General features: G+C 35.9%; 8 protein-coding genes, 1 long non-coding RNA gene and 2 pseudogenes across 10 annotated transcripts; 5 read left to right on the top strand and 6 right to left on the bottom strand.

The window, feature by feature from the left end:
• The first annotated feature begins 274 nt into the window (after positions 1 to 274).
• On the top strand, positions 275 to 16,834 carry LOC125663964 (uncharacterized). Its single transcript, XM_048896417.2, has 12 exons — positions 275 to 395; positions 2,575 to 2,707; positions 4,746 to 4,852; positions 5,884 to 6,054; positions 6,483 to 6,594; positions 8,484 to 8,567; positions 9,068 to 9,105; positions 9,215 to 9,256; positions 9,462 to 9,600; positions 10,599 to 10,719; positions 11,563 to 11,700; positions 13,815 to 16,834. The coding sequence occupies exons 2-12, from the start codon at positions 2,621 to 2,623 to the stop codon at positions 13,979 to 13,981; spliced, it is 1,206 nt and encodes a 401-aa protein (XP_048752374.2). The 5' UTR covers positions 275 to 395; positions 2,575 to 2,620; the 3' UTR covers positions 13,982 to 16,834.
• A 2,587-nt stretch (positions 16,835 to 19,421) lies between these two features.
• On the bottom strand, positions 19,422 to 24,721 carry LOC130046278 (carbonyl reductase [NADPH] 1-like). Its single transcript, XM_056165968.1, has 2 exons — positions 24,597 to 24,721; positions 19,422 to 20,446 (listed from the first exon to the last, which is right to left on the bottom strand). The coding sequence occupies exons 1-2, from the start codon at positions 24,615 to 24,617 to the stop codon at positions 19,637 to 19,639; spliced, it is 831 nt and encodes a 276-aa protein (XP_056021943.1). The 5' UTR covers positions 24,618 to 24,721; the 3' UTR covers positions 19,422 to 19,636.
• Positions 24,722 to 30,059: 5,338 nt separating this feature from the next.
• LOC130047548 (uncharacterized) lies at positions 30,060 to 31,085 on the top strand. Its single transcript, XM_056142854.1, has one exon. It carries the CDS (start codon positions 30,060 to 30,062, stop codon positions 31,083 to 31,085), a length of 1,026 nt encoding a protein of 341 aa, XP_055998829.1.
• A 4,097-nt stretch (positions 31,086 to 35,182) lies between these two features.
• On the bottom strand, positions 35,183 to 40,223 carry LOC130046348 (carbonyl reductase [NADPH] 1-like). 2 transcript variants are annotated; one of them, XM_048896420.2, is made up of 2 exons: positions 40,188 to 40,223; positions 35,183 to 36,119 (listed from the first exon to the last, which is right to left on the bottom strand). In XM_048896420.2, exons 1-2 carry the CDS (start codon positions 40,206 to 40,208, stop codon positions 35,310 to 35,312), a joined length of 831 nt encoding a protein of 276 aa, XP_048752377.1. In that variant the 5' UTR covers positions 40,209 to 40,223; the 3' UTR covers positions 35,183 to 35,309. The 2 variants fall into 2 exon arrangements, with proteins under 2 accessions (XP_048752377.1, XP_056021847.1); XM_056165872.1 differs by lacking the exon at positions 40,188 to 40,223 and adding an exon at positions 38,125 to 38,253.
• An 8,735-nt stretch (positions 40,224 to 48,958) lies between these two features.
• Positions 48,959 to 51,608, bottom strand: LOC130054884 (carbonyl reductase [NADPH] 1-like). The gene is made up of 2 exons (XM_056165943.1): positions 51,559 to 51,608; positions 48,959 to 49,868 (listed from the first exon to the last, which is right to left on the bottom strand). The coding sequence occupies exons 1-2, from the start codon at positions 51,577 to 51,579 to the stop codon at positions 49,059 to 49,061; spliced, it is 831 nt and encodes a 276-aa protein (XP_056021918.1). The 5' UTR covers positions 51,580 to 51,608; the 3' UTR covers positions 48,959 to 49,058.
• A 26,002-nt stretch (positions 51,609 to 77,610) lies between these two features.
• Positions 77,611 to 80,159, top strand: LOC125663963 (potassium voltage-gated channel protein egl-36-like). The gene is made up of 2 exons (XM_048896416.2): positions 77,611 to 78,075; positions 78,922 to 80,159. The coding sequence occupies exons 1-2, from the start codon at positions 77,611 to 77,613 to the stop codon at positions 79,822 to 79,824; spliced, it is 1,368 nt and encodes a 455-aa protein (XP_048752373.2). The 3' UTR covers positions 79,825 to 80,159.
• Positions 80,160 to 81,963: 1,804 nt separating this feature from the next.
• LOC130047542 (uncharacterized) lies at positions 81,964 to 87,648 on the bottom strand (annotated as a pseudogene).
• A 2,025-nt stretch (positions 87,649 to 89,673) lies between these two features.
• On the bottom strand, positions 89,674 to 90,368 carry LOC125663967 (uncharacterized). The gene is made up of 2 exons (XR_007365683.2): positions 90,125 to 90,368; positions 89,674 to 90,031 (listed from the first exon to the last, which is right to left on the bottom strand). It is a non-coding gene; the product is annotated as an uncharacterized LOC125663967 (long non-coding RNA).
• A 14,799-nt stretch (positions 90,369 to 105,167) lies between these two features.
• On the bottom strand, positions 105,168 to 108,245 carry LOC125665432 (uncharacterized). Its single transcript, XM_048898071.2, has one exon. It carries the CDS (start codon positions 108,243 to 108,245, stop codon positions 105,168 to 105,170), a length of 3,078 nt encoding a protein of 1,025 aa, XP_048754028.2.
• Positions 108,246 to 118,774: 10,529 nt separating this feature from the next.
• On the top strand, positions 118,775 to 119,863 carry LOC125660204 (uncharacterized). Its single transcript, XM_048892039.2, has one exon. The coding sequence runs from the start codon at positions 118,775 to 118,777 to the stop codon at positions 119,861 to 119,863; it is 1,089 nt and encodes a 362-aa protein (XP_048747996.2).
• Positions 119,864 to 121,387: 1,524 nt separating this feature from the next.
• The window catches only part of LOC125658847 (uncharacterized), a 1,715-nt pseudogene continuing 1,206 nt past the window's right edge, over positions 121,388 to 121,896 (top strand).

Here is a 121,896-nt window from a genome sequence, read left to right as displayed (position 1 = left end):
CCCCCTCTCCGGTTGGATGTATAATGCATACATGTAAGTGAATTATTTTGTTTTATATAGGCCTAATTTGAATACAGTCTATTTCATTTTATAGTTAAAATATAAAATGATTTATTGATAACGCATGTATCTAATCCAGTGGGCCCAGGTGAGGACTGTGTAAGGAAACTTTGCCCCGATTACTGAATATGTAACTTTGAAATAAACAAAATCATTTGAAGAAAAAAAAACATAGTTTGAAAATAAAGCCGGGTTCGAGAATCAAGCTATTCCCGGAAGGAAGAGGATTTGTATTTGTTTACTAAACTGGTATAAAAATAAAATCGTGACAAGCCGAACCCTTTTTAGTTTATAAATAAAGATTTGCATCACAAACGGAAATTTCTATGCAAGTAGTAAGTATGAATTCTGATAATAATAATATGATATAAAAGACATAATTTTTTGTACGATGTACTCGCGTCTTGAGCAGATTCCCCAAGGCTAAGTTAAGCTTCAATGGATTTTTTCAATTTCTTTATTGCAGAAGACATACATCATAATGCACAATTAACAGTGGAGCATATTGTATATTATTTTAATGTAAGTCAAACTGAACGGCCAGTTCAAGATAACAAAATTCAAAATTATAGCCCTACATGTAGCTAGTTAGTACTGAGACCTGATACATACCAATATAATTATATAGCTTACATAGTTAGACAGTTGTCAGATAATGACAATACAAGTTAAATGCTTATATGTATTCATTACACATTAGAGTAATTTCTTAGTGTAAGGGATTTAAATATAAACTTTCCTAAATGACAAAGGTCTTTTACATTATTGATTCGTAATGACTGTATTAATTTGTACATGCAGCTCTACAGTTTACACCAATAATACTGTACCTAAAACATTGCTTTGTGGGCTATGATGAGAATGGGGAGGGTTGACTAGTTACAACGGTTAGCAAATACGGACTTAAAATCTTCAAGTTTATGGCTATTGTCCTCATGGTTCCAGTTGATTGCTATTCTGATGAACAGGTCCAGTCCAAAGACTATTTCTACCTATGTAGCTGTTAATAGTTACCTAGGTATCCTTAAAGTAGCTACTTCTACTTACTTTTACCTGTTTTTAAAAATATAGATAAATGATAATTAAGGCACATCTTTTAAACAGGTTAATATGTTTTAAGTATCATGTTGTGCATGTGCACGGCAAAATTCGGAGTGTAAATTTGAATACTTTACGAGGGTGGAGAATGTAGAGGAAATGCATGAAAAATTTCCCCAAAAACCTTTAATGCAAAAATGCATGAAGGTAAACTTTAACATTAATACAGATTTGTAAGACATTTTAGACTTCTTATCATGTAGCTTTGATCCTAAGCTCCTAGAAAATGAAACTGGGTGTAGTTATTGATGCAAATTTGAAAGGTTAGAAAGTAATCATTTTTTGTCCAATATTTTTGTGGTATTCATTGTCAGTGTAAGTGAATCAAGAAATTTGGTACACACCATATTGCGCTGTTCCTGCGTTTGGCCACAAAATGCAAATAAAAGGAAAAACTAAGTAAAAATAGCTACCTGGAGTAGGTTTAAATACCTACTTAGCTATAAAAAGCTACTTAGGTAGCTACATAGGTAGAAATAGTCTTTGGACTGGACCTGATGAATAAGGAGTTTCTAAGCTGGACTGATGCTGCTGATAGAACAGAAATTAGTCTGGTGTTGATCCTTTCTTGGTTGGTGATAATATTTGAGTGATAAGGTTTTTAATTTTTTTTTCATGAGTTTGTCTTTTCAGTTTCTGATTTTTCATGAATTTGTTGGGTACTGTTGCCTGGAATCTGTCCTTCAACCACTTTGAGCAGATTTAGATGTGCATCCTTCTTTTCTGGACTTGTAGTTTCTGGTGATGAAGTGGACCCCTCTTGTTTCGATATTCTAGTAGGGGTCCCGCATGATAGACCTGTTTATGGATCTTTCTAGTGCTTTGTGGGTCAGTTTTTGGTATTCCTGAAAGCCGTGTTGTAAGTTTCACCTCGTGAATCCTAATGTTGAGCTTGCTTTTTGTGATGATAATAAGATCCATTATTAATATGTTTAAGATCTGAGATTTGTAGGCTTAGGTATAGCTGCAGAACTGTAGCTCTCTGAAAAGAATATTGAGACAGATCTGACAGAGATTAGAACTGTAGCTCTCCGATCTGTCCCAATATTTTTCAGAGAGCTACAGTTCTTCAGCTACCGGTAGGTTAAGTATGGATTTGATGATGCTTGTTGTAGGATATGACCATCAAGTGTGTAATAGTGTTTTATTTTTCTTGTTAAGACTTAGGTGGGGAAAACTGTTGATTTGTATTAGAGATGTCTGTGTTTATATTTATAGTAGTCTGGGAGTAGAAATATTTATTATAAATATACATGTACACTGTATCTCGGCTGGCAGCATAGTTTTATAGTGGTCTGTTGATTAATGATTTTCTTACCCATTCTAAGTTTGCAGTTTCATACTATCTTTTAAAAAATTGCAGCGTTTTTAGTTTTTGTCTTTGTTTTATTGTACTTTTTGATTTCTCAATTGTAGCTTGCACACAGAAAAGTATACATCATTAGGGGCAGTTTAACAGACAATGAAGTTCAAAACAGTTCTTGAGGGACAAGAAGCAGTAATCTTTAATTACCTTGGAGAAGGCAGACTAATCAAGGGACCTCAAAGGGTATGCTAATTTCTGTAATTGATTATAAGAATTAGATTTAAGTGGTAAGTCAAACTTCTGTATATACATGTACATGTATACACTTTTGAAGAACAGCAAAAGGAATATGTTTAAGTGTTTTGAATAAAAGTGTGTATTAGGTTAATTTTTAGATCACCTGAGCTAAAAGCTCAAGTGAGCTTTTCTGATCGCCTGTTGTCCGTCGTCTGTCTGTCAGTCCGTCTGTAAACTTTTCACATTTTTGACTTCTTCAGAACCACTGGGCCAATTTCAACCAAACTTGCCAAAAGCATCCTAGGGTGAAGGGCTTTCAAGTTTGTTCAAATGAAGGGCCATGTTCCCTTCAAATGGAAGCTAATCACAAAAATGCAAAAATAGGGTGGTGTCATTTAAAAATCTTCTCAAGAACCATTAAGCCAGAAGAGCTGAAATTTATATGAAAGTTTCCCGATATAGTGCAGATTCAAGTTTATTAAAATCATGATCCCTGGGAGTAGGATGGGGCCACAATAGGAGATCAAAGTTTTACATACAAATATATAGGGAAAATCTTCTTGTCCAGTACCACTGAGCTAGGAAAGTACAAATTTACATGAAAGCTTTCTGACTTAGTGCAGATTCAAGTTTGTTAAAATCATGGACCCCGGGGGTAGAATGGGGCCACTATAGGGGATCAAAGTTTTACATGAGAATATATAGGTAAAATCTTTGAAAAATCTTCTCAAGAACCACTGGTCTAGGAAGGTACAAATTTACATGAAATCTTCTTTAAAAATCTTCTCAAGAACCATTTAGCAAAGGAAGTTTACATTTACATGAAAGCTTTCTGACATAGTGCAGATTCAAGTTTGTTAAAACCATAGCCTCTTAGTCTGTCAGTAGGTTAATGGCCAAAATAGGGATCAAAGTTTTACATGAGAATATGTAGGTAAAATCTTTAAATATGGGTGAAGGTGACTCAGGTGAGTGATGTTGCCCATGGACCTCTTGTTATATATACATTATCATAATCAATCAATCAATCAATTGATCCTTGCTGAAATGCTATATATATGTAAGACTCTAAAGTGCGATGGTCGCTCCAAAGTGCGATGGACTGCGCCAAAGTGCGATGGTTTGTTAACGTTATGGACGCCAAAGTGCAATGGTCACGCCAAAGTCCGATGGTGCGGAGTTCAGTAACGTTTTTGACGTCGTAACGTTTGTGACGTCATATCATTGTGAAGTCATTCTTAACGTCTTTCAAAATAAAACCGACGAAATGTAACATGGACGACAGCAACGGTAAGGTTCACAATGTTGAGGATTGTGAGAACGGCAAAGTACATTTGTTGTCAAACTATCTACTTCGCCCAAACATTCTTTAATTCATGATCATTTATTAGTTGTGGTGTACACGTAATAAATTTCTGGGGGTATGCTATAATGCAAAATATTCTATATGATTTCGCATTGGAAAGTTTTGTGTTGAATGATACGACAATTAAATGGTATTGAAATAAGTTCTTATTCTTATTTTTGTGCATGAATTTTGCACTGATATTTTGGTGAAACAACACACAGTTGGTTTAGTCTGTACCAAAACACTGCGTTATTTACAACCCAATAGAATTTGGTGTCACACCATCGCACTTTGGGGTATCAGACCATCGCACTTTGGCGCATGAGTGAGAACCATCGTACTTTAGCGTGTCAGACCATCACACTTTGGCGCAGACCATCGCACTTTGGCGTGACCATCGCACTTTGGAGTCTCATTACACTTTGGAGTTTTACATATATATATATATATATATATATATATATATATATATATACACACACCCATTAGTGCATAAGTACTTGCATATAATGATACTAAGTATTTTTCATTTTTAGTGGTTCATGCACAGTTTGTATTATGGTTTTGTAAATCCATGAATATTAAGCTGTAATCTGAAGTATAATTATTTCACCATTCATGGATCATTGAAGAAATGACACCCCTGGTACCTGTGAATTAAATTTTATGCATCAGGTGTCTTTTTGATTTTAACAGGTGTTTTTATACCGGGAGAGATTACACTACTTAAAGAAACACACAGCTGACCCATATCAGTATGTTGTTGCGAAGGACAAGGACGGGCTGGTACAACACAAGCCAGGGTACGGTGTGATGTTCAAGGATCAGCATAGCTGCAGAACTGTAGCTCTCTGAAAAAATATTTTTTCAGAGAGCTATATACAGTTCTGCAGCTAGGATCAGCAGGACAATGGCATGAAAAAAAATCATTTCTCAATGAATTTTCCTCATACTTGGTAAAATCATAGTATTGGGGACACTAAATACAAATACGTACAAAACATTTGAGTGTTTAATTAATGGCAGTTTTTTGGGCATGGAAGAGTTACTTTTCTTGAAAACCAGTGAAAATTACACGATTAACATTAACTCATAGTCCTGTTAATTTTTTTCTGAAATCAATTTCAATCTGAAATTCATTTAAATTATAGGAAATGGATACCCTTTCACTAATTTTTTCAGTATTTTTTTCAGATTTCAGAGGGTGAATAAAGAATGATATGTGGAAACTACGTAAACCTCTGTTTTCGCTATTGTTATAGATACGAAACATGTCAATAAATGTTTTTCAAAATACATTTAAATAAACTATATTCATGGATGTAGTACATATACATGTACAACATGGGAATATGAAGTACTCGAGGTTTAAAATAGAAAAAAAAAATCCCCAAAATACATGTAGTACGTCTGCCTTTCTCTCGTTTGCGCGGGTTTGAGAGCTTAACAACTGTGACATCACGATGAACAAACACTATAACATCGCAGCATACTACAAGATGTAACATGGTTTTAGAAGTCAATGATCATTTGAAAGAAAGTAAAGCAATGACAGCCACTATTTTGACGTTGAGTTTCTTACATAGTGTATTTGAATCACATGATTGGTGTCCTGTCTGTTATGTACAGGAAAGAGTTACTGGTATTTCTCAAGGACATGGTGTCAAAACTTCACTCATATTTTACATGTAGCTGATTTTTCATCAGGGCTCCGTTTTGCTAGAAATGAAACAGGAATTAAATTGTGATAGATTGATCATCATGAACACAAAGCATTAAAACTTGCATGCTTGGCATGGCAAATTTGCATTGAATTGATATTTGCTCTTTTCAGACCCTGCTTTGTTTTCAACAATCCACTTTTGTATGATTCTGTGACAGTGAAGGAGAGTACTAAAATAGATGCTAATCATCTGATTGTTGTATACAAACGCCTGAAAGAAAGTGATGTGCAAAGAAGAATCGTTCAAGGTCCCACTGTGTTTGTGCCAGAGGCTGAGGAGTGGTCAGTGATTTGATTGGTTATTTAAAGATTGTTGAAATAGTATCATGATCATACATGTAGTGTTAGATTATCTGATTTTACATATATACTGTAATCTAGAATCTAAAGCTACAGCAGTGAAGCTTGAAATATATGCAGTGTATGTGTAAAGTGTACAGTTACAGTCAAATTTCATTATCTTGAACTCGATAGGACTGAGAAAAAACTTTGATATATTCGAGGATTCAAGATAGGGTAAAATACTTACAGAGCAAGTGGTTTGGACTTCTGAATCACTTTGACATATCCATGGTATTCAAAATATCTGTGTTTGAGACATAGAAGTTCAACTGTATATTGTAACTTGCATTAGGAAGATTGGACTATCCAGTTTCCCCTCATTTACACACTAGAAGTATGCTATTTCTGTAAGTTTTGTTATTCTTCAGGATACACACATTTACCTGGCATGGAGCAGATCCCAATGATAAAACACGGATGATCCCAGGACATAACACTTTTCAGAAACTGGCTGTGATTCCGGACCAATTCTATTATAATGTAAGATATGTTTTAATTTTCTTAAGTATTACAATCTTTTTGTGTGGGTGATATTTGTACTGCATGTTGATGCTAACCATTAGCATGGTCTCTTTTGTGGGCGCTTATCATTAGTAGATATACTGACTTCGTTCACATGGCGCTTTATTATGTAGTTTTAGCTCACTGGGTCTTGTGTATCTCAAGTCAAAATTTGTCATTTGTCTTCATCAACTTTTCAACTTTTTCAGAATCGAGGAAATAGTGACTATAACTTGGAGTGTTTAAAAAATCTTCTTCTTGAGAACATCTCGACCAGAAAAGCAAAAACTTTAAGCTTCCTTATACAGAGTGGGTGCAAGTTTATTCAAACCATAAACAAAGGGGCTAGGGCAGAGCATCAATAGTATTATGGTAGGGGCTTAAAATTTTTATTTAAAAAAGAATTTTTCTCAAGAACAAGAAGGATACAATTTTTTTTCAAATTAGTATGCAAACATGCTAATGTAGTAATTACATGTAAGCATGTTCAAACCATGACTAGGATTGGGTGTGCATTATATGGTTTACATTAGCTCCATCTGTGGGGCTACAATAAGGGCTTAAAGTCTTCCATTTTTAGGTCACCTGAGTAAATTCAGGTGACCTATTGCAATTGGTTGTCGTCCGTCGTCATGCGCCGTCCGTCGTGCGTTAACAATTGAACATTTTTAACTTCTTGATAATTACCTGTCCAATTCTTTTCAAATTTGGTATGAAGTATCTTTGGGACAAGGGGGACATAAATTGTAAATTTCAGATCTCCAGCACCCCGGGGCCTTAGGGGGGGGGGGCAAAAACTGTCCAAAATTGATCAATTTTCAAAAATCTTCTCAAGAACCGCACATGTGTAAGAAAAACTAAATGCATAGTGATGGAGAGCAGGAAGACCTCTACCAAAATTGTAAATTTCACGATCCCCAGGGTAGGGGTTCTGACCCCAGGGCGGGGCCAAACTTGTTATATAGTGTTTATGTGTAAAACACTTAAATAGCATCTTCTTTTAGTGCTGTTGATACTAAATTGAAACTAAATGGATAGAGCAAATATATAGGGAAACTCTTTAAAAATCTTCTTCTCAAGAACCAATGAGCCAGAAGAGCTGAGGTTTACATGAAAGCCTCCTGACATGGTGTAGATTCAAGTTTGTTCAAATTATGGCCCCCGGGGGCATGATGGGGCCACAATAGGAGATCAAAGTTTTACATAGCAATATATATAAAAAATCTTTAAGAATCTTCTTCTCAAGAACCAATGAGCCAGAAGAGCTGAGATTTACATGAAAGCTTCCTGACATAGTGCAAATTCAAGTTTGTTCATATTATGGCCCCGGGGGTAGGATGGGGCCACAATAGGGGTTCAAAGTTTTACATAGCAATGTATTGGGAGAATCTTTAAAAATCTTCTTCTCAAGAACCAATGAGCCAGAAGAGCTGAGATTTACAGAAAAGCTTCCTAACATAGCGCAGATTCAAGTTTGTTCAAATTATGACCCCCAGGGGTAGTTTGGGGCCACAATAGGGGATCAAAGTTTTAACATAGAAATATTTAAGGAAAATCTTTAAAAAGCTTCTTCTCAAGAACCATTGGGCTAAAGAAGCTGACATTTACATGAAAACGTCTTGACATGGTGCAGATTCAAATTTGTAAAAAGTATGGCCTCCAGGGGTAGGTTGGGGCAACAACAGGGACTAAGGTTTTGCATGCAAATATATAGGAAAATCTTCAGATATGGGCCAAGGTGACTCAGGTGAGCGATGTGGCCCATGGGCCTCTTGTCATGAAATAGGATGTAATATAAGTGATATACATGTATAGATGATGTCATATAAATATCACATCAATATTCTGGTTTGCCTTTTACATTGAAGGTCAAAGATGTAAGGACACAAGATGACACTATGATTACTGTGAAACTGATGTTATTTTATGAGCTGAAAGATGTGACCAAGATGGTAAGTTTGACAGTTTGAAATGTTTATATACATTTACCCAATATGGGTTGAAGAAATTCTATCTTGTTCGATTATCAGAGAATAATCCTCAAGGTTGTATGAATTGTGAGCTACTTGTATGTATATTTTCAAGTCTGATTTTCATCAGATAGAAATCTTAAAGTTCTGGGATTAACTTAGAATGTAAAGTATTTTTTAATTAGTACAATGCATGTCCATCTAATAATCTCATAGTCGTCTTTGCTTCAAAATTACGTGTTATATTATTCCCCCCTCCCCCCTAAGATGGAAGTTCAGAGCATATTATTTTTGGCCTGTGTGCTTGTAACTTGCAACCTTCAAGTTGGTCATGAATGTTGAATTATACACTGTACTTGATGGGATACTTCATTTTTGGTGATACAAAAGACTAAGGTCAAAGCTTCCATTTCAGTCAAAGGTCAAGTTTGAAGGTCAGGACTTGGCTACTGTTTCACAAACACGTCTTGTATATTTTGTAGCTGGACAGCACAACAGATCCTATTGCAGACATGATGAAGTATGTATATTGTAGAAAAAAGGAATTTAGATTTATAATATATATCATTTTTAAGGTACTGACAAAATAATATATCATACTTATATGCAGATTTTTTCTCACGTTTTAGTGCTGTTTGTGCAGATGTCATTGCATTTGCTGGAAAAGTTTCGTAAGTAGAAAAATGTGGTAATATTGATATGTTTTCTGAAATTTAGAAAATGCTACAATATCCTTTTTATTCTAAATGTTATCATGAATGATATATCAATAAGTTCAGAATAATGTCTGAATCATCTCAGTGAAAATGTTCTGTGTTTGCCTTTTAAAACAGATAAAAAAGTGTTGCTTCACTGTAATACATGTATGTCAAACAGGTTTGAAGAGTTTTTGAACCAGACACAGATCTTGAGTGACCTTTCAACTTATCCACAGCTGACTCAGCGAGGTGATAAAATTGGCTACATCGTTCAGAAAGTTGTCTTTAGGGGATATCATGCCAGTGAACATCTGCAGGTATATCTGCCTTGCAAAATTAGATTTAATTTTTTTTCCCAAGGATTCTCAGCTAATGATAAACTTCAAATATATCTACAGTAAAACATGATTATAGTAAACCTCCAGGGTCAGTGAAAAAGTGTTTCGTATAACCAAATTTCATTATATCTAATAAAATGTTCGTTATTTTCCTCCGATGCAGGAGTGACTTTGTAATAAGAGGGAATTTATTTTAAGCGTGTTCATTATAAACATGTTTTAATGTACATTGTATGTGTGTTTCTTAATTTCAGTACATGTGATAAAAAAGCAGTATTAATCCCAGTATATTATCTTTATAGAGATATGCCAGTATATTTCCTTTGTAGAGATATCCCAGTATATTTTCTTAGTAGAGATATCCCAGTATATTTTCTTAGTAGAGATATCCCAGTATATTTTCTTTGTAGGGTAGATATCCCGGTATATTTTCTTTGTAGAGATATCCCAGTATATTTTCTTTGTAGAGATATCCCAGTTTATTATAACTCAGAATGTTTTTGCAATATAAATGTTAGGTGAATAAATTTGCTATTTCTTCTGGATAATGCTAGCCGTGAAATAGTTTCTGAACTATCTCACCCTAGGGTGAAATAGTCTTGAAACTATTTACCGAGTGCTATATTTTCCCGCATTTTTTTTTCTGTGACATTAAAGTCAGATAACTCTAATTATAGTTTACCACTCGGATCACCTCGGTTGATTCCATCTAGGCTAATGCCGAATGTTGGTTTACTTCACTTTGGTATGTCTGACACAAGTAAAGTCTCCTTCTGTATAATAAAACACCTATTTACTGGCTATGAGGACAATCACAAGTTTATTGTCCCCCTCGACATCAACTATTTCACTCGGCTGTGCCTCGGGAAATAGTTACTGTCTTGGGGGACAATAAACTTGCTATTGTCCTCATAGCCAGTAAATAGGTGTATAATATTTTCTTTGTAAAGATATATGCCAGTATATTTTCTTTGTAGAGGATGCAAAATGCTTCCATTGAATCAAGAACACAGCTTCGATTGGAATCAGAAATAGAGGAACAAAAATCCAAACTTGCAGATTTTAAACTTTCGAAGGAACAGGAGAGAACCAAATTGGGTACGACAAATTCTCAATTCTGCTCAAATTTAGTTGAAATGAAGATTTTTGTGAACATTTTTCTTTCGGGAAACATAGAGCACAGCTTTGGACAAACATCACTTACCTATCACTTATGTACTGGAAAGATAAATCTATGGTATAAATACAAAATTTGTCCTAGCCTGCACCCTCCATGTTTTATGGAAGAAAAACTACCTAATGTCAAAATATCGTGCTTATGATGTCATAATCGTGGTTTTACATCATTTTTTTAAAAAAAAAAGTGAGAGTGACATCTAAGTTACATAAGGATCTTGCACAAAATATACATAATTTTGAAATAATAGCTTGGATGTCGATTTTAAATGCGCAAATACATTAAAACATGGTTATAGCGAACCTTGACAGACGGTGAAAAATGGTTTGTAATAACCGAAGTTCATTATAAGTAAAACACGGTTATAGCGAAGCTCTAAGGCCAGCGAAAAATGGTTTGTTATAACCGAATTTCATTATACAGTAAAACACAGTTATAGCAAAGCTCTAAGGCCAGCGAAAAATGGTTTGTTATATCCGAACTTCATTATGACCTATAAATGTTTTGGTAATTTCCTCTCATAGGGGAATAAATATCACTTCACAGTAAGCATGAATTTGTTATAAAAGTGTTTGTTAAAAGTGGTTTACTGTATAGCCTTTAGTATCATATATAATCATTTCAAAGATCATAGTCATACTTTCCCAGTAGGAGACTGATTAGTGTTAGTCTGATATCATTTTCTGTAACCCACTCGTGGTTTGACTTTTGTAATTGTATACATGATGGTTATTGCTGAGACAATTTTGAATTGTTTCATTAAGTGCATGATATGGAAAAGGCCAAGCAAGACCACAAACAAAAGATAGCAGAACTGGAACAGCAGCACAAACTGGAACTCCGAGAGATGGAGCACCACAAAATGTTAGAGATATCTTCTCTATTCACCAAGGCAAAGCTCGGTAAGAGCAACATTACATGTGAAGTGACATCCTTCACAGCTAAAACTGTTGTTTCAAGATGTAACTGTGTTAGAAGACTGTTCAGTTATTGTGATTCAATCCATACTTCTATATGTGTATACCTGTCAATTTCTAAATATCATATAGAGAACAAGACAGGTATCAGAGTTATTGTTGATATAAATTTTAGGTGAGTCAAATGTGTACAATGCAGGTTAGGTTATGTGACATGATGATTCATGATACAAAATTCCTAAGCATATATTACCTCGAGATTTCATACAAGAGACGTACAATGTATTTTCAAAAATATGGTTCTTTTTTCAGAGGTACACATTTATGTAATTTTGTGAGAGTACATTCTCTCATTTACAGGCATGCTTTTCTAAATCCAGACAGATTTTAACTCTATCATGTCTTGCAATGTAGGAAACGGATACTGTAATTTTTTGTGTTTCTATATGAGTTTCCCAGTTTACTTGCTGAAGGTCGGTTACATTGTATCTGGGTTCTCTCTTCCACCAATAAAAACTGGGCGTCACCAGATAACGGAAAAATTGTTGAGTGTGGCGGAAAACAGCAAACAATCTATATGTGTATTTTCTGTCAGAAAATTTTGTTCAATTTTGTTATGACATATTCTGAATACTGAGATCACTATTAACAGGAAGTTGACCAACAATTTTGAAAATATGTCTTAGATTTAATCATGTGCTAGATTATGGGGATATAGAATGAATTTAAAGGCTTATGCAAAAGATTGTCAGTTTCTCAAGACTTTTAAAAAGCTCCTGATGATGCATTATTTACTCACAGCTGTGAGGTAGCTATAAGATTAAGAGAGGTCAGTATTAGTAGAGTCTGATACAACACATGAGCCTAGGGCTGGAAAAAGTAAATGAATGTACCTATAAGGGGAGGATCCTCAAACTTTATAAGTGTGTATGTTCCTGATGATTAGAGAAGGAAGTCTTTTGTTTTACAAGGTCATATGTCAATGTCAATCTTGTTTTGGTAATTTCATAGGCATAGTTCTATATAGAAACAGCACTAAATAATAAATCTAAATAAGTGTGTATGTTCCCGGTGATTGGAGAAAGAAGTCTTTTGTTTTACAAGGTCATATGTCAATGTCAATCTTGTATTGGTAATTTCATAGGCATAGTTCTATATAGAAACAGCACTAAATAATAAATCTAGGATATTCAAACTTGATACGCACATTCATTCTTCATAGACGAGTTGTATTATGGTATTGTGCAGTGTGTCTGTGTGTCTGTTGGTTGTGCGTATGTTCATTCATGGACACCTTGTGAGAAGAATGAAATGAGTACAAATAAGGCTAGGATAATCAAATCTTATCCTTATGTTCCCTTTGGTGAGAGGAAGATGCTTGCTATTTCTCAAGGTCAAATGTAAAGGTCATGCTCTCATGGCTGATCATAAAAAACCCCAATACCAATAAGGCAAAGATCATCAAAATTTGTGTACATGCTTCCTATGGTGCCAAGTATATTTTGAAAACTGATTATCTTGATTTGCAAGTACAAGTGCAATGCTTTTTTAGAGTGAAATATTTCTTTAATTTGATGTAAGTAGCAAAGCTATATTCAAACCAACTGTTTATTCATATATACTTTCCGATACAGGAGTGGATGTCGAAAGGACACTGTCAGAGCCATCTTTTAACAAAGAATGGTTTATTTGGATATATTTACATTTCCAATGTTTTTGCCTTTGATGTCTTTACAAATTGTAATGATAGCCATTTTCTCGTGAATGTGATACAGCTGTGAACATGCATGTATATAAATCTTGATAAATATACTTTGTCTATTTTAACGGCTAGGAATTCTGACTGAAAAAAAGTAGAATTACATGTATAAGAAATAAATTTCATTTTTGAAATTACAATTGGTAGAAATATGAAAGACAAAATTATAGGAAATGTAAATATTGTACATGTAAATTTACAAATAAGAAAACCAATTGCTTCAATGGCTGAAGTAATGTGGAATATTACTAATTTGGGTGTATGTTTACTGAAAATAGATAAATATTATACAATACGGTAGTATACAAATGGATCATGGTACTGAATGCAATATATTTAGGTCTGAGTGCAGCTGAGAAGGAGTGGGATTGTGAATTCCTGAAGAAATTGGGGGCCATTAATGTCAACTTGACAGATTATCTGAGAACTCAGAATGGTCCTCCTATAGCAGAAGAAATCAGAGTTGTTACCACAGAAAAGAAGAAGCCCGTGGAATCAAATATTTGAAAATGTGAAGTCTGACATCTCATTTAAACTATGACAATCATTTCATAAAAGTTAATATCATGTATTGTCTGCCTTTCTGTGGACAGATTGTTAAGAGATTTTGTGAAAAAAAATGTTTTATTCTATTTTGATCAGATTTTAAAATTGATAAGATATGATTGATACAATGTCCTGATCCCTGATTGATATTTAATTTTCATTTTTTTTTCTTTTCTTATTTAAACAAAAAAGTATAAATGACATGTCTATTGATGTATTTATAAGAATGGTAAGGTTTCCTATGTCGTGGTAGATCAGGGTAACACATGTTCTTTTTTCAATGATTGTTAACAATGCTGTTAAAATCACATGATGTCACATTAATCTAACATGCAATTCGATTTGAAAACAGAAACAATGCAATCTTTATACTTCAAAAGAAATGTTTTGTTTAGAGATGAAATCCAAATGAGTGCAATCATTAATATGAAACTTAGTGTAATGAGTTGTACAAATGTACAATGTTGACTGCAGATGTCTGGGGTAGCACCCATTCATATTTATTGTCCTCTTAAATACTTTTTATATATGTGATATTGCTTTATGAATATGCTTATATTCTTTTAATCAAATTAAACAAATGACCACAAACAGTTTTATAGGACCAATTTAACATAACCAAATATAGCCCACCCTTAGAGACCACCTATATAACTGCATCTACATGTACCTTTTACTGTATATGGGCAATACACATATAAACTATATCATTAATCCTTTTTGCGCTGTACGGGGAAATTGTCAGCATGATACTATTGATGGAAAAAATCAGGTTTTCAAGTTTTTAATACAATATTCTGAAGTAATTGCTGTCATCTTTGGAATAATTGAATGGTTTTATACAAATAGGCAGTGGCGTGACTGAAGATTGTAAATTTGTATCGTAGCAGATGTAATTGTGATGCAAGTATTGAAAATGATCATCTTATTTTCATACTTTATAGGATAATCTAGGGAAGTTAACATTTTGAAATTACATGTATATCATAATTTGATGACGAAAGAGGGATATTGTTTTGATTTCATTAAATCATGAAAATATATATCTATCGCATAAGGGATGATTTTGAATTTCCCAATTAAACCATAAAAATTATACACATTGCACATTCTGCTCACTTTGCCTCTTGAATTTGCAGCAGGTTATGACATTAATTCTAGGCATTTTAATGTATATGTGTCAACTTTTTAATGTGTTGTTTTGTCATTTCTGAATGATGGGTATATTTATAACTTCATTGAGAATGATGCTTTCTTAAGAAATATTAATACAAGGCTCATGTTTCTGGATCAGAGCTGAAAATGTCCCTCATTATGGAATGATTTGAAAATGCATTAAAATCGGGTGTGTATATCTTATTTTTTCCTCATATTTTGTTATTCAATATACATGTATTTGTTATTTTTTTCCAAGATTTTTTCATATTTGTATCATGTTATAAGCACCTCTCAATTGTCAAGCATGCCCAGAATGGGATAAATTAAGTATAAGCCCTCTGTGTAGATTCCTAATCTTTCTCATTTATAATGTTATATTTTACAAATGTCAATGAAACATGTAAACTATTAATTTAGCTCAATATTGATTTTATATACAATGCATTTTTATGACTTTAATGTTTTACAAAATTATTTAAAATCCACAATTTTACCGTTTAAAGCTAGGTGTCCTAAGCAAGTAATGCCTTTTTAAAAATATTCTCAATGATGACCTTAAATATTTATGTGATATATATACCATTGTCTTTCCTGTCTGTATCCAGTACAAAGTGAGATTAGGAATTTTCTTCTACAATCTGATTTATATTTGTCTTTTTATACTGATATTTTCATGTTTGTACATGTAAATTGTGTGTTAAATGTTTGGGTTTTAGTTCACCTGAGATATAAGCTCAAGTGAGCTTTTCTGATCCCCTGGCTCTTGGACCTTTTAAAAAAGTTAGATAAACTCACTTTTGATCCCAGTCTCACTCTTATAAAAGGAGCATATAGCAGGACAGTATTTTAGGAAATTTAATATAAAAATCTTCCTTCAAGACCAACAGTTCCACAATTTGTCATCATTAATCAAGCAACCTCAGGTACTGCAGAGTTCATTTCCTTCAAATCATGGCCCAGGGGTAGGATGGGGCCTCAATAGGGTATAAAAGTTTTAAATTGAAATATATAATTTTTGAAAATTTTCTATTAATGACCACTTATTAGCTATATTAACATGCAAGCATTCCATTGTAGTGCAGATTCATATTTGTATAAGGTTGACTAGCTTAAATAAGGAATCAAGAAAATTTGAAGAAAATAAGTATTTTACACTAGTGGGTGGGGCACACAAAATTTTATCAATATGAAAATGTTCTGAATTCAGGGTTTTTTCGTGGACCCTTAAGTTAGGAAGGGCTGAAATCAGGGATCAAATTCTACATGGTACATAAATATAGGGGAAAATCTTTTCAAAAATTCTAATCTCTGGTAGTCATATTGAATTTTGAGACATCTCCATGTTATTTGTATTCAAGTTAAGTCAAAACCCCATGGGGCTAGGTTGGAATTGAAATTTATCATGGGATTAAAGAGGGGAAGGCCCGGGTGACTTGTGTGAGCATTGTGGCCCATGGGCCTCTTGTTTCTTATCAATAAAACACTTCACAAAACGTGTATATTCTTATACAAATGTACACGTACTATATATAATGCATGCGTTTTACTTATTGGATATATATGAAATATCTACTTCGTTTCATGTACATGTAACATGTTATTGTTCATTTGTTGGAAACATTAAAAACAAACTAATAATAAAATTGTAAGATGTAATTCAATTCTTCATTTACAGTGTATGTACTGTCTTCTTAAAATAAATGTTTGCAATTTTAGTGTTGAAGCACTGCATAAAAGATTGCGAATTTTTAAATAATGATAATTTTCATAATCGTATACTAGATTATCTGTACCCGATATGAATAAAGCAAATAATTCGACATGGATACAGGTATCTTTTAAACATCAGCTCTGACAGGTAATTTTGCAATATTTTGTATCAGCAACTTGCATCCGTCTCCCCCTCTCTATTTCATCAAGTAGAATGCTGTCTGACGTGTTATAACCAATTGATAGGCAATTCTGTATATACTAATTTTGACTGCGGTTACTCTATTTACCTGATCAAGATGGAGGACTCTCAACGGGTGTGACCAGTCAACGGAGATACTTACTCCTCCCAGGCACCTGATCCCATCTCTGGTGTGTCCAGGGCTCCGTGTTTGCCCAACTCTTTTATTTCGTACTCTTTATAGGAATTATGAGATTGATCACTGTTCGTGATTTTTACTTTTTCATCAAACACATTGCGTTATCCGTTGATGTCTCTCAATAGCATGAAGATGGAGTTGTTTATTCAAATGCCAATTCTTATCTATGGAAATGGAAAACGCAAATATTCCTATCTAGTGATCAGTCGTCCAAAAAATTCACTTTGTTAAACGCCACTCTGATTCCACGTACAAGTACTCTGAAGTTAAAAATGAAAATTATGCTCGAGTTCCACACTGACAATATCTTCGTGGTCTTTGGTGATCAGGTCTTCCAACAGTCTGTTGGAATCCCCATATGGGCACGAATTGTGCTCCTTTGTTAGCTGACCTGTTTTAATATTCCTATGAAGCAGAATGTATTAAAAAACTTCTACATGACAAGAAAGAATCTTGTTGTGGCCTTCAATTCGACATTTAGATAAATCGACGACGTTTTATCTCTTAACAGTAATATCTTTTATTCATGTGTCGATTCGATATATCTCAGTGAGCTCGAAATAAAAGACACCGCAAAGTCGTCTACTTCTGCTTCTTACTTTGATATTTTATTGAAAGTGGACATTAACGGCAAACTGACAACTCAACTGTATGACAAACGGGATGATTTCAGCTTATCCATCGTCAACTTCCCATATTTATGAAGCAATATTCCATTATTACCTGCATATGGTGTTTACATCTCTCAACTGATTCGATACGCAAGAGCTTGTTCTGCGTATGGTTAGTTTTAAATCGAAGCAGGCTACTGACAAACAAGTTGATGGTGCAGGGGTTTCAACAGTCTCGTTTAAAGTCAGCATTTCGCAAATTCTATGGTCGTTATAACGATCTAGTTAACCAATACAACATATTGGGTCAAATGCTGTCTGACGTGTTTCATACCGATTGTTAGGCCGTTCTAGACACACTGATTTTGACTACGGATAACTCCGTTTACCTGATCAATATATAGGGCTCACGGCGGGTGTGACCGGTCAACAGGGGATGATTACTCCTCCTAGGCACCTGATCCCACCTCAGGTATATCCAGGGTTTCCTTGTTTGCCCAACTCTCTATTTTGTATTGCTTATAGGAGTTGTGAGATGGATCACTGTTCGTTATCTCCGCCTTTCATCAATATGATGAATCGATGCGAAACAGCACACCCATCATTGTCGGGACAGACACGATAAATGAAGGGGAGAGAAGTTAATACCCTGCCCACCCCTTCAACCACGTGCACTATCGCAACATTCTTAATTCACAAATGTCACTTATTTCATTATAAGGAGTTTATCGTATCTGCAAGCAAGTCCTTTATCCACTATGGTGAATAGAATGTGCACATGTTATATATAAACTAGTATGTCCTTTAACTCAACCACAGACCCACAGACATGTCGGGTCACCAGAGATTTAGTTAAAAGTATAATTAACTCTTAACGGCTATAAAGTATCTAATAATTTTCCCGTTCGGCATATTTAAGCTAAATTCTAATATTCAGCAATAGTGTAAAACAAGATGTGTTCCACAAATCACCCCGAAAGTACCCATACTGATGAAAGACTTTGCATAATATATCATATTAACACCATATGACTATTTTGGACCCACACTAGTCAGAACTCTGGGGTGAGAAATTCATAATTTGGTTCATCCCTTTCTGCATTTCCTAAATATGCATTTAGTTATTATACAGTATCACCTAAAAAGACAAATTGCTCCACCCTAAATCCCTATCCAAATATCATGAAATTTACAATTTTGATAAAGAACTACCCATCCCTTTACGTTTTCTAAATATATATTTAGTTTCAATTTGGCATCAATAGCATTAAAGAAGATGTGGTCTAAATATTTTACACATAAACAGTATTTGCCAATTTGTCCCTGCCCTGGAGTCAGAACCTCTATCCTAGGGATTATGTAAGTTAAAAATTTTGGTATAGGCCTTCCTGCTCTAAATAACATTTAGTTTTTCTTACAGATGTTCGGCTGTACAGAAGATTTTTAGAAAATGGTAAAATTCCTAACGCACGACGGACGCAGACGAATAGCAATAGCAGTCACCTAAATGACTCGGTGACCTAAAAACACGAACGAAATCAGTTATATGGTTGGTTTTATTATCATTATCAAACTTTGATGTATGTTTTCAGAATCACTGCAAGCAAAACTTAGATAATAATGAATATCAATTTTATATTCTATACTGAAATGGTTGGACATGCAGTTTAGGAATGAGTTAAATACAACGTATGTACCATATACATGTACTAAATTAAATGCATGATTTGATACTAAGTCATATGTAAGAGGGAAAATTATTGACTCCAGTTCTTGATCTTCCTTTCTGACAAGAAATTTCCCGCTGGACTCTTGCTTCCTGGCGGAAGTAATGCCAAATACAAGGGCGTGTCAGCGCCTTGATCGATAGTCTTATGACCCTTGTGTGATGTCATATCCGTATCGACGTAACCTGGACAGCAGGCGTTAACGATAACGTCTTCTCTTGGGTCCGCTGAAAGCTGGCGGTGCTGAATTTCAGACAAGACTGACACACCAACCTTTGACATACCATAAGCGCTATCAGGATATCCTTTACTCGTATGGTTTCCGTTCTTTGCTGCCTGGATAAAATCGTTCATCAAACCTGACAGTTCCTTAGTCGTTAGTTTGGTGTTGAGGAATTTTTCTTTGACCTCATTGCTGCATTTCTTAATTGCGAACGTACTGACCATACTTGACACGTTGACAACCCTTGCATGCGGTCTGAGAAGAGGAAATATAGCTTCGCAAACAGCAAGAGTTCCAAAGTAATTCGTGTTGTTCGTAACCTCAGCTTGTTCTGCAAATGGAGCCGTTGATGCTTGTTTGTAAGCCATTCCAGCATTGTTGACGAGTATGTCCAAACCTCCATAATTGCTCTTCAGAAAATCTCTGAGACGATCAATGCTAGCTTGGTCGGTGATGTCAAGCTGGTGGAACTTTGGAGATAGTCCTTCCGAGTTTAAGCTCTTGATGGCCTCTTGACCCAACTCCTCCTTCCTAGCAGTGAGGTACACATCACCGTCAAACTGTTTACACAGTCCTCGGACAATGGCATAACCTATCCCCTTATTAGATCCCGTCACCTGAAAAAGTTAGTGACAGTCTATATAATTATATACAGGTATCTACATTTAGCAAATGCTGTAGTGTCATACCTATGCTGTTTCAATGCAGCACATTTTCCAGTAAAAGCACCGACCTTTCACCTTGATAAAAACTTATATTCTACAAAATATACCGAATAAATGCTTAGGTACATGCGGTTTGTACTAATGTTGAAGAACCTATAAACAATTACGGAAACACGGGGTAATTTCTGCATGATGGACTTCGCTGACACACACATTATCCCGTGATTCCATTGTTTATATACCCTCATAATACACACAACCTAGACTATATTTTGTATATTTGTGCATTGTTTTGGACGTCAATTTTCATCTATCGAGAAGTCTACAGCTAAATATTCAAGAGTTTTCTTATCGAGAATGATTATCATATCAGTCAATGGATGAAATGATTATGAGTTACCGTACCTATACTGGATTCCTACACTACATAAACCCTTACAAACAACGACACATTACTGAATCCAGGAAGTGCTCTACCAAACCCTTATCTTTGCTTCTCACGAAAATATTAACAGGGGTAAAGGAGAAACTCAAACTTACTGTGTGACAACATGTACATATGCCAGAAGTGGTGTAAGTCAAATTTGGATTCTAAAAAATTCTAAAGAACTTTTAGTAAACTTGAAATCGAAAACTTTTCTCAAACCAACAACATCAAAACCTATGACTTTTCAACACTTTACATGACCATTCATCACGATAAATCAAAGACTAGACAATTTGACATCATAGACAGTTGCTTCGTTAACAAAAATGGAAAACGCAAATATTCATATCTAGTGATCAGTCATCCAAAAAATTACTCTGTTAAACGCCACTCTGATTCCACGCACAAGTACTCTAAAATTGAAATAAAAATATGCTAGAGTTCCCCATTGAAAATATATTCATGGTCTTTGGTGATCAGGTCTTCCAACAGTCTCTTGGAATGCCCATGGGCACGAATTGTGCCCCTTTTTAAAATATTCATATGAAGCAAAATTTATTCAAAAACTTCTACTTGAGAAGAAAAATCTCTTGCTGTGGCCTTCAATTCGACATTTAGATATATCGACGTTTTATCTATTAACATTAATAACTTTCATTCATATGTCGATTCGATGTATCCCTGTGAGCTCGAAATAAAAGACATAACAGAGTCGTCCACTTCTGCGTCATACTTAGATATCTTATAAGTAGATATTAACGGCAAACTAACAACCCAACTCTATGACAAACGGGATGATTTCAGCTTCTCCATCGTCAATTCCCATATTTATGTAGCAATATTCCATTATCACCTGCATAATCATGGTGTTTATATATCTCAACTGATTCGATACGCAAGAGCTTGTTCTGCGTATAATCAGTTTTTAACTCGAAACAAGCTACTGACAAACAAGTTGATGGTACAGGGGTTTCAACAGTCTCGTTTAAAGTAAGCATTTCACAAATTCTATGGTCGTTATAACGATCTAGTTAGCCAATACAACCTATATCATTATGTCAAATGCTGTCTGACATGTTTCATACCGATTGCTAAACCGTTCTTGGTACACTGATTTTGACTACGGATAAATCCGTTTACCTGATCAAGATATAGGACTCATGGTGGTTGTGACCGGTCGACAGAGGATGCTTATTTCTCCTAGGCACCTGTTCCCACCTCTGGTGTGTCTAGGGGTCCGTGTTTGCCCAACTATCTATTTTGTATTGCTTATAGGAGTTATGAGATTGATCACTGTTCGTTATCTTCACCTACATACATGTATATAATGTAATTTAAAAAAATCTTTTAAAAGTGATCATACATAAATGATAATGTATGTATTTAAGCTTTGTTTAAAAAGTGAGTATTCAAAATAAATTGTTTCTTAATTTTGTTTCCTCAATATCAAATATTAGGATATTTCATTTCAATTTCTGTGTGTTTCTACGGAACTAGATTAGAATACTTAGAATTTTAGCGGCCGATTTTATGTTTTGCATAAAAATGATCTTGTGTCACCATGATCAATATTTCCATGGTGTTGAGGAGTTTAAATACATCGAGATGAGTTGAACTTCTTGAAATTGCTAAATGCTCTCTTTCAAATGTCGTTTGATCATTACTAGTTGCTATATACATATTGCTTATTGTTCAATTACGGTTGCTACATGTATACTGCTCATTCAGAATACTCACGCCGGGTATTCCGATACTAGGAAACGGGTCAAAGATTTAAGATGCCGTTTGGGATAAGTACATAATATTCACTCTCAGCAATCGTATGCGATGTTCACATACAACAGAAATTAACTGAACAATAATCTTAGTTATAATCCAGTGGCGGATTTAGGTTTTTTGGGGGGAGGGGGGGATGGGGGTTCGGACCCCCCTTCTTTTTATTTTTTTATCACACCCGAACCTATAAAGGATGTGGTGACAATAAATGAAAGGAAAAAGGAACAAGATTTTCAGTCGAAAATGCATTAAAATGCACCATTTTAAATCAATCTTTTTAAAATTTTCTCGTGGAGGGCCCCCAATGGGAGGGGATTAAGCCCCTCCCATGCCCTCCCCCTTCGGCCCTCAACCCCCCCCCCCCCCGTAAGGTCTAGATCCGCCACTGTAAACTGCTTTGTTCTGCCTAAATTTAGAGTGGTGTAAGTGCATATTCAATGTACACAACCGTTTTTCTGAGAAATCAACGGGGTTTTTTTTATACTTTACTCGCCAGTATCAACTGAAGGAGAGCGAGGTGCGATTGTGTTTCTCTTTATGTACTTCCATCAATATGTAATTAGTTACATTTGAATTAGCCTTTTTATCTCGTAATTTATTATTTTTTATAACAAGGGAGAAGGAAATTGGGCGCAAAGGACCGTGGGTTATCTAAAGTGAAAGATACTAAGAACGCGGAATTTGGATACTAAGAACGCGGAATTTGGATACTAAGAACGTGGAATTTGGATAGTAAGAACGCGGAATTTGGATACTAAGAACGTGAAATTTGGGTACTAAGAACGCGGAATTTGGATATTAAGAACGCGGAATTTGGATACTAAGAACGTGGAATTTGGATATTAAGAAGGCGGAATTTGGATACTAAGAACGCGGAATTTGGATACTAAGAACGCGGAATTTGGATACTAAGAACGTGGAATTTGGATACCAAGAACGCGGAATTACAACACTTAAAAACAAAGTGGTATGCAACTTAAGACAATGTTATGAGTGATGTTCAGAGAAAAGTATGATTATATTGAAGTACCCACAGGGGCTCGTCACAAATTGACCCTTTCTCTTTCTTTATTTTTACAAGGGGGGAATCCGGTATCCAAAAAATCGCTACCTAAAATTTTAATTCGTCTACATCTTATGTTTCACGTAAGATTCTGATTGCGGACATTATGTACAAATTATGTACAAATTCATGATAGTAGTGACATTGATTCGTCATTGAGGTACACATTATCACTAGAAAAACATCGAGATATGAGCTTTCAATCTGTCAAGTATAAATGTCGGCGCGGGTTCCAATCCCGCTCGCGCCGGTAAGTGAGAAAGTTTCCCAGTTTACTTTCAGAAGGTCGGTGGTCTCTTTCCAGGTACATTGTATCTGGCTTCTCTCTTCCACCAATAAAAACTGGGCACCACCATATAACTGAAAAATTGCTGAGTGTGGCGGAAAAAAAATCAATCGATCAATCAATCTCAGCCGTTGGAATAGTCCTACTATATCTGACGAGATTCACACGCACATTGGTTCAAATTCATGAGGAATGTAGGTTAAGATATTGAAAAACATTGGATATGTTGATACAAAGGAATATTTACTATTAATGTTCTGGATGGTGTTCCATATCTACACAATAACATGTTTATCGATATGGAACACCGTGGTACACCAGCTAATTATACATAAGGCTTTTTTTCAACCCAAAATTTTATACTAATATTGTATGACTCGGACCCGAATACAGTAATGCATGTAGATCTTGAATAGATAGTATACACGTACTGATTTAATATAAAAAAAAAAAAATTAACTTGATTTTACAAATTAAATTTATCGATCATCGCATTTAATAGATATAACTTATGTTTGATTCAGGTAGTATTTGATGGTTTGTGACTTACCACGGCTACTTTCTTCGACATAATACTTGCAACAAAGACTAATCTATACTTCACAGTTACCGATACCGAGGTTAGCCGCCGTGTGGAGATTTAGGACATGCTACGGTACTCCAGTATGGACACTATGATTCAAAAGCATTAGCGCATTATCACAGAAAGGCTTCAACGTTAATAGTCCCATGGGATTCCGGGTTAGAATAGGTCCTCAGTACCTCCTTGCTTGTCGTAAGAGGCGACTAAATGGGACGGTCCTTCGGATGAGACCGCAAAAACCGAGGTCCCGCGTCACAGCAGGTGTGGTACGATAAAGATCCCTCCCTGCTCAATGGCCATAAGCGCCGAGCATAGGCCTAAACTTTGCAGCCCTTCACCGGCAGTGGTGACGTCTCCCTATGAGTGAAATATTCTCGAGAAGGACGTCAAACAATATCCAACCAATCAACGTTAATAAATAGTTCTTTCGAGACAGCATACCTGTTTTGTTTGACATGAAAGCAAGTCGGATAACAAAATTCATGTGCATTATGATGAATATCATAGAAACAATGGAAGATTCCGTTATTTCTCGTATAATCCCCTGTCATGTATATGCGTTTGTTATAGGGTTTATAAATCCGTTATTTCTATAATCCCCTGTCATGTATGCGTTTGTTATAGGGTTTATAAATCCGTTATTTCTATAATCCCCTGTCATGTATATGCGTTTGTTATAGGGTTTATAAATCCGTTATTTCTATAATCCCCTGTCATGTATATGCGTTTGATATAGGGTTTATAAATCCGTTATTTCTATAATCCCCTGTCATGTATATGCGTTTGTTATAGGGTTTATAAATCCGTTATTTCTATAATCCCCTGTCATGTATGCGTTTGATATAGGGTTTATAAATCCGTTATTTCTATAATCCCCTGTCATGTATATGCGTTTGTTATAGGGTTTATAAATCCGTTATTTCTATAATCCCCTGTCATGTATGCGTTTGTTATAGGGTTTATAAATCCGTTATTTCTATAATCCCCTGTCATGTATGCGTTTGATATAGGGTTTATAAATCCGTTATTTCTATAATCCCCTGTCATGTATATGCGTTTGATATAGGGTTTATAAATCCGTTATTTCTATAATCCCCTGTCATGTATGCGTTTGTTATAGGGTTTATAAATCCGTTATTTCTATAATCCCCTGTCATGTATATGCGTTTGATATAGGGTTTATCAATGATAAAGCATTATCATTTGTGATTTATAATTGTGAATTTCCTTTACTTTTGGATTAAGTGTTTACAAATCCATAATTTAAAATTAATTGTTTTACTTCATGTTTGATCTCGAGGGAGCACTATTTCACACGTGTTCGTAATTCTTAACTCCGACACCTCTTTCCTGTTTCACTACAGATAGTGGTACATGTAATTGGTTTTTATAATCTATCAAACTTATGGTAAGATCTCAGGATCATATTTTCTTTGATTTGGTTATGCTCATCACTCACTCTTTTTACTGTTTTAAATTAATTTCACGATAGAGCTTTCCCCTGAATTTACAACTTTCTTTAGTTTATTCCATTGGTCAATTTAAAAATGCAAGTAGGCGGATCTGTCAACGTTGAGACTTGTGTGAGTTTGCATGAGATTAATTTACCAAAATTCTTTGTGAAATTAAGTTTAACTTTTTCTTTGCGAACTTTTCTATTTGTGAAATTCATGTTTGTAAAATGTGTTGATATTCGGACTTGAATAAATTTAGGAACTTTAAATAATAGCTGTGTTTGTACACAGAGTTACACATGTTCATATTATTACACCACATGATAAAATCAAGTTTAACATTTATTCCTTTAATTCATACAGAGTTGTGAAGTCTTTTTCAAAAACAAAATTGTGTAAAAATTGTAAATATTACACTTTGGCAGATGGCCATAAAAGATAATTTTACTTGTATGCAAATTAAATCGTTCCTAGGGATCCTTTATAAACCGTACGTAGAAGAGGCAATGGGTGTACTTTCTATTAGCTAGCTAATTAATTAAGATATTTACTTTATTTCCTTCCATAACAAATTATGAACGTGATATATTTACATCGATATAATCACAAATACCTGCAACAAAAGAGCAGTGTAAAATTAGGTAGCAAGGATACCGGAAACGGTACAATCATAATACGCCCGTGGTGATAGGTTTTTTCTGAAGCCATACGTTGTAAAATTTTACTTAAGCTAGTGTAGTATTATAGCCATCACCATGCTGTGATATACTCTCTTTTGCATTGGCTGACATGTTTCATACAAATTGAGGCCGTTCTTTACACACCGAGTTTTGACTACGGATTAATTCGTTTACCCAAACAAGATACAGGGCTCATGGCGGGTGTGTCAGCTCGACAGGGGGCACTTACTCCTCCAAGGTACCTGATTTCACTTCTGGTATTTCCAGGGCCCCGTGGTTTGCTCGACTCGTAGTTTTGTCATTCATAGGAATTATGAGATTGATCGTTACATGTACCTTCAACTTTTTATGTTTAGGATTCACTATCGTTACCGGATCCACAATATCTTATTTAAGTTTTTGATTAGATTGTCAGTGGCGGATTTAGAGGGGTGCGCAGCCGGCGCCCCCCCCCCCCGCCCCCTAAAATTTACAAATTTAAGGTAAATCGCGGTATCTTGTTTCGGAAAATGTTCTAAACGATAAAAGAAGCAATAATTTCTTCCACTTCCAGAGAAATAAATGACAAAATCTTTTGATTTCTTGAATTACTTTATTGGGAGAATTTAATTTTTTTCCAAAACCCCCTTAAAATTTGGGTCATTTTATTAATTTCACCTTATCAAAATGATAGAAAATAGTACAAATGACTAAATAGGAGAAATATTTCAAGCCCCATAAAATATGTAAAATCCAGGAGCATCCCGGGGCTTTACCCCCTGGACCCCCACCAGGGCTTTGTCCTGGACCCACTGCCTCATAAAGTAGCGCCCCCCGTAGTCGCAATTCCTGGATCCGCCCCTGATTTTGAACTGCTTGATGATGAAAGCAGTTGAGATCACGAAAACGTAACATGGTCACATCAGTTTGGTCGGCAGTGACAGGATATTAATACTTCAGTTGGTACTTAGTGAAACACCTGCCTGGGAATCCAGGGATCCCGGAATGGAACCCCGATATTGTCAGATGTGTTTTCTAGTTTTTCGATTCATTTAATGTTGCGATCTATCCCTGGACTTGACACATGTAAACGTCTGCGTGGAGAGGGTCTGGTTATCTTTGGGTCCCAAGAAAAAATGAGGGGGGATATGTATCAACTGTATTCAGCTACCCGTCCAGATTATACATGTAGATCAATGGTAGGGCACCTGATAATTTTCAGTTCAGATTCTTAGTAATTATGAATTAGTAAGTTTTAACTAAGAAGTATCAATTTTAAATTTTAGAATATCGATAAATTTATAAGCAACTTACTTAGAAGATCAATTCGTTTTTTGAAAAACCCAGTTATATAACTTGCGTGAAAAAATCTTTGGGAACCAATCTCTTTGTGTACAATCAAACATTTAAAAAAAATATTGATTCATTGGTTTCGAAATTGAGACGCCAAAACAAGGACAATTTACCTCGAATCCCCAAGCTGCGCCACCGTCCGTGAAATAAACAATAGGCACACACATGCATTGTTTATGTACAGTGTATATACATTGTTCTTGCTGAAGCAAAGCATGCAAGTTTAAAATTTTTGTTAATCATTTCTTGATAATGATAGATATTTCATAATCATAATTGGGTTTTTTTCCCCATCACCATTCTTCATTTGAATTGCTGATTACATCCATATAAAATGTTTACAACTACCTAAGGGTTTAATTATTCGAGCGTCAATCAGCAGGGCTATCGCTAAGTAATTCTATTTTTAGAGGAACTCTGAGCACTAGCGACAGTTGTCACAGGTACATCGGCATTACCATCCCTTTCAATAGTAAAGGGATTGGCGTGGAATATCACGTGCACACACTTTGAACCATTCTCTCACCAGAGGGCGTGTGCAAGTAGCGCACGGAACTCTGGATAGAGAATGACTTTGAACCTATGGAATGTGCTGAGAAAATAATTATATCGGTTTCCTACTTTGCGTTATTTACCGTCCACCACCATCAAAACAGCAACGAGCTTCGGACCTTTGTATTTTTCGTGGAATGGTCGCGACTCTTTGATCGGCTCGCATTTCTACCCAATAACTTGATGATAATAGATAACCCGAACTTCCACCTACATGTAGGTAATCCGGAAGACGGTGACGCCAAGACATTTCCGAGTTCTCCTGAAGCGCATGGCTTATTTAAAAATTTCCGCGGATCTACGCATATTCGAGGACATACACTGAATGTCCTTATTACGCGGGAAAGTGGTTCGCTGTAATATTCTCCACCGACTATAGAAGATCAACTATTTGTAATCATTCTGCCATACACTGTGAAAATAATCTTACGAAAACCACAAAGGATGCTAAAATCTTTCATTTCGGAGATATAACAAAATTGTTATGAGCGATTTCATATGTGACTTGCGAATGCCATTACGCGATGTGAACGGCACAACAAACAAACAGGCTGATGCGTATGATTTAGATATTCTTGAAATCATTGACAAACACGCACCTTTGATCACAAAGGAAATTGTTCTGCGTTCCAACAGTCCATGGTATACAGATGGATTACACGCTTCCAAGAGAGAATGTCGGAGAGCAGAAAGATGGTGCCGCAGATCAAAGCTTACAAATTGAAATGGAAGTCAGTCACCGATCTAACACACTTGATGCAAAAAAGCAGTACTATCAAGATAAGGTCGCGGGACTTAGTTACTACCCCAAGCGACTTATGTCTTTAACTAGATATTTGTTGGACGACTTAAACGAACTCATATTGTTAAACTTTGATAGCAACGTAGTGCTTGCAAACAAATTTTGTTACTTCTTCCATGGAGAGATTGATATTATAAGGTATTACTTGTCCAATAATCAAGATTCTAGCACCACATACAGCACATATGTTAGTTTTAATGGACATACTCATAGTGTTCTTGCACCGGTTAGAGAGAACGAAATTCGTTATGAAGGTATCCGTGCAATCTTGCGATCTTGGTCTATTAACAGACTAGTTTTGTCAAGGAGTGCTCACACATTATATTGCCTCGAGTCATATCTACAGTGTGTATAGTGAACAGATCACTAGAGGATGCAGATGCCCCGTTGAACTTAAAACACACAGTAGTGAAACAAACCTGGACAAAGAAGTACTAAAAACGATAGACCTGTCAGTCGTTTTGAAAGTTCTTGAGAAGATAGTTGCTATACGTCTTGAAAAACATGTGGAATCTAACCTTTTGCATGACTCCAGACAGTCAGCCAATTGCACAGGTGCACAAGGGATGACCCTATGTACTCACTAGTGAAGTCAATCTTTGTGATTGATATGGGGATATCAGACCATTATGCTATTACATGCCAACTCCATACCTCTCCATTACACCTGGCAAACAAACTTCGGCTAGCTAGGCAATTGAAGCGCAATGTCAACGATCTGCTGTCAGATTTCTATTCCAAATCAAAAGAGGTTCTGGACAACATAACACCCCTTCGAACCATCACCATCAAAGGCATCTCCCTCAAACCGTGGTACAATGAATCAATCCATGAAGCCAGGCAACGGAGAAGAAAGTTGGAGCGTAAAGCCATAAGCTCAGGCCTGGAGGTACATAGACAGATGCTTGCAGAGCAGACTCAAGCTACATGTATGGTGCATATGATCAACTCCTCCAAGACCAGCTATTATCAGGAAAAGCTCACCACAGCGGACAGTAAGGAGACTTTCAGAATTATTAGCAGTCTGGTGAATTATAATGCAGATTTTGTACAGTTCTTCTACAGCAAAGTTCAAATGATCAGACAGGGTTTCGATGCCTCAGATCTCCATGACAATACAGCTTCTCCAGACCTGGACAGACCAGTGCCTCATATTGGTTCCTTCCAGGTCCAAACGCAGAAAGAAGTGGACAAGGTCATCAGGAGTTGTGTTAATAAGACCTGCCCACTGGATGCCATCCCCACTGCCCTCTTGAAGAACAGCATTGTTCTCTCTGTGGTGCTGCCCACCATTACTGAGCTGGTGAGTAAATCACTTTCAACCGGGGTCTTTCCAAATGAGCTGAAACGTGCACTTGTTACACCACGTCTGAAAAAGCCTGGACTCGATATGAGAACTTTTAGTAACTATAGACCAGTCTCAAATATCCCATTCATCAGCAAGGTCATTGAGTGTGTTGTTGCACAGCAGCTTGATAGTCATATCACCAGGAATGGTCTACAGGATGATCAGCAGTCAGCTTATAAAACCGGTACCAGGATTGAGACAGCCATCCTGCGAATAAAAGCAGACGTAGAAGCAGTACTGGATGAAGGTGACTCTATGCTCCTGGTTTTTCTTGACTTACCTGAGTGACCGCATCCAAGCGGTGAAGATCAACACCAGTGTGTCCTCAGATGTACCACTGTCCATCGGAGTGCCTCAAGGGTCTGTTCCCGGTCCCCTTCACTTTCCTGGTGTACCTTCTCCCACTCAGGAGAGTTATCAACCAGTATGCCAGAAACTGTCATGGGATGACACTCAACTTTACAGTCGTTTGAGTGCAAAAAAAAACCCCCAACAACACTGCCATGCGTACCTATCAAGTCAACATTATGGAGGAGTGCATAGCGAGTGTCCGAACCTGGATGACTGTGAACAAACTCAAACTAAATGATGAAAATACTGAGATAATAGTGGTTGCTAGTGCCCACAACCAGTGCCTTGTGAAGGATATCCGTCTGAAGATTGATGAGGTAATACTGACACCTAAGTCTACTGTTAAAACCTCAGTGCTGCCCTGGACACCACCTTATCAATGGAAATACAAGTCAGTTCCGCGATAAGGAAGATGTACTTCAGCATCAGGAGAGTCTCGTAGGTGAAACACCATCTCACCCAGGAAGCATGTGCGACGGTCATCAATGCAACAATCATATCCCACATTGACTATCACAATGCCCTCTTGCTTGGCATTACAGATCGCCCCATGCACCGACTACAAGTGGCTCAGAACAACGCTGCCCGTTGTCTCACAAGAACATGTTACAGACAACATATTTCGTCGGTACTTCAAAAACTACACTGGCTGCCTATAAAGCAACGTGTTGTGTTTAAAGTGCTAACAACCATGAATAAATCACTATATACTCTCTCAGCACCAGCATACACGAGAGAGTTGTTTACCAGCTACATAGGACCTTGAGATCATAATCTGACTAATGGAAACTAGTAGTGAAGAAATCATAAAAAAGAGCCATAAAACACTAGGTGCACAATTGTGGAATAAACTGCCATTGGAACTTCGAGAGCTTGAAGCACATGGAGCATTCCGCAAGAACCTAAAACACTCTTGTTCAAGTGTGAATATGCCCTGTGAATGTAAAATTCAGTGCAATATCAAGGATTCCATGTGCAATCTCTTACAAACTGAACTTTGATCCAGTATATGAATGCAATTTCCTGTGTGTCAGTTTTATCTTGCCTACTCAAAGTTAATCACCTTGTCGTCTTACTACCATGTTTTCTTTAAAGTTTTTCTATTGTTTTATCATTTACATTATAGCTCTTGCAGATCCTTTATTGGTATATTGTCATTGATTATTAGCACAAACATTGTACAGCGCATAGAAACTATATGTAATTTTGCGCTTTGTAAATGAATAAAATAATAATGATAATAATTCAACCGAAACCGCCTTATTAAGTGTCCATTATGATATCGCTGCGGCTCTTGACAACAATTGTTCTTGTATGCTCAATCTTTCGGCAGCCTTCAGTATGACCGATCACCCGATACAGATGCGTCGACTGGAACATGCACTGGTTATAATGGGCGCGCTTTCTTGGATCAAGTCATATTTCAGTGATAAGAATATGTGTCGCGATCGGGATGTTACGTTAGACAAAAAGCTACAGCGATCGGCATGCCTTAGGGTTCGGTCTTGGGACCAAAATTGTACTGCATGTTTACATAACTCATCGGTGATATATGCTGGAGACATAATATGTCTTTTCATTGCTACACCGACCACAAGCAAGTCTACATAGTACTCCAGTCTTTGGTATTCTGTTTTTTCTTTTAGTTCTTACAAATTTATTGTTATTACAGATTTCCAAAATTTCGGCTTGAGCATCACCGAAGAGACATTATTTGTTGAAATGCGCATCTGGTGCATCAAAATTGGTACCGTATAAGTTTTTCATAGTGATCAAACCGTTTGATAACTGGAACAATTTCAAAATGAGTGTCTGATTTTGTTTGTCAGATATCAGCGAAGTCAGCGAAGTCCTCAAACATGTTGAAATTAAGCCATACAAGACGGAGCTTATCGTGTTCACCCCAAAATAGTGCACGTGACCTGACCGGTATTAGCTTAATCTTCAATGGATGTGTCATGAAGTCTGTTTCGTTAGTCAAGAGCTTGTACTTTGATGTAACCTTCAGTATGGATCGGTATGTGTCTACTGTGGCAAAGTCATGCTTCTTTCAAATACTAAATATCGGAAGGATTGGACACGTTATAGACGAAGCGACTTGCAAAATGCTGATTTATTCTTTGGTAACTTAAAGACTAGACTATGCCAACATGTTGCTACTCAGCTTGCCAAATAATGCCACGAACAAACTGCAACATGTGCAAAGTACAGCGGCGAGAATAGTCACTAGTACTAAAAAGTACGGCGGCGAGAATAGCCACTCGTACTAAAAAGTACAGCGGCGAGAATAGTCACTCGTACTAAAAAGTACAGCGGCAAGAATAGTCACTCGAACTAAAAAGAATGAACACATCACATAGGTGCTGATTAACTTTCATTGGCTTCCGGTTCAACACCGTATGAAATATCAAGTTCTTGTGTACGCTTACTAACAGTTCACAGAATAGGACCCACTGAAGTCATTATCCCATATTGTCCGCCTAAAAACTTGCAATGGAAAAACTAGATGCTTCTGAACGTTCCCCGGACTCGTACTAAGACTTATGGAAACAGGTGCTTCGAAAATTCAACATCACAAGACTCATTTCTTTAATATTGCTTTCATTGTTTCACCGAAAATGACAATTTTTACTTTTACAGAATAGTTTAAGGACAGTCTGACTTTTACAGAATAGTTTAAGGACAATCAGACTTTTACAAAATAGTTTAAGGACAGTCATACTTTTACCAGCACATGATACTACTTTAATGTAGGACATTTTTGTACTCATCATTGTATGCTTTTAATATGAAGCGCTTTAGATATTAGACATTCAGTAGGGCGCTATACAAATTTTAGTATTGTATCTTTCTGTGAATGATCAAAGCAAACCGTTAGAAATGATTACATGTATCTTTCATAAGAAATGTGTTCGGGTAATTGTAATTTTGTAATATTTTGCATCCACTATTTTTCTTTACGATTCATTGATTATGTTATTGTTAGCATGACAATGCACTGTAATCGCTGATTCAAATGAATTTATACCAATGGTTGTATTATTTAATTAACAACAAGAAGAATCCATTCAAAAACACTTACAATCATCATTTGGACTATTTCAACATGCTTCACCAGATCAGAAAAACCCATTTAGCTGACACTCACATCTAATAGGTGAAATGTACATCGATTCCACAAGCTTGTCTACTAATTTGTTAATCTCATCCAGGAAATATTACAAGAGTTTGCACGTGCTATGGATATGATTTTCACATGAGCAACGTCCTTTGATATTAAAAAACACAGGCAATGTTAAATGTCCTTTATGTTTCTTTCTCATTGATCATTACTGTATGGTTACAGATTTATCAACGACGTTTTATATATTAACAATGCCCATTTTCATTCATGTGTCGATATGATATATCCCAGTAAACTTGAAATGAAAGACACCACAGTCTTCCATATCTGTATTGAACATAGATATCAACGGCAGACTAACAGCACAAAATAATTACAGACGGGATGACTTCAGCTTCTCCATCGTCAATTTCCCATATTTGTGTAGCAATATTCCATTATCAGCTGCATGTGGTGTTTATGTCTCTCATTTGATTTGATACACAAGAGTTTGTTCTGCGTATGATCAATATCTAATTCGAGACATGTTACTAACAAATAAATTCAATTAACAGCGGTTTAAACAGTTTTGTTTAAAGTCAGAATTTTGCAATATATATGGTCGTTACAATGATTTAAATTGGAAATAAAATCAATCACTTGGTCGAAAGCTGTTTGACGTGTTTCGTATAAATTGTTGGACCGTTCTTTACGTGCTGATTTTGACTATGGACTACTCCGTTTACCTGATCAAGATAGAGGGCTCACGGTGAGTGTGATCGGTTAACAAGAAATGCTTACTCCTCATAAACACAACCCCACCTCTTGTTTCCCCAGGGGTCCTTGTTTACCCTTTTTAAAATTTTGTAACTTCCTTTAAAGGATTGCTGAGATTTTCTCAGTTTCTTATCTTGTACATTGATTAGGGAAAACAGGTTTGCAATTTATTTAAAATTCATATGAGTGAAACAATTTTGTGAGAGACGTTAACCAAGAGAGTTCATATTCAGAATTGATTGCATGATTTAATAGTCATACATTGTAATCAATGGGGAACACTATTCACTCCAGTTCTTAATCTTCCTTTCTGACAAGAAATTTCCCGCTGGACTCTTGCTTCCTGGCGGAAGTAGTGCCAAATAAATGGGCGTATCAGCGCCTTGGTCGATAGTCTTACGACCTTTGTGTGATGTCATATCCGTATCGACGTAACCTGGACAGCAGGCATTAACGATAACGTCTTCTCTGGGGTCCGCTGAAAGCTGACGGTGCTGAATTTCAGACAAGACTGACACACCAACCTTTGACATACCATAAGCGCTATCTGGATACCCTTTACTCGTATGATTTCCGTTCTTTGCTGCCTGGATAAAATCTTTCATCAAACCTGACAGTTCCTTAGTCGTTAGTTTGGTGTTGAGGAATTTTTCTTTGACCTCATTGCTGCATTTCTTAATTGCGAATGTACTGACCATACTTGACACGTTGACAACCCTTGCATGCGGTCTGAGAAGAGGAAATATAGCTTCACAAACAGCGAGAGTTCCAAAGTAATTCGTGTTGTTCGTAACCTCAGCTTGTTCTGCAAATGAAGCTGTTGATGATTGTTTGTAAGCCATTCCAGCATTGTTCACGAGTATGTCCAAACCTCCATAATTGCTCTTCAGAAAATCTCTGAGACGATCAATGCTAGCTTGGTCGGTGATGTCAAGCTGGTGGAACTTTGGAGACAATCCTTCCGAGTTTAAGCTCTTGATGGCCTCTTGACCTAACTCCTCCTTTCTAGCAGTGAGGTACACATCCCCGTCAAACTGTTTACACAGTCCTCGGACAATGGCGTAACCTATCCCCTTATTAGATCCCGTCACCTGAAAAAGTTAGTGACAGTCTATATAATTATATACAGGTATCTACATTTAGCAAATGCAGTCGTGCTATACTTATGCTTTTCTACTGCAATGCATTTTCCAATAAGAGCTCCGACCTTATACCCTCATGATAAAAACAAATATTTAACAAATTATGAAGAATAAACGGTTGTTTTGTATTTCTATTTGCTGAGGTTGTTTTGTATTACTGTTTGCTGAGGTTGTTTTTTATTACTATTTGCTGAGGTTGTTTTTTATTACTATTTGCTGAGGTTGTTTTGTATTACTATTTGCTGAGGTTGTTTTGTATTACTATTTGCTGAGGTTGTTTCGTATTACTATTTGCTGAGGTTGTTTTGTATTACTATTTGCTGAGGTTGTTTTGTATTACTATTTGGGAGACCTACATGTAGCTATAAACAATCACGGACGTAGCTGATATATGTACAGCCCATGATTCCAATGTTGATATACGTTGATGATACCTTCATTCTTTATACGATAGGTGAAGATAACGGACAGTGTTCAATCTCGTAACTCCTATAAGTAATGCAAAAAAGATAGTTGGGCAAACACGGACCATTGGATATACCAGAGGTGGAATCAGGTGCCCAGGAGGAGGAAGCATTCCCTGTCGACCGGTCACACCCGCCGTGAGCCCAATATCTTGATCAGGTAAATGTTGTTATCTGTAGTCAAAATCGGTGTGCCAAGAACGGCCTAACAATCGGTATGAAACACGTCAGACAGCATTTGACCCAATGATAGGTTGTATTGGCAAACTAAATCGTTATAACGAAGATATTTGCAAAATGCTGACTTTAAATGAGACTGTTGAAAACCCTGCACCATCAGTAGCATCGATTTAAAAACTAACCATACGCAGAACAAGCCCTAGCTCTAGCATATCGAATCAGTTGAAAGAAATGATTTTGGTATATTTTGTATTTATTTTCTTAGTCAGTATATGCGAGTTATGTCTGTCAATTTGTATCCATCGGGAAGTCTATAGGTAAAGTCATTTTGTCAAATTAGTAATATTCCCATGGTATGGTATGTTGAGAAGTTCAAATATTGCTAAATACTCTCTTTCACACGTTGTGTGATCATTGCTATAGTTGATTTTGCGGATTGCTAATTTTCTAAATTACAGTTACTACATGTATAATGCTCATTCAGATTACTTTTCACGAAAGATTCTGATTGCGGACATTATGTACAAATTCATGATTGTAGTGACATTGATTCGTCATTCATTAACGTACACATCATCACTAGAAAAATATCGAGATACGGGCTTTTACAAATCCCCACCCCTCTGTCTGTTAAACGTTACCAATCAAGTATAAACGATATACATCGTCCTATATGTTTAGTTTATGTTGACTATTGAAAAGCTTATTTTGGAATAAAACGATTTCAAATTAACAGACAGTAATTTCCAATCCACATGTATTAGTTAACAAGTAGGAAATACAATTTTGCAATCATCATTTATCATTTGATATTTTGCAATTCCAATTTAGCTATGAAGGAATCGTCAAGCTGGTTACAATTAACTAGCGTGTCAGTTGAAGATTTTCCATTGTTTTTATTACCAACCATATATATCTAGAGTAACCCTATTTGAATTTCCGTTGAACATGGTATTGTATATGAACACTGACAGTTTGCTTACGTATGAAAATTATGAGATAATTTTCCATCTTAAGGTTAGACTTTACAACTTTACAATAGACCGTTGTTAAAATCTTCTGACAACTTTAATTAATTTTAGCGATCGTTGTTGATATTTCATATATTATACAGATTGTTCCAGAACACGGATTTCGAAATTGTTAAAAAGCTGGAAGAAGATAAGAATACCCTGAAATATCATAACCAAGTTTTTTTTTAAATAGCTGGATAACGTAGGATTTTATAAAATAAGATTTTTCGATGACCGCATTCAAAACGTGAGATATAAGTTTTCACATATTTAGGAATATATATTTTTTACACTTACCACGGCTACCTTCCTCGACATGATACTTGCGACAAAGACTAATCTATACTTCACAGTTACCAATACCGAGGTAAGCGTTGTGTAAAGATTTAGAACATGTTACCTACGTTTACCTTGTTCAGGTAATACGGTACTCCATAACGGACATTATGATTAAGGAGAAATACTACTTCATTGTGATGGCTTCTTTTTGAAACTTGAAGGAAAATATAGATATCAGCAATACATGTATATTGATTTCAAATCACAATGATTGGGAGTTCAGGAGGTTGTTCATGCGTTCGAAAACATTAGGGAGTTGTTTTTTTTTGTTTTTTTTTTGTTTTTTTTTTTTTACTTCAGATTACGTTATACCGAAACTGCATTTTTTCCCCGCAAAATAAGGTAAATTTGAAACTTTTCAAAATATTTGTACATGTCTTCTACTTTCCATCCATATAAGATTTTTACCTGCTGTCTTATTCCTCCTTGAAGATAATTATTTTTACAAGTTTTACGCAGTTTTATTTAAGAGTTTAGAAATTTGAATAGATTTATATTGAACGAAAAAACTGTTGAGCTTGTTTGTATTATGAAGGTTATAGAAATAACGGAATCTTCCATTGTTTCCATGATACAACCAGATTGTATGGGTTTTGTACCATTATTGAATCTTTTCACATATTTCTGTTTTTTAAAACAGCAATTCAAGCACAACTCAAATAACGTCGTTTTGGCCTTGTATTTTCAAATCATATCATTATTGTATTGCTCCGGACTCCTGCACGTAATTTTTGTATTCCTAAACAGCGATTCATTCAAGTTCGATATAGTCACTGTGGTAAATTTGATTTAACGTACGATTTATCTTATTGGCTCATGGCGGGTGTGACTGCCCTGGGATGTTCACTCCTCCTAGGCACCTGTTCCCACCTCTGGTGTGTCCAAGAGTTCGTGTTGGTCCATCTCTTTATTTTGTATTCCTTGTGGGTGTTATGAGATTAATCACTGTTCGTTATATTCACCTTTGATCCATACATGAAGTTTGTTACTTAACTTAATTTTTATAATGATATGCTGTCAAACAAAAAAGTACGTAACCCCGAAAGTACTCTTTTGTAAAAATGAAATAGTATGTCGTGAAATAAAACCTGTGCTAGCACGACGGCGTGTTATGTGGCAATACGCTAATGCACTTTCGCAAATGGACCTAGTGGGTCACCATAACCAGTAACTGAACATTGGTAAATGTAAATGTTTATCTAGATTTGAACAGCAATCAATGAGTTAAATACACATAAAAGGACTTTAAAAACTGTCGTATTAAAGTTCATACGGATCATTGATAAATTCCGTAGTAACGTATGAGTATGCACAGCAGCAGCTGACCCCCTATATGATAATGAATCTACTAGAGCAAGCGATCGAAATGCAGTATACCAGTTTGAATTTTAAAAGATGAAATAATGTATCACCCCACTGGTCTAAATGTGTTAATCCAAAAGCGAAGATAACGAAAGGGACCAATCTTATAATTCCCAAAAAGATTACAATATTGAGAAGCCGGCAAACACGGACTCTAGGAAACACCAGATGTGGGATCAGGTTTATTTACCCCTACAATACATGTACAAACAACCTTGATATCTACATATTACTTAATCCACGGTTGCTCTTGATGCGTTATGCAATATCGACCATTTAATGCGGTCAATACAAAGTATAATCTTATAAGGATTTAAGTAAAAAAAAAACCACCCCATTTTCTTCGAATTCTGAGAGTGTGTTTACTTGTCTACATTATACAATTTTATTCTAAAATTATTGCAAATTGTCATAAAATAATCTTACATTCTGAGGAATTTTTGAACGATGTTTCATACATGTGCTGTGTGGATTTTTCATCATTATATGTCATATGTTAAAAACACTACGAAAACATCAGAAAACCCTGCAGCACATGAAACATCAAAATCGTTGCAAAGAAACTGGAGGTCAGACTAATAGTTTGCATTAAAAAATTATGTAAATCTTAATATTGATATATATTTTCGCTGATCATTTAGCAATATATCGTAACTCACCACGGCTACCCTCTTCGACATGATCCCTGCTACAAGGTACTATACAGATACTTGAAGGATTGGTGCAACAAATGAAAGGGTCATGTGAAGATTTAGGACATAGTGTCGGCTTTTAATTTTGGTGAGTAGTCGAGCTTGACGTCAAATAGAAAGGCCACTCATGGTCACCGTGGTTCATTATTGACAAAACACTGGGTTAAATGTAAACGTCATTCTCTGTTTGATTAAGAGTAATACAAAACCAATCGACTGCTGTAAGTAAATCACACGACACTGCCATAAAACGTTCCTGCTGAAGAACTACATTGAGTACTTTCTATAAATTGATTAATTAAGAAATACTTGTGTGATATAACTCAGACATTTCACTCTATTTTCCTCGAATTATATAAACATTGTAAAGGCAATGGATGGGCAGATCTAAGCCCTGGGTATGACTTCGATCAGTGACGTTGTTGCTACATATATGTACATCAAGATGTCTGTTTAAATGTAATTTCTGTGGAAACAAGAGCGTTATTCATATTCGGTCTTCCGTATTCCCTTGTTCTGTTCAAGTCTTCATAAAGTATGTGGGAAATCAGTCGAGCTTCAGTACGTTTTTTTTTCAAGTTACATTCGATGAGAGCCGTTAAAAAAAAATGGGAGTGACGTATGCGCTTAAGTCATTGTTTATCATTTGACAGGGAAAGGATATATTATTTGAACTGAAGACAATTATCGTCGATTTAGTGTTAAATTGAATGGTTGCAATTGGATTCACTTGTGGAAAATCATTTCTGAAATTTATTTATGTACGTTTTCAAAAAATTCACATCAAATGTAACCTGAAATAAACCACTCTGATATTCCACTTCCAGTGTTGACTGCACACTCACTGTTATCATATAAACATTGAACCAATCTGATGAATGTGTCTGGTTTGTCGTAGTGTTTTATGATCTTTCGCAGTGTGTCTCGGTGCACGTTGTCAAAGGCATTTTCAAATCTATAAAACAAGTATATATAGGTTGGAAGTCCATTCCATGGCCTGATCTAATATATTCCTCCTTATAAATATCTGCTATGTTGTTCATCTTCCAACTCTAAATGCTGCTTGTTCGTCTCTGAGGTGTTGGTCTATTTCTTTTACAAGCCGTTTGACTATGATCTTTCTCATTATCTTTGCTGTTGTTGGTATGAGCATAATGCCTCTCCAGTTCCCACACTTTGTTAAATCACCTTCATGATCAGTCCTCTTCTCTAGTCTGTTGGCACCTTTTCTTCAGTCTAGACTTTTCTTCTCAGTTCCGGTGTTGGTGTTGCTGATGGTTTGTGTCTGCCGGGAGGAGTTCGGTAATGTTGTCAACTCTTGCGGCTTTTCCATTATCTAGATCTTTAATGGCTTTTCTGATTTCCTCTTTGGATGTTGGACAGTTATCACTAGTTATGATGTCTACATTAAAAGTTTCCACATCCGCTAGTTCTGGTGGGTCCGGTCTGTTAAAGACTTCACAGTAGTGTTCCTACCACCTTGCTCCTACTTCACCTATTTTGCAGATGGTCTTTGTAATGTCGTATACTCTTTCATATTTCCTTTGTTCCTCCTGTATCTGCCTCGCTTGCTAGCTTGTCAAGCCAGCTCTGTTTGTCCTTTCTCATGCTTCGTTTGACACACTTGTCTTTTTCGTTGTATTGTTCTTTGACCCAAGGATGTTTTCAAATCGAGGCATGCTACTGACAAACAAGTTGATGGTGCAGAGGTTTCAACAATCTCGTTTAAGTCAACATTTCTCAAATTTTATGGTCGTTATAACAATCTAGTTTGCCAATGCAACCTATGGATGGGTAAAATGCTGTCTGATGTAATTCATACCGATTATTAGGCCGTTCTTGACACACTGATTTTGACTACGGATAACTCCGTTTACCTGATCAAGATACAAGGCTCACGGAGGGTGTGACCGGTCGACAGGGGATGCTTACTCCTCCTAGGCACCTGATCCCACCTTTGATATATCCAGGGGTCCTTGTTTGTCCAACTCTTTATTTTGTATTGCTTACAGGAGTTATGAGAATGATCACTGTTTGCTATCGCCACCTTTCATGTTGGATGCAACAATGAATTATGTAACAAATGACTCGTGCTCTATACAGGTGTAATGAAATATGTGTAAGAATTTTTGAAACCTATTTTCCTCAGTGGGAAATCTTCGTAAAGGTTTAGTTGCTTGTTAGTGTTATCAGATACGTAGTCGTGATGACCTTAACCATCTTGTAGAAAATGTCCATCTCAATATAATTCGTTCATCTTACACAGACAAATGTACCTTATATAGATTTCCTGTAAACACGTGAAAAATTATTCCAGTGAAATGCACGTGAATATATCCACATGAATTTCACGTGCGTCATTTTTCACGTAAAATTCACGTTAAAATATTCACATGAATTTCACGTAAACAGCAATTCACGTTGAAATTTTAACATGAATTCACATGAAGAAAAGAAATTGGCTTGAAATTTATGTTAAAAATTTCACAGGAAAATCATGTGAAAAGTGATTTCCGTGAATTAACGTGAAAAGATTCGCACGAATTTCACGTGAAAGTATTTTGGTGAAATTCAATAACATTCGCTCGAATTTTACGTTAAAAGTGATTCATGTTAAAAATTTCAAAAGAAAAGCAATTAAAGTCAAATTCACAAATTCAAGATTGGAACACCTCACGATAAATTCACGCAAAAAAAAACTAAGATAAAAGTAATCTATGAAAGGCGAAGATAACGAACAGTGATCAATCTCATAACTCTTATAAGCAATACAAAATAGATAGTTGGGCAAACACTGACCCCTGGACACACCAGGGGTGGGACCAGGTGCCTAGGAGGAGTAAGCATCCCCTGTCGACCAGTCACACCCGCCGTGAGCCCTTTTGTCCTGATCAGGTAAACGGAGTTATCCGTAGTCAAAATCAGTGTGCCAAGAACGGCCTAACAATCGATGAATAATTATGTACTTTTCAAAAACATCAAAACAAATTGTTAAAGATATAAGCGATGGACATAAACAGAGTTTTTATGAGTAAGAGGAATGCCAATAATGTATTCTGTATTTTGAATTTAGATGATTTCAGTGAGGCTATTTCTGGTACAAGCGGATTATTTTGATCTCCATCGATAATTAACTAGATCACTAGACCGAAAAGAACAGTATATACTTTGTGTACTAATTTCAGCAACAATTGCGGCTTGGGTTGGAAATATACATGTTAGTCATTTATTTTATTTCCAAAATTGAAATAATATACCTTGAACACTATAGTATATGGTTCGTGATATGAAGAAGAAATATTTGATGAAAATTGAAATAAAATGCCTATAAATGCAAGTTCTCGGCTAACCGGCCATCCCTCTAAACTGGCCGGGGTTTTTTTTCAGCCCGAGAGATGGCCGGTTTAGAGGATTTTCACTGTATTATATCATTGATTTATATGTACTTTCCATACCTGATTTCTCCGACTATCCATTATTTTTCTCTTAATGTTTGTGCCCTGATTACAATCTTCTCAGTAATTTGTAGGGGTAACTCGTTGTTTGCAAGGGAACTATTTGATGTTGGTAACCGAGGCTACTTATCTGGATGCACTCGGGCTGTTTACATACGGTGCTCCCTCGATATATTGCCCCCAATTATACATGCACATGAAAGGTGAATATAACGAACAGTGACCAATCTCATAACTCCTATAAGCAATACAAAATAGATAATTGGGCAAACACAGACCCCTGGACACACCAGAGATGGGAACAGGTGCCTAGGAGGAGTAAGCATCCCCTGTCATACATGTAATGCCACCCCCGCTTATTGCCTGAAAATCCTAAAGAACAGATTTCCTCCCATGTTAACATCCCTGTTATAATGCCGAACCCGCATAATGCCACATACCACTGATTTTCACAAACAAATGGTCAAATTTTATAAGGTTTGCTCTCAATAATAATGCCAATTACCTAACATCCATCAGTAATCACACCTGTACTTTGATATCTGTGCGGTGAAGTGCGACAGTTTAGACAAGGTATTCCGGTGGCCAGGTTAATTATTAATAATTGTGGAATTAAACTCAAGATAATTTAAATGTTATACAGAATGGAGTTCAAATAACGTAATGACATTGAATTTCTTTTGATTGCTCGGTTAATTGTCCGTAATGGTGAATTCGTTATATTGGCACCCTCACTTTATTGTCTATATTCGTCTTGAATAACAGTTCGCACTGTACATGTGATTTGAGGGTAGCATTGTGTATAAAATTAACGTGAGATTCACAATAAAAATGTCATAAAATACACAAGATTGTGTGCGAGTTAAATTTTCCAACGCTTTCCATGCACCCTTTATGGCAGAATAATTCATCAGTTGACTAAGACCACAATCCACTTTTTTAAAGGTGGATGTTTAGTGATTCTATATCCATCTGCTAAAGACTGATGATTATTTGACGTTCTTGGCTACTTATCCTTTGTTTCATGAGTTGGACTACTTTTCTTTGAATTTTTCATTGCATGCAATTTTTAAGCAATATCACCAACTACGAGTTTTATTTCAGCACAAATTACCAACGTTAATTAACTCATCTACTTCAGAATAATTACGTATCTCTTTCATAATTTATCGCTTTGTGCATCGTGAATCAACCCATTGGACGAATAGGGCGTGTTCCTAGAAAATATATTGATAGCGAGTCAACAACAATAATCATGTAACACGTTGTCTGAAAAACCGAAAAATCTGATGATATAATAATCATTCGTGTGGATCGTCTTTTTCTATTTTAGAGCTTCATATAATTTTGCACTTGACCATTTATCCACTTTGTTTAAGGTACACTGTATCAGGACCAGGTGTTGTTAGAATCCCCAAAGCTAATATATATATATATATATATATATATATATATATATATATACACACGTATATCTAAAAGTTACAGTCTGACCTAGTGTTGAATAATCGGGAAAATTTCATAATCGATAATCAGTCAAAATCGGAAGAACTAGATCGATCGATATAATCGGTATTTACACGTAGTTAATAAATGTTTATTATTTTGTGATTATTTCCTTTTAGTTTTATGGATATGTGCAACATACACACATCTATTAGCTTATTTACGAGGAATGAAATGGTGTGGGTGTTTTTTTCTAGCGATAACATCCAGATTGGCTTTAATTTAGTTTTAAGAAACCTTAAAGGCCGGAAGTAACCAAGAAAAATTTACACCCCTACAGCAATTAAGCATATATGGCAAGAGGGAACGTGCTCTGTAGCAGACACTATTTTGAACAGGGAGACTGGCATGATTTATCAAAATAAACTAAAGTTTTCCCGCATTTTTCTACCACTCTGCTCAATCTGTGAGGCACTGAAAGGATATGTTTTTACTTAAACAAAACTTCACCCTAGGAACTACAAAATGAATTCATCATTGTTTAATGCATGTCTTTTAAAATATGTATTTTTTTTGGATAATATACATAAATATTGGTATATATGATATACTAATACTTATGATGTTCCTCTTGGTGCCTTTCAATTATGAGAAGAATTTGGGGGGAAATTGTAGCTGTGCAATGGAGGACATGTGCATTGAAAGATTATTAAGAAACACTTTGTCTATTATAATATTTGGAGACCTACTATCTGTGATTGTCTCTTTTGACATTGTAAAGTTCACACGTAAGAGTCCAGATTTAGAGTAATTTTAGAGTGATGGTTGATCAATTGGACATTTGTCATCATTGGTGAGAGACAATGGGAGTTACACAACTGGCCTAGGAGATTGTTGATTAATCAGACAAACATCATGCTTGACATTATTCGAGAAAAGGTACCAGCAATCCTGCAAAACTCTGAAACAGCGATCAGACTGAACAGTTCTAATGAGTTATTTTTACAAAGTTAACCAATTTTTTAAAGGAATGTGATTATATATAATTTAAAAATAAAATCTGGATTTAACAATGATATATGAGTAAGTACTTTTTTTCCACGTTATACAGTGATTTGATTACATGTTTCCTTTGGTACAATCCCCCTTATCTAGAACTAGACAAGCATGTTCGTGCAATATGTGAGTCAACATCCGGTGTAAACAATAACAAAAGAATCACACCCACAGACTGCCAAATCTCTAGTTTGAAATACAAATTTAGCCCTGCTTCAGATTTTTAAGGTCAAAATTAAAACTTCATGAGAATTTATATCTAAAATAGATATGGCCAATATATGCACGGTTATAAGGGGAACAAGCATACCCATTTTAAAATTTCAATACAACAGCTTAATCTTTATTTTTGCAAAATAAGTGCAATCTGAATGTGACCAGAAAATTCATATATTCCACAATTTTCACCGATTGGCTGCTTTTATACCCAATTGCTGGCCTTTAAAGTTTTCAGACGTCCAACTTTGGTTTCCATGGGTAGGGATGTAAAACTTATACGGTACCAATTTTGATGCACCAAATGCGCATTTCGACAAATAATGTCTCTTCAGTGATGCTCAACCGAAATGTTTGAAATCCGAAATAACAATGAAGTTTTAGAGCTATTATAGACAAAAACAGCGTGCCAAAAAAGTGGAGTCAAATTCGTCTAAGGGTAAGAGCTATGCATGAGGGAGATGATCCTTAATTTTGATATGATATATATCAAGTTATCAACTAATCCGAGATTCCTCCGACTCTTACCCTCACTTTTATATCGTGAAATGTGCAGGAGAGAGTCAGAGCGGACTCTATAATGAAAAGTGGGAATTCAGCGACACCAGCTAGTGTCGCTGCATTGCCTACCTTTTACAACTTTATTTCGCGGATTTACCATTCAAGACGCAAGGATTCGGTTATCGGATGGTTATTCTACAAGTTAACTATGACTAAGTTGATGCTATTGCCGTGTAAAAAGCTCTCACACTGACAAATGAAGCATCACTTTGACTTTGGTCACCATTTGAGTTCTTTGCGCATGACGTCAGCACACAGATACACAAAATTCCAATCGGCGTTGAAGTAGCCATGAATAATCTGAGGAATACTCATCCGATTACTGAATCCTATCTAGATCAGCGAAATAAAGATGTAAACGGTAGGCAGAGCAGCGACACTTCCTGGTGTCGCCGAATTCCCACAAGTCTTTTCATTATGGAGTCCGCTCTAACTCTCCCCCGCACATGTCGTAATATAAAAGCGGGGATAAGAGTCAGAGGAATCTCTGATTAGTTATCAACTTCGTAATTATTGAGTTGATCTCAATATCCATGATGATGATGAAAATATCTAAAGCATTCTTCCTTTTCAAATGTATTGATTGGTATTTACGTAGTTTATTCGTTTAATACGTTTATAATGGGCTTGTGTTCGGGCGACAATCGATTATAAAAAATGGAATCGATAATCGGAATCAAAGAGCCAAAAACGATCGACAATCGTTTCATCATTAGTCTGACCCCACCAAAGAGTTCTCTACCAAGATCACCGAAACCCTCCAGCAAATGTACAACAAGGGTGAGATCGGTGACAATGTTTTGGGAGCGCTTTGTCCTAACAACTGTAGACCAGGACTATTCTATCTACTGCCTAAAATCAACAAAAAAGACATGCCAGGCCGTCCGATAGTCAGCGCCATCGGACATCCCATGGAGAAAATCTCTGAATTCATTGATTTACATCTCCGTCAGCACGTAGAAGATTTACCGTCATACTTGGAGGACACCACTGATTACCTTAATAAATCACCTTCATCGGGCCTGCCAGACCACACCCTCCTTGTGACCATGGATGTTACTTCACTTTACACTAACATTTCACATGACGAGGGTATCGAGGCATGTAGAGAGGTTTGGAACAATAGGGTAATTAAATGTCTTTCAACCGAATCACCCATTCAGCTTCTTGAACATGTCCTCAAGTTCAATAATTTCATGTTCAATGGTGAAAACGACCTGCAAATAAGTGGCACAGCTATGGGAACAAAAATGGCACCATCGTATGCCAACATCTTTATGGGGAGACTGGAACTTAGATTTCTACATTATTCACCAGTTAAACCCCTTAGTTGGCTACGTTTTATAGATGACAATGAGATGAAGTGGGTTGACGGTCGTGAAAGCCTGGACGATTTTATCGAGATGGCAAACTCTTTCCATAATTCTATCAAGTCTACTGTGGAAATTTCTACCTCAAATAACACTTTTTTTGGGATACCACAGCCACATTCAGTTACGGGGAAATTGAGTTTAATCTCCACACTAAACCCACTGACTCTCATTTATACCTTATGCAATCTAGTTGTCATCCACCCCACACTTTATATATATATATATATATATATATATATATATATATATATATAACACCGGTTAACGTTATTATGACATCATAAAGGACTCGTTTAATTAACGTCATAAAACGTCAAAGACGTTGCTAAACAATTTTTGTATACATTTGAACTGCCTGATGAACCATGTAGACATGGAGAAAGCTCTAACAGTAAATGATTGTTTTTTTTTATGGAATGTGTCATTCTGATTTTCAATATTTATATATACATGGAGAGAGAGAGAGAGAGAGAGAGAGAGAGAGAGAGAGAGAGAGAGAGAGAGAGAGAGAGAGAGAAAGGTGATCCGGGTTAGAATAGGTCCTCAGTACCCATTGCTTGTCGTTTTGAGATTGTTCTAGGCTTGTTATCTTCTCTTGTTCATTGATTGAGGAACACACTTTTGAAATTTATTTCATATTCATCTTTTGAATCTTTGAAGATTTATTAACAATATCATTTGCTGAATTCAATGCATGATTTAATAGTCATCATTGTAATTAAGAGGGAAAACTATTCACTCCAGTTCTTAATCTCCCTTTCTGACACGAAATTTCCCGCTGGACTCTTGCTTCCTGGCGGAAGTAATGCCAAATAGACGGGCGTGTCAGCTCCTTGGTCAATAGTCTTACGACCTTTGTGTGATGACATATCCGTGTCGACGAAACCTGGACAGCAGGCATTAACGATAACATCTTCTCTTGGGTCCGCTGAAAGCTGGCGGTGCTGAATTTCAGACAAGGCTGACACACCCACCTTTGACATACCATAAGCGCTATCTGGATACCCTTTACTCGTATGGTTTCCGTTCTTTGCTGCCTGGATAAAATCGTTCATCAAACCTGACAATTCCTTAGTCGTTAGTTTCTTGTTAAGGAATTTTTCTTTGACCTCATTGCTACATTTCTTAATTGTAAAGGTACTGAAGATACTTGACACGTTGACAACCCTTGCATGCGGTCTGAGAAGAGGGAACATAGCTTCGCAAACAGCAAGAGTTCCAAAGTAATTCGTGTTGTTCGTAACCTCAGCTTGTTCTGCAAATGGAGCCGTTGATGCTTGTTTGTAAGCCATTCCAGCATTGTTCACGAGTATGTCCAAACCTCCATAATTGCTCTTCAGAAAATCTCTGAGACGATCAATGCTAGCTTGGTCGGTGATGTCAAGCTGGTGGAACTTTGGAGATAGTCCTTCCGAGTTTAAGCTCTTGATGGCCTCTTGACCCAACTCCTCCTTCCTAGCAGTGAGGTACACATCGCCGTCAAACTGTTTACACAGTCCTCGGACAATGGCGTAACCTATCCCCTTATTGGATCCGGTCACCTGGAAAAGTTAGTGAAAGTAAAGGTATTATACATATTTAAGAAACGTTGTCGTGTCATACGTATGCTTTTTGACTGCAATACATTTTCCAGTAAGAGCTCAGACCTTACACTTTGATGATAAGAACAAATATTTTACAATGTATACAAAATGTGCTGAGGTTGTTTGCACTACTATTTGTTGAGGTTGTTTGTACTACTATTTGCTGAGGTTGTTTGTACTACTATTTGGGAGACCTATAAACAATAACAGGGTATTTTCTGCATAAATGGCTTTCGCTGATATAAAAATTATCCCATTATTCCAATGTTGATATTATGATACTTTTTTTTCTTTATACGAAATAATTTTGGTTAATTTTGTACTTATTTGTTAGTAGATGTGAGTTGTTATATCTGTCAATTTCTATCTGTCGGGAAAGTCTATTTGTAAAGTCATTAGTTTGTCTAATGGAAAATAAGTTAGTATTATGCATATCTTACCATTTTTAACATTCCCATGGCATGACATGTTAAGAAGTTCGAATACATTAAGGTGATGTGAACTTATTGAAATTGTTAAATGCTCTCTTTCAAATGCCGTTTGCTTATTGCTAGTTGCTTTAGGGGATTGCTAATTTTCTAAATTACAGTTGGTACATGTATAATGCTCATTCAGATTACTAAAATTGAATTCTCAGTCATGAACTTTATTGTTGCCTTAGCAAAACTCGAAGTGCAAGCGCGATTTGTATAAATGTTCTCATAATCATATAATACGTATGACGATATATCGTAGAATAATGACCGCAGAATTCCTTTCATCTTTGCAATAACCGTGGTAGAATCCAAATCTTTGATCCGGTTCTCCGACGTGTTACTTTTTACACGTAAAATTCTGATTTCGTACATCATTTACAAATTCAAGATTTTAGCGACATTGATTTGTCACTGGGGTACAAATTATCACTAGATTAACATCGAGATGCGGACTTTTGCAAATTCTCCTTCTGTCTGTTAAACGTTACCAATCAAGTATAAATGATGTATGTGGTCGTACATATTTAGTGTCAACTATGGAAGCCATTTAAAAAGCCCATTTGTGTATAAAACGATTTCAAATTAACAGATAATAATTTCCAATCCATACGTTAATACGTATGTTAACTAATTAACTAATGTTAACAATTAAGAAATGCAATTTCGCAATCATCATTTATGATTTGAGATTTTGCAATTCGAATTTAGCAATGAGGAATTTAGCAATAAAGAAACACCAAGCTGTTTACAATTGGTCACTTGAAGATTTTCCATAGTTTTTATTACCAACCATGTAAATCTAGAGTAACCCCAGTCGAATATGGTAATCCATATGAACACTGAAAGTTTGCTTACTTCTGAAAATTATGAGATGATTATACAGCTTAAGGTTATATTTGTAAATTTGAGAACAGATCGTTGTTAAAATCTTTTGTCAACTTTAAGAAGTTATAGCGATCGATATTGATATTTTATATATTACATACATTTTCCTTGCATACGGATTTCCAAATCTTTAAAAAAGCTGGAAGATAAGAAAACCCTGATATATCATAACCATTTTTTGAATAGTTGAATAACGTAGGATTTTATAAAAGATTTCGATCACCGCATTAAAAATGTGAGACATAACATATATTTGTTTTTAGTAATTCACGTTTTTTTTAACTTACCACGGCTACTTTCTTCGACATAATACTTGCAACAAAGACTAATCTATACTTCACAGTTACCGATACCGAGGTAAGCGTCGTGTAAAGATTTAGGACATGTTACCTACTTTTACCTTGATCATGTACTACGGTACTCTAGTACGGGCATTGTGTAACAAGTAGGAAATACAATTTTGCAATCATCATTTATCATTTGATATTTTGCAATTCGAATTCAGCCATGAAGAATTTAACAATGAGGAATCGGCAAGCAATTAACTAGTGTGTCAGTTGAAGATTTTCCATAGTTTTTATTACCAACCATATAGATCTAGAGTAACCCTATTTGAATTTCCGTTGAACATGGCATTGTATATATATACAATGAAAGTTTGCTTACGTATGAAAATTATGAGATAATTTTCCATCTTAAGGTTAGACTTTACAATAGACCGTTGTTCAAATCTTTTGACAACTTTAAGTAGTTTTAGCGATCGTTGTTGATATTTCATATATTGTACAAATTGTTCCAAAACACGGATTTCTAAATCATTAAGAAGCTGAAAGAAGATAAAAATACCCTGAAATATTATAACCAAGTTTTTTTTAAGTAGCTGGATAACGTAGACTTTTATAAAACAGGAGTTTTCGATGACCGCATTCAAAACGTGAGATACAAGTTTTCACATATTTAGGAATAGATTTTTTTGTGACTGGCCACGGCTACCTTCCTCGACATGATACTTGCAGCAAAGACTAATCTATAGTTCAGTTACCGATACCGAGGTAAGCGTCGGGTAAAGATTTAGGACATGTTACCTACTTTTACCTTGATCATGTAATACGGTACTCCAGTACGGACATTATGATTAAGGAGGAATACTACTTCATTGTAATGGCTGACTTCCTTTTGAAACTTGAAGGAAAATATAGATATCAGTAATGCATGTACATGTATATTCATTTTAAATCTAATTGCATATATTGGTAGTTCAGGAGGTTGTTGATCTGTAGTTCATGAGTTCAAATTTATTAGAGTTTTTCTTCTTCGGATTACTTTCTACATGAAACTACATTTTCTCACAAATAAGACAAAATTGAAATTTTAAAAGTATCATTTTACTTATATTCCACTTTCCATCTTTTTTTCCTGCTGTCTTATTCCTTCTTAAAGATAATGATCTTTACAAGTATTTCGCAATTTTTAAAAGACTTTAAAATTTGAATTGATTCATCTTCAAAGGAAAAATATTGAGCTTGTTTGTATTATGGGGATTATAGAAATAACGGAATCTTACCATTAGTGAAACTTCTCACGTATTTCTGTCTTTTAAAACAGAAATTCAAACACAATCCATCTAACGTCCTTTCGATATTGAGTTTTCAAATCATATCATTATTATATTGTTCCGGATTCTTGCACGTAAGTTTTGTATTCCTGAACAGCGATTCATTCAAATCCAATACAAAACCAACGTACGACTTAACTTATCGGGCTCACGGTGGGTGTGACTGGTCGGTAAGGGATGCGTACTCCTCCTAAGCACCTGACCCCACCTCTGGTATTTCCAGAGGTCCGTGTTTGCCCAACTCTTTATTTTGTATTTCTTATGGGAGTTATTAGATTGACCACTGTTCGTTATCTTCACCTATCATCCAAACATGACTTTTTTTTATCCAACTTAGTTGTTATAAAGATATGCTAAGAAGTATGTTATCCCGAAAGTACTCATTACGAAAATGCAATAGCACGTCGTAAAATAAAAGTTGTGTTACAGTGTAGCATGGCAGTGTGTTCTGCGACAATGCTCTAATGCACTTTGCAAATAGCTCTGGTGGATCACCATTACCAGTAACTAGATATCGCTAAATGTAAATATTTGTCTAGATGTGCACGATTTGAACAGCAATTGGTGAGTAGAATAACAATCAGAGGACTTTAAAAACTGTCGTATAAAAGTTCATAGATATCATTGATAAATTCCGTAGTAACGTATGTGTATGCACAGCAGCAGCTGACCCCCTATATGATAATAAATCTACTAGAGCAAGCGATCGAAGTTCAGTATACCAGTTTGAATTTTAAAAGATGAAATAATGTATCACCTCACTGGTCTAAATGTGTTAATCCAAAAGTGAAGATAACGAAAGTGACCAATCTCATAATTCCCCAAAAGATTACAAAATTGAGAAGCCGGCAAACACGGACTCTTGAAAACACCAGAGGTGGGATCAGGTTTATTTACCCCTACAATACATGTACATACAACCTTGATATCTACATATTACTTAATCCATGGTTGCTCTTGATGCGTTATGCAATATCGACCAATTAATGCAGTCAATATAAAATATAATCTTATAAGGATTTCAATCGAAAAAAACCTGACATTATCTCCAAGTACTGAAAGTGTGTTTACTTGTCTACATCATACAATTTAACACTTTCTGCTTGTTTACGTTTGGAATTTCTATTCTGAAATTATTGCAAATTGTAATGAAATTAATCTTACATTTTGAGGAATTTTTAACGATTTTTCATACATGTACTGTATGGATTTTCCATCATTTCATCTCAAATGTTAAAAACACTACGAAAACGTCAGAAAACCCTGCAGCACATGGAATATCAAAATCGTTGCAAAGAAACTGTAAAAAGTAAGACTAAGGATTTGCAAATCTTAATAATGATATGTATTATTTCCAATTATTTAGCAATATATTGTAACTCACCACGGCTACCCTCTTCGACATGATACTTATTACAAGGTGGATAGCGGAATGATTGGTGAAACTTGTACTAACAATGAAAGGGTCGTGTAAAGATTTAGGACGCAGACTTTTAATTTTGGTGGGTAGTCGAGCTTTACTTCAAATAGAAAGGTCACTTCTGATCACCGTGGTTTATTATTGACAAAGCAATGGGTTAAATGTACAGTGTAAATGTCATTCTGTGTTTGATTGGGAGTATTATAAAATCACTTGACTAGCTTTATGCAAATCACACGACGTTACATACTGCCATATAAAGTTGATGCTGAAGAACTACATTGAGTACTTTCTATGAAATACTTGTGTGATATAACTCAGGCACTACACGTTATTTTCATCGAATGATATCAATATTGTGATGGAATTGGATGGGCGGATCTAAACCCTCCGTATGGTTTCGATCGGTGGTGGTTGTTGCCCCTTTGATAATGTCTCAAGTTAGGTCATTCATAGTTTGTTTAACTGTACATATCTTTCAGTTTTTGCATCACCTAATTGCTTAATAATGTAACGAATTTTAATACATGTTATTGTTATATTTTATATTTTTTTCTGAGAAATTGTCTTTTCATTCCACATCTTTCATATTGTAAAACTTATATGGTACCAATTTTGATGCACCAGATGCGCATTTCGACAAATAATGTCTCTTCAGTGATGCTCAACCGAAATGTTTGAAATCCGAAATAACTATGAAAATTTAAAGCTAAATATAGCCAAAAACAGCGTGCCAAAAAAGTGGAGCCAAATTCGTCCAAGGATAAGAGCTATGCATGAGGGAGATAATCCTTAATTTTGAAATGAATTTCTAAATTTTATAACAGCAATTAAATATACATCCGTATTGTCAAGCTAGTAACGAAGTACTTAGTATCTACGAAAGCCCATTGAGCTGATTTTCGTAGCTGGATTTTTTTTCGCGTTACAACGCGAAACTTTCGCAAATAAACGCGTATCTCTTGCATTATAACGCGTAACTTTCGCGAATTAACGCGAAACTTTCGTGAATTAACGCGTAACTTTCGCGTTATAACGCGAAGATTCTATATAAATATAGTTATGTAAAATAGAAACCCTTGATTAGTACAATGAACGAGGACTGACGTTTATACATTTTTAAGTAATCTTAACGTAAAGAACTATATGCACATGCTAACACGCCTACATTTTATACACACACGTTTCAGAATGTTTGGCATATATGCTAATAACGTTTTATTGAATGCAAAGTAGAATTCATATTTATAATTGATTAATACCAGTGATGCTTAGCTAACAACAGTTTTTAATACGGGGGTATAAAGTTTCGTCCATTGAAATCAAGCCTTAAAATGTCACAGAATTTCAAAGAACTATTAACCACTAAATCTCTGAAATTGTACAAATAATAATCATTGAGGTCAATGGGCTTTCGTACATATCAGTTCCCGAATTTGTGTTGCTGATGTTTTTGTGTATGTCCGGAGGAGTTTGGTGGTGATGTTGTCAACTCCTTGGGCTTTTCGATTCTTTAAATCTTTAATGACTTCTGATTCCCTCTTTGGGTGATGGACAGTTATCCATAGTAAGAAATTCCACATTTCGGGTCTCCATATCCGCTGATTCTGATGGATCCGGTCTGTTAAGGACAGAAGTGTTCCCTCTACCTTGCTCCTACTTTAGTTAGCAGTTTTCTTACAGATGGTCTTTGTAATGTCGTAGACTCTCTTCCGTTGTTTGCTGCTGTTTCTGTATTGCTTGCTAATTTGTCAAGCCAGCTCCGTTTGTCCTTCCTCATTACCGTGTTGTTGTTTGGCTTTATTCTTCATTCTCTCATCTTTCGTCATCATTCTAGCTCTCGGCACTGATCCATTCTTGGTTCTTCTTTTTCTTTGGCCCTAGGATGTTGTATGCTGTTTCTATGAATGCTGTTTTGAAGTTGTTTCATATGTCATTGAATTCTGATACTGAAGCCATTCTTCAGTTCGATGCTAAATTTCTCTTTCATCTGTGGAACTTTGAGCTTAGACGTTTCATATTGTTTGGATGTGTTGTGTGCTCGTTGAACTTTGTACGATATACATTTGCAGAACTGGACATCACCAAATGGGGAACACGAAAACCAGATAGACCACATAGCCTTTAACGCAAAATCCAAGAGTATACAGAGGTGCAGATGTAAGAAGCGACCACAACCTGCAAGTCACAAAGTGTCCATCAATACTAAGTGCAATCTTGGATTATGCAGCAAATGACTCGTGCTCTATACAGGTGTAGTGAAATGTATGTACATGTAAGAACTTTCGAGGTCTAATTTGTCTCAGTGGCAAATCTTTGTAAAGGTCATCTTGATTGTTGGGGTTACGGAGTCGTGGTAACCTTTACCTTCTTGAGGCAAATGTCCGTCTCAATATATCACTAAAATTTTATCATGCACTTATCTTTTTAGCAGAATATTGATTGATCCTATTTTGTGCTAATTCAGGGATTTCAAACTTCGATCGCCAAAATGATATGATAATCAAAACATTTAATCCCTTTTGAATTTATTAATCAAATTAAACAATTATCGGCAAAATATACCCGCTCCATCTACTCGTTCATCATGCCCACAACACTTTATCCGTATTTTCTATTTTATTTCTAGCTTAAAACCCTGTTTCCTACTTTTGCATGTTAATTTCTTAGATTACATACTAGATTATAGGTACAGGTTGTCGACATTTTAGATATATACAAAACAATAATTGTCTTCCTGTAAACAAACCACATGTATTCACTGAATATAATGTATATATATTTAAAGCGTCTAGAGTCTGTGTTTACAGGAATGTGTGTCAGTTTAATTTTCCAACGCTTTGCATGTGCCCTTCATGGTAGAAAAGTTCATTAGCTGACTAAGGCCACAACTCGAACCAAAACTCGTTGATCAGTTCAGTTTTAGTTTTAAATTTTGGTGGGTTTTTTAATGATTGTATATCCATCTGCCCAATAACATGATCAGTGCGGGTATGCCTGATGCATATTAGACTTTCTGGGCTGCTAATCCTTTGTGTCAGGAGTTGGACTATTTTGTTTACTTTCTTTTGTCTTTTTCACTCTATGCAACTGCTTAAAAACCAATCTCATCGACACTAGTTTTATTTTAGCACTAATTACCAACGTTAATTAACTTGTTCTACTGGAGAATAATTACGTCACTCATTACATAATTTATCACTTCATGCATCGTGGATCAGCCCACGTGACGAATAGGGCGTGTCTTAATTCGCTCCCTAGAAAAGATATAGCATGCCAAAAACAATAAACGTGTGATTTACAGTGTAAATAGGTTTATAGATTTAGAACTAGCTTCTTTGTACATCGTTAATCTTTATATGTGAAACATTTTCGTTTGTTCGGTGGATGGAGCAGGATGTCCCAAAAATCTGACGATCAAACCATTTGTGTCGGTAGTCATTTTAGTGCTTCATATAATTTCATACTTGAACTGTTCAAGGCATCGGATTTTATTGGAATCTACAGCTTTGAATATATATATATATATATATATATATATATATATATATATATATATATAAGTTTATAAATGTGAAGATAAGCATAGGCATAAATCAGTAATTAGGACAATATAATGTTGACCATATCTACACATGTAATTTCTCAAATTGCTATCATACGCAATCAGTTACAAAAACCGGTGTTCTAGCATAACATTTCCCCCCGCATAGACTTTCCCCCCCGGAAAAACGGGCCCGGGATAGACATTCCCCCGGAAAGATGGGCCTGACATAGAATTTCCCTCCAGGAAGAATTAACCCGGGCCCAGTTTTCCCCCTAGGAAAAACCGCCCCAGTATAGAATTTCCCCCTAAATGACAGTACGCTTTTCTCCCCTTCTTACATTTTAGCTATGTATGCATTTCCAGTTCTGTTACTAGAATTCTCTTGCTTATCTAGACCCAGGAATTCTTCTTATTTTTGTTTTTCAATTTTGAGCATTGTCTTATGTATCACAATCATCATCTTATGTTTGTTGTTTTTAAAAAGGAAATTATTCAAATCGTGTAATGGTATATCAAAATTCATTCATACATCTCAAGTCTTTGCTGTATAGTGAAGTTGGGAAGAAGTTAAATTCCTTTCTAATTTAAAATTTCGAATTTAAATAAACGGTAACTTTTATTTATACAGTGCATCTAATTTACTTTTTAGATATTTTAATCTTTTAGTCGACTTTTTACGAAAACCTTTATGATATTGACCATCGTTAAGTCTTTTGGGAAGCATATTGTGTTTACTATACGCAATTCAAAGTTTTCAGCGTGTTAACCCAACTTCAACATCTCAAAAAAAAAAAAAATCCTTTATTTTATGAATATCGTAATATCAATGAGCGCATATCTATTTCATTAAACTATAACAATTTAACAGCACATATTTGTTTCTTTTTGTAACTTTTTATTTTGATAACATGTACATTGTACCTCTTTATAGCAATGATAACAAATTTCATTGATTATTATCTTCAATTGCATGGGTTTGCTTTACTCTATATTTATTCAAAAGCTACTACATGAGAAGAAAAAGATTCCGGTCGATGAAATCCGGAAACAGAAGGGGGAAAATTCTATACCAGGGCGGTTTTTCCGCCCAGGGGGAAATTCTATACTGACTTTGTACATAGGGGAAATTATATGCTGGGGCGCTTTTTCCCCCTATGGGGGAAGATCTATCCCGGGCCCGTTTTTCCGGGGGGAGAGTCTATGCTACAACACCGGATCCTCCAAAAAGTATAAGTACAGGTGTACTTATGCGTATCTTAACAAAGTCTATATAATGTATACTACATGCAGACGATCAGCGTTTATGCATTATAATTTCATCTCTGAATTGTCTGTCTGCCACAAAGTCCCTAGGGGACCGGGCTACACAGACCTATAGATCATGCATAAATCATACAAAGCAATATACAAGGGGAATAAAACCATCGGTTACAGATCCTGTTGAACTTAAAAACCATCGATCTTCAAACATCAAAGAATACCGATAGTCTGTAAAAAGTGACCTTGGAGAAGAGGTCGATAGATACATGTAGCATCAACAACATTTATCAGGATACCATAGTTTTAACAATTCATATACAGCATTCGATGCAAACTTTACGAAAGTGCACGTACGGTTCTTAAAGATTTCTTTCAAAGAAAGGTGAAGATAACGAAAGAATATTTCCGTATATTCCTATTGAAAACTTTTATATTCCAGACCTTGCCATGGCCCGTGAGGAGTCAAACTGATCTACCCAACATGATGATTGATGATACATGCTTACATACCCTTGTGATTTCTGATTCATATTCTCCAATATAAAACTGCAAATCTGTATCGTAATTCCTTGATTAAAAAGATTAAACTTCATTCCACACCACACACGGTTTTGTATATCAAATCTCACAATAGGATTGCATCTGTTTGGTTCTTGAGAACATTTTGTTTTATAAAATTCCTACAAGTATTCATACATCTACTAAACTCATCATCATAGTCTATGATATTACACAATTGTTTGTATTTATATGATGAGTTCGATGATATCGTTACCCGAGGGACAATGATCACCGAGTCCAGAGGACAATGTGCACCGAGCAGTCATTCTAGTTTATACTAGTACTATTTTTATTTCTACATGTAACTGTATTAATAGAACTAGAGAATTCAACTTAGAATATCACAGTACCCCAATACTGTAGGCGTACAATGTATATGTACATGATATACGTGAATCGTGCACTGAAGTGAATCTTCACTCTTTGGATTATCCTACGTTTGCCTTCTTGCCCAGCCGAACTTCTGTACATGAAATGCGGCATTTTTCATTGAGCGTCTTAATTGGTTGTACATTGTATATTGTTTAACATCCCGCTCGAGAATTTTTCACTCATATGGAGAAACCACCATTGCCGGTGAAGGGCTGCAAAATTTAGGCCTATGCTCGGCGCTTATGGCCCTTGAGCAGGGAAGGATCTTTATCGCCCCACACCTTCTGTGACACGGAGCCTCGGTTTTTGAGGTCTCATCCGAAGGAACGCCCCATTTAGTCGCCTAATAATAATAATAATAATGATTGATTTTATATAGCGCCTTTTCCATAGTGCTCAAAGCGCTTTACAATACATTATTACTCCGGCAGACCTTATATCCATCGAGAACTTTCTCAGCTTCCTGGGAATCATACAGTGCAAACTGCCGTTAAGGCACTAGAACACTAACATTCTAACAATATATTTCACTGTCTGTAGCCAGGTACCCCTTTTACACTTGGGTGAAGTGAGGAAATTCATGTAAAGTGCCTTTCCCCAAGGACACAACGTCGCCCCTGCCGCGGCCAGGACCTTTTGGTCAAGAGTCTGACAGCCTAACCACTAGGCCACCGACGCCAAGTACACCTATTACGACAAACAAGGGGTACTAAGGACATATTTTAACCCGAATTCTCACGTTGGAACTCAATGAAACACTTCGGAATTTCTTTCATTTCAGTTTAGATACTGAATTCTACGGTGGCTGGTTTAGGATTTGTTCTCATAAAAAAATACTCGTTCCCATGAAATGAAATCAGTTCCCACGAAAATAAATTCGTTCCCACGAAATAAAATCAGTTCCCATGAAATGAAATTCCTTCCCACGAAATATAATTCTCTCAATATTCACTGATCAAAGGACAGCTATTTTGTGAAATTCACTAACTAGATCCATGCATAGCATTTAATCACTTATGACCAAAACAAATTAAAACTTAAACTCTCATTTTCTTCATTATATATTGCACCACAGGGTGTAATGCATTTATATGCACTTTGTGACAATGTACTTGTCTGCTTTTAGTAGAAGATAAAAAGCAGAGTGTAATCAATGTTTAATGCTTTTTCTCCGTTTTAAAATCCATTTGATTTTGTTTTTGTATTGCTTTGATGCAGGCACTGACAACATAAAGGGGCTTTAGTGTAAGATTACCAGATGGAGCCCCAATATTTCGTGTGCATATGTGTCCTAGCTTAAGATAGATCGATCCTCGTGTGATGTCATAGGTTTTTACAAAAAGCTTTATTAAATTAAACTTTGTATACGATAGAAGTGGTGTTAATCAAATGTGGATTCTAAAAAATTCTAAAGAACTTTTAGTAAACTTGAAATCACAGAATTTCCCCCAAATCAATAGCATTAAAACCTATGACTTTTCAACACTATACACGACCATTCCTCACGATAAATTAAAGACTAGACTTTTTGACATCACAGACAGTTGCTTTTTCAACAAAAACGGAAAACGGAAATATTCATATCTAGTGATCAGTCATTCAAAAACTTACTTTGTTAAACACCACTGTGATTCCACGCACAAGTACTTTGAAGTTGAAATAAAAAATATGCTAGAGTTCCTCATTGACAATATCTTCGTGGTCTTTGGTGATCAGGTCTTCCAACAGTCTGTTGGAATTCCCATGGGTAGGAATTGTGCTCCTTTGTTATCTGACCTGTTTTTATATTCATATGAAGCAGAATTTATTCAAAAACTTCTACGTGAGAAGAAAAAATCTCTCGCTGTGACCTTCAATTCGACTTTTAGATATATCGATGACGTTTTGTCTATTAACAATGATAGCTTTCATTCATATGTCGATTTGATATATCCCTGTGAGCTCGAAATAAAGGACACCACAGAGTCGTCCACTTCTGCTTCATACTTAGATATTTTATTGAAAGTAGACATTAACGGCAAACTGACAACTCAACTGTATGACAAACGGGATGATTTCAGCTTCTCCATCGTCAACTTCCCACATTTATGTAGCAATATTCCATTATCACCTGCATATGGTGTTTATATATCTCAACTGATTCGATATGCAAGAGCTTGTTCTGGGTATAGTCAGTTTTTAAATCGAGGTAAGCTACTGACAAACAAGTTGATGGTACAGGGATTTCAACAGTCTCAATTGAAGTCAGCATTTCGCAAATTCTATGGTCGTTATAACGATCTAGTTCGTCAATACAACCTCGCATTGGGTAAAATGCTGTCTGACGTGTTTCATACCGTTTGTTAAGCCGTTCTTGGCACACTGATTTTGACTGCGGATAACTCCGTTTACCTGATCAGGATATGGGGCTCACAGCGGGTGTGACCGGTCAACAAGGGATGCTTACTCCTCCTAGGCACCTTATCCCACCTCTGGTGTGTCCAGGGGTCCGTGTTTGCCCAACTATCTATTTTGTATTGCTTGTAGGAGTTATGAGATTGATCACTGTTCGTTATCTTCACCTTGCATAGAAATATATCTTTCAGAAGAATTTTTTAACTGGATAAAATAAAAAAAAAAATCTGCTAAACTATTGATAGTAAAATTTTTTATATTTTCCAAAGATAATCAATCATTTATAATTTAAAAAAAATGTTGCCAAGGACAATAACTCCTATGTTGGTATTTCTTCTACTAATGTCTACTAATCAATGTTTTCCTAAATATCCTCAATTAATTCATACATATTTATAGATATGCAGTTTTTCTAAATTGTTAACATTTAAAATTTGTCATTTTAACAAGTTTTTATGTACTTTTATTATTCTGTTTTACTAGAATGTGTGATTTTCTGATGTTGACCTGTTTTTGTATGTTTGACATCTTAAAAAAAGGTGGTAACATAACATTTTCTTTTTTTATTAATTAAATTAAATCATATTGAGTGGAAATTAACACAGTTTTTCCACTTTCAACCATTATTATTGATAAGTCACACGAGGGTGGAACGACCTTAAGATATTCATAAGATATCGTCGAGAAACATCCTAAGACGTGTCCTAAGTTGATCTTAGGATATTTCTAACTTTTTTCCTAAGTTATATTTTAAGAAATATCTTAGGAAAGTTTTGTGAACAGGCCTGCAGGTACTTAAAGTGAGAAAAGTTAGATGCTAGTACATATACTTCAATGAAGAGACTCTAACTACTGAGAGACAGCTACTAGATATATGTAATTGGATTTAAATACATGTATAATCATATATCGGGTTCATTTAGACGACAAAGAGTCATTTTCATATCAGAATGTGCTCTGAAATTCCTAACACTATGCTCGATTTGGCCGGCAACTTTTAACTTTGGAGTATACAAATAACTTTGAAGTACTGTATTTATTGTATGCAAAACTATTCAATTCAGTGTAGATAACGAGATACGCGTTTGTTCAAAATCTGCCCTGTCAAAATAATTCACCAAAATACAAAATCTGCCCTGTCAAAATAATTCACCAAAATACAAAATCTGCCCTGTCAAAACAATTCTTCAATATACAAACTCTGCCCTGTCAAAACAATTCACTAGAATACAAAATCTGCCCTGTCAAAATAATTCACCAAAATACAAAATCTGTCCTGTCAAAACAATTCACCAAAATACAAAATCTGCCCTGTCAAAACAATTCTTCAATATACAAACTCTGCCCTGTCAAAACAATTCACTAGAATACAAAATCTGCCCTGTCAAAAAACAATTCACCAAAATACAAAATCTGCCTTGTCAAAAACAATTCACCAAAATACAAAATATGGTATTTGAGAATGTTCAATTTATAAAAAGGGTCATCATCATTTTTTTTTTTATATCTTCAATAGCACCTGCAACATCCTATATTGAACTGACGACATCCTCCACTTTGACGTCAATTTTGAGGTACATGATACGAGGGTTCTCCCAAAACGTCAAACGTTGTCTTTGAGATGCTCGACATTGTAAGAAAATAAAACTTCAACCACTCAGACAAGCAGGATTTTCTAAAATATAAACTATTGATTTTGTGCTGATCTGATTGGTCGTGTAATTATTGATTTTGTACTGATCTGATTGGGTATAAATTATTGATTTTGTACTGATCTGATTGGGTATAAATTATTGATTTTGTGCTGATTTGATTGGGCATAAATTATTGATTTTGTACTGATCTGATTGGGTATAAATTATTGATTTTGTACTGATCTGATTGGGTATAAATTATTGATGTTGTACTGATCTGATTGGAATGACAAACAGTCAATACTCAGGAGCGGTCTTCATCGACATCTCCAAAGCTTTCGATCTTGTCTGGCATGATGGAATGATGTACAAGTTTCATCATCAGTTCCACATCACTGGCAACATACTCTGCTTCATCAGGTCTTTCCTCAAAGACAGGAAAATACAGGTAACTGTAAATCAGTCCAATTCAGATCCGCACACCTTGGACAATGGTACACCACATGGTTCTGTTATCAGTCCTACACTTTTCAATCTCATTATCAATGACTTATCATCCACAATGCAACACCAAAAACAACCGTACCGAGTGGCTGATCTTTCCCAGTTTGCAGATGACACGAAAATTCACAACACAAGTCACAACTATTAAAATCATCCACATTAGGTTGCAAAGCACTCTGGACATAATTTCAAACTGGTCCATGCAGTGGGGTTTCAAGCTATCGCAACCAAAAACTGTCGCAATCTTATTTGGCAAAACTAACCCAACGCACACTAACTACAAATCCCAGCTAAAACTCTACCTAAGAAATCAACCCATCAAGGTAGAATCACAAGTAACCTTTATGGGAGCCACTTTTGACGAACATATGACATTCAAAGCTCAGTCGAAAAACTCAAAATTAAATACTGCAAAATACTAAACCTTATACGTTCTGTTTCGGGCACAAAATTCGGTGCTGACAAATAAACTCTTCTAATGCTCTACAGATCTCTTCTTAGATCTACACTTGACTACGGCTGCCAGGCTTACAACTCATTTGCAAGACCTATCTTCAGAGTCTGGACAGGATCCAACCGTTGGTACTCCGAATTGCACTTAGAACTCACCACAACGCAGAAAAAGCACAGTCCTACTGGAATCGGGAGAACTACCACTTAACCTACGCAGACTCCAGCTTTCTCTAAGGTACTGGGTTAGGGTCTCCTCTGACGAAACAAATCCTGCAAATACATTATTGCAAGCACCTCATACATACGCATACACTGACACCAAATCCAGCGAAATGTGGGGGGAGGCTAGAGGAAATGGACCATTTGGCTACCAAATATGGAAATATACAAACACTTATGGGCTACCCGAGCCACCAACCAAACAATTGCTACCAATGGCTCCATGGACTTTTCCTCCTCCTACAGTTTGCACCAATATCGGCAGCGCAATCACCAAAAACACAGTAACCCATTACAAATCAAAGCAATTGCACTGCAACACATAGACATACACTACCAAGGGTTCCAAAAAATCTACAATGATGGAAGCAAAGAACCTACCACAGACTAAACTGGTGTAGCCATCTATGCCCCAGCGGTCCCAGATGCACGGACAACATCTCTGTCTACTCGACGGAGATGGTTGCTCTAATTGCTGCACTCAAACACATTCACAATAAGGTATATCGGAGAACGGTAATTCTCAGTGACTCCCTTCGTGCACTACAAACACTGCAAACATTTCAAACTAGTAGGCAAGATCTTCTCAACACCACCTTCACCCTCTTGCATCATTCCACACAATGCAATCAATACATCCACTTCCAGTGGATATCTTCACATGTCGGCATTCAAGGAAACGAGACTGTCGACAACACTGCCAAACAAGCACTAGTTAATATCAAGGTTACATATGACATATCGCTAGGGGTCAGAGAAATTTACAGCTCCATGCATCGCACTATAATCGGCATCTACAAACAACAGTTAAACTCAAACACCAAACTCAAAGCTAAAATCAAATCCAACTATGGCCCACAAACTCTCAAATATCACTCTAACATACACTACGACAAAATCATCACACGCTTGAGGGTGGGGAGAACCAATCTATTGGGCGATTTAGGTCAGTACACCAGGCACACAAACAACAAATGTACACACTGCCAGGTCCCAGAAACAATCGCCCATTACCTTTTACACTGTCCACTTCACAACCACCACAGAACAAACCTCATACAAACACTACACGCAGCAGGAGTCACTCCCTTTGACCTTCAGATTCTGCTAACCATATCCACCTGCAATATCAACACTATCGTACCTGCAATATTAAATTTTATCACATCCACTGGATATACTAACTATGTCTAAGTTTGACTAATTGCTCTTGGCTTCAACTCCGTATCTTTTTGTAAAGATGCCCCAGTTGAGGTAGGAATCGGCCATTTGCTTTTGGTTGCATCTTCTCTCACTCTACACTCCATCGTCCTCTACCATCGTAGCGGTTTGTGTGACGTTGGAACTATGTCAGGTCAGAATTTGTCTGCTGGCAGTGGTCCGGGGCTTAACCCTGGGCCGGTGTCAAATGTCTCACAAATACGCTGCGTCACACCCAAAATCAATACACGTTCATCCCTACATCACTTACTGACACCCTCAACTGTCAGACACTCTTGAAGTAACACCTCTGGTGACAGGGGTGGCTGACGGTTATACTTTTTAATCTTTAAGGGCTGCTGCAGGTATCAGTCACTTCTGCTAACTGTAGTTTTCCGGCTATATAACATGCCCACCGCCATTAAAATGTATACACCAAAACACCCAAACATACCATAAACATATCACTTACCCTTGACAGTTTTAGCGTATACCTTTACCCAAATAATATACCCTCCCCTCAACTAATTCCTTTTATATAATGTAAAAATAAAATAATAATAATAAAATAGAATAATACTAATATGCATTTCTTTCTTTAAACTAACACAAATTACAACCACACTCAAACACTATATCTATAAGTCCCTAATATTAAACGTTCCATTTAGGTCTATTATTAATTTATTTTAATATATCCAGGCATATCCTGGATTAAATATAGGATTCAGAATCCTATTCCCTCTAATAGCAATAAGCGTATGTTCCTTAATAGGGTATAAAGCTCTCTATATTATAGCTTATATTATAGGACAACTATCTCTTAAAGTCAGTGGTCTAACGCGTCTTCCGTGGCTTTCTCATAAAGTCATGGACGTGCGAGCTTGGTCAACTCCACGTTAAACACTTTCGGCCATAAATACATTAATATATACATTTGCACACACAACTATCTTTCTGTTTTCGGCCAATAGATAAGGAAGTTTAGGCGACTGTCTAAATTATTCGATCGGCCACAGATGAAGAATAGCAAGCTATCTTCAAGAAGCCCTTTCCCCGACTATATTGTGAGGATCCGTGGGTGATCGACTCGAGAAAGAGGAGATGGACCCATCCACTACCTTCTGGAGGACCTAACCATCCCCGGATCTTCAAGAAGACCCGTCCCCGTTTCCAGGGGATTCGAGGGTTGACCACCATCGTCGCCTCGCCACAACAAATCTAGTGTAGCAGGGCCCCTACTGGGCAGTCTGCACTATATATCTACACCATCATCATCTGACTGGGTGTGGAATTATTGATTTTGTACTGATCTGATTGGATGTTAAATTATTGATTTCCGAAGGGGTATAAATTGGATATTTAAATAATGAATGCAAATTCAGGTAGATCGTGAAACGACACAAACTGCATAATACATTTATTAGTGGAAAGTTTTAATGGTGCAGAAATATGGTACTCCTACAAATTAATGAAATATTTATATAGCAATATTTTACAGCTGTTTCTCATTTCTCTCTCCTAATATCTTTATCTTGACGGAATTTTAAAATTATGGTGTGTATATTCGTCTGCGTTGCGTGTTTTCCAAGAAAAAAATCAGGTAGTTTGCGAAACCGCAGAAATTGCGCATTAAAATTATTCATGGAAAGCTTAAGCTTTCATGGTGCAGAAATATAATATTCCTAGAAACAAATTTATGAAATATCTATATAACAATATTTTACAGCTATTTCCTATTTCTCCATCGTACTCTTTTAATTTCTATAATGTGACGGATATTTTAAAAAAAATTGTGATGTGTATATTTGTCAAAGTGTTGCGTGCTTTCAAAATGAAAACCAGACATGTGACATCAGAGGTAGCTCACCGTCATATCGCCGACTTTTGTACGAAGTTTGGGTTATCACCAATGTAATTTCGCACGACATGGAACACAACAGAAGTCCAGTAGGAAGTACCTCGGGCACCTGTGTTTAATTGTCATAAGCGATAGTCCGAGAACTTTGAGAATAGAAACATCATAAATATCTATTTTGGGCTTATCAAGCGCATTATACTAAAATAAGTATACCATTTTACAGTAAAATTAATTCATACTTCTTACTAGGAATACATCTGATTGGAAAGGTATATTTTCACAAAAATATGAAATCTTCAAATGTTTGTGTAAAGTTATATAAAGTTATGAAATTCACCCTTACCCATTTTAATTTACCTTTCCACAATTGTAAGATTGTAAATTAAATTGTACATACGTTATTCAAACGTAACAGCTGAAAATCTCCTGACCTTGACTCGTTTCCATATTTGGTAATGATAAAATAAACCAGTGTACAGTATAGGTAAGCATTATTCGTTATTTTAAATTAAAATGAAAAATAAATAAACCATAAAACATATTTTGGAACAATTTCAACAATGCAGTGAAATAGGTCGCGGAGTTCGTGGAAGATACATATATTCTGTATGCAGGGTTATTTTCGCCCCGTGTTATTTTCGCCTTTTTACATTTGCAGACAGTTTCGCTCCGTTTTGAATTCACCCAGACATAGATGTGTTAAAAGAGAGATATGAGAGAAAACAGTTTCGCCCACTCTTAAATTCGCCCAATAACAACAATCTAACTAAATTGAACAAAATGTGTCTTCATAGCAATGGGTTTCATTAGAAATTTAGCAGAACACACACAGTGAATGCAAATATATTTGGATTGGAATGTCATTTTGCAGGAGATACACTCGGCAAAAACTACAGTATTCAGTAACAAACAAGAAACAAACAAAGTACGAAAACTATCTGTACTGTTTGTCAGAGATATGGCGGCTGTGGATCTTTGGCATACACCATCCCAGGTATATCATCAGATCTGCAGGCATGTTCACGAAACTTTCCCCAAGATACGTCGTGAGATATAACTTAGGAAAAAAGTTAGAAACATCCTGGGAACAACTTGGGATACTTCGTAGGATGTATCTGGACAATATTTTTGGAACATCTTAAGTTAGGATGTCCTAACTACTTAGGAACATTCTTATATACACATGATATTCGTGACATATTTCCTAGTAAACAATTAAAATCTAGACATATACAGCCAAAGAATTTAAAAAGAAAGACATTTATTCATATAAATATTCTTGATATAAATACCGTATTTTCAATATGATTACATGTATGTTTTATAAACTAAGAAATTATAAGATTATTTACTACTAAATAAGAATTAACCGATATGATACTCGAACCTATGCAAGTGTGTTTTACATATATGTATATACTTGTATATTTTATTATTACTTTAGATAAAGTAATAATTTAAAAAAAAAACCCAGGATATTGTGATGCTCAAACCCATGCATGTGTTTCATATACATGTACTAGTATATTTATTTACTACTTCAAATACAAAAAATAAATAAATGAATAAATTAAAAATAAATAAACTGATATTGTGATACTCCACCCGATGCATGAGTCTTTCATTTTAAACGAAATGATTTACAGTTGTATTTTGATTTGTGTTCTTACCGAGCTTCCATACTCATGTAGCAGATGACCGAAATAACGATCAGAGAACACAAAAATATAGTTCGTTAGATTTATATCGAATACATAACTAGGAATAATATCTAAGAAAATATAAGATATACATTTTTGATTAAAAAGGTTAAAGAAATGACGAAACGGGTGTAAAATCTTTAGGTAATTTAGAGCTTAAAGTCAACTGAATTGAAGACAAGAAGAGTGGAGTAAACTAAAGCCGTACATCAGTGATGTGATGGCGGTCAGCGATGTAGAAACTGGCGTTGGCTTACTTGAAGTTCAAAACGAAATTGTTGAACCCAGATTTTCACTGAAATTTAGAGGATCTGAGAGAATTGACGGAGGATAGATGGATGAAGTTAACGTTAAGCTCTTGGTCAGGTTTTGGAAGCGATGTTTATCGTGATGACTAGTGTTTGTAGGCTGTAGCCGTGTAAGACAGATCTAGACGAAGTGCAGGTAAGTTGCTTTTTTTACCTGCAGGGTGTGTAAGAGAAAATAAATACGAACTAACAGTGTTTATTCACTTGAGCAATTTCTGTTGTAGGATTTTAATGAAGATTCGCAGCGGTGTCCTGATATGGACAGTCATAATTTTTCGAGCCTCAAAACCAACCTCGCTCATTCCAAGTCATGGTCGTGATGGATGTTGCCTGGAAAGAACAGATTATCATCACCATAAAGTCCTATAGATCTAACTCTGTCTCCATTTCTTCGCTTCCAATATCAGTCATCGTATGAATTCGCCATGATGCAGAAGTTGCAGTTTTAGGCATAGTTGCAGACAGAATTTAAAATGAAATAAGAACGGTATATTAAATGTTTCTGTTTTTCTAATTGATGAAATACTTGTCTGTTTACAAAAATAAACTCAGTATGAATATTCTGATGCGGTTTTTTTTTATTTTGTTTCTGACATTTCTGTTATGAATACATGTATGATGTTATTGCATTGACAGATCCAGGATTTCTGAAAGGAGGGAGGGACATGTGAAAGTAGAGTATTAGTCAAAATACTCAGCCATTTTGGGTACCAATCTGGACTTTTCCTCCCACTAATTCTATTTTTAAACTTTGTGGTGAAAAGGAGGAAGGGCCTCTAAATCCGTCACTGCATTGCGTAACCAAGAAGTCAGGTGAAAGTATCTGACTTTTGTAGCGGTGATTGTATTCATACGCAAGAAAAGACTTATCACGTGACCAACTTCATGTTATACGAAATTGATTGTCAATGTCATTAATATTGTTATATAAGGAATTACATTGGCAGATGTAAATACATGTATATGCTATCATATATTATTATCATCTTTTTTCCCCCCCATGAATGCAACGCAAAACCAAAACCACTGAGCCACGTAATACATTTGTAAAATAGTTTAAATATCGAGCTAATATATCTTGATACTAACATGTACGTCAAGGTCAGAGATATAAACTGCAACAAATCAAAACTTTTTTAAAATGAAATTCTAAATCAAAATACCCCATTCTTATCAGGTAAAACAGAATGGAGCGAGCTCTCGGTAATTAACACTAAAGAATGGAAATCAAAAAAATACATTTCAGAATAACAAAAGATAGGAAAATCCAATGGTTTCAATACAGAATTATAATTCGAATCTTAGCTACAAATTCATTTTTTATTCAAAATTAAAAACAAATGACTCTAAGTACTGCAATCATTGCCATTCTGAAGAGGAGACAATATAACATATTCTATGGGAATGTGATTCTTTACAATTGTTCCTAGCAGAATTTGAAACATTTTCTGTAAGATAAGACTGATTTACACCCTGTAATGGTATGATACAAAACACAATTGTCCTATATAGTATACAGCAAGATGAGATCAAGATGCGGTTGTAGATGAAATGTTTTACACGCGGTACCAGAATACGTCGCTTCGTGTCGCGCCATTCTTATTCTTTCTTCTAGGCGATCAAGGTATTAAATGGGGAAAAATTACAAAAACTACATAAAAAAGACATTTTTATAAAATTCGAACGCCACTATATGTATTTACACAAATACAATAATGTATGCTTCATGAAAGGTATGCATAAAAGGGTAAGTTCATTTCCATCTCTCGGAAAAATGTACATGTATCACTTTATCATTGAATATTACTGCGAACTGATCGGTTGGACAATTTGGTAATTTAAAGGGGGGAAATTGGAACGTTGTGTAAATAGTAATAAAACGCTACCGTTTTTAATAGTAAAAATTACATTTAAACACTGTAAAATCGATATTATATACCACAATACACCTCACAACACAAATATACGTATCAAAATACTTTTAATTATGAATATCTGTTGTTTAACTGTGTTCTCACTGCATGCATGTATACTATTGATAACGCGCATACAAAACACACCCAATGTCATATGATAGTATGATGTAAAATTTCAACCAAACACTTCTTACGAAATATATAGATTCCAATTACTGTGAAAAAGAAGGACTGTCGATTTCCAATATCCAGTCAAATAAAAGAAAAAAATCGCATTGCTCTCATTGTTTTTCATTTTGTCGATCTACTGCACAACCCAAAATCTCCTGTACAAATGGGTGATCTTCTGTTAAAAGTTACCATAAATATTAGATGAGCCATCTGAAATTAAAAAAAAAAATCTCAGAAATGCGCAAATGTACAAAGTGTCTTACTCGTATAAAAGGAAGTCAGAGATAAAATTCTGTGTCTGCTATTGAAGAGTTCTGTCTGTTTCCCTGCTTTTATACCTCAGTGCATGTTCCCAAAATTCCTTACCTTATTTGTTACATTTGAAAAATATACATTATTGATATCAGTTTTCTATTCAAATTAAAAAACAACGAAATTCTTCTATTAAAACCCCTGCAATTTAACATAGCATATTCAACCTCATTTCTAAGATTTTGCATATTTCAATTCATTTTTTTCCTTGTAAATAATGTATACAAATATTTGACCTCTGGCCACTGATTTTTTACACTCCGATTGGTTACACATTTCTTCTGACAAAATCGATTTCGCCCCCCATGATCTTGTAAACAAGCTATAAACACACATACTAATAATCTCACTGTCACCTCACCTCGCGTTGAAAAGTCCATTTATGTAATACCCGTTTAATGATGATCACAGAAACGTGTTTGCTCTGACCCCAACAGTAAGATAGACAACATTACTTGTGTGAATTGTCATTTATTGTGATGATAATGTAAAAAGGGAAGATCAACCAGAATGGTATACATTGGAACTACTTAAAATTGCGTAGTGATCTCCCCTGATATAAAAACAAATTAATGTAGAAATAAAAATGACACTAAAAAGGGGAGATCACCCATAAATATATCATACATTGTTGCTAATGAAAGTTGCCTAATGATCTCCCCTGATATAAAACAAAATACTGTAAGATTTAAAAACAGAGAGTCCATACATGTTTGTTCAACATCTTACTGTTATCTTTGTCCCACATTATTTCGCCAATGTCCATTCATTCATTACCCTTCTCCCATATTTCAAAATTATATTATCTGTTTACTGCATTGCAGTTTTCGTTATGATAGTTGTATTAAGTACATTTGATTTGCAGAATAAGATTGAGGCTATTTTTTTTTTTATTCAATAGTCCAACTAGATTGGTAAAAATTCACTACTAAATCTCGCGTCAAAACGAATTCCATCATCAAACGAGCCATCAGAGTGTGCTGCTTACTACGCAATCATAAAATATTAAATTGCCCAGCGCATCACATTCTTATTTTGTCGATGTAAGGCCCAATTTGATTTGCACGGGTCAACCACAGGGGCTACTTATCCATTTTATTCTCAATCTATATATACATATCTAACAAGGGATGACACGAAAATAGGATACCGGTTGTAAACAAAGCTCAAAATCACCTTAGTTCTAAGAAACAGATCGAATCTTCCTATCCAAAGGGCGTTAAACATCTCGTAATACAAGTCCAACGTAGTCCAATCTTTTCATACTTGATTTAATGACTTTTATAAAACGAAAATAATTCAAGCTATCTGCATTGTCGTCGATCACACACAGGAAAAGGTAACTCCTGCAATGAAACTAACTTCCAGCTTTCGGAAACTCTCGGGAGTGTTTGTATATAGAACGAAAAACCTAGAATTTTTGACGGTATTTAAAACGGAAATGATTTTCTTTGGAAGGTAATGATTTATTTCAGCCTGATTTTAGATGCAGTGTACAACACTCCAGTCTATAAAACTCATTAAATCCAACATAAAAGGATTGTACTACGTTAGCTTCATATCCTATTTTCGTGTAATCCCTTGTTACATGTAGATATTTATATATAGATTGAGAACAAAATGGATAAGAAGCCCATGTGGGTCTCAACTCACCCCAACACAACTGAATCTGGGGTAGTTTACTTCACAACCGGATGTCGATCAGGCGATTTTTCTATCACAACTTTTTGTTTGTGCAGTAGATCGAATTGGTGTCCGTGACTGAAAAGTTCTTGGGTGCGCGCGCTGCAATATCACAAGTGAAATTTTTTTCATGTAACACTAAAGTTCATTTCGTATGAAATGTCAAAAATCGCTAAAACGCATCAAAAATGCGTATGGCCGAGTTGCAGTTTGGAATGTGTTCATTGGAATGACCCTAATTTGTGAATGTGAAGGTGAACACTGTTTTAGTAAAAATGTTACACAAAACATTTAAGAGAAGGGAAAATACTTACTTTGAAGTAAATAATGAGTTATAACAAACCTCTGTGGACAATATATATGATTGTATTTATTGCATAGTTTACAAAGGATTTGTATATTGAATTGTGGATGTGTTTATGCATAAAATGAAATACAAGTTAATGTTATAATTTATTTACATTATATCTTCATCCATATAACTTTATGGCCAGACCAGCAGGTTTCGATGACATTTGTTTTAAAGTTCTGAACATTTGTGTAAATATGGTCAAGGCATGAGTGATAGTCAGTTGTTTCCAGCCACTGCAGCCCAAACACCAATCCCTGGGGTCATGATGTATGGCTTTTGGCCATTATATACCTTTCATATCCTCTATGAAGTTAGCTTTAAGGCATGATATAATGTTACAGTGCCAATAATATCAAAATACATCATAAAAGTAAAGGAAGATCAGGAACAAATTTGTTAAATTAAATATGATATTGATGACTGCTAAGATGTATGATAGTTAAGTGCAAAAACAAAATGTCAATATACATCATAAAGTATGGGGAGATCAGGCAATGAAATATGATTATAAAGAATGCAGGCAAATGATAAATAAGCATGATTATAGCCAAGCACTAAAGGAGGTATGCAGGTATACAATGTTTACAGCACCACGACGTGTACTTAAGCCATACTGTTTAAACAATGTGTAACTTTCACTACCATACCAAACTGCCGTGAAATGAGATGATTCATGACTTAATTATCATTAGTTGATCTATTGTGAAATGTTACACTGAATAATTAAGTCAAAATGATGATAGATGATGCAGAAATGAAAAAAACTATCACTTGAAACTAGTTTTCTATTACACATAGCTCAAACGGTGCCTCACTAAAATGATCTTAAGTATTTACGTATTTAGCTGCCAAATTTCTTCTTTTCAAATTGTTCTTCTTGGTGAAAATGGCTAAACTTCTTGCCATAAATGTTTGTTGAAGCAAATATTTCCAACAAAATTATGCACGAAGTAAAAACATGCACGTATTTAATATACATTATGTAGTTTATAAGTATGAAGCTTTGAATGGCCGCAATAGGTATTTAGTGTGCTAATGACCTTGACCTTTGAATTTCAAAAGCAACATGAATCTTGAATGTCATCTGGATTTGAAGTCTGATAAACATGCACCACCAAGTACATATATAAAAGCTAGAGGCAAGCTCAAATCTACAGTATATAGTGAAAAAGAGACCTTGACCTTTTGACCTCAAAATAAATAGGAACCTTCCTCTTTTGGATGTGATCAAAATATGCAAGTCTGACAAAGACGCACCAAGTAGTATGAAAGTTAGAGACCGGACAAGCTCAAATCTATGGCATTTAGTGACAAAGAGACCTTGACCTTTGTCCTTTTGACCTCAAAATAAATAGGAACCTTCCTCTTTTGGATGTGATCATTATATGTAAGTTTCACAAAGATGTCCCTAGTAGTATGAAAATTAGAGACCGGACAAGCTCAAATCTATCGCATTTAGTGACAAAGTGACCTGGACCTTTTGACCTCAAAATAAGTAGGAACCTTCCTCTTTTAGATGTGATCATGTTATGTAAGTCTCACAAAGATGCACCAAAAAGTATGAGAGTTAGAGACCGGACAAGCTAATTGTGGAAGCCGACTGGACACCCATCCTTCGCCAATTTAAAAGCCGAGATTTGCTACGCAACTCGGCTAAAAGGAAAAATTTGATTATACTCAGCGGAATAGATGGAACCAACTGTTTTCTTTATCCTCCCACCCCCTCTCTCTCAAATCTCACATACCTTCAGCTTTGTTTTTTTCTATTAGATATGATATTAATGTATATATGATGTACCAATATGTACACAAAAATAGAAGAAAAAATATTTAAAAAGGAATAAAAAGTTTCGATGGTTTCAGACTGTGTCAGGAAACAACAGAATAGCTAAATAATGCCATTCAGTCTGTACGATGTAGCTATTGAAGTTAGGTTGGTGATTTATCGTATTCGTCTGATTGTTGTTTACTATTAGTTCTTGGTTTGTTTGATACTCATCAAGTAAGACCGAAGGAATTATTCATCCCGAGTTTTGATCGTCTAGTTGACCAGGGCTTCATCATTAACGTTGATGTTGTTATTCCTGTTCGTCTACAGATAGTATAATGGTGAAAGTATGCGTATTTTAATAGAACTTTATTGTTAGGAAGGAAACAAGTGAACTCAAACATTCATTGGGTGACCACATTGCTGTTCCCTTAGTGTATGTATATGGTGCCGGTAGCTAGGTTAAAGTGAAAGCACAATGCTTTGCTTTGGATACAGAACACTTTCAACCTAAGAATAATAACAAAGCAATGTAAACGTTTTCACACAAAAAACATTAGAAAATATTTTCTATTTGTTTTTTATTTGGTTTTCACGAAAAGATTCTTTAAAAAACTTACTAATTTTGACTACGGATTACTCCATTTACCCATTCAAGATGTATGGATCACGGCGGGTGCGACTGGTAAACAGGGTGTGCTTACTCCTCCTAGGCACCTGATCCCTTTTTGAGTATTTCCAGGGATTATGTTTGCCCTACTATTAATTTTGTATTATAAGACTGATCACTGTTTGTTATCTTCACTTTTCCCTACCAATTAAAGAAAAATCAATTTTTTTTTTTAGATCTATTAAAACAACGCACAAATTAGTGTATTCGCATATTTTTGGCAAACTAGTGAGTTTTCATATTTCTGCGAAAGAATGCAATGGAAATAGATAATTTTAACTGATATACGTTACAGAAATCCTATACAATACACCGATTCATCGATTTTTTCTTCGAATAGAAATACTCATTTGGGTCTTTAAAATGAGACACAATGATCAACATTTCCTAGCAGACAGTGCTCGTGACTGCGTTGGACAATGGAAGAAACAGTTATCCTCAATGTCAGTGGAATGAAGTATGAGGTGTCCACTGAAACCTTTCTGTTGATGACGTCAACAGATAGTCACGCAAAATTTGAACTAGAAAAGGCGAAAACACAGAACGGTTATTTTTTACAAAGGAATCCTACATCATTTGGAGCCATTCTGAGTTACTTTCAAGGAAATGGTCTTCATTTACCCCCATTTACCTGTATTGCGGAGTTCAAGAATGAGCTGGATTACTGGGGGATTAAACCCCAAGAAATGAAACATTGTTGTTACAGCAAATATGTCGGCTTTTTTGACGACCAGAAAGCTCTATCAATTCTGACAGATGACCAGACTCAAAGAATAAACGATCGCACAGAATTACAACACCTTGTTCAGACAACAGGTTGGGCCTCTGTACAAGCTAAAGTCTGGTGTGTTCTGGAAGAGCCCTCGTTTAACATTATTGCAAAAGTAAGTACCTTGTATGTTGTATGTACTGTAGAATTACCACACTTGGAGTAGTGAGCTTTTTTTCTTTGGTTGGACTATCAATAGATAATATCGAGGTACCAACAAATGTATACGTCTCAGGAGAAGGTTACATTATGTACAAATTACTATCGAGTAAGACTATCACAGTCGAGACAAAATGAAATATCTAAGAATAGTTTGTTGAAATAAAGGTTTCATGTTGTACACCATCAATCTTATCTGGTGAGATTTACACATATATAATCATAAATATAGAAAATACGTTTCAGGTCAAACAGTTTTTCTGTCAAATCAGTCCATTTTTTGAAAGATTTCAAATCCTATTAATTAATTTTCTTTTTATAACAATAATACATGTTAAACACCTATTGATTTTCTAACTTAAAAAAATATATGATATTATATCCAAAATTACTCGAATGTCTTTTTTCTTACAGAATGAGAAATCAGACAAAAAACTCTAGGAAAATGACTCGTTCTGTAAGAATGACATATAATATAGATACTATATTATTTTCCTACCAATTTTACTTCTTGCATCGCCTTAGAAAAATGCTGATGCACTAACATGTACAATGCATATTGAAATGTCCAAAATATACATTGTCTATACGTCATTTGATAAAGCCTATTGAAAAATACAAATATTTATCATTCGAACACTTATATTGTAAGATGCATTCATATATAGTTACCATTGCATGTTTGCTATGTGATTATCCTGTAAATGTGCATGAAAATCCGTATCTTAAAATTATACAAAACATTACGTTTATTAAGTTCAATTGTTATGTGATGAAACATGATACTTCTTTCTTCTTGTAGGCGTATTTTTACATAAGCGCCTTTTTCGTGATCATATCCATTGCCGCATTAGTGTGTGGAACACATCCAACATTTATGCGAGGGCTTCGAGAATCTGAGTGGCGCGAATATTTTGGAGAGGAATATCCTCGATACGCAGGTCATTTTGATCCGTCTCTTGTTACGCCCGGATCTACAGTTCCACCATTACCAACCTTGCCTAAAGCACAACTTGATTTCCTCACAAACTTTGATTTTATTACAACAGTCTTCTTTAGCATCGAATTTGTTCTCAGAATTATATTCTGTTTAAACAAGAAGAAATTCTTAACCTCCTTCTTGAATCTCGTAGATGTATTCGCTTTGCTTATAATGTACTCTAAGTACGTAGTTGAGACTATCAACCCAAAAGAAAAATACACGGCGTCCATCTTTGACATTGTTCATTGTCTTCAGATTATTCGTGTGTTTCGTCTTTTTCGCTTGGTGAGAAACTTCATTGGATTTCGAGTACTGTTATATTCTATCAAAGCAAGCATCTACGAAGTCCTTCTGATGTCCCTGTTTCTCATTGTGGCCATGTTGATGTTTTCTGCCTTTGTTTTCTTTTCCGGTGACGAAGTTTTTACAAGTATTCCGGACGCATTTTGGTGGGCAATTGTTACCATGACAACGGTTGGATACGGTGATATATATCCCACAGAAGCACTGTCGAAATTCATCGGCAGTATATGTGCCGTCACCGGAGTATCCCTCCTCGCTATAATAATTCCAATTTTCGTTAACAATTTTCTCTTATTTTATGCATATTCAAAAGTGTGGGGAGGTAAAGACATTGAGCAGAAAAACAGCAATCTTGAAAGAGATAAAGCATCAAGATGTTCCGACACAAAAGTCGCCCCCATCAACAGCGAGGGGAATTAGAATTCCTGTTTTGAAGGTCGATATGAAGAGAAGAATATTTAGTTTTATTCATCGACTCATGATGCTCTCTCTCTCTCTCTCTCTCTCTCTCTCTCTCTATTACAATTATATAATTATGTAATTCTTTTCGTTTGTCCTGAAGAAGGGACGGGTCGTCCCGAAAATTTGACAATCTGGTTGATCGTGTCGTTGGTCATTTTAGTGCTTTGTATAATTTTTTGTATTTGACCTTGTATCCATGTTGTGGATCCGACACTTTTACGTATCAGGTGTTGTTGGAACTTAGTGCTTTTATATATATTATTTATATTTTCTATTATTTGTATTTATACTAATCCTGGATTTATTGAATATATATATATGGCAAAGTTGAAACTAACGACTCAACTTTATGACAAATGGCATGATTTCAGCTTCTCCATCGTCAACTTCCTTTATCTATGTAGCACTATAATAATAACAAATAATCAATTTTGGAATTGAGCCAGGCTAATGACTTGAGTTGATTTTACAGTGGTTTCAACAGTCTCGTTTAAAGTCAGCATTTGGCAAATTATATGGTCTTTATAATGATCTAGTTTGCCAATACAACATATCATTGGGCAAAATGCTGTCTGACGTGTTTCATACCGATTGCCGTTCTAGACACACTGATTTTGACTACGGATTACACAGTTTATCTGCTCAAGATATAGGGCTCACGGCGGGTGAGACCGGTTAACAGGGGATGCTCACTCTTCCTAGGCATCTGATCCCACCTTTGGTATATCCAGAAGTCCGTGTTTGCTCAACTCTCTATGTTGTAATCCTTGTGAAAGTGATGAGATTGATCTCTGTTCGTTATCTTTACCTTCCATGAAATAAATCCTAAAAAGAAATATCAAAGCCTTAATATTTAGATGATATGACTTACTGTCGTCGGTTGATTATTGATTTTAATAAATAATTTAATGAGGCTGATGTACTTGTCATTTTCAAACAGTTTCTTCATGCATATACCCATAAAATAAAAAGCAAAAGCTTTTCATTAAATCCTAATATCACTTCGAAATGGTTGGTTGCATTTCATTATTATCTATCAAAGAGAACAAATGAAATGAATATAATGATTTAGAAAGTAATTGCAAATCGCATACCAGTTTTTCCGAGAGGGTTTGTTAAGTTTAAGTGTTTTCATAGATAGTGTGCAGATACATGTAAGAAACTCTCGAAGTGGGATAGTCTTGCTTTAATTCGTGTCCAAACCGCCAGGGGGTGGGGGTGGGTGAAAACTTCAACAATCAGTGCCCAGCGTAAATCCAATGGAACTATAAAATGATTCCACCTTGAATTTCCGTTTAAAATAAAGTGTTACCCCTGACACGTCAGAAATTAATTACTAGACATATGTATAAGATAATAATTACAAAATTATGAAGGCAAACTTAATCTTAATAGAACTGGACACTGTTTTACGACACAAAACGTTTTCGAGGCAACGTGGTGGAAATGACTGATTATGGCTAAAATGGAAGCTAAACTAACACTACTACATAGGGAAAAGTGCCACATATGATCCTCATATGAAGTGAGTTTCATATGAGGATCATATGCAAGTCATATGTTTATCATATGAAACTCACTTCATATGAGGATCATATGTGACAAACATATAATTCTCATATGTAGAAAATCATATGAATTTCATATGAATTGATTTTCATATGATTATCACATGGTATAAATTTCATATGAAAATCACATGATTATCTCATATAAAATAAATTAATGTGTATCATATATGAATTTTTAAAAAATAGTATGTCTTCTCTGACAGAGCAAAGTATACCGATAACGTAAATTCTCGCATATTTGAGGGTTTGAGAAAAAACACTGGTTGATTGCTCATTTTATGAAAAATGTACAATATTGGTTTAAAATCTTAATGTTGGGAAGGACACAAGTTTTTGAATATCTGCTTTCTAAATCAAAAGTTAACAAGCAAAATTTTGTCTCGTTATTCAATATATTTTAAGAAATATGTAAAATTTTAACCTTATTTATTCCAAAAAAGTGATTGATCAAAAATGAGAATTGCAACAAATGATAATTGTTCTTTAAAAAAAAAAGTTTTTTTCTGAACAAAGACAACAGAAATCATTTACTTTTAAAATTTAATTTTAGTGATGAATCCATAAATTAAAACATGTACAGCAGGAATCCATGATACATTAAAACATGTACAGCATATTCTTTACATAATAACACCATACAGCACATTTTTTATGTTGGCATAAAAAAAAATCCCCCACTGGTCAATGAACACAAGTGTGGAGTATAGGTTTAAATATTATTTGCAGCCTTTCAACAGGGATGGTCACATCCCAAACATGAGTGAAAAATTCTCAAAGGGCTGTAAAACAAAAGCAAACAAACATGTATACTTATTTCAAAAAATTCTCAGAGCATCAAGGGGATTGCTTGTGCAAGTATACTAAAAATACATACAAAGAAGATTTATATCAAAAATGACTTTGCACAAGCTGATGGTTTAGAAAAATCAAAACTAGATGGACATTTTAGTGAATATACATTGACTAGAAACAATCTGTGTCCCCTGGATAACTTGTGTTTAATAAACTTTGTATGCTTGAGTTCAGTCTCCTCTTGTTCAATCCTGGCTGGGGTTTTTCCTTCTTTGATGCTGCAATGGCACTGGATACAGTGATGAACAAGTGGCATGTAGGAAAGAACATTTGTAATAGGAATAACATCCAAATCCTCAGAGAACTCTATCACAGGACAACCAAGATGTGTTGGTTGCTGTATAACCCCCTTTTCAACAATTGCTAATGAACTTCTCCTAGCACCCTGAAGAAGGAGTAGACCACCTTTGAAGATTCCAACTTTAAACTGAAAGTCAAGAATATTAAAACATTTTATAATATCATATCATGATCAATGGTAACATACAATGTATCGTTCGTACAGAATTGCAGTCATCAAATTTCATTACTTTTTCATGACCTCAACCCATTTTCAATGACCTCAAAGACAGACAACAGACTGATGAATAAGACACAAATATGAGGTCTTTCTTACCACATGAAAACGACTTAGCAGTTGCACATATCAGGAAATATAATTTGAAAAAGTTTCTTCACATTTTCATTTGATTTGTACGAATTATACATCGTTACTGTATGTATAGTCCACAAAATGTGATTTGATGATGTTGTTTCTGAATAAACTGCACTATGGGGATAGAACGTTAACAATCTAAGTTTTCTCCTCTTTAATGTCATTTTTTAAGAAAGTACTCAAATCTCGTTGATCCACTTCTCTCTGAAGTTTTACGTGTTTCGTTGAACATCAATGTGAAGTCAGTGCCCCCACCCCCATGTTTCCCATATCCACCACCTTCAAGCACGTTGTGCAGAACGCTCTATCTATTTCTCTTAACAGCCCAGACCTACTCAAAATTGTGCTCCCACTCAGAAGAATAAACACATTTCCAAGGCACGACTCATCAGACTGCATACCGGTATATGTGCCATTACCTGTAGCACACTTGTTCATTCGCACCTAAATGCTCACAGTAATGGAAATTACTTTGTGTCAAGTGCTTTTATGATACAGATTATAACCAACATGGTTTTAGTAGTTCCGGATTAGGCGAAACAATATCCATTTATTTTAAAGGATTTTTATCTTAATTTAAGGAGTTTTTAAAAAATTTAAACCAGGAAAAAGTGAAATCCCATGGCTTTCCATGACCTAGCTCTCTCAAAATTCCCTTACTTTCTCAAGACCTAAAACCAAATTTCATGAGTGAGTTCAAATTCCATGACCCGTACGAACCATGTACATGCATTACACTATAAGGTTTAGTATCTTTGTTCCAAACTTGAAGTAATTCATTGGTAACCGTTATAATACACTCATGAGGAACATATATATCAAATAGCAATTGGAAATTAAGAGAGTGATTTTAAAAAGAATGCACCTCATCCTCTCTACTCAAATACATGATGGACATCCCCTCAGCAATACTTGATCCATCTTTACATCTACACATTTGGTAGCTGATCATCTTCCCCTCCAAACAGGGGGATGGGATCCCTAGGTCAATAAGACCCTGCAATAGGAGGCATTGGTGTTGGAATGCTGACATATCTTGCAGCTTTGTTTTGTTGTTGGCTGTACGAAGTGGTCTCAAAAGCAAAGGCTTCTCACAGTCTTGTTTGATTTCTGATAGATTTCCTATATTAATGTAAAGAAAATTATGGATGCAAAGCTTTCGGTTTTGTTAAAGCATTACCAGTACTTGATTGTTTCAGGCCAAATAAACCTTCTTAAAACATATTGAAATAGTTTGTGCTGTCAGATATCTAGAACATGTACTATATTATTCTACAAGAATATTCATAACATTCATGCATGCAAATAAATGTGTACACACTTGCAGACATTCCAAAACATCTCTGGATGTGACATAGTCTTACTATGATATTTTGCTGAGGTTCATATAAATAATAATATAATTCTTTACATAAATTTTCAAAAAGTCTAGATCTAATTTCTTATAAACTAATTTGGTATTTATATAGAGTTAAATTGACATACCAAAAAAGTTGCACATTTCCTTCCTAGTGGATAAATCCTGCACCTCCTTTGTACATTGCCTCCTACAACATTGCAATTTCAGTATGAAAACGTGCTTACATCAGAAGCATACCTCATTCAAAAACAAGAGGCCCATGGGCCACATCGCTCACCTGAATTACCTTGGCCCATATCTGAAGACTTTCCATATATATTTGCATGTAAAACCTTAGTCATTGATATGAACCCAACTACCCCTGGAGGCCACGAATTTTGCAAACTTGAATCTACTCTACGTCAGAGAGCTTTCATGTAAATGTCAACTTCTTTGGCCCAATGGTTCTTGAGAAGAAGATTTTTAAAGATTTTCCCTATATTTGTATGTAAAACTTTGACCCCCCCCCCACTTGTGGCCCCATCCTACCCCCCGGGGGCCATGATTTGAAAAAACTTGAATCTGTACTATGTCAGAAAGTTTTCTTGTAAATATCAGCTTTTCTGACTCAGTGGTTACTGAAAAGAAGATTTTAACTATATATTTGTATGTAAAACATTTTATTTAAATTGCTGTCTTACCAGGTTCCATTGTCTGTAAAATAGCCCCCAAATATGACATGTTGGAACAAATAGCTTTTTCCGAAAATGACTGCAGTATCTCTACTTCTGGCCAGCTGATTTTCCTGATGAAATAGCTTTGCTCTGATCACACCATGCCTCTTCTCAAATACATCCTCAGAGTATGCAAGGGGTGGACCATGCCCAATGATTTCATCAGTCTGAAAACATAATCAAACTCTTTGAATCAACCACAAAAAATAAATGAGTGTATTTTATCTTGTTTACATTATCTTTTGGCTTTGCTTGAAAATAATAAGGAAAACATACTTGTACTTACCAAATGGGTCATCAAATGTGTCTTTACTTTGTTCATCAACTCTGGTACATGGCGTTCAACAAGAATGAGATACTTCTCGACAAGATTATCAAGCAGATGTACATCTTCCTCCGCAAATGTATCCAAGTGCACAATCCTATTTATCTAATTCAGAGAAAAATCATGTTCAATATTACATTACAGAGAAATACATGAAAATTCAACTTTCTCTGCAGAAAATGGTTAAACTTTTATTGGAAGAAAGGAAATGTTCTCCACATGTAAAATTATGGTGGAAACCCTATTTAAACTTGAAACCTAGTGAGCAATTGAGTTTTCACACAAAGCTTAGAAAATATTGACCATTTTGACTTCTTCAGAAAAACAATATATCATATTTATACTTACCAGAGACAGGACACAGGTCATCTTAAGAAACCTTGCATCCAGACCAGCATATTCGAAACTGAAGGGTGCAACTTGAATCTAAATTTAACATCAGATATGAATATTAATTATCAAAGTCATTTACTATATATTTTCATCAAAATGTCTATCAAAAATGAATGATCTTTCCTTGCAAGAATGTAGTACCATAATACTTTCTTTACAGATTAATTCATCTATATGCTACTCACAAATTTTTTCAAATCCTTCCCTTGTCTGCTGTTCACATTCTTGGTAATGTTAAATTTCACTCGCTGATGGGCATCTAGAGCAGTTAAATGGCTTTCAAGTGATGTTGCCTGAGTATCAGTTAATGAATCAATGCAGACTTTAAAAAGATGTTTTGATGTTCCAAGATGAAAAAGATGAAGAAGTCCAGATGGTACATCTCTATCAAATAAAAACAAGTAAATATGGTAATCACTCGGATTTAAAAAAAAGAGAAATTCTCATTTAAGCCTTTGGTTCGGGTGAGCTAATATTAAAGCTGTATTACCCGATGTTCATGTATTTTTTTTGTACATAATTGCTTTAAAGCAGATTAATTTCTTTATAAAGTTATTAACTTTCCCTTAATTACATGCTTAAAAACATCTGTATGTAAAAGAAAAAAGTGCGAATATTATTTAGAAAATAAATATAGTGGGTACATATATAAATCATCCCATAATAGACGTCTATAAATAGACCCACCCGCATCAGGGGAATCCCAACACGATGTATTAACTCAAACGCAACTGTCTAGTTTTAAGGCTGAAAGAGCGTAAAACAAGGAATTACTAGGAGGTATTTGATATTTTTTTTTCTATTAAAGTTATGGTGCGGTACTGTTATGTGGTGTCGGTGGCCGAGTGGTTAGGCCGTCAGACTTTTGACCGAAAGGTTCGAGTCCTGGCCGCGGCAGGGCTGACGTTGTGTCCTTGGGAAAAGCAATTTACATGAATTTCCTCACTCCACCGAAGTGTAAAAGGGGTACCTGGCTATAGACAGTGAAAGATATTGTTAGAATGTTAGTGCTCTAGCGCTTGTAATGGCAGCTTGCACTGTATGCTTCCTAGGAGGCTGAGAAAGTTCTAGATTGATATAAGGTCTGCCGGGGTAATAATGTACATTACATTTGTAAAGCACCTTTGGGCGTACATAGTGTATGAAAAGGGTGCTATATAAATATGGTATTATTATTATAACAAAATACAAAGTTTTACACAGATAAGACCACCGATGATCTGAAAATTTGAACTGGTAACATGACTGTCACTTGAAATGGCAGAGTACGTGACGCGGTTATTTGTAAACATCGATTTAAAATCAAATAATTTGGGTTAAAACAGGTGAAATAATTTATGATATGTCGTACAGCCTCATAACTACATATGTGCGATGATTTAATAGCGTTTTTACGAGATGGGAAAAAATATTGTAATTCGGACCATACAGCTTTAACAAAAGTGCCTCAAATATTCACCTTTACTATAATGTCAAATGATTTCCCTGGAACAGGTTATAATTCATTTTCGGGGAAGGAGACAACTTTTCATCAAGTGTTCGCTTTACGAACTACGTACCTATGGGGATTAAGGATGTCCCAGAAAGGGTTGTCATACTCCTTCACACCTGTGTCCTTTCTCAAAGGTTTCTTTGATGCTTCTGTTCCTCGCATATTCAATCTTTCTACTGTCCTCTTTGTTTCCTATTTAATTCTCTTTCTCTTGCCTGCATGGGAATCAAATTTTTGTCTCATGTAAATTCAGAAATTAAAGTAGACTTTAAAAATTCTAAACACTTTCATTTTAATTGCAATGAGACTACATTGTACTACAATCTGAAGTTTATTTATTTTAAAAAAAAATAAGAAATGGAAATGGCATGCATTTACTCATTGTCACATGTCGCGGTCAAAATGTACCATCCTCTCCCATTCTGGAAAAAGCTATGAGCGAACTCCAGATTTTGGTTTGAGACAATAGCATTTCCTTAGAAGGAAATCATTTCACTTTAGCATTGATTCACTTAAAGGCATGCATAATACCTGAAACAATACTTGTACATGTTTATTTCTAATTTCCATAGAGATCTTTCTGCGCATCACAGAAATTGTTCCGTAAAGGAGGAACAAGTGGCTTTGCTTTCTGGGCTGAATTCCATAAGTTTGTGGACACCGTCAACAAGGATGGTAGACTGGACAAGTGGGAGAAATTGGAGGAAAAGGAGGAGAGAAGAATTGAGAAATATTTATCATAACTTTTTAAATTAAGATTTTATAAATTCAAGTTATTGTTTATTGTATATTTGTGTATTTCTTCTTTAAAATCATGTGCAGTTATTGATTTACTTGTTACTTTTAAATATAATATGTTTTTATATGTGTATCAAAGGAACTGAAATTTAGCACAAAATATAAGTATCGACAAGTGCTAATCTTGCTTTGTCTTCTTTTCGGTGAAAATTTCACTTTTTATAAATGTGAATCTTTCATTCTGATTTCAAAAGTTATGTAAATATGCACTGTCAAATCTTTTATTTCTGTTCATCGTTGAAGCCGTTCCATATCTATAAGATTGAGATATTTTAGAGAATATTGAGTAATAATTTTTTTGTACTTTGCATTGGTATTTAATCAAGAAGTAGTTGTAGAATGAATAGAAATACTTGATTTCCAGCATCTGCATATTACATATTAAAGTACACATACATGTCTCATATGATTTACATATGAGTTTCCTTACATATGATTCTCATATAACATATTAGCACAGCATGCACACAAAATCTTCATATGTGAATCATATGAAGTCCCTTTCATATGATATACATATGTGAATCATATGTAAATCATATGAAACACATCATATGATTCACATATGATGCCCTTTTTTTATGATTCTCATATGAAGCTAATCATATGATCCACATATGAAAATCATATGTGGATCATATGTGGCAAGCATGCCTGTGTAACAACTAAACTACAAAAGCTGATAAAACGTCTTTAGAACGAGTTAACATACCGTTTAATTATACGATTAGTTAATCTCGTTCTTTGCTTTTGACTTTATCCAGCGTGAGACCGATTAATAATCTTTATTTTTAAAGTCGGATAAACATATTCAACAATAAACATTAGCTATATACTAGCTATTTACCGCCTTGCACGGATGTTTACTCCATGGAGCCTTTGTGTGGGAGGAAACTGGAGTACCCGGAGGATTAATTGATGTTTTCCGCCACACTCAAAATGTTACAATATACCTGGGAAGTAAATTGGTAAACTTTCTCAAAATACGGTGAGAGCGGGATTCAAACCCGCGCCGACAGAGGTGAGAGGCCGCGTGATTTTGAGCGCAATGCTCTGACCATTGACCACGGAGGAAACCCACTTAAACAAATGTGGGGACCACCATACCATTTCACATACAACCACTACCGATCATGGGAACTGAACTCGGGTTGCAGCAGTGAGAAGCGAGTGCGTTAACCACTACGCTACCCGGACACCCTATTTGTTAAGTTAGTTTTGACGCTTGAGCAGAACAGACTGTTATATACTCGATAATTTTAATATATAGACGTTTTGTTTGTTATCAGTGTATATTTACATTTGCCAGTGCACTTCCTTATATGACAGTACTATTGAAATTGATGTTCAATTTCGTGTAACATGAATTTGGTCATGTGATCAGTTTGTTCTTGCGTATGAATACAATCACCGCTTCAAAAGTCAGTTCCTGTATTTTCGCCTGGTCTTGCTTATGCAATGCAGTGGGGGATTTAGACCCCGCCCCCTCTCGCCACAAATTTAAATAATAGAAATAGTGTGAGTAAAATTCCAGATGGGCACCCAAAATAGCTAAGCATTTTGGCTAATACTTGACTTTCACACACACCCTTTCGTAATCCCTGGATCCGCCACTGCAATGACATCATAACAGAAATAAACGCAGCAGGATATTTATACAGTTTATTTTGTAAACAAACAAGAATTTCATCAATTTATAAAAGAGAAACATTAAACATATATCGTTCTGTTGTTTCATTTTATACAGTTTTAAATACCGTCTGCAACTTCTGCATGGCGAATTTATAAAATAAAGTTCTATGATATTGGAAGCGAAAACATGTAGGCAGAGTTATAAGCCTACATGTATTTACATGTACTTCATGATGATAAGTTAACCTGTTGTTTCCTGGCAACTTCCATCACGGCTATGACTCGGCATGATCATTTATAAGCGAGGGTGGTTTCGAGGCTCGAAAAATTTACATGTTCATGTCAGGGTACCGGTGCGAGTCTTCATTAAAATCCTACAACAGAAATCTCTCAAGTGAACAAAAACTCCGTCAGTTCGTTTTATTTTATTTTACACACACTGAAGGTAAATAAAAGACGCAACCTACCTGCACTTGGTCTAAATCTGTCCTACTGTCTTGAATCGTACAACCACGAGTCCTAACGATGAACATACCGTTGTTTCTTTCCAAAAACATGACTAAGAGCTTAACGTTAACTTGACCCATCATATCCACCATCAATTCTCTCAGATCCTTTGAATTTCTGTCGAAATCAGTGATCAACAATTGCGTTTTCAACTTAGTAACCTAGACCGACGCCAGTTTCCCCATTGTTGATCGCGACCAAATCACACCACGGATGTAGTTTACTCCGCTCCTCTTGTCGTCATTTCAGTTAACTTTACGCTCTAAATTACCTTTATTTTACACGTGTTTCGTCTTCTTTTTTTTTTAACATTTTCAATTAAATTTCTATATCTTATATTCTCTTTGATATTGTTCCTAATTTTTTGTTCGATAAAACTCTTACGAACTATATTTTGTGTTCTACGATCGTTATTTTGGTCATCTGCTACATAATCATGGAAGCTCGGTAAGAACACAAATCAAAATAGAAAATATAAATATAAGATATAAAATATCATTTTTGAATGTTATTGGGATATGACATGAAGTTGGTACGTGATCAAATCTATAGGATTTGATCAAGTGACCAACTTCATGTCATATCCCAACAACATTCAAAAATGATATCTTATTTCTTAATTGCAGTTTGGTTGTGATGATGGTATCTTATTCTATTTAGTTTTCTTTTCTGTGTAAATATTATATCGTTCTGGGAAAGGGACAGGTCGTCCCGAGAATTGGACAATTCACTGTTGTTCGTGTCGTTGGTCATTTTTAGTGCTTTTTATATCTTTATTTATTTGACCTCGTATCTACCATTAGATCCAAAACTTTGGATGTTGAGTGTTGTTGGATTCTAGTGATATATGTAATTTATGATATATAATACATATAGACAATAAAAACATACAAATAGATTTCTGGTCAGAAGTACAAGTTATAAAAGTTCAGAGTTTGAAAATGAGAAGAGGAAAAAAAAGATGCAAGCATACAAATCATGGAGTACAAGTTACATCGTATATCTTTATTATAAGCATACACAGTATTATCAGCAACTTAAAGGACACATCTCGTTTTCAAAGTATACAAAATTACATGTACATGCAATTTGTCTTCTTTATGCTTATAATAATTAATTCTAATAGATCGTTCGCCGAAATATTGCGATAATTAACCATAATACAGACTTAAATCTAAGCCCTGGTTTCAAAAAGTCTAGTTAATTAATTAGTTAGGTAGTCACGTGGTACAGTGACGTCACATGCACCCTTCTTCGATCAACTGGTAGTGAAAATAGTGGGAGACATTTAAAAACTCAGCTTTTAGGGGCCTAATTTATTCACCATTGGCAACATTTAAATCGATGTTGACAAATTTTCTTAGTTTTATATGTTTTCGCCACCTGTGCATACAAATAGCGATGTGAATACCCAAATATAGCGAGGAAAACGTGTATGAAATTGACAATATTGCGAGTAAATAATGTTTATATGGGTCGCTGTCTACAAACTATTTGGTAATGAAAGATGAAGATAACGAACAGTGATCAATTTCTCACCTCCTATAAGCAATACAAAATAGATAGTTTGGCAAACACGGACCTCCGGACACACCAGATGCAGGATTAGGTGCCTAGGAGTAGTAAGCATCCCCTGTCGACCGGTCACACCCGCCGTGAGCCCTATAATGTTATTCCTTTATACATCTGTAATTGGCGCTGTTTTTCTAAAATAAACAGTGCAACTATTTTTTTTTAATTTTTGGATTAGACAAATTATAATACGTTACATTGTTGACAACTAGGCCCTAGGCCAAGTTACTGGCACGGGTTCATTTCGGAAAGAAAGAAAAAGATAAAAACACACAAATCAATAAAAATAATGAAATTTAAAGTGAAAATCACATTATTTTATTTTATTAAAGCAATTTTATTATTATTTTTGAATTGTGATCTGCATGTCGTTAGGAAATGGGAGCAGTGTTATACTGACGCACTCAAGATGTTACGAGTTCAATGAGGAAATAATTTTATAATTCAATTTAAAGTTAGGAAATACAATTATATTCTAGTGTCTATAATTAAAAGTTCAATCATTATTTGTATCTTTAAATTTTTTGTAAATCTACATGTACCAGTTGGTAGAACCTGGGAGCACAATTTATATATTGTTACAAGGTGAAGGTCAGTTGATCCGAATGTGTACTGAATTTGAAGACCAGAACAGAATTATGTAGTGTCTAGCTTCGATATATCTATTTTCTCGCAGTTTATCTGGGTCTCTGTCCAGACGGTTTTTAAAAGGTGACTGGGTGTTTTTTTTTAAGGTAAAGTTCTTGCTCCAACGAAAAATTATCCATGTCTTTTTTCTCATACCTTTCTTCAAAAAATTGAAAAATACTCAGTCTAAATCCTTTCTACCGACAATTAGTACACCTCACCACGGCAGAAAACACCTTAATGCAATGTTATTTACAAGGTGTTAACATGATAATTGGTTGTTGTCTTTTGTCAATTAAATCTAATTTCTTTATGAAATGGCTAATAGATGTTTTCAAACCCGAGGGCGCATATGACGTCACACAGAATGGCGCATAAAACAGCGAAAGTAAATATGCATATCGTAAGATTTGAATTCCATCGCTTTCAAACTCCAAAACTACGCAAAACATTTCATTAAAAACACATTTAAATTAGATGAAAAGAATTAATTTTGCTGAAAAAATGAAAAAGTTTAGAAACATGCGTTGTGTCCTTTAAGATCGATTTGAAAAATTAAGGAACTTTGGTCTTACAAAATAGTGTTTGTTAACACAATTGTTTCGTATGTGAGAAAGTGAACTACCCTCTAATATATCGGAATAATGAAAATCATCTGTTATATTTCCCTTGTTACACTCTGTACATAATTTTTCATTCCAGTTCGACTGGTAGACGGTGATTTAAAGTACGGAATCCTAAAAGTATTTTCATGAGTTTAAGTGGCATGATCGAAGTTCGATTTAAAACGCTAATACACAACTCCTTTAGATGAAATATCAGTTTTAGCATGTCACTTTCACATAAATTGGTCCTGTATCCTTTGTTTAAGCAATATTAATCCATTTATGATCCTTAGCTCAAAAGCACTAGCCAAGTGGACTGCACTCGTTTTTTGCTCAAAGCAGGCAAAACAGTACAAGTTTGAGAATAGAAAATGTCATTTATTTAGTAAATGACGAAAAGTATATACAGTACAGGGGGTCATTAAAACCAAGTAAAATTTAAGATCATATGCTGCAAATGACTAGATGACCCCCTGTTACATACATCTATAAAATTAACATTGAGAAAGAGAACATATATACACAAAATAAAAACATCCGATAGGGGGTCTAACAAGATGACCCCCTATTGCATACACATATGTAAAAAGACTAGCATAAAATATTGCCTGCCCATAAAATAGGGTGGGTAGCAACAACAAATCAAGGCCGATTGATTATATGAAAACTGGATCAATCCTAGCATTAGACACTATACACAATTACAGACAATCCATGAGTTCACCATTTTCTGATTCAGAATATTTGACTAAATGTCTATAAAATGCTCGTGTTTTTATTTTCTGGGCCAATAATCAATTTACACTAATATATCATTTTTGTATGGAGAAATGACGAAAGTCTCAGCATATAACGTATATTTTGGGCTACAACTTTTAAATTTTTTTAAAAACTTTTACATGAAAACGTTAACAAAATCAAGGTTTTCAAAACCCCTTACTTCACACCATATAATAAAACTGACACAACCGTTTTATTGGAAAATGAAATAATGATCCGATAAAACTATGCTTAACTCTCTTCAACCTACAATAACATCTCTAATTAACGCTCTGAAAATTCAGTTCCTTCCAACTTCAAGGAGACAGTTGTAACACCGCTGTTTAACAAACCAGGACTAATCAAGGAAATCCTGTCGGCAATATTTAATCATCTCTAAAATTCTTCAAAAGGTAGTGGCTAAGAGAATGGACGATCATCTTGATTTGAATTGTCTCTGTGACACAGTGCAGTCAGCATACAAAAATTGGCATTCTACAGAAACTGCCTGCGTCCATCATGACATTACACAGGCATTAAATAATGGGTCATCTGTTGTCCTCGTGCTTCTCGATCTATCTGCTGCATTTGATGTCATTGACCATCGCATCTAACTTGACAAGACGTGATACAGCTTACGAATAACATGTGGTGCTTTAAAATGGATCCATTCTTACTTAGAAGAGCGCTGTCAATCTGAATATATTAACTCTGTCAAATCCACTGAACGAGGTTTTTCTTTTGCCGTCTCCCGAGGGCTGTTCTTGGACCTAAACTTTACTACTGGTTTTCCAAACCAATCGGAACCATCTGTCGACAACACGGAATGAACTCCCACTGTTATGTGGACGACTCTCAAATTTACCTTGTATTACAGCCAATAGATGGATGGAATGAATGCTTTTTAAGATTAGACGATTAGTTCATGGATGGCTATAAACTTGTTGAAGCTGAACCAGAACAAAACGGAGCTGATCATTTTCTCTTCAAAATATGATACAGCAAAAATTCCACCGCACCACCTTAAAGTTGGAGAAAACAACATATCTGCTGCATCGTGTACACTTTGATCCCTATCTCACTTTTGAGAACCATGCGTCATCTATTATAAAGGTATGCCACTTTCGTATTAGTAATATCGTTCGAATTCGCCTTTTCATAACTACAGAAGCGTGTAAGACTCTTGTCAATGCACTTGTTACATCAAAACTTGATTATACGAACTCTTCTGTTCGGAATGAGCAAGACCACATTGGACCGCTTACAGAAGTTACAGAACACCGTATCCAGACTTGTGTCGAGGACAACGACGCGATATCATATTTCACCAGTCTTAGCGCAGCTGCATTGGCTTCCAGTGAAGTATCGTCTTCGATACAAAATCTTGGTGTTTACCTTTTGCTCGTTGACGGGATGTGTTCCCGAATATCTACAGGAGCTCATTGACATGTATTCCCCATCCCGACCACCAAGATCTGAAACATCACTGAGACTCACTGTGCCAAAAATTCGTACAGAGTCTTTCGGAGAACGCACGTTTAGTTGGACTGCAGCCAGTTTTTGGAATGATCTTCCGAAACTTTAAAGCTGCCAAAAGCATTAACGTTTTTAAAGAAAAACTGTTTGAAACCCCACTTTTTAAAAATTACTTTCCCTGACTTTTAAGTCCAAGTTTTTCTCAATGTCCGTTTTTAATGTAAATTTCTAAATCTTTTAAATGTTTTATTACGTTGATTTCTAATACTCTACATCAACAATAAAACGTTAGCTATCGATCTTAATTGTAGTGTTTTATTTTGATAATTCTACAGATATAAGTTCTTATATCATACTGTCATTTAATTACATTTGAATGTTAGCATCGGCTTTTATATTTCAAAACAACATTTCGAGACCAAGGAGAGTTATCCTGCAACATACACGAAAAACAAGAACTCTATTTCTATTCTACTACGGCTCAGAAATATACAGTCGATCGTTTTCCTTTATACATGTAGCTACGAATTAGGTCAATGTGACGTCATGACAGCATCCCACACGGCCTACATTGTTTTCTGCAGACGAAAACGGTGAGATGGTAGAGGTATTCTAAATCTATTTTGAAAAAATTATTTGGAGTATTTAGTTGGATGTTAACGGATTATATAAAAAATTGCTTTGAATACACAGTTCAAGAAAAATTTGTTTGTGCATCGTCATGTGTATCGCTCTTGGAATGCAGACGATTGGTTTATACTGAAGGACAAATGTTCTTCAGTCATTTATTAATTTGTTTTCCAACATATATTGATTAGCAAAAAACGAAAAGCAAGCAAGATGAGTATAAATTTTTCTCATAATCAGTTATAACGTATGAAGGTATATCGCAAAAATAATGACCACGGCATCCCTTTGAACTTTACAATAACCGTGGTAGAATCAATGCTACATTGATTGATGGTACCATGCTTTTGTCATGTATTGCTTAATGTTCTTCTCCACAACAAATTCAAAGCAAAAAAAGTGCAAATGTTAAATAGTTATGAAAATAAGTTTAAAATTGTTCATTTCATTTTCATGTTTTGCAAAACACATAGGCCAAAAAGCATTCTTATTTAAACCTCTTCTTTAATTGTAAGTCTATGGTTACCCCTAATATAGTTTAACTTCAGATTCACTTTCCTAGATTAAGAGTTAAGCCTTACTCTTTGCTTTTCTTTGCTACTGAAATTGATTGTAACGTTTTAGGACTTGCATCCATTTCATTGAGATGACAGTGTTGTCATCGGCATAATTATAGATGGAAGCGTTTGAAACAAAGTAAAACTATCATTTTAAAAGAATTGAAAAAGAATTAAAACAGTATCGGTCTAAATATTGAACCCTGAGAGACACCTTTGAGGATAAGTTACAAGGGCCTAGAAATCTACTCAATTTTCACATGCAAAGATCTATCACTAAGATGGCTATCCAGAAGACTGACGACTTCATTTCCGAGAACATAGTCTTTAAGCATTAAGAGAAGCACACCATCTGGGAGATAGTCGTAGGTATTCGAAAGATCGATAAGGTCTGACCAGAGTTCTGACCATTTAAGCAGTTGCAGACAGATCAAGGTGGAGATATCTAGCCATCGACTGAAGCACCTGACGGTGCGGGCAAGATTGGATGAGTGTGGGAGTTATGTGATTGATCACTGTTCACTTCTCATGTATGAAAGGTGAAGATAACGAACAGTGATCAATCTCATAACTCCTATAAGCAACACAAAATAGAGTTGGACAAACACGGACCCCTGGATATACCAGAGGTGGGCTCAGACTCCTAGGAGGAGTAAGCATCCCCTGTCAACCATGTACGTATTTATCTATATAAGTAATTCGTGATACACTTTTTGTGAATTGGCAAACTATATAGATTGTTATAACGACCGTAAAGTTTGCGATATCCTGACTTTAAATGAGAATGTTGAAACCCCTGTAACATCAACTTATATCGATTAAAGAACTGATGTGATTCAATGTATGGTAACCTTACCTGAAACCCGCTTAATTGTCTTGGATAAGACCTATCTGTGTTGAATACAAATTCAAATCGCTTACATAATATACATTTGGAAATTTTGTTTATCCACCTCAATAAAAGTAGTAATAGCAGCAGTTTTCAGGCGAAGTGGAATCACCCTTATTTTTGAAAATAGGTTTCATAATACCTATTGACCATTCACTTGGAACCAAAGTACTATCAAGTACAATATACAAGAAAATCTTCTATACAAGTGAAACATAGTATTTAATGTTGATGAAATATGCTTATTTACAATTATGTCAACAACAGATGCTATATCATTTCTATAATTTCAGATTAACTACTTTTATGATTTAGTTTTATCTAATGCATTAATTGACTTTCTTTGTATCTAATTCTCCGTTAATGTCGTGATTTGTTTTATTAATGCCTATCAGAAATTCAAACAGCGTCCGTATTTCCTTACAGAATTTAAAAATATTCCAGAAACAAGTTTACTAATTAAGATATCATTGTGCTTTCGGATACAGTTATCTACAACTGTTTGTAATATTTATTCATTTCTTTAACAAGTTGTTTGTTTTCTTTTGATTTAAACCCGTTTCGATTTCATCGGGATGAATTTTGTTAAATTGCTAAATACAATTGGATTTTGCTAAATGATTTTCCCTTCATTTAACATTCTTTATGGAACCACGGCTGATTTTGTTTTCTACAAATAGAATGTAAACATATAGCAAGTTCCAGAAGTTTCTTATGCTGCATTCTTAAATATATATAATTCATAATTTAAAAAAAATCCTTTTTGAATTATGTCCATGCGTCAAAGCATTATACAGTAAAATAGTCTTTGAGGTTTCCAACTTCGGCATAACTCTGGTTCCTTTTTGATTTCGATGAGCACTTTCTTCTGAAACTTCAGGCGGGATATAAACTACACCACATATGATATATCAAAGTAAAAAGATGCTGGAGTTCTTCATCGAAAGTCTTCGGTGATCAGGTTTTTCTACAGTCTGTCCCTTTGTTAGCTGACCGGTTTTTATATTTTAGGAGAGAAAATTTATTCAGTTTCTTCTACACGAGAAGAAAAATATCTTACTGTGACCTTCAACTTGACATTTAGATATATCAACGACGTTTTATCTATTAACAGTAATCATTTTAATTCATATGTTGATTCTATATATCCCAGTAAACTCGAAATAAAAGAAACCACAGAATCTTCCACATCTGCTTCATGAAAGGTGAAGATAACGAACAGTGATCAATCTCATAACTCCTATAAGCAATACAAAATAGAGAGTTGGGCAAACATGGACCCCTGAATATACCATAGATGGGGTCAGGTTCCTAGGAGGAGTAAGCATCCCCTGTCGACCGGTCATATCCGCCGTATATATTATCTTAAACATACTAGTATATGTAGATGTTAATGGAAAACTATCAATTCAACTTTATGACAAGAGTCAATTTGAGCTTTTCTATCGTCAATTTCTCATATTTAATTAGCAATACCCCGTTATCACCGATGTATGGTGTGTATGTCTCTCAACTGATTCGTTGCGCAAGAGCTTGTTCTGCTTATGGTGAGTTTTTAAATCGAGGCAGGCTACTGACAAACATGTTGACGGTGCAGGGTTCCAACAGTCTCGTTTAAAGTAAGCATTTCGCAAATTCTATGGTCGTTATAACAATCTAGTTTGCCAAATTCAACCTGCCATTGGGTCAAATGCTGTCTGACGCGTTTCATACCAATTATTAGGTCGATCTTGGCACACTGATTTTGACTACGGATAACGATCTAATTTACAAATACAACCTGTCAATGGGTCAAATGCTGTCTGACGTGTTTCATATCAATTGTAGGCTGTTTTTGATATCCTGGTTTTGACTACGGATTACTTAGTTTACCTGATCAAGATATAGGTCTCATGGTGAGTGTTACCGGTCGACAGGGGATGCTTTTTCCATCTAGGCACCTGATCCCACCTCTGGTATACCCATGAGTCTGTGTCTGCCCTACTCTTAGTCTTCTATTCGTTGTAGGAACTTATGAAATTGATCATTGTTCGTTATCGTCGCCTTTTCTATTTAATTTCAACCAAAACATGCATTAACCATCACTATTTATAATCTTAACATTCTTCATAATACCAGTGTGTATTGATATGAATGTTCCACCTGATCTAGTGTTGGCAAGTTCTTAAGTGAAACATGGACAGGGATATCAAATGATCCTCTGAATTATCCATTTTTGTTTCTGTGAACGCTAATACGTCCTACGTGGTTACAAATTCACACAATTCGGCATAGGGGAAAATTATTCAATTGTTTTAGCATAATCACGACGCGATAGGGTGTCGCTCTCTATTTTGTATTGCTTATAGAAGCTATGACATTGATCACTGTTCGTTATCTTCACCTTTCATAGAAACATGACAAATAAAACTTTTACGTGAGAAGAAAAACTCTCTTGCTGCGGTCTTTAATTCAACATTTAGATATATCGACGACGTTTTATCTATTAACAATAATAATTTTAATTCTTATGTTGATTCAATATATCTCTGTGAACTCGAAATAAAAGACACCACAGAGTAGTTCACTTCTCTTTTATACCTAGATACCTAGATATTTTATTGAAAATATGTTTTAAAGGAAAATTAACAATTTGACTTTATGACAAACGGGATGATTTCAGTTTCTCCATCGTCAATTTCCCATATTTAAGTAGCAATATTCCATTACCACCTGCATATGGTGTGTATATATCTCAACTGATTCGATACGCACACTGATTTTGACTTCGGATAACTCCGTTTAATTGATTACGAGATAGGGCACCCGGCGGATGTGACCGGTCGATAGAGGATGCTTACTCCTCCTAGGTACCTGATCCCACCTGTGGTGTGTCCAGGGGTCCGTGTTTGCCCAATTCTCTGTTGTATTTCTTATAGGAGTTATGAGATAGATCAATGTTCGTTATCTTCACATTTCATTTTACAGTAGTCTATCAAGCCGTGGCTGTTGTTAGGAGTGGATTCCGTGAGCGATCTGTTTGGAATGGTTGGTTCGTCAGTGTTTGCTGACTATCATGGGTCAATGACGATTGTCAGGGGGCTGCAACCTTCGGTGCCATTAACTGCTGTTTTTGGAATTAGTACCCTATTTACTTCGATATGTAATACATCTCGGACAAGCTTGGGTTTTTTGTCCACTTTTCTCGCCTGCTTCATAATAGGGTAGAGCTTTCTCCTTCAGTCTTTGTTTCTTCATGTACTAGAGATTGTTCGTCGACCCATACGTTGCACCATACGTGTCAATCCGGGTGCTGCTTTGATTATTAAGAATTCATGTTCTTGGAAATATGTGGAGTTTGCAACTATATTCCTATATTTCATTATTTTTTCCTTTTAATTTCGCGTCATTATTACTCTCCTTATTACACCCTTTAAATCCGCTTTATATACGCCTTTTTTGCAATTATATACATTTTAAAAAATCCGTGTTATTATATATTGTTTTGCGTTAGAACGCATTTCATTTGCGCTATCATGCCTTTCTTTTGTCTCATAACATCTTTGATTGAGATTATGATGGCTTTACAAATATTTTTGTCTATCAAGCAATGGAGGTTAATGTGCATTGATACATGCACACCATTTACGTTGACAACCTTCGTACGCATGTGTGATGGAAAACAAGAACATGGTCATTCTCATAGTGTACAATATTGCTCATATGTATAGACAAGTTTCTGTATAGGGCTGTAATGATACACTAAATTCATGATGCAATAGTCAACTATAAAGATTTCCTTCGATACACTAACAGGAAATAGAAACAAATTTGTCAAAGGTTACGTTTGGATACGTCAGTAATATCTGAATTTTTTTTATTTGGTTGCCATTTGCATTGCTAATGTGGAATCCAAATTGTAGCTTTTCAAATATATGGGTAGCAAGTTCAGTTCTCTACTGTTGCTTTCCTTTATAACTTTCAATCTTACATTCTTCCCATTAACTACTTTACCGTCGCGGTGGTCTAGAGGTAGAGCGTTCGCCACGCGTGCGGAAAGTCGGGGTTCGAATCCCTGCCGCGACAGACCTAATGACATTTCCATCGCCAAACGCTCGACATTAGATCTTCGGAGATTACCTTAAATACGGATATCCCGTGTCACAGTAGGCGTGGCACGTTAAAGAATCAACATTGTTCGATGGCCGTAAGCGCCGAGCATAAGTCTAAATTTGAAGCCCTTCACCGGTAATGGTGACGTCTCCATATGCGTAAAAAATTCTCGGGAGGGACGTTAAACAAGATACAATTAATCGCATTCATTGCCATAAAAAATGGTGGGGTGGGGATTGGGGGCAGTCAACCAATATATCTTTATTTGTAAATAAAAATAACAAATGTTGATCATTGTCTGCCAACCCCACTCCCCATCTTGAGTTTACGTTCCTGTCATTAACCGACCCATGGCGTATGTTACCGTAATTTATCCTTTTAAGATTTTTAATCGCAACCTGAATTTGTAAAGAATTCCATAGAGTATTTCATTACGGTATTTTTTCATGAACAATATCACTTCGGGCATGAATTATACATGTAGCTTATATTTCCTGCCGTTGTTTTGTACATATTATGTCGTGTAACGCATATATAACAAGTTTTAAAACTTAAAAGCTCACACCGTACCGTGTCATCACGTGAAATTCATCTTATAAAAATAGATTTCTGGTTATCCCTTGCGTCTGAATATGTTTTGCAAACAAATACAAATTGGATGATTTTCACAATGATTGCTCTTGTCATATGAAAATGTTGGAGAAATGGTAATTTGCGCGTGTATTTGAATTCAGTTTATTTTATTAATCATGATCGTGCCTTGAATTATATTGCCCTAACTTTGTCCCGGCTTAATATGAATTATATTGATTGTGCGTTTGTCAAAGGTAAAGGCTTTTGGTGATTTAAATGTACATGTATATGTTTATCTTAAATTGATATAAAGAGGTTGGTTCTTTAGCTTCCAGACTAATTGCATTCTATGTATTGATTGATATCATGTATGGCGAATAATGTTGTAATTTTCAAGCCGCATTTACGCATGAAATACAGTTCACAGTTTCTAATTAACTTGAAATGTTTTTTTTAATTGAGATGGTATATTACTACACTAAAGCACACTTATAATGAACTTGTTTTTAACAATTCTTGCTTATAACGAAGTGTTATTCATTCCCTATGAGAGAAAATAACGAAAAACCTTTGGTTATAACGAACTGTTTTTCGCTGACTCTGAAGGTGCGTTGTAAGCGTGTTTACTGTACTCAGATAATCAGGTATTTTTTGTTAGGAAAACAATTTGTACAAACAATTTTGGAATCTATGTGTGAAGAGATTCATAATATGTTTTATGTGAAGAACTTGGACCTCTGTTCTTATTCTTGCAAGTTTTAAGAGTTCAGTAATGTCAGAAGTCTTAGACACTGTTCGAGAACATGGTGGGTTAACACGATTCCTTGTATTCAGGCTTGTTTTATTCAACAATCTAAAACATAACGCTCAAAGTTACTTGAGTAAAAAAGGAAGGGACTATTAAAACGGAAGCATTTACTGTCAAGTCTGGAAATACATAAATTGGGATATGATATAAATCTTTTCAACGTAATGGAATTCTTTTTCAGTAACTTTAGCATTGTGCTATTTTTACATTTGGTAAAATGAAATGCAAAACACCTAATTAATACAGTCTGTATACCTATTAAAATTAACTGAAACAAGAAATATAAGCAATTTTCTGTCTTTTTCTCCCAGTCTCTCTCGTTATATCGTCTTCAGCAAAGCTAGGATGTCCATCAAAATAGCTCCTATGTGTATACGTATATATCCGTGCAAAATGCTTTGAATTCAATCAATTAGTAGCATTCCCCCCCCCCCAAATCAATGCTACGAGTATTTTCATTATCATCCTACATTGCGTCCTCTTTCATCTTTAATAGATTTTTTCCTTATAGTTTTATCAATTTCCCAAAGAGACTGAGTTCTAAGAGAATGTCGTTGTATTGTGTCCGTTCGTTCGTGCAAGAATCCATGACATGGGAAGATGCTTGGCATTTGAATTTGTTTATTCACCTATGCGTCCAAGCTATACTTTTCTTAGTTCCATTGAAAAACGAAGAGTGTCTACTTTCCATGCAAAATTTAAAAATACGCGGGTGTTACCTCCCATATATCTTAGTTCCTATTGCTTTTGATACGGCCGTCTTTGGACTGGACGTATCATGATACAGCAATGTCTACCCGTTTGTCTGTTCGGGGTTTACTGTTCTTTATTCCATGTCTCTGTCATGTATCAAGCTGAAACTCGCTGTGCACCTTCTTTGTGGGTCACTTTAGATCATGATACATTTTGTTTTATTCATGTTTACCTTCTTTGTTGGAGCTTTGTGACTTTAATTATTCAACATGTGTGGAAGGTACATGATTTGTCTGTCTAACCTCACGCACAGTTTTTAAGTGACGAATTTCATGTATGGGTATTGAAGGTGTGCATATTGCAATTAATCTAATTTTCTTACATTTTTGAGAAAGTAACAGATATTGATTGTAGTTTGTCCTTTTAACATCTTTCACACTTTTTAAGTTAAGGCCTTTGTAAACAATTTGAAGTTATGCGCATTGTAAAGATTTTTATATTCTACAATTTCGGACTTCTTTTTATTTTCTTTGATGTACAAATGTACTTAATAGATACTTTACAAACTATTCTAGGTTTGTCTGTCTACCTTCTGTTATTGTTAAACCATTACCTTCCATTCACATACATATATCCATGAATATTTCATTGAACATACATGTTGACTACAAACTAACAATTCAACTTTATGACAAATGGGTTGACTTCAGCTTCCCATAATTTTGTATCTGCATGTGCGTATGATTAGTTTTTAAATTGAAGCAGGCTACCGACAAATCCGGTGATGTTGCAACTTGCAGCGTTTTCAACAGTCTCGTTTGAAGTCAGCATGTCGGAAATTCTAAGTATGATCGTTTTTGCAAATACAATCTGTAATTAGTCGAATGATGTCTGACGTGTTTCGTTCTTTGACTACTGATTTTGACCACGGATTACTCCGTTTACCTGATAAAGATATAGGGCTCATGTGCTGGTATAGTCGTGGACGTCACAGCCAGTTAACCAAGAAATAAAGTCCAAAATACGAAATCCACTGTATTTAATGTCCAATTAGAATTACGCACATTCAATCGTATGATGTTCATTGAGTAACTTTATAACAATGTTGTGGTAAAAGGCTGAAAATTAAGAAAAACAATCATAAGAATTTTGACCAAGAATCTGAATAAACATTGTCATGTACACAGTTCAGTCACATACGTAATACTGATACAAATACTGTATACGTATAAAACACTCATAAAAACTCAAAATACAAAAACATAGTCCAATATTCATAAGAGAATCACTTTTATCGAAGTTACCACGTTAGCAAAATATTTGCAAACAATGAGCATGAAATTACCAGGCGAACTAAATTTCAGAATATTCCACCAATCTCAGTTTACCACTACACAATATATGCATTCACCTGATGCTTATAAACATTCATAAGAGAATAAATTCAATGAAAAAATATACAAACAGTAAAAACTCACACTGTAGTAGGCCAAACTCGACGTGAAAATGTTTGCAGAAGTTGTACCGTTCAGGCGGAAGTAGTAAACAAACCTTTTTAAATGTTTGTCAATTCGACCCATAACTAATTCGTACAATAAACACCACACTCCCCGCCTGAATTGTAAGTAAGTACAATTCACAAGTAAATAAATTCAAAAAAGGATCAAACAAAGTGTCAATTCAACCAACAGATACAATCTGTGTAGCAAACGATTAAAGGAATTGTCAATACATAGAAACAAGAGGTACAATCTGTGTTACTGGTCTAATGTACACAGATGTCTTTCCATCTTTCACAGTCTTAACTTGAACCTTACGAACGCGATTGTCCTCACTTGGATATGTTTTCATCACGATTGACATAGGCCATTGATTCCTAGCACAGTTTGAATCGTTCAAAAGAACTATGTCACCTTCACTAACGGTGGGATCATCAGATTTCCACTTTCGACGTGGTTGAAGATTGTGCAAATATTCGCATTTCCAGCGAGACCAGAAAACATTGGCCAAACCCTGTACGCGCTTCCATTCACTCTTCAGAATGTCCTTTGAACTGAATGACCCAATAGTATCTCCAATATCATACTTATGAGATTTCTGTGTGAGTAATAATGATGGTGATAGTATGATGGGGCTATCCGGATCAGATGACACTGAAGTTAGAGGTCGGGCATTAACAATGGCTGATACTTCAGCCATAAGAGTGTTCAATATATCATGAGTCAAATTATGCTGGTTAGATAGCATTGAGTTAAGAATCCTCTTCACCACCCCGATCAAGCGTTCCCATGCTCCACCATAATGTGCAGAATGTGGTGGGTTGAATATCCACTTAGCATCAGATGATAATAGAAATCTCCGCACAGAGTGATCCTCAACATTTACACGGTCAATTGCTAGATCATCTAAGGCCCCGATGAAATTGGTGCCTCTGTCAGACCGAAAAATCTTTACTGCACCACGCACAGCAATAAAACATCGTAGCGCGTTAATAAACGCAGCTGAACTCATAGAGTCGACTAGCTCAATATGTATAGCTCTGGTCACCAAACATGTGAATAAAACTCCCGAACGTTTAGAATTTGCACTGCCCCCGCGAGTCTTTCGTGTCACTACATGGTAAGGCCCAAATGCATCTACCCCAACATTCGAAAATGGCGGTCCTGGTTCTAAGCGATCTGCCGGCAAGTCAGCCATCTTTTGTGATGCAAGGCGTCCCCTCATTTTGCGACAAGGTACACAAGCTGATATCACGGATGATACCAATCGCTTACATCGAGTTATCCACAGGCCAGCGGAACGAATGGCACCTTCGGTAAAGAGTCTGCCTTGATGTAAGACCTCACTATGGTAGTGTCTAACCAACAGCTCAGCCAGATGAGTCCGACCAGGGAGAAGTATCGGATGCTTTGACTCAAACGACAGGAGTGATTTCCCTAGACGTCCACCAACCCTGATGAATCCATCGTTGTCCAAATATGGATCCAAAGATGAAATCTGACTTGTTTTTGCAACGGCCTTGCCAGCGTGGAGGCAACTGGTTTCTTCTGGGAATACTTCCCTCTGAAATTCTTTGAGCACATGATCATGTGCCTCACGGCGGATATCTACGAGACACAGAGTCTCACATGGATGTAGATTTCTATGACTTCGACGCTTTCTCCATAGACGCACAAAAAGCTTCAATCGAGCTATAGCATTCACAACAGATTTCCAACGTGAAAAACGTTTGAATCGGGATGTACCGAGTCCATGAATTGGCGCAACACTTGTCATCAGACTAGTTCGAATTTCCTTGTCGGAATCTGGATCCAGCAAATCAAAGGAAACTGGTTCCTTGTCAGTTTCAACAGATGGTGATGGCCCCCTTAACCATGCGCTATCCTGCATCTCATGAGCATCGATTGATCGTGTACCATCGTCCGCATGATTCTTGTTTGTGGATATGAACCTCCATTGGTGTGGAGACGTAGCTGAATGAATTCTAGCGACACGATTTCCAACGTAGGTGTGAAAACGGCGTGATGTATTAAATATGTACCCAAGCACAATTTTGCTGTCTGTATGAAAACGGAAGTCTTGCAGAGATATATTTAAGTGCTCAGAGATTGTTTCAGCAATTTCAACTGCAAGAACCGAAAAACAAAGTTCAAGCCGTGGAACGGTATGTCCTTTTAAAGGCGTAACCTTTGCCTTTCCGAGGATGAACCCCATATGTGTTGGGTCTGTAAGATCACTAAGATAGGCAACAGCGGCTATTGCTTTCTCGGAGGCATCGCAGTAAATATAAACTTCTTTCCGACTGCAACCAGAATATGACACAGGTAAGTATGGTCGATGAATTCGCACATCATAAAGATCGAGCAATGAACTTCTCCAACGATCCCACTCTGAAAATAACTCTTCCGGAAGTGGTTCATCCCAGTCAACAGTTCCATGAATCAAGTCTCTGAGGAGGAGTTTCCCTTTGATCACAACGGGAGCCATGAAGCCTAACGGATCATAAATACTATTTATTATAGACAAAACACCCCTTCTTGTAAATGGCTGTTTGTCATGGGAAGAACGAAACAAGAATGAATCTGTACCTAGATCCCATTTCACACCCAAACTCGCCTGAACTGGAAGAGAATCCTTCCGCAAGTCAAGGTCCTTAATGTCTTTAGCAAGATCATCATTGGGAAACGCAGCCATGACCTCATGGTCGTTAGACGCAATTTTGTGCAAGCGAATATTACCTCCTTGCAGTAGAGCTGACTGTGCATCCTTGACAAGAGTAATAGCACTACTGGGTGTGGGAAGCGATGCAAGTCCGTCATCCACGTAAAAATCCTTGTCGATGTACTCAACTACTTTCGGATCCGCGCCTTGAATGCAAAGTCGTAAGCCATAAGTGACAACGGCAGGCGAAGGCCGGTTCCCGAACACATGTACACACATTCGAAATTGTACCAGTGGCTTGTTCAAATCACAGTCCTCGTGCCACAGAAAACGAAGAAAATTTCGATGTTTCGGCTCAACACGGAAACAAAAGAACATTTGCTGGATGTCTGCGAGTATGGCTACGGGTTCTCTTCTGAATCGCATCAAGACCCCAAGTAGACTGTTAACCAGATCCGGTCCAGTCAATAGAACGTCATTTAACGAAAGGCCATTAAATTTAGCTGAGGAGTCAAATACCACGCGTGCCTGACCTGGCTTCTGGGGATGGTAAACCGCAAAGATCGGCAGAAACCAACATTCCTCCTCTGGTTGTAACGGAGGAGCCCTCTCTGCATGACCGTTCTTGAGTATCTTTTGCATGAACTCTATGAAGTGCGAGGCCTTGACAGAATCATTCAGCAGACTCCTTTGCAAATTTCTGGCTCACTTGAATGCCATTGAATAGTTGTTGTCAAGCCTAGGCCGATCAGGTCGAAACGGTAGAGGTGATGTCCAGAATCCCTCTTCATCCCTATGGAATCCTGCTCCAACTATGTCTAGAAAGTGTCGATCCTCAACAGACATGCCTACCTTCTCATCAAGAGGCGTTTTCAGGAAAACCGGATCATCATTCAAACGGAGAACACTCTGACAAGGTTCCATACAAGTAGGACGTCCGTTCGGCAATATTTGTGTCTTCAATACGTTGATGCAAGGTGGGATATGGTAACTCCCAAGGCAGGTTTCTCCCACTATGGTCCAGCCTAGAGGCAATCTCTGAGCAAATGGTTCAACGTCAGACCCAGTACGTTGTTCAAGCACGTGGTGTGCTTTCAAAAGGTCTCTTCCAATTAACAAGGAGATGTTGGCCTTAGAATCTAATGGTGGTATGAATACTTCAATGTCAGAAAGATGTGAGTATGCTCGTGCAATCTCTGGTATCGGGATCTCACTTCTGTTCTCAGGTATGAATTCACACTCGGTTACCATTGGCAGATCAAGGCTGACTGATCTATCCAATGATTCGACGACTAGTCCAGATACACGTCTTCCCCAAGTATTAACTTTGCCTGTGCATGTAGACAAAATGTATGGAGACTGAGTACTGCCAACATCGAGCTTATCAAAGAGATATGGGGTACCTAAAGTGCTTGTACTCTGGTCGTCAATAACAACATAAGTCTTAAATGCACGTTCTCTGTGATCTTTAGGGTAGATCCACACTAACTGTATCTTGGCACATGATTTGCCAGAGAATCCTTTGCCACAGACTGTGGTGCACGCTGTCACAACTTCATCAGCCAATGCTTTAGGTTGAATCTCTCCGCCATGCAAAATTGGTAAGTTACGACTGTAAGTAAACCTTTTGTCATCCTCTCGGTCCTCATGAAGAGCTGTAGGATGTTCACGCTGACAAACACTACAGGCAACCTTCTTTGAACATTTTCGAAAGTCATGCCTTTGAATTTCACAGCACTTCAAGCATACTGTCTTTGATCGTAAGAATTGTCGGCGTTTTTCAATAGTCATAGAGCGAAAAGCACGGCACTGATTGAGAGTGTGGTTCGAGCTCTCATGATAAGGACAAGACACTAGCTTAGTATGCGATTCAGTCTCCTTAGCATCCCTATCAAGCGAAGTCTTTTTAGTGGCTATTTGCTGCACAGTTTGTGTCTTGGGTTTCGACTGCTGACCATTAGATTGTCGTGATTCGTACATAAAGGATGGATTGTTCTTAATCCTTGCCATCTCCTTCACAAACTGCAAGAATTCCCTAAATGGAGGAAATACAGCATGGTGAGTAGTCTGGTATTTTGCAGCCCTGCTTGTCCATTTCTCTTGTAGTGATGGCGGTAGTTTACAAACAATGGGCTTGATCCCTGACGAAGAGTCATAATATGCGAACTGATTGGCATTAATTGGGTCATCTTTTAAAGATGCTACTTCCGACAGTAGATCTGCCAACTCGTAAAGTCTCTTGGGATCCTTGACAGTTATCTTTGGAAAGTCACTGATACGCAATTTTAACGCTGATTCTAACATTTCTGGTGTTCCATAACACTCGTCAAGTCTCTCCCAAATCAGTCTAAGCGCTCGGCTTGGATTGTGAGGATTTGCATTACGTATACGAAGAGCAGAAACCTTGGACTTGCTCCCAAGATACCGAATCATGATGTCAACTTGATCAGTTTCATCCACATCCATATCTCTCATAGATCTCAAAAAGTTAGATTTCCAAACTTGGTAGGATTCAGCAGTATCATCAAATTCCCATTTACGCTTTGACAGCAACTCTTTCTTTAACATGAAGGTAACAAAATCATTGGAGTGATTAGTCGAAGCATGGTGCTGTGAATTATTCAAATTCGTAGAGTCCAGTTGATGAGGAGGTTCAAAATATGTTGTATTTTGTTGCGGGCAAGGGTGAAATGTTGGGGCTTCCGGTCTAAGTGTCGAGCCAAAGTTGTCTATTGTGCTTCTGATTCCATTGATACGCCTCTGTTCATCCAAATGACTTTGGGCTAGCTCGGATTTCACAATATTGCCATCTAAGGCATCTGCTGCAGCGTCAGCCATGGCAGCCTCCTTTTGAAGAGAGACACGACGAAGCTCAGTCTCAATATCTAAGGCTTTCTTTTTAAGCGAAGCTTCTTCATCCAGAAAATCCATGGCAGCCCTCGCAGCCTCTGCTTTAGCTCGTTTATCCTCTGCACTAACTGACGAACGGTTCGAACGAGATGAGCGATTCGATGGTCTTAAATTAACACTACTGCGAGTATGTAGCGAGCCGACTTCTAGTCTAGCTTTAGCATGCTCCAGTCGAACCATAGTTCTTTCCACTTGAATACTTTTAAGTGTTTGATCATCCTGAACCCTCTTGTGCAGCTCCAAACTTTCCTTCGTGTAGCACTCATATAAATAGTTAAGATAATGATCTATGAGGTCAAAACACTTTCGCGACTCGGCTTTCAGTCCAATTTCTGTGATGTACGGATCATCATTTTCACTGTAGTTAATGAATGAAGTCACAATTTTCCACTGATCCTTGATCTGTTGATCAATTTGACTCACACGTGACTGGAACTCCTCATACTTCTTTGCTGTTAATACTCTGACACGTTTACTGTGTGCATCTTCTGAAGATTCCAACTGACGTAAGGCATCAGCTGTAAGACGTTGTATGTTATCTGAGATTGGATCCGAGATTGAATCCATTTTGTCTGATTGGCTAATTAAAGTCCTTTTACTGTGCTGGTATAGTCGTGGACGTCACAGCCAGTTAACCAAGAAATAAAGTCCAAAATACGAAATCCACTGTATTTAATGTCCAATTAGAATTACGCACATTCAATCGTATGATGTTCATTGAGTAACTTTATAACAATGTTGTGGTAAAAGGCTGAAAATTAAGAAAAACAATCATAAGAATTTTGACCAAGAATCTGAATAAACATTGTCATGTACACAGTTCAGTCACATACGTAATACTGATACAAATACTGTATACGTATAAAACACTCATAAAAACTCAAAATACAAAAACATAGTCCAATATTCATAAGAGAATCACTTTTATCGAAGTTACCACGTTAGCAAAATATTTGCAAACAATGAGCATGAAATTACCAGGCGAACTAAATTTCAGAATATTCCACCAATCTCAGTTTACCACTACACAATATATGCATTCACCTGATGCTTATAAACATTCATAAGAGAATAAATTCAATGAAAAAATATACAAACAGTAAAAACTCACACTGTAGTAGGCCAAACTCGACGTGAAAATGTTTGCAGAAGTTGTACCGTTCAGGCGGAAGTAGTAAACAAACCTTTTTAAATGTTTGTCAATTCGACCCATAACTTATTCGTACAATAAACACCACAGGCTCACGTCGGGTGTGACCGGTCGACAGGGGATGGATACTCCTCCTAGACACCTGATAACATCTCTGATGTGTCCAGGGGTCCGTTTTTGCCCTACTCTTAATTTTGTATTTTTCATGCAATTTATGAGATGCATTACTGTAAATTATCTTCACGTTTTCACCAAAAATATGTTGCAGCTTCATGATGAATGATACGTTCTTAACTGAAGTTCCGAAACTCATAACTCCCTAGATACGTTTGGTACGGACCTAATGTGTACCATTTTTGGTACTCTTGTTGCGATTAAAGGTCAAAGGATAAAGTCTTAGGAAGGAAAATTCAAAATTTCCTTCGTTGTCAAAAGTTAAGCGCTCATCAATCTATTTTGAAGCTTCTTCGTGAAATGTATGAAGCCTTTTCTTTTCTTTTCTCATTTATATTCAACAGTATAATATACTCTTATAAGAATGTAACGTCGCGTAGCGCATTGATAAAAAAGTTTTTCGTCCATTTTTCGTTTGATACATGCATGAAATAAAGAATTATAAGTTGTATTTTTTATCATTTAATTATGTTTTTAAAATAGAAAACAAATAGTTTCTCTAATCAAAAAGCTTGAATTAGTTTTTGAAATGGCGCGTAGGAATACCTATACATAAAAATGAAAACAACAACAAAACTGGCTGTGCGTTCAGGTCATGTAGAGTTACTGTGCAGAATTAAATGGATTATTCGCCAAATTAAAGGTACAATGCTTAAAAGTTGAATTAGATATAAAGGAAGGGAACAAATGGTGACTGGATGTATGCTACACTGCGTTCGAGGAGGTGTTGAACACTGGTTGTGTCGTAGGAACGGTGGAATGCGACTCGGCTCCATTTTAATATCAAGTAAAAAGCTCAAAATCTCTTCATCTAAATTGCCCTCGTTGACTGAACCCTTTATAACGCAATTCAATTTCATTAATATCTCCCAGATCAAAAGTCGCTGCTTGCTCCGAACTCGAAAACCAGACGATACATACCGGGAATCTGTCTACTTCTACCAGTCAGTGTCCTACGTCATCAAGTTGACTAATATGCCACGTCATCACTAGGCCTATGTGTGTTACTTCTTTAAATTAATTTGTATTTTATTCATATATTTGGTTGTATTTATTTTTGGTAGCATCAGACGAATCCTGTTGTATGAATAGCGCTAAAATTAGAACGGGGAAGACGTATCCCAGAGAAAAGTAGTCCCGCGTGCTTAGTGCAGATGAATTCCGGGCGAATTTTTTTTTACTAAGAAATCAAACGACTTTTTCATCCAATCAGCATTGTTGTTAATTCATAACTTTAAAAGTTATTAAATAATTGTATATTCTGCACTGAATGAAAACCAGTGTTAACGGTTCCAATGAAAGGTGTAGATAACGAACAGTGATCAATCTCATAACTCAAATACGCAATACAAAATAGATAGTTGAGCAAACACGGATCCCTGGACACACCAGAGGTGGGATCAGATGCCTAAGAGGAGTAAGCATCCCCTGTCAACCGGTCACACCCGCTGTGAGCCCTATATCCTGATCAGGTAAACGGAGTTATCCGCAGTCAAAATCAGTATGTCACGAACGACCTAACAATGACTGACATGAACTTGGATACCATGCACTTTTTGTTCCCTCGTATAGCTATGTAAGGTGAAGATAACGAGATAAATCTCATAATTCCTATAAAGAATACGAAATAAAGAGTTGGACAAACACAGACCCCTGGACATACCAGAGGTAGGATCAGATGCCTAGGAGGAGTAAGCATCCCCTGTCGATCGGTCACATCCTTATTTTTGTATGTAATACACATCGCGTTAAAAAAAAACCATATTAAATTTGTATTACCCCCAAATGCACGTGATGCTTCAATATTTTCATAGGACAAGTTAGTTCTAGTTCTTTATTATCCTTAAGTCACGCGACTCATCAGAAACAGAATAACATAAATATGATATACATGTATACAAACATCACACAAGAGAGTATACCTAAATAGAATAAAAGCTAAGTTAAGCATCTCTTTTTAAGCATGCTAAATACAAGTATTTGCCTAAATTAACCAATTCTTTGACATTTTGAACACTTAGTAATTGAACCAGTTTGAATGCACTTGGCCTTTTATAATACTATCTTTTGATATATTATGATCTCAGTTCATAATAGTATGGACATTTAAGTATGAAATGGAATTCGTCTTCTACAACAAACAAACTACATTTTTCACAAAACCTATTTATTTTTGCAATGCCAGTCTTCCTTTTTCAATATCTAGATTGTGAGACGAAGTTCTAAATTCAGTTAGAGATTTCTTATATTTGCTTTCGATTGGTTTGTACAAGTAATATTTAACACAGAAATTGTCAACGAGGTGTTGATATAAAATACCTCTAGATATTTTACAAGAATCATCAAATATCTGTTGTTTTGTAGTATCATATAGTCTTTGTTCAATAATAGAATATATAATTTTATAAGACATATCACTTTCAAACATATAATTCAATCCCAAATTACTTAATTCATTATATATATTTACAACCCACTTATTATCATGTGGCAACATATCTTCGTAACATGACTTAATGATACAATTATCACTTCTGATTTTCAATCAATATTTGAAAATTCTTAATAACTTATGAATTCTCAGCGGGAATATTCCCAATCACAATATACATGTACTAAAGGTTACAATTCGAGTTTTTAACACCGAACAATTCTTTTTACAAAGCATTAAATGTAGTTTTTCAATTTCGGGGGCTTTATGAAACCCCAAACTTCTGATCCGTAGGACAAAATACTTTTAACATATGTATCAAAAACACATAATTGTGTAGTTGCATTGAAGTTATGATTCTTTAATTTTGAAGTTAACGCAAACAATGCCTTTCTGCCTTGATCTGCGTGTTTTTGAGTTTGACTAAATTTGTCATTGTACATGTAAGACATGTCTAGGTAATTGAACTTGTCTACAATTTGAAGTTCATGCCCATCATATAACCATTTGTTATCAATGGTAATGTTTTTTACCGTTACGAAAAATCATAACTTTTGTTTTCTCTACACTTAGTTTCAAATTCCATTCATTAGACTAAAAATACAGGGAATTTAACTTTTTCTGACGACCTTCAGCAGTTTCTGAGATGATTATCATACCATCTGCATACATTAAAAGAAAAATATCAATAAGTTGAATTTCGATACTTGGACAGTTTGTCTTCAAAACATTCATTTCACAATCATTGACACAGGGTGAGAATAGTAGAGGTGATAAAACTTCTCCCTGCATAACTCCACATTTATCATCAAAAAATGATGTTAAAATGTCTGTTAAATTTGACACATGATTTCACATTATCATAACTAGATTTTTAATACAAAATATTTGGCCTTGCAAGCCTTGCCTTATTAATTTGCACCATACATTGCTTCTATCTATTATTAGGTCCACTTCTGCTTCATACTTAGATATTTTATTGATAATAGATATTAACGGCAAACTAACAACTCAACTTTATGACAAACGGGATGATTTTGAGCTTCTCCATCGTCAACGCCCCATAGCTATGTAGCAATATTCCATTATCACCTGCATATGGTGTTTATATTTCTCAACTGATTCGATACGCAAGAGATTGTCCTGCGTATGGTCAGTTTTTAAATCAAGGCAGGCTACTGACAAACAAGTTGATAGTGCAGGGGTTTCTCGCTTAAAGCCAGAATTTCGCAAATTCTATAGTCGTTATAACAATTTAGGTTGCCAATACAACCTATCATTGGGTCAAATGCTGTCTGATGTGTTTCATACCGATTGTTAAGCCGTTCGTGGCACACTTATTTTGACTACGGATAGCTCCGTTTACCCGATCAATATATAGGGCTCACGGCGGATGTGAACGGTGAACAGGGGATGCTTACTTCTCTTAGACACCTGATCCTACCTATGGTGTGTCCAGGGATCTGTGTTTGCCCAACTCCCCATTTTGTATTGCTTATAAGAGTTATAAGATTGATCACTGTTCGATATCTTCACCTTCTCTTATAATCTACAAAGCAGCAATGCAATTTTTGTTTGTTCTTTAATGTACGATTGACAAGCGACTGTAGGGCAAACATATCATCAATAGTAGATATATTAGGTTTAAAATGTGAATCACTTTTAATGTTATTCACTTCATCCCACTGTAATAATCTTTGATTTATCACCGAGGTGAATAGCTTGCCAAGCTTAAGGCAACTTATAAGGGTTATTCCTCTATTAATTATTCGGATCATTACAAGCACTATAAATAGGTAAAGTGTGTCTTTCTGACCACGACGCTGGAAAATAACCATCGTGAAAAACTGAATTGAACTAATGTCGAACCTTCCACCAAGTGAAGGAATTAGAAGAACACAGAATCACACACATCAGATCAATCTGTAATATCTTCATACATGTCGCACAATCAAATAAAATCATAAACTCAAACAATTTCTTTTCTCACTGTTGTCGATTTGTTTTGACATCAATGTTTTAGCGAAAATATCTTTCGTGAGATATGGACATTCTAAAACAGAATGTACCTATTTTATAGAGTAAATAGCACTTGCATAGACATGGCAAGAACAAATTGAATTAGGAAAATGCATAATACATGATGCAATATGTAATGGGATCACTGGAATAGGTTTTTGTCCTCTAGATCTTGAATTGATGAAATTGTACCATCGTTTGAAAAATAATCACTCATTTTTATGCTTTTACTGCAATTCAACTCTCAGGATGGTGCAGTCTGACTGATGTAAGCTTTCCCTGTTCGTCAGTTCAATATTAAACTCTGGAAAAAATAATTCAAATAAAATGCTAAAACATATTTAACAAAATCCTAGGCACCTGGTCCTACCTCTGGTATGCCCTGTGATCCGTGTTTGCCATTATCTTAATTTTACATTCTTTATAGGATTATGAGATTGATCACTGTTTGTTAACTTCAAACGAATTTCTTCAACAGCTAGATTTGAAAGATGCATGGAAAGAAACACATGATTTTACATGTTGTGATGCATTCTAAAGAGTCGCACATATTTTTATATCACTTATTAATGAAAGTAAAACAAGCAAGCATTCGTACAATTTCTGGTATTCATAGTAACGGAACGAAAATGTCAGATCACATAGTGTTGAAATTAGAAATATGTATACACGATAAAGAACGAGGAAAATGTTACTGGAAACTCAATACGTCACTTCTAAAATGCACTTACTAAAAAATTTAACTCAACAAATTAATCAAAGAAATAAGTGATAGTAAAGGCTCTTCTACCGATCAATGGGAAAGATTAAAACTATCGATTAACGATCTGTCAATGCCTTTTCTATCAAACGCCAAAAACAAAACAAAAAACAACATATCAACAATTGGTATCTAATATTAAGAATGAAATAGCAAAAATAGAAGGCTTATCTCATACATTCATTGACACAAATAAAAAAAGAGAATTAGAAAATAGATTAAGCAAAATGTACGATGAAAAAGCTCGAGGAGCACAGATTCGATCACGAGCAAAATGGGTTAGCGACGGAGAAAACACAAAATATTTTCACGGTCTAGAAAAGAAACGCCAAATACAAAATTATATTCATGAAATATTAAAAGAAAACGATATGCTTACAGGGAATGACAAGATTCTCGGTGCATTGTGTCGAATTTGTGCGGCTTTTACGACAACATTTATTCACCAAAGTCAGCTTTGAATGGATATTGATTGACTGTATATTGTTTAACGTCTCTCTCGAGAATCTTTCACTTATATGGAGAAGTCACGAATGCCGGTGAAGGGCTGCAAAATTTAGGCCTATGCTCGGCGCTAATTATGGTCATTTAGCATGGAGGAATCTTTACCGTGTCATACCTGCTGTGACACGCGACCTCGGTTTTTGCAGTCTCATCTGTAGGACCGCCACATTTAGTCGCCTCTTAGGACAAGCAAGGAGTATTGAGGACCTATTCTAACCCAGATTCAAATGAAGACATCGTTTCATATTTAAAGGATATTCATATCAACAAATTATCAGATATTGATAAAAATATGAGGGATTTCTTCCCCTCTTTATCGGAATCTAATGAAACAGTTGCTAATATGAAATCAAAGATATCACCAAGCTTAGACGGAACACCTAATGAATTCTATAAATGATTTTGGGATCAATTATCTTTGCTATTTTACGATTGATTGATTGATGTTTCCCCAACACTCAACAATTTTTCAGTCATTTGGAGGCACCCAGGTTTTATTGGTGGAAGAGAGAACCCAGATACAATGTACCTGGGAAGAGACCACCGACCTTCCGAAAGTAAACTGGGAAACTTTCTCACTTACCGGCAGGATTCGAACCCGCTCCGACCAGAGGTGAGAGGCCGTGCGATTTTGAGCGCGATGCTCTAACCACTCGGCCACAGAGGCCCCGATATTAAGATTTAACCACTTGGGGTTAAATCCATTTATCAAAGGGAAACGTATATTGATTTGCTGCTCGTTCCTGATTCTATCTATTCTCAGATTATTTAATTTTGTATTCACTCGTTCTGCTACATTGACGATAACAAGTCGTTCCCGGGTTTTTTAGTGCTGCCCGTAACTGTCGGCTGTTACCTCTTATGACGTCATATTGTGCTTTCGTCACATTCATCTAGAAAAATTCAGCAGGTAAGACGTGTTTTTGTGTGAGCCGAATAGGTTTGCAATTTTCGTCGTGATTTCAATTTTCTGTTGAAAAAGTTGTTGATTGTAGTATCTGATGAAACTCTAGTCTTTGTATTACACCTTTCAATCCCCGATGGCAAATTGAAATGTACATTTAGTTTGGATTGGTTTTAATTTTTCGGATGCTGCACACGTCGCCATTACGATTCATGTGACACGCCGTATTTCACTAGAAAACCTAGTTTATCTACTTATTTATTTTTGGCAAACTGCTATGTTATTGAATCTATTTTATATTTCAATTGAGTGAAAGAAAATGCCTAAAAGGAAACAACAAGATGCATCAACCCGTGCCGTGCCGAGACCACGTGGAAAGAGGCGCGTCACCCCGTCCAGCACGGATGGTCCACAGCAAAATGTACATGTACCTGCTGATTCTCCTACTCTCCACGAACCGTACCCCTTACAACAAGAGGCTTCATCTACTTTTTACAACTCGGCGCCAACTAGGGCCTTGTCCAGGGAGCAGCTGAATGAGGTGACGCAGGCGGTAGTCGCAGTGCTCTCTCAGAGGATGGAGTCCTCCAACCCCCTGATGGTCCAAGAGGCACCAACAGACAGCGACCACTCAGGTACTGATTTATCAACCACAGTAGCTACCCCCAACAATTCACAGGTGCCGAGTTATCAGAATGAACTTGGGCATAATATCTCCAATAATCTCAAACTCAAAATTGTCAATGGCGAGTACATTAATTTAGGGCTTTTGGTCGATCGGAGTTATGATTCTGATCCTAATGACGATACTAAATATTTTTCTATGCAAGGAGGCAACTTAACTTTATCATCAAAATGCAAACCCAGGGTCATTTCAGATATTCAGGTGTGGACCGATGCATTTTTTATCTATGCCTCAATTTACGTATTGGCACACCCAGAATGTAGTGCTTCCCTGTTTAAATACATGCATACTATCAGACTAGGGGTCAGTCGATCCAAGGCACTTGGCTGGAGGGATTACGACTTTCAATTCCGTTTGAAAAAAGAACGCAACCCCAGTATATCATTTGCTGTTGTTGATAAAGAGTTCTGGCTGTTATACATATACAGCCCACTCGCTGTCCAAGGGTCGGTGTCACAAGCCACTCCCTTAAGATGGCATGAGTTCAACTATAAAGGTCAATGTAGCAAAACTGCATGTCAATACAAGCACGAGTGTATCTTGTGTTCCTTGAATCATCCTTATGTCAAATGCAGACGTGGTTCAGGTTTTGATTCAATTTGCAGACCACCCAGTGTTTCACCATCCTGGCGTCCTCGCTTGCCCAGAGTACCATCCATCCCAGCTACCATTACTAGACCCCCACAACCCCAGCGCTTTAGGGCCCCCTTTTCAACCCAGTAATTTAAACCTCGAGGATATTGCCCCCTTCCCTATTAGTATTTCCGTTTTATCTCGATACTTGGCTAACTATCCAGATGAATTAGCAGCTTTAGAATTATTACAGGGGTTTAGAGAGGGTTTTGAACTTTGTTACCAAGGCCCAAGGGTAGCATCGAATTGTAAAAACCTTAGACCATTGCACAGTTTGCAAGAGGAGGCTATGCACACTATTAACAAAGAAATAAGCTTAGGGATGGTTGCTGGTCCCTTCATTCATTCACCACTCCAAAACCTTAGGTTGTCACCTGTGGTTATGGTACCAAAGAAAGATCGTTCATTCCGACTTATACATCATCTATCATACCCACATGGGTCTAGTGTTACGACTTTATTGACAAAAATGTTTGCACAGTTAAATATTCTTCCTTTGATGAAGCCCTTAACATGCTAGCTAACCTTGGTCCCGGCGCCTTAATAACTCGCCTAGATATTAAATCTGCCTTTAGGTTGCTGCCAGTCCGTAAGTCTGATTTCGAGTTATTAGGATTTAAAATGCTGGGGATGATTTTCATAGACAAATGCTTACCATTTGGCTGTTCTGTTAGTTGTGCGAAATTTGAGAAATTTTCAACATTTCTAGAGTGGTTAGTTAAGCAACAGGCAACTAGTTTTAATGTGGTACACTACCTTGATGATTTTCTTCTCGCTGGGAGGGCATGTACTCAAGACTGTCGATCTCATGTCTATTTTTAGAGCAATTTGTGCAGAGCTTGGCGTCCCCTTAGCTGAGGAAAAAACACTAGGGCCGACAACCCGTTTAGTATATCTCGGTTTAGAAATAGATACTCTTAGTATGACAGTTAGGATCCCATCAGATAAGATTGAGCAGCTCAGGTTCAAGTTGTCTCGGATGTTGCTAAAACGTAAGGTTACTCTGATCGACCTCCAAGAACTTACTGGTTTACTCAATTTCTGCATTCGTGCTATCCCAGCAGGTAGAACATTCGTTAGGCGGCTGTATGATGCATGTTGTGGGCTTTCCCGTCCGTATCACAGGCGTAGAGTCACCGAGGAAATGAGGAAAGATATATACACTTGGCTTGCATTTTTAGATGATTTTAACGGCATTACCTCATATAGAATAGCCAATTGGTTGAATTATTTTGATCTAGAATTGTTTACAGACAGTGCAGGCAATGCCAGTTTAGGATGTGGAGCTGTATTTGGTACTCATTGGGTTTATTTAGTTTGGTCAGACCAGTGGAAGGGGTAAGATATTTTCTCCGACATAACATTTTTGGAATTGGTTCCTATAACCATGGCATTTGAGGTTTGGGGCAGTAGTTTGTCAGGTCAACGAGTCATTATTCATACTGATAACGCAGCCTTGGTTTCAATTCTTAACTCTAAAACCTCCAAGTCCAAGAGAGTGATGTTTCTGCTCAGGAGATTAGTTCTCCAAGGTTTACTACTCGATATACAATTTAAAGCCGAACATTTTTATGGTATACATTATATTAAAGCGGATTCTCTCTCCCGACAGCTATGGAAGCGCTTCAGGTCCAGTTTCTTAGAGGGAGATGCGCAATCATCACCAATCCCCCATCCTTTCTACACATGATTTACAGCTTCGATCCCAAGAGCTTCTAGATTGTGCATTGTCAGCCAATACCAAAAAACTGTATGACTCTGCAATTAAGGCATATCATATGTTTTGTTCCAGTTATCTCCCAAAGCAAGTCTGGCCCCCATCCCCTGCAACTTTGGTTGATTTTGTGTCATACCTATCCCTCACGAAGTTTTCACGTAACACAGTAAAATCATACATTGCAGGCATTTCTTACTACAACAAATTGCACGGTTTTCCTGACACTACACAGTCATTTTTACTCAAGAAAGTCTTATTGGGCTTTAGTCGTAGTAACCTACACAATGATGGAAGGAAACCAATCACCTTTGACATTTAATTGGCATGGTTCAGGTACTTCCAAAGATATGCCAGTCATATTATGAATCTACACTATTCTCAACCATATTTGTGACAGCATTTTTGG

This window comes from Ostrea edulis, chromosome 1, assembly GCF_947568905.1.
Source record: "Ostrea edulis chromosome 1, xbOstEdul1.1, whole genome shotgun sequence".
Classification (NCBI taxonomy): domain Eukaryota; kingdom Metazoa; phylum Mollusca; class Bivalvia; order Ostreida; family Ostreidae; genus Ostrea; species Ostrea edulis.
This window is presented reverse-complemented; position numbering and strand designations above follow the sequence as displayed.

Coding starts and splice junctions, on each gene's coding strand:
- LOC130047548 (XM_056142854.1), top strand. CDS start 30,060: ATGGGGATATCAGACCATTATGCTATTACATGCCAACTCCATACCTCT.
- LOC125663964 (XM_048896417.2), top strand. CDS start 2,621: ATGAAGTTCAAAACAGTTCTTGAGGGACAAGAAGCAGTAATCTTTAAT. Junction 6,055..6,482: donor GTGCCAGAGGCTGAGGAGTG/GTCAGTGATTTG, acceptor GTTATTCTTCAG/GATACACACATTTACCTGGC. Junction 8,568..9,067: donor TGAAAGATGTGACCAAGATG/GTAAGTTTGACA, acceptor TATATTTTGTAG/CTGGACAGCACAACAGATCC.
- LOC125663963 (XM_048896416.2), top strand. CDS start 77,611: ATGGAAGAAACAGTTATCCTCAATGTCAGTGGAATGAAGTATGAGGTG. Junction 78,076..78,921: donor CGTTTAACATTATTGCAAAA/GTAAGTACCTTG, acceptor TTCTTCTTGTAG/GCGTATTTTTACATAAGCGC.
- LOC130054884 (XM_056165943.1), bottom strand. CDS start 51,579: ATGTCGAAGAAAGTAGCCGTG. Junction 49,869..51,558: donor TGTCGAAGAAAGTAGCCGTG/GTAAGTTAAAAA, acceptor TAACTTTTCCAG/GTGACCGGATCCAATAAGGG.
- LOC125660204 (XM_048892039.2), top strand. CDS start 118,775: ATGCCTAAAAGGAAACAACAAGATGCATCAACCCGTGCCGTGCCGAGA.
- LOC125665432 (XM_048898071.2), bottom strand. CDS start 108,245: ATGCAAAAGATACTCAAGAACGGTCATGCAGAGAGGGCTCCTCCGTTA.
- LOC130046278 (XM_056165968.1), bottom strand. CDS start 24,617: ATGTCGAAGAAAGTAGCCGTG. Junction 20,447..24,596: donor TGTCGAAGAAAGTAGCCGTG/GTAAGTCACAAA, acceptor TAACTTTTTCAG/GTGACGGGATCTAATAAGGG.
- LOC130046348 (XM_048896420.2), bottom strand. CDS start 40,208: ATGTCGAAGAGGGTAGCCGTG. Junction 36,120..40,187: donor TGTCGAAGAGGGTAGCCGTG/GTGAGTTACGAT, acceptor TAACTTTTTCAG/GTGACGGGATCTAATAAGGG.